Below are 124,406 nucleotides of genomic sequence, written 5' to 3'. Positions count from 1 at the left end.
TAAATTAAGCCCATGGAAGGTGATTGAACTCCGTGCTTAAATCAGAAAGCTCACTAGTTAAGTCAGACAGTGCTCCAGAACCTACTCAGCTTCTGTGAGCCTCAGTTTCTTTAACTGTAACATGAGAAAAATCATACTTGGAGAGAACTCAATAGATAATGCATATGGCATTAGGCTCTATCTTTTTAAAAAGTGACCGTGATGATGATAGTGTATACTGTCACTGGAGGAGGCACGGGCAAAGCCACCTCCCTACCTGAGGAGGAACAATAAGCAAACTCTTCCACACAGAGCTGCCTCTGCCTCATTAACCTTCCTAGCTCAAGGACCTGACTGGACAGCCCACCAAGGCTGTATCTGCTGGAGTGGGGGGACCATAACAATAGAACAGCCCAGAGAGCCAAGTTCAGACAGCACGCCAGCTATCTATAGAGGCCAGACCCTTGCCACCACTGATGGAGTATCGAAGTAACCCATGATAAGAAGCCGGTTTGGAGGGCCTGAGCACCAGGCAAGCACAAGGTGATAACCTCAGGGATTTCCTCAGCCAGGGCCTCTCTAGACCACTCACCCTGGGGGTTCACAGAGGAGTGCCCTTGACGTGGCTCCCTGAGGTCCTATTTTATAGACCTTCCTGGTTCACCAATTTCCTTCCTCCTGGGATCTCTTTTGAACAGGGTTCATTTCAGTGGATCTGGATTCTTCTTATCTGGCCAGCTTTGCCTGGATTCCCCAAGCCTCTGCTGGCCTCAAGGTGGCCAATCATCTCACCTGGGTGGATTGAATTGGTTCAACTCTGAAGGAAGCCTCAGGCTTTGATTCTTGGTTGGGGAACTCTTGATGCAAAGGCAGAGGGAAGGGCCTCAACTGCAGGCTGCCCACTGGCTGGTCCCTCTGGGCCAGCCCCCTTGTCCCTCCCCTTCCCACCTTTCTCTCAACTTCTCCCTCCTGCTAGGACTCTTGGTCATGCACAGTGCAGTATCTCTAGCTCTGGAGCCAGGGCCCAGGAACTCTGGGTGGAGACTGCATTGGCCCAATCCTGAGCATAGAACAGACCTCCCCAGTACCACCAGCCCCAGCTTGGACAGACTAAGCAATATTTTTGAGCAACACCTCTTCCCCTCACTGACATCTACATGACAAAGGTGTTTTTGAAGTTTTGGGTAGAGAAGAGGTCAAAGGAAACCTCTAGGACATACAATTATCCAAATAAACCAACGGTGTCCTGGGACTGCTCAGGGCTGCCCAGATAAGGAGTGACAGAAGGAAAGATATAAAGTTCTGGTTTCAGGATTTGCACTCAACAGAACTGGGAAAAATGAGCACAGGCCTGCTCTCAGGCCTCTTGGGGGGCTGGGAGAAATGAAGGGAGAGAGTGAGATCAAAGGTTCTTAAGTAAAATGAGTCATCTCTGCTCTCTGAAGCTCTGCGGAAGAAGGGTGCTCTCTGCTCTAAACAATGCTGTAAACAAAGTTCATGGTGTCCCATCACATCTTTAAGAGACCTGGGGACTTTGGTAATCAGGAGTCATCGTTCCAGTCCCTGGGCAAGGATGCTCTTTCCTCACTTCTGCCTCCTTTATTTGTTCCCATTCCTTAGGAGAAGCAAACATCTACACTGTCACTGAACTGGTTCTCAGAGCAACCAAAGGCAGATCTGTCTTCTGTCTCCTCTGAAGTTCCCCTTTCCTGTCACTTTCCTGTGAATCTCTGCAAGCCCTTCCCTAGACTAGAGCCCCATGCCTTCCTTGGGAGAGGGGGTTTCAGCTCACCATTACTAGCCCACCATTCAGCCTCCACCCAACCCAAAAAATGAGAAGCACCTGGCAGACAGAATGGGATTCCTGAGAGATGACAGAGCTGCCTCTGCCTCATGTACCTCTAGCTGCTCTCTGCCTCCATTCCTCAAGCCTGGAGAGGTGGAGTAAGGAAAGGTGGAGATGGGGAGGGCTGGGAGGAGGTGCCAGATCTGGAGAGGAGCAGCCCACTTCCCAGAAGGGAGGAGAGAGACAGGCAATGTGGTGTTGGCTAAAGTCAACAATGTCTTGGGGAAGGAGGGGCTGCAAGTCTGGAGAATCTCAGGCTCTCTCAGTGGACAGGAAGGGGGAAGGGCAGCTTTGAGAAAAAGTAATCCCTCTGGCATTCAAAGCTGAGTTGCTCTCTAAGTCACTGGTTCCTGGAATACATAAAACAAGATCGAAGACTGTCAAGGGGTATCCAGGGGTGCCACACTCCACAGGGACAGCTTCTGGGTGAGTATGACATATTGCTGGATGAATGTGTTTCTGGCCTCAGTTTCTAGATCTTTCTCCCTGCCTTGACCCCCAACTAGCAGCAGGGAGGTCCTTTCCCAGGAGCCTGGATGGTGGCTCAGATCTAGCAGTCAGCCCACAGCCAAGGCAGAAACACACATCTGTAGTAAGGGGTGGGAGGGGAGTGGTATCACACAGTAACTTCAAGACCAAGGCCTGATAGAAGTAGCTTTGCCACTTCCTAGCCAGTCCACAGCAGTGTGATCTATCACTACCTGATCTCCCTGCTTCTCTGTGCAATCCCAAGTACTCCTGAAACTCCCACCTAGCAGCTCTCAACCACCCTTCCCTGGCAGTGCTGACACTGAAGGCCTGCGGTTTTGTTGAAACCTATGTAGGACCAGGAAATCGTTGACTCCAATGTCCCAATCCCCAAGGCTGTTTTCTTATCCTGAAGGCAAACCTCAACTTGCCCCTAAAAAAGGGACCTCAGAATTTATTTTATGCAAACTACAACTCACCCACGGCTGGGGAGTTCTAATGGGAAAATCGTGACAATTGAGTGTTATTGGGTATGACAAAAATCTTCCTTGAGTCCCATATTTCTATCCCAGAAGAATACCGAGGATATTCACGGCTATGAATCTACAATCTGTTTATAGCAGAAAGGGGAATATTCCTTCTCTACTGAAGCTCAAGAGATAGGAATAAATAAATGGAGGGGGTTACTGGGAGATTCAGGACCACAGCGGACCAATGAGGGAGGCCTCCCACAAGAAGAGGGAAGGGCATTGCTAAGAGAAGAAAGGGCAAGAAGTGTCACAGTGCCTGGGGAAAAGCAGACAGGGGAAAGCAGACAGGGGCAAAATCGACGCGCACCTGGCGACACAGGAGATGTCCACAATGAACATCCAGGGCTTGCACCCTGGGGTGGGAACACACATTTGCCCTTCGTTTGGGGGTTTCACTAGATTTAACGGGTTGCCCGGCTGTCTTTCCCACAGGCACTCACCATGCGGTGGACCCTGCTGCTACTGCGGCTGCTGAATGTGCTGCACCAGAGCCAGGCTGAGACTTTCCAGGAGAAGGTCCCGCTCTTCCGACTCACTCAGCAGGGGCCCTGGGAGAGCGACGGCAGCAACGCCACGGGCTCACCCTGCGAGGGGCTCCCGGCCGCAGGAGCCTCGGCCTTGACCCTGGCCAACCGCAGCCTGGAGCGCCTGCCCAGCTGCTTGCCGCGCTCGCTGCACAGCCTCGACGGCAGCCACAACCTGCTGCGGGCCCTGAGCATGCCGGAGCTCCGCCACCTGCCGCAGCTGCAGGTGCTGACGCTGCGCCACAACCGCATCGCAGCGGTGCGCTGGAGCCCCGGCGGCCCAGTGGGGCTGCACACGCTGGACCTCAGCTACAATCAGCTGGCCGCCCTGCCTCCCTGCGCGGGGTCTGCGCTAAGCAACCTCCGCGTGCTGATCCTTGCCGGGAACCCACTGCAGGCGCTGCAGCCTCGGGCCTTCGCCTGCCTCCCCGCGCTACAGCTCCTCAACCTCTCGGCCTCCGCTCTGGGCCTCGGAGTCCAGGATGGCATCGCCGACGGAGCGTTCGCTGGGGCGGATGGCGAGCCTCTGGCCGCGCTCGAAACCCTGGATCTCAGCGGCACATACCTAGAGCGAGGTGAGTCCGGGAGCACAGAACCCGGCTATGCACACGCTGCCAGGGACAGGAAGGGTTCTCTAGGCGTGATCCAAGTGTTTAAGTTCACAGTAGTGGTCAACAGTAACACCAGTTGCATTTCCCCAGCAGTGGGAACTTTACAGTCTCCATTTTAAGTAGGAGGTTACCAAGTCACAGGAAGGTGGAATGGCACAGGTCATTTAATGCTTGGTGCTCCCAAATTGGAGCCTATCCTGCCAGCCATTCTGGGTCCAGAGCCCAAAACGTAGTCACTTTTTTTTTTTTTTTTTTTTTTTTTTGGTACCGATATACCCAGGGCGCTTAGCGACTAATCCACATCCCCAGTCCTTTTTAAAATACTTTTTTTTTTTTTTTGAGACAAGGTGTCACTGAGTTGCTTAATGCCTTGCTAAGTTGCTGAGGCTGGCTTTGAACTCGTGATCCTCCTGCCTCAGACTCCTGAGCCTCTGGGATTACAAACGTGCGCCATCCTGCCCGGCATCCCAGCATGGGATTCATTTATGTATGAACTTGGCACGTTTGGTGCAGTTAATGTGAAGTAACTGATGATCTCAAGATTAATTCATTTATTTTTCTACTCCGTTGGATAACATTGTTTCTGTGAATGTTGAATCATTTGAACAGGACCCAGGCAGGAGGTGAGGAAAATGGTTCTCTTGTGCTTGGTGTTCTTACTTTGATTTGCAAGGTTGATTTTATTGTTTGTTTTTTTCCTTAAAAAAAAAAAGACTTCATGTGTCTGTAACCACCTGTCTGTCAGGGACAAGGAAACAAGAAAAGAACAAGAATGGAAAATACAGAGGAGAAGAAGCACATTCTCCATTTATTGGGAAAGCCATAAAAATTGGCTTCCAGTTCTACTCTGGGCTGATCCCCTCTCCTTACTTACATGCCTCAAAGGTTCCTCACTCCTGGGAGCCATCGCAGTGAAGTCTGGTTATTTTGTGTGTGGAGTTTAATCAGGTGAGGCAGCAGTGGGCTTGGAATGTCCTGGGTACCAGTCTTACTCTGTCCCTTCTCAGCTGTATGGCTTTGGGCCAACAGTTCTCCTCTCTGGGCCTTGGACAACTTTGGCTAGAAGACAGGAAGGACTGGTCATCCGTGAGGGCCCTTCCAGCTAAAATGGCCATTCTTCTGAGATCCCCCAAATCAATAACTGCACCCATGCTTGTGACTCATCTTGTCACTTTGTTGTTTCCTTAATGATGGGCTGATCTGAATTTGTGTCTTTTGGGGTAAAGGACAGTGTCCCCTCTGTGTTTCAGTTGAACCTGGGTGGATCAGAGACCTGCCGAAACTCACGTCCCTTTACCTGAGGAAGATGCCCAGGCTGAGGATCCTGGAGGGCGACATTTTCAAGATGACCCCTAACCTCCAGCATCTGGATTGTCAGGCCTCCCCAGCACTTACTTCCGTCCACACACACATCTTTCAAGACACTCCTTGTCTACAGGTCCTTCTGTTCCAGAAGTAAGTGTTTCTAAGACACATTTTAATCACAGAATTGATTTTTGTTCTATTATACTGTGTTGAATTTTATAGAACAAACTGGATCTTAATCTTTCTCTCCCTGCTCTTCCAAATCTTCTTTGGGGTTTTATTCTTCCTCATCCTTTGGGGCAATTGGGACAGGTCTCAGATGACCCACCCAGCAATTCAGTCCAGTTCATAGTCATATTAAAGAATAAGTTTCTTTTCAGTCCAGGCTGAGAAATGTGCAGTGGGAAGAGGGGGTGAAAACATCAGGCCTCTTCTCTACTGGATCCACCTCCTTTCCCACACGTCATATAAGTTCAGTCCCTTGCAGGGTTTGAGCAGGTCTGGGAGGGAAGTTCTTGCAGCTAAGATCTGGAGTTGGTGCCCTCTGGCATGGTGGATGTCCAGTGTGTCCTACTTTGGTGCCCAGGAGCAACCACTGACTTGGACGACTTTTTGTTTGTTTGTTTGTTTTTGATACTAGGGATGGAAGCCAGGGCACTTTGCCACTGAGCCACATCCCCAGTCCTTTTTATTTTGAGACAGAGTCTTGCTAAATTTCTGAGGCTGGCTTTGAACTTGGAGTCCTCCCACATCAGCCTCCCGAGCCACTAGGATTATAAGTATGTGTCATTACATCTGGCACAGCCTGATATTTTTAAGTAAAAGAAGAATAATACTTCCCCACCTGCCTTCCAGAATCCAGTAGATGAAAATACTGTTATGAAAATACCAAAGAATTCTGCAAATATCACTGGATGTATTATTGACAAAAAAATCCCTGGGAAGTTTAGAAGTGGGTCTTGTTAGTTCTGTCTTACGCAACAAAGTCACTAGAGATGGAATTTTTCTTCTAAAAGGCTGAATAGTTATTCAAAAACAGAGCCGTTCACGCCTTCTTTCCTTCATTCATTGAGCACACAACATTATGAGGGAAAACACTGTATGTGTCTGGCTCTAACTCTTTTTTTGAACTTGATAAAAATCCAAGAACTGTGTAATGTGCCAGAATATCAACAACATAAAGTTTCTTTTTCTGTAAAACAAAGATATGACAATAGTACTTCACCTTGGGGCTTTTCGAGTGTGGAACACTGAATTTCTGGCACATAATGGATGTCTTATAGAAATGTCGATGATGATGGTGGCGATGGTGATGATGGTGACGGCCCCTGTTTTCAAGGAGCTCACAGTTCAATATGTGACAATAGCAGAAGCACATGCCATGTGCTGTGTTATAAAGTAGATGGAAATAACAATTCATCAGACTGGATTGGGAAGAATAGGTCTGAAGGTGGATCCAAGCTTGTATATGTGGGCATGGTTTAAGTTTCAATATAAATGGCACACACTTAGAGCTGGCATTCCAAGGTGATGCCTTTCACCTTCCTGGTGGCCAGAAGTGATAGAGCAGATCTGGATGGTATGTCATTCCTTACTCAGAACATTAGCATCTGCCCCAGAGTACTAGTAAGAGAAGGCAAGTTCCCAGATAAATGGAAGAAAGGCATCCTTTGATAAGACGGGGCTTTCAGGAAAAGCACAGCTCATGTTAATGATGAATTCTAACTGAATCCATGTAAAGGATGCAAAATCTATGAGGGCCAGGAGACTTGGAGAGGAAGGAGTTGAGGCCAAATACTCTGTGGGGACTCTTGGGAATAAAGGAAGGAGAACCAAGAATGGATTTGACTATTTGCAAAAAATAACCATGGTAATCCCTCTCACCCCTGTCGGCCTGCCCCACCGCATGGTTACAGTTTCTCTCATCAGAAGGTGGTGTCTATTTCTTCACTGCTTGAAGTTGGGTTTGGCTCTGTGATTTGCTTAAGCCAATGGGATATTAGCAAATGTGATGTAAACATAAACTAGAACACAGTTGAACACAGGCTGGCCCTCTCTTGTTTCGGGGACCCATGTAAAAGTCTAGGCTGACCTCCTGAGTGATGAGATGCAAGGAGAAAGGTCCTGGCACACACTGTTGAGGCCACATACATGTGAGAACATCCTAGATCCTATGGCCTCAGCCGAGCTGGCCTGGACTACAAGAAGCACCAAGCAAACCCTCAGAATCATGTGAAAGAAAGAAAATGTTTATTGGATCAAGCTGTTAAGTTTGGGGGCACAGTTCTCTACTTAGCCAGAGCTAACTGATACACTTAAGTGAGGCATCTTTCCTAGGACTGGTATCGTGTGCCATCACCTATGCTTCAGCTGCAGTTGCATCCATTAATAAAGTTCTCATTAAGAAATTTGGGTGGGGGGGTATAGCTCAGTGGTAGAGCAATTGCCTAGCATGTGAGAGGTCCTAGATTTGATGCCCAGCACTGCAAAGAAAAAAAAATAATCTACCAATTATTGTCACTGGTCTATAATAAAAATATCTACTTATGTATAGAGATTTTCATTCATAAATACCTTCATCATGATATGACCTATTGGCATGAAAGTGTTATCCTTATTTTATATGAGAAATGATATTGACTCCATTAGGTTGGCAAAAAATGAGGTTCAAAATCATCGAATGTTTTATCCAAAGCAATATCCTCTAATCCCTAACAGAATTATTTTTCTATAACACCACCATGCCTTTCTGGGAAACATTTTTTTGGTACCAGGAATTGAACTGAGGGGTACTTGACCTCTGAGCCACATCCCCAGCCCTATTTTGTATTTTATTTAGACACAGGGTCTCACTGAGTTTCTTAGTGCCTTGCTTTTGTTGAAGCTGGTTTTGAACTTGTGTTCCTCCTGCCTCAGTCTCCTAAGCCACTGGGATTACAGGCGTGAGCCACCACACCCAGCTCTCTGGGGAACTTTTTAAAAATGTCTGTAAAAGCCTGAGTTAATTGATTTTTTTTTCTTTTTTTGTGTGTATGTGTGTGTGTGTATGTGTGTGTGTGTTTGTGTGTGTGTTATTCAGTTGCAACTTGAGTTCCTTCCCTCCTTGGACCATGAATTCCTCCCAGGTTCTATCCATCAACCTCTTCGGCAACCCTCTCACTTGCAGCTGTGAGCTGTCCTGGCTCCTTGTGGATGCAAAGAGAACTACCCTAAGCAGGTAACACACTTACAAAACAAGATGACTGAGGTTACCTCGCCTTCAGGAGGGAATGTTGTCTCAGCGTGCATCTTTGCTCATATGATGATACTGGGCCTTTGGGCAGCTTTGCGCAGAGCATCCCCTCCTCCATTTAGTTACACCAGGGTGGTGGAGGCTCTGTCCCCTTTCCTGCCAGCCAGAAGGGGCAAAGAACATGGAGGAGCTGCCTTGGGAGATTTTATATGGGTCAAGCTGGTAGATGGTGACCTCGCTTCTGCTCCAAATCTCAGTCAACAGGCCACATCTACCTGCAAGGAAAATTGGGATTTGTAGTCTAGCCATGTGCCCAGTGGGAAAAGGAAGTGAGTCAGGTGAACAGCTAGCTTGTCTCTGCTAAAGCAAGTGTATGTATTTTTGTCCCATTTTACAGATGAGGGAAATGGGACCCGAACAGATGAGGTACTTGCTTAAATTCATGCAGCCACTGGATGGAGAAGTCAGGTTCTATCTTCCTCCAAAACTTGACTCTCAACCACCAGACCCTGCTGAATCTCCCAAATGGAGTTTGGCTTCCTGCTCCTGGGCCATTCAACTCAAGGCCTGTAGAGCTGTCTTGCAGGACAGGGAAAAAAGAATTCTTATGCAAGTTTTGGCTAGAAGAGCTGTTTTTGCAGTGAGGGAGCCACACCCAGGCTGGTACCAGGAGAAGATGGGGACTGGGGCACTAGAAATATCCCCCATGATGAGTACTCTCCAACCAGCTCCACCAGCCAACTGCTCCTATTTGGGAAACAATCCTCCCATCTGCAGGATTCTTTTCTACCTCCCATCCAAGTGCAGCTGTAATGTGAGATATAATCTGTACTCCTGTTCCCCAGGTTGCTTCCCAACACAGGTGCCCAAGGCCCTCTGCCATCCAGGGTCCCTTGCTGTGGTATTGATGAAGGAGTTGAGAGTACAGGCTGGAGCTAGAGTGTGGCTTCCTACCACCTCCTACTATTGATTTGGTGGTCACTTAATCTCTCTGTACCTCTACTGCCTTAACTAGAAAATGGGTATAATGGTGCCTACCTCATAAGATAGCATAGACTAAATTAGTATAAAGTGTGAAGGATAGTGTCCAGCGCATGGCAAGCACTCAGAAATGTTATCAAGTGTGTGAATATTATCATGAGCACTCACTGCCAGGAAGCGGACAGGTGAGAACAAAATGGCAAACTACCCTTAGAGAGTTGGGATGCCCAGAGTGCTTGCCCCAGGTTAAGTCCTGCCATTGACTAGCCATGGTATTTTGGGCAGTTGGTTCTTCTTTATGAAAATCAGTTTCCCTCTCTGCCCAATGGAAGTGGTGATAGAAGCCTTCTGAATAGATATCTTGAGGTTCAGTGAGGCCATGTGTGAGAAGCACATGCCAAGTTAGACGTGTTGGCAAGAGACATGTTGACAAGCCTTGGCAGGACGGGACAAATGCTCTGAGGATTTGAAACCCAGCTCACATGCAGCCTCAGAGCCAGGCAGGCATCTTCTAATTGGTTGGCTTCCTCTCTAGGGCCAGAGACACTATGTGCATACCAGCTGCTGGATCTGGAGGTCCCTTCTCGGTCCCTCTTCTGCTCTCCCAGCTGCCTGATCTGTGCAGGTCAGACCACAGGACCACCGTCCTGGCTTCAGACCCACCCTCCTTTGACCACTCAGCCTATGCACCATCTTCACAGGGTCCCTCCACCCAGCCTTCGGGAGGCCAACAGAGCGTCACCAACACCCCCTCCCACACTGCAGTTTCCCTCTTACAAGCTGCATGGACTCATGGTGATGTTGGGCAGGGGACTGCCCAGTCCGGTGTCAACTCCACAGCAAGTTACTATAACTTCAGTGTTCCACCCAATGCTGCCGGCACAGCTGGGACAAATCATGGAGGAAAACATACTACCAGGATTGTCCTTGAAACTGATGTCTCAGCTGCCTCCACTCCACAGGCCAGCAAACACCACGGTCCCTTCCCCACCTCAAGGAACCCCATGCACACAACTCATCCTGATCAGAGGTCACAGGCCACCCCCCAGGTTCCCCAGCCGAGTCCTTCGGAGGGCGGGATTCCAGTCGTCTTGTTGGATGACTATGGTGAAGAGGAAGGGACCAAGGAAGAGGTGAGAGCACCTGAACAGTATGTCCCTTGTGATTACCATCCCTGCAAGCACTTGCAGACCCCATGCGCCGAACTGCAGAGGCACTCAGGGTGCAGCTGCCCTGGCCTCAGCCGGGAAGACACTATCCCGGACGCCCCCAGGCTGCAGGGGGTGACAGAGATGACAGATACATCAGCACTCATCCTCTGGTGTGCCCCCAACTCAGTGGTGCATGGGTACCAGATCCGCTACTTCGCAGAGGGCAAGGCAGAGAACCTGTCAGTGGTAGAGAACATCTATGCCACTGCCCGTCAGCACCCTTTGTATGGGCTCTCGCCTGGCACCACATACCGCGTGTGTGTGCTGGCAGCCAACAGGGCTGGCCTGAGCCTGCCTCGGGCCTCAGGCTGGAGGAGGGCATGCACCAACTTCACCACCAAGCCCAGCTACTTGGGCATCTTGGCAGGACTGTGTGTAACCAGCAGTCTTCTGTTCATCAGCACACTAGTGCTGTCTGTGTGTCTCTGTAGGCGGGGTTGGACGTCACACAGGCAGTGCTACGATACACACTTGGTGGCCTTCAAAAACCCAGTGATGGCTGAAAGCGTAGCTCAGTGGTAGAGCACTTGCCTAGTGTGTATCAGGCCCTGGGTTCAATCCCCATTACCAAAAATACACAACAGGAACAACAGCAAAATCAAACAACCAGCCTTTGGTTATCTGCTGGAGCTCCAGATCCTCAATTAGCCCAGCTTCCTTCTAATCAAACTCCATCTACGTGCAGAAGAAGATACAGAGGATTAAACAAAGGACAACAGAACAATGGCCCAGTGGGCTCCAATTCCATGAAGCCAGCATGCCCGGGTCACACAGGGAACTTGCCATACTGTTTCTTAGCTCAAGGAACAACGGCTTTCCCTTCCTTCTACTTTGCTCAGAAACCTGGTCAATGCCAGACCACTCTCATTGGCACCTGCCATTCTTTTGTGTGGTCTCATTGGGTTTTCAGCAGTTAAGTGCTCCTCAGTATCCAGTAAAATAATATAACGAAGTTGGAAGAGAGAAAACAGAAATTACATAACCCAATGTCTTCTGTCATATGGGAAATGACTTCCTTGGGTCTTCTTAGCTAAAGTCCCCTTACGGTCAACCTTTGGCTAAGGCACAATTAATGAGTTGTATTATTCAAGTACTCAACTCCAGTGGATTCTTAATCTGAGAACTGGCAGCCAGGGAAAAGAGCTACTGTGGTTTCCTGAAGGCCTTCTGGGTTTATTAGTTGCATTGCAAAAAAATGTCCTTCCTGCCTTACAGTTAAAACTGGTCTTCTGGGAACACCTCTGAAATGCAGGAAAAGGCTCTTAGCTTAAAAGTCAGCACTTACTGCATTTCACCCAAGTCTAAGTGGACAAAGTTACTATGAATTCCCATTTAAGGAAGCATAATAAGCTTACTTTTACAAACTTTGCTTAGATCTAGAAAAGAAATGAGCAAAAGAGAATCTCTAAGCTCTGGCCAGAAGCCAAAGCATCTGTCAATTATATCAATGTCTTATGATTTGTGTCTTTGTGTAGGATGCACCTACTCTTTTATTTATGACAAACTTAGTGGGGGAAAGTGATTCTATGAAATTATAACTGGGGCCTTTATTTCTAGATTTTGATATTCTGTATTAGCATTAATCTTCTGTGGCTGCCATATTACCAGAAACTAAATGGCTCAGAACAGCAGAAATTTACTTTTTATAGTTCAGACCAGAAACCCAAAATCAAAAGTTAGCAGGGTTGGTTCCTCCTCTTGAAGGTTCTAATGGAACCTTTGCTTCTTTTTCCCTTCGCTTCTGATGGTTGGTGGCAATCCTTGGTGCTTCTTAGCTTGTAAGGTATTATTCCATCATCTCATGACATTGTGTCCAAATTTCCCTTTTCCTGTAGACACTTAGTCATTTATTAAGGCCCACTGTAATCCAGTATGATCTCATCCTGACCTGATTAAATCTGCAAAGTCCCTATTTCCAAACAAGGTCAATTCACAGGTACTCTTAAGGACTTGACCATATCTTCTGGGGGGCATGATTTACTCCATAACAGCAATTTTTTTCTTTTCTAAGAAAAAGCCATTTGAATCCTAAATATTTCATTCCCAAAACATTCTGCAGAAACTAAAGCATATCAAATTTTGAACTGAATAACTGAACACTATATATTTCTAGGTGTTTGAAATTTTGAAAGTTTCCTGAAATTCTAATGTGTATCTCTAACTTCATCACATATGCAACCAAGAGAATTAGACTAATTTAAAAGCTCTCTCCCAGCTCCTACATTATAAACAGGCTGGTACAATTTATTAAAGAACAGATTAATATTTTAGCCTCTAAGCCCATACAGGTCCACTATCATCATCTGCCAATGTCTTGGCTGGGCACAAGATCATGAGCCACCACACACCTTGTAGATTCAAACAGCAATTCTTTATTCCCGAGCTCACACCGGCCTCTACACACGTTCTGGGGAAATCCCAGTTCTGCCGCTGCCCAATTCACCTACTCCACGAGGCTTTCTTTTCCAATATACTTTCTGAATCTCCCAAGAACTCAACGGGGGCTCAGGTAGCAGGAACGCCCTATTTCCAGCAGCAATAATCTTCAACCTCCAACTTCCCTAAAACCCATATTGTCTTAAACTGGGAACGCCCTAAACTTGTCTTAAACCGGGAACGCCTTAAATCCAAGGACCGGGATACTTCCTCAAACCTGATCAGCTCTAAACCCGGATCCGCCCTGGTCCTTGAGCAAGGTCACCTTACATGCAATGTCAACAGCGAAATTCCAAGGCAAGTCCATTTAACATGGGGTACGCTGGCAAGGAAATTTCGATGCGTCATTCCTACTTGGCAATGGCCCTCAGCAATCGTCTGGAGATGGAAGACCATGCTGCCAACATTTAAAAGGATGTTCCACCCTTCTCACAGGCTTATTTCTTAAAGTTTACATCCTCACAGATCTCTTTCTTATATAAAAGTACAAATAACAGCTCTGACCAACCATTTTCTGCCCTTGCCATAAGGGTTAAATTATCCCTCCTCCCATGGACTGCAAAAAAAAAGCCAAAGATGTGACAAATTAATGTAAAATCCTGACATGTAATTAAATGATCCCAATGTTTTTACTAATATTGTCTATTCTGTGAAGACTTCAACTTTGTGTTTTGAGTCTATATGCACACGTACTTGAATATGCCTAATTTACTACAATTGCAATGTTTTATAAAATGGCAGAATTTATAACAATCCAGGCTCCAAGAATCTGAGGAGACTTGGACCATTTTTTCTAATGGTAGATGTGGAAAAAGTATATAGAACAGAGCCAGATTGATCTTAATCTCAACAAGATTATGGATCCAACTCATGTCACCCCAAACAGCAACACTAAAATGTAAATAAGTGTTAACAATGCATGAAATCCTAAATTTCCCCATAACTACAAGTCTCCTTTAAAAAAAAAAATATATATATATATATTTTTCTGTGCTCACACCTGGCTAGTGCTGAGATGCCCTCTGCGTACTTCTTGGATGGTCTTGTCAGTGGGATTCCCACCTCCAGCCTATGAGAGGGCGAACAGCCAGCTCCACGCCCATCTTCTTTTCCTTCTTACCTGGCTCCAGTGGTGGCAGTGTTTCTGACTGCAGGCTTCAGAAAGCTCCAAGCCTAGAGTGGTTAAGCTGCTTATATGACAACAGGAAAGCCAGGACCAGCAAGCAAGAGGGGGCACACAGAGGCACAATGCTAAAAAGGCACAAGCTTTACTTCTAACTTCCCATTTTAACTTAAAGCAGATCAACAGGCTGTGGACTGGATAATCTCACAGTATGATTTCATGTTATACTTGGGTTAAAACCAGGAACAAAGGGCAGCAACAGACCTCCACTATTAATAGGAACCAACCAGCACCAGCTAGTCTTCTCCTCCCCAACTTGTACTCCCCACTCTCTTCAACATGATAGTGTAGCAATAAGGTCTTTTATATTAGATGGTCCCAAATCAATGACTTTTACAATTAAGTACAACTGAAAATGGACTTCATGAATCAGAAAACTTATATAATGGGAGAGGATGAATACACACCATGAACAACCCAAGTTGAAGGTATAGTTTTATTTTTTTTCCAGCTTTTATTCCTTTAACACCTTAACAAAAGAAGATTTCCCAAAGTTTAAAAAATCTTTGAAAAATATACAGTTTCATATTATTTACACAATATATGAGTACAGGTTCCAATATCATACAAATATTGTAATGTTAGAAACACAGATGGAAGGCATGATGTAATTCACTGCTTTTAGATGAAAGACTAATGGACAAGTTCTCATATTTCAACTATCTTTGTTACTTGTTATCCTGATATATGAACTATTAGGCACCTGAGAGGCTGGAAGACTACTGAACATGAGATGAGCTTCAATACCTTCTATTTCATTTGATCTTATTTATTTTTAAAACTTACCACACTTTACAAATTTGCTTCATTCACAGCTAACTTTATTCTCACTACCCTAAATGACCAAATAATAACCACATGAACTGTTAATGTATACATGAATCTAAAAATCAAACATAAAAATGAATAGCCAAGTTATATAAGATATGTATTTAATCCCAGGCAAGTCCCTATGGCTTCATGAGCAACTTAGATTGTAGAGACAGGTGTCAACACTTCAGTTTCCATGCTCTGAACTATATTTTTAAAAAACATAAAAAAGGACTGACAATAATTGGAATAATTCATCTCTTTATATTCAAGAAACCTAAGATTAAAAATTCTAAATTATAGTTTTATTTATACTTAAAAATACATTGGAAATTCTGCATATGCCCATGATCAAGCTTATTTTCAATGCACATTACTTCAATTTTGATGACATGGTTTGTTCTGACAAGTCCTTTTACAAGCTGAACACCAAAATAGGGAAACTCCTGTAGATTTTCGCTGGCATTGCCACGGATGATGTGTATTGCTTCCTTGCTAATGGTGATGGGTGACTCTCATCTGCCTTTTATCACCTGAACAGTTTTCCGACCATAATGATAATAACTGTAAGCTGATGCAGCTGTGGTGAAAGCTGTAAAATACCTTTTATGGAAGGAAAGAAAGATTGAGTCATCAAATCTAAAAAACAATAACCAGATAATCAAAGAATTCAGTAAAAGATCTATTTAAAAAACAAAGACTGTCATAATTTTTTTAAATTATAAAAATCTATATAGCATTTTTTCAAGACCTCATTTAAATTACTAATGTCAAACAAATTAATCTAGTTAATAAGCCCTAAAAGTTAATGATAATATTAGCAACTGTCATTTTTTTAAAAAATATTTTTAGTTGTAGATGGGCACAATACCTTTACTTATTTTTATATGGTGCCAAAAATTGAACCCAGTACCTTACCCGTGTGCTAGGCAAGCACTGTGCCACTAAGTCATGACCCCAGGACAGCAACTATCATTTTTAGGCAGATATTATTCTAGATGTCTCATGTTCCTATTTTATTCTCACAATAAGTTCTACCTACAGATGAGAAATGAGGACGAGAGAACTTGCTCAGGGATATGACAGAATTAAGCAGGCACCTGGCTTGGTTTCAACTCAAAAGCCCATGTACTCTTTTCACTGTTCCATGCTGCTTAGAATATTAGATTCTATTTTTTTTTAATACAGTTTTTTAAAAGTCCAAGGATATCTGCATCATTTAAATAAAATTCAACTTTCTTTATTTACTTTTCCTTAAGTGAACTGCCAGGTTAATCAAATTCCCCTTGGGATGACATGAGGGATGCCCCTGGCATGAGGAACACGAGCCAATTAACAGGTTACTTCCCGGGTACCCACTTGATTATGTTTCCACCAGGTGATGTAGAACCATTAAGACTCATTTTTGTTTGATCCCAGATCTGTGTTCATGTCAGTTTGGTATTCTAAATTCATATATAAACAATGAAATACAAATGTTCGAAGAATTGCTACTGAGAACTAGAATGGATGCTTCAGAAAATCAAAAGCCAAGTTGATTTAAAAAATACTATTCAAAATAAATATAAGATGGCTCTGGAAAAAAAAAACCTGGAAAAATATGATAAACATTTAGATGTATCCTACACTTAGATTGCTTTGCAGTTCTTGTGTAAGGATGGGTGTAGCTCAGTGCTAGAGCTCTTGCCTAGCATATGCAAGGTCCAGGTTCAATCCCCAGCACTACAAAAAAAAAAAACCCCAAAACAAAAGACAAATCAACAATCATAAAGTTCTTACATCACCTGAAAGAAACAAAATATGGAAATCAGAGAGGCTGTATTATGGATATGGTTTTTTTCAAGAGAGGCCTATATCCAAAGAAAAAGCCTTCATTTTTTTTTAATATTTATTTTTTAGTTATAGGTTGACACAATATCTTTTATTATTTTTTTTAATGTGGTGCTGAAGATCGAACCCAGTGCCTCACGCATGCTAGGTGAGCGCTCTACGTCTGAGCAACTACCCCAGCCCCGAAAAAGCCTTAATTTTATATCGTAACACATAAGATGAACCAGAGTAAGTTTTTTAGATTAAAATTTTAAAAAATTAGAGTATGCATCATTTAAAAAGATTCTTTGGTTTAACTCTCTGATTAACCAACACTTTCTGGCTTAGATTGCACCAAGCAAGACAGTTTTAATTATTGGTAAAAATGGACCAAAAATTTGTGGCACATTTTGAACTCCTAAAGTTTGAATTTTCAAGACTATATAAATAAACAATTAACATAAGATTCAAACTCCTTTCTCCAGGGGTCCCTCTCACTATACCTTTTCCCTAGGTTGGACTCCTTTTCCCTGATTACTGCTCTCTTAAACTGACCTTGTTGAGGATCTGTCCTCCACCTGATGGCTGCCCTATACAAAATCTACCTTTATCTTGTGGCTCAATGCTACTTACTCCCTGAAGCTAACCTCCCTCTTCCTCTTACCTGAAAAAATCTTTCCTCTGCTCAAACCCTAATGCATTAGCAGTACCCCTCATTCCTTTTAATTCATGAAAACTAGCTTTTATTCCCCAATTCTTGAGAGTAAGCTTCTTAAAAATGATTATTAATCATAAAATATGGTCTCCACTTCCAGTTAGGTGTCCATTAAACATAAAGTCATTCTAGGATTGTCAAAGTAAGCTACTGTGTTGACATTCTCCAAAAGCAATGCTAAAGTTAGCTTACCAAAGCATCTGAAGGTAAATGCTATCACCATAATTGAAAACTGGAGCTGCCAAAGAGGCTGCCACCAAGATTAACTGAACTGCTGTGTTTACCTTAAAAAAAAAAAAAAGTTATTGTGAGTTGATTCTGATTCAAGCATAGTCCATCATGACATACACTCAGCAGGCTTAAAGATGGTCTGCAATATCCGTACCAAAGAAGTTGGCATTCACAAGTGAGAACACATAAAAGGGTCAGCTTCATTCACCCATCTGTCTCCATAGCTGCCTATTATAGTGAGGGCAATGACTATCAGAAAAATACTACCACCTTGAATTTCCACAACAATTCATATAATGTTGTAAAACTCATTCCCTTTTTACCAGCTGCCCATTAAAACAGTGCTGTGAGTATCAAGCTGCCTCTTCCTAACTGAGAGGACATGAATTAGATGATTTGCCTGCAGTCACAGAAGAATCAAACCTGTAATCCAGATTCCCCACTGCCTTATCCAGTGTTCCTTTAATTTGCCTATCAGATCATATGAGGCTAGAAAACAGAAATATACTCATCTCCATGAAAGAAGAGCCCTACCCTAAAAGATAGCAGTGGGGAAAAAGGAAACAAAACAAGAAACAGTCTGAAGACACCATCCACTTATTATGATGAGAAGTGTTTTATGAAAGAGTCTGTGATTATGAAGTAGTAGGTGATGTGTGCAGAGAAGCACTTCAGTTCTAGCAGTCATTCCATAGCCAAATGATAAGGATTACATTTCGTTTAAAAAATAAATGATAAATTCTATCTGGAAGACTCCTTAAAGAACAAATTGTTTTGAGGCAATTTGTCCCAGCACCTCCTAAGCCATTTTCTATGTAGTACTACACTGCAATTGCTATATTTGACATAAATACAAGTCACTCAAAGCCAAAAAAGCTCCTATGTATGTAGGTAAAAGTCCATCCCACAAGTCTTTAACAAAAGCAATGGCTCGTCTGCCTTGAAGCTGATCAGCTTTCCTAACCTAATAAATCTTTCCTAAGGGATGAAACAGGAAAGATTTGAGTAAATTAAGGCTACCAGAAAAAAAAAAAAAAAAAGTGTGTGTGTGTGTGTGTGCGTGTATGTATATATATGGCTTCATAATATTGTGTGCAAAGACAGGTGTACAGTTATTACCTTGAAAAAGAAGGAAAACAAAAGGGATAACTAAGAGTAACAGTTTTTAAAAAAATGAAACTCTTTTCCTATCCCTTTCCACTTTGTAGTGACTCTTTAAGCTTAAACTCAGACCACCAACATGAGGCAAAATGTAATATAAGAACCCAAAAAGCTTGGAGGACGAAAGAATTGTGTTATACTTGTCTACCTGACCCCTTTTTCTATGCCCTTTACTCAGTGTTTAATTTGATCCAGCTTCAGTTGTCTTGAGGTTTGTAATGTAAAAATTCACAAAGGAATAACTTAAAAAGGATTTTGTGTGTCTCTTACCTTGCTGATGAACGTTGGTTTTAATCTAGCAGTAGCATAACAAGGATTGAAATACTTAGCTAGTGTTCGCTGGCAGAGGACAAAAAAAAAGACAAAGTTTCAATTTATTGTTCAAGTTTAAAACATTTTTTATATATAGATAACAATTACTGAATACTTAGCATACACCTGGCTCTATGATTGAGAACCCCTTATATGCATTTTTCTAATTATGTTAAATAAGAGCACCTACATTCCTTACAAATCATACACAGGCTCTTGAAAATCAATTCTTTAAATATTACAAATTTATTTCTCAAATCCTATAAAATCCTAAGTCACATCTTTTGGTAAATAAACTAATGACATTCTCTTATCACTATTTTCTTAAAAAACAAAATGAATAAAATACTGTTTTATTTTCACTGGACTGGTAATCAAAAAAGGTTATTATGCTATGCTTACGTGCTCAGATATTTACATAATCAATGACTAAGTATGTAAGCAAATCATCCCATATTTGTACAACTGTGATCTTAGAAACCAGTTCTAAATAATCCATAGTAAAGGCTAATAAATAAGACAACAATATGGCTTAGGACCATGTGAAATTCCTCTTAACAGTTTGTTAAGTAAGGATGGGGACCAGCTGTGCAAGATTTCATGTACCAGTGATTAAAAAAGAGTTGGACTTAAACAGAAATGCGCCTTTTTAAAATGGGCCATTCATGAGTTCCATAAATAAATATTTTAGTGTGATCTAAATAGCATAGTTAATTTTTTAAAAGTCTATGGTAAATGAATAAAAAATACTGCTACAAATTATTCCCACAAAGCAAAACAGCATATAATACAATGAATCTTGACTTTTGCCTAAAGTCATAAATAATGCTAAAAGAATAATTTTTGGAAAAATACTCACCGGTGTTGGAAGAGTTCGATATCTGACATAAAAAACAGCAGCAATCAACATTACATCTCTTGAAATTATCATATAAGTAAGTGGAACTGAAAATTAAATAAAAAATAATTTTAAGAAGAACTTTGCAAATTACTAATATGACAATAACAATAAAGCCTCATTCAGCTTTACCATGAGCTGATGTTTTCTATAAGTAAAAATTTCATGATAAACACTCATTGATGATCTTTAGATTCATTTTTTAACAAAAGTGAAATGCAAACAAGATTTTCAAAGTCTCCATCTGCCTTTCAGAATGTCAGTCCTCTTGCCTCTTTTTGTTTTTTCCTTCATATGTTTATAAGCTGTAAGTTTGCAGATATCAGTGACAGCTTTACTCAGCCCCTCCTCCCCCGATCTTTTAATTCTCAGCTTTGTGAATTCATGAAAAAAAAAAAATTGCCATGTCCACTAGAATTAAATGGAAAGAGATGATAATGAAGTTAAGAAGGATGCAGGAGGACTTAAACTCATCTGGAGCTTTGATTACTTGCTTCTGCATTTTAAACTATTATCTGAAGAGTAAAACCTGCTATCTGTACAACTTGTAGAAAAACAAAAAATATTTTCATTCTAGTCTAGTCCAGAACGTTCCACCCAGGCAACTATTATTTTTCCCCCCACACAAGCACTGAAAGAATTTAACTTGTCTATTTTTTTTTTTTAATTTTTAATCCAGGTTGAGTATCCTTTATTCAAAGTGCTTAGGACAAGAAGTGATTCAGATTTCAGTTTTTTAGATTCTGGAATATTTGCTTGGGCTTTATCAGCTACATCCCCAATCTAAATATCCAAAATTTGAAATGCTCCAAAATCCAAAACTTTTTGAACATGTCAGAGATGCTGTATTCCTCAGATTTTGCAACATGGTCCTATAACCAGAGCCAAAGCATCCCTACTCTTTTTGTTGAATAGAAATGGGAGGGCAGACACTTCACTTTATATCCTTCTGCACTAAAGGAAGTTTTAACCATGACCCTATATCTTTTCTAAGAAAGAAAAAAAAAATTTAAGGGAAAAGAATCCTGAGTCACTCAGTTCAAATTGTTTCAATTATTGAAATATAAAAGAATCGTGTGTGTGTGTGTGTGTGTGTGTGTGTGTAATATATATCTCTTCCATAACAGTTTCAAATAACCCTTTTATGAAGCACATGACGTTGTATTTGTGGTCCTATCCAGTCTTTGGCTTTGGCTCTTCCATTTGAACAAATCTCACTAATTGCAGATTTAAACAAATGTATGTATGTACAAATGTAGACACTGGGGATTGAACCCAGAGGCTCTTAACCATTGAGCCACATCCCCAGCCCCCCCACCTTTTTTTTTTATTTTGAGACAGGGTCTCACTAAGTTGCACAGGCCTCAATAAGTTGCTGAGGCTGGCTTTGAACTTGTGATCCTCCTATCTCAGTCTCCCAAATTGCTGGGATTATAGGTATGCACTACCACACCTGGCTCAGATTTAAACTTTCAAGCTCTATTGATCATAGATATGATGTAAGTGCTGATCCTTGGCCCAGTCCTCTATTACAACACTATTCCAAGGAGAAAATGCTTACTCACAAGTAATGGAATATTAGCCAAGCTAAAAAAACAGCAAACCATGATTTTTAGAAGCCTTTTTAAACCTATAGAACAAACTTTTCTATAGCAATCATTAGCTGGTAAACTCTAACAACAATCATACTTTTAAAAATGCAGCAAACTCATGCAAATTAAAATTCATGTCTATGGAATTCAGGCTATGCTGGGCAGTGCACTGGGCTGAAACCCAGCAGTGTGACCCAGGGATTATCACCTATGAATTCATTTTACCACCTGCAATTGTCTCGTGGGTCACCATTAAAATATTCAATTCACCAAGAAGATATTAACAGCATGATTTCAAAGGATACAAAGCAAAATCAGAACTGCAAAGAAAAACAACAGAAAACGAGATACACATAAGGAAATGTTAACCATTCTCCCAGTAACTAACAGAACAAACAGAACAAAGAGTAAGAAAAATCAATAAAGAAATAAGGCTGCAGGGCATGATGGTGCACACCTGTAATCCCAGCGGCTCAGGAGGCGGAGGCCCTAAGCAACTTAGTGAGACCTTATTTCAAAATAAAACTTAAAGGGCTGGGGATGTGGCTCAGTGGTTTAAGCACCCCAGGGCGTTCAATTCCCAGTATCAAAAAAAAAAAAAAAAAAAAATAGAAGACTTAACAGGATTGAAAACTTGATCTAATGGATATATACAGAATATCAGACCCAATTACTGCAGAATATAAATTCACTTGAAGCACATGTGGAATGTTTAACAAATTCATACACTAGATTGAAAGACTGAAATCACAGAACATGTTCTCTGGAAAAGAAAGCAAGAAAGATCTCCACAAATTGACAATGAATTAAAAAACACTTAGTATACAGGTAGAGGAGAGAATCATAATAGAAACAGGAAAATATTCTATAATGGACAATAAAAACACTAATATCAATATACAAGATGCAACAAAAGTGTATTTAGGGGGAAATGTAAAGTCTTACATGCAAACTTTAGAAAAGGTAAAAAGAGGGCTGGGGATGTGGCTCAAGCGGTAGCGCGCTCGCCTCGCATGCGTGCGGCCCGGGTTCGATCCTCAGCACCACATACAAAGATGTTGTGTCTGCCGAAAACTAAAAAATAAATATTAAAAAAAAATTCTCTCACTCTCTTAAAAAAAAAAAAAAAAAAGAAAAGGTAAAAAGAAGTGAGTTACATACATATCCATCTATAGCTGCACTCTCTAATAGAATAGCCATGTGTAGCTATTAAGTATCAGAAATGTTAGAACTGAGAGGGACAATACATGCAAAACATAATACAGACTTCAAAAGCATAGTATTTTTTAAAAAGTCAATCATTTCTTATCAATCATCTTGAAATGACATGGTTTAAAATATACTAGGTTAAATAAAATAATTCACTGAAATTATTTTCACCTGATTCCTCTTATTTTTTAATTTTAACATTGCTACTAGAAAATTTTTAATTACATATGTGGTTCCTACTTTATTTCTACTAGAGAGAACTAACTGATCTAAAGAATTTTGAGAAAGAACAGCAAAGAAAACTCAAAGAGAAAACAAACAGAAAAAAGAGCAAGGTTTAATGAAGTAGTAAACAACGTATCAGAGAGGTTTGACAAAACCCAAAGTTGGTTAACTCATAAATAGACAAGTCTCTGGCAAGATGGATCAGGAGAAACATTAAAGGAGAGGAAAAGCGTCAATAGCTTATAATAAAATTTTAATAATATAGATGAAGTCGATGAATTTCTGGAAAAACATAATTTTAAAAATGATCAAAAGATAAACTATTAAAAAGATGAATTATTAAAACGGAATAATCCTATAACAACTGAAGATAAACGAATCACCTCTTTCAACTCTCCCTTGAAGAAAACTCTAAGCCTTACGGGCTTCAACAAATTATACGAAACATTTAAAATTAGAAAATAAGTACAATCTCACAAAAACATTTCACAATAATGGAAAGAAAACAAAAGCAAAACCAAAAATTCCCTAGCTTGTTTTATGAGGTTAGTTATAAATTTTATACTAAACCTAACCAGAATATTTGGAGAAAAGAATTCCAGACCAATTTCATGAATCTGTATGTGAAATCTTCAACAAAATTATAGCAGACTAAATCCAACAATATCTCTATTATTTACTACGGTCATACTGGATTTAAACCAGCAATTTCAGGTTTTTTTTGTTTTGTTTTTGAGAGAGAGAGAGAGAGAGAGAGAGAGAGAGAGAGAGAGAGAATATTTTTTAATATTTATTTTTTAGTTTTCAGTGGACACAACATCCTTATTTTTTTTTATTTTTATGTGGTGCTGAGGATCAAACCCAGTGCCCTGCGCATGCCAGGCGAGTGTGTTACCGCTTGAGCCACATCCCCAGCCCTTCAGGTTGTTTTAACACTAGAAAATCAATAATGTACTTGATCCCACATTAACAGCTAAAAGGGAAAAATGATCTGTTCATCACATTTACACAAAGAATCTTCAATATCCAATTGTAATTAAAACTTAACAACCACCTGGGCTGGGGATGTGGCTCAAGCGGTAGCGAGCTCGCCTGGTGTGCGTGCGGCCTGGGTTCGATCCTCAGCACCACATACCAACAAAGATGTTGTGTCCGCCGAGAACTAAAAAATAAATATTAAAAATTCTCTCTCTCTCTTTAAAAAAAAAAAAGAAAAAAAAAAAACTTAACAACCTCCCAACAGACATGAACTTTCTAACTTGAAAAAAAGGAACTCTAAAAATCCCTACAGGAACCTTCAATACTGAAATGTTAAATGCTTTCTCTGAGATTCATCTGTCTCATAAGACAGATGTCACTTTTCCTTTTCCTTGTATGAGTGGTGTAATAAGTAAAAGAAAAGGTGAAAGGATTCGAAAAGGAAAAATATTGTTATTAATCAGTACATAGCAGAAGATGTAGAAAGTCCAACAGAATTCATTTTAATTAAGTTTTGCTATACATAAATCAACATTAGAAATAGAACTGACTTTCATCATAACAGCAATTATTATAAAATAAAAATTTAAAAGCTACCATTTATAAAAGTATCAAGAACTACTAAGTACTTAGGAGTAAACCTATCAACAAATGTATTACCTCTCTGGAGAACAGTAAAAAACTGTCGGAGACATTAAAGATCCAAATAGAAATTAAAGATCCAAATGGATTAAAGATTTACTCTCATTAAAAAAAGTCAATTCTTCCAAATAGATCTATAGATTCAATGCAATTCTAATCAAAATCAAGAGATTGCCCCCGTCCAGCTCATAGAATTACTGATTTGGGAAAAATAATCCTAAAATTTATAAGCAAATGGAATGGTCTAAGAATATCCAAGGTAGAAGGACTTGCTCTATCACTTATCAGAACTTTTAGCAAAACAACAAGAAAAGTGTAGCGGTGCAGACAGGCAAATCAACAGAAACAAACAAACAAACAAAAAAATAGAAAACCCAGAAATGGACCCAGGTATACATGGATATTACAGTGAGTTTGGACAATACATGTTTATTAATGAACAAACAGTGCTGGGATAACTGAATACCCATATAGGTAGGAAGAAAATGATAAGATTTCGATTATTTTTAAAAAATCAACTAGGAAAATAAATCCTTAAAGATTTCTAATATAAAATACAATCACATATAATGGAAAAAGTATCAGAATGGCATGAAATTCTCTACAGCAAGATAAAATTTGGAAGTTTAAGCACATCTTCAGAATTCTGTATGAAAGTGATCTGCAATTGAAAAATTATGCCCAGTTCAACTGCCAATAAAGTATAGAGGGTAAACAAAAGATATTTTAAATGTCTAAAACTGCCAGAAGTTTTGCTGCCAAACTACATCCTTTTATAGAAAACAAGTGAAGGATGAACTTCACCAAAGGGGATACTTGGTAAAAAGGAAGACATGAGAGCCTGGAAAAACAGACAGAATGGTAGTGAAGAGAACATCAACTTGGAAGCAACCCATTCCAATTACTTAAGGGAAGTTCAAAGCAACATTACATAATACCAAAAACCTGGAAACAATATTCAACAGGAAAATGAAATGGCCAACCTGAATAAAACAACATAACAAAATACAATGTAACTTAAAAAAAATGAGAGGTATGAAAATACACTAAAAAAATTAAAAAATAATAAGATCAACTGAATTTTGAATGTCCACAGAATGCTCTACAGGTTTTTTTCCCTAGAAATTTATATGCATTAGAATGAGAGAGCACCCTCTTCAAACCTCCCAATTATATACATACCTTCTAACTTTCAAAGCAGCATATAAATATAAACATTAATCTGTTATTTTTAATTTGGTTTGATAATTTAGAAAACCGAGGAAAAGGAGAAAAAGAACTTTGAGCTTGAAGAGACTACACTAGACTGAACTGCCACTATACTTCTTTCCATGAAATATCAATAGTGATGTGACACTAAAGGGCCACTGTTCTTAGATTTCTAACTCTTGGGGAAAAAAATACAGTTTAATCTGGATGGGGGGGGGGGGAACAGTACAATTGAAGTAGAAAATGAACATGCAAAAACACAAATCAAAACTTCATAAAATGTCAGAAAAAATATTAAGATAATATACAAACTATATGTGTGATTTGAAAATTGCACAATACTGTCTAAATAATCATAGCGTGAAATTTTATAGATAGGATTTCAGAGTTCTCATTATGATTAAACTGTACTTTATAAAGATAATCAGAGGCTTAGGAAAACCTTAAATTACTTTTAAAAAGTTAAGCACTAAAAATATATACTAGAGCACCAAAACATTTTTAAATAATATGAATTGGCACTATGAGATATTTGCTTAATTTAAATTTTAAACAATCTTACTAAGAAAACAACTGCTTTTATTAGTATAACAAGGATGTAAATTCTAAAATAAACAGTTTTATTAGCAAAACAGTTCAACAGTTTAAAATTAAGGAAACAGTTTAAAGTTGCAAAATCAATTTTTGGAACAAAAATAATGTCTCTCAAGAGAAATCCTAAGACCAAAGTCATTCTTCCCTATGCTATTTAAAAGTTTGCATGATGGCATTCTTACCTGGAATAAGATCTGCATAGGTCAAGCTAACATATAAGATACTGATAAGTATTTTATCAGCAAGTGGATCAAGAGCACTTCCCAAAGCTGATTTTTGATTGGCCCAGTTTCGAGCAATAAATCCATCCAACTGAAAATAGAAGTGTTTTTTTTATAAATGTCATGATAGGAACAGAGTAGATATCTTGAAGTTTAAGAGATACCAGAAACACAACTACACTTTCATAAAATGTTAATAAAATCTGTTTGTTTACCCCCACAAACAGTATTCTCATTCTTTTAAATTAACAACTGGTCTGAAAATAATTTCAGATTTACATTACTATTTTCCCCCCTTCAAGGGTCTTATTTCTCACTATTTCACAGTGTCTCTTTGTGGAATGAAACCAGACACCAATTTAGAGGAAGCCATACAAAACTCACAGAAAGCATGACTAACAGAGCTTTTGAGCCCTGGGTTACATTCACTGCAGCCAAAACAGCTGCCTTTATTTATGAGAATTTCTCTACCTGTGAGATACCAAACATCTTCTGTCTACTTTTCCATAATATGATTCAATTCCTTACAACTTATTTTTAATTTTATAATTTATTTTGTTCAGTCCCACTGTTAAATCTATATTCTGTCTGTATTTGCAATACCTGTATTTGAAAAAAAGCTTGGTCCTCTATACCTGGCCTAGTTATAATGCTGATATTTAAAATACTTATTTTTATTACTTATTATTGAAAACATTTTAAAGCTGAGACTAAAATCCAGTTGCCAGTGGGTCAAATGGGTCCTGAAGCCTGGTTTTATTTGATCTGCCAAAGCTTTTAAAAATAGTAATTAATTGCCAATATTTACCATAAAAATCCAGATCTATAGCCTAACTTGAGAGACAAAGACCTCTGTCAGGCAGGGGCCACAAAACCAAATATTGCCTACCCATACTAACCAAAGCAGACATTTTCTGGTTTATCCCAGTTCCTACTAGAATTTTTACTTATTTTATTTAACATCAACCTTCAACAAATGTTTGAATTTTTTATTCCTATTTCTAAGAAAAATAAAATAGATATAATTAAATACAGTACATTTTAAAGGATTAAAAAGTCTTCCATATCTCAAGTATTCCATGAGTTAAAGGAGTCAGCAATAGTTCAGTGGTTAAAAATGTGGTCTTTATATAGCAGAATAGAACTGGCTTAAGTCCTGGTTCTGCCACTTACTGTGTGACCCTGGGCAAATTATTTGGCCTCTGAGTTTCCTCATCTGTCAAACAGATAATATCACCTACCTCAGAGGCTTGGTTATCTTCAGCACATAATGAGATTTAATATTTGTTCAGTGCTCAGCTCTTAGTAAATCCTCAAAACAAAAAAAAGCAGTTACTAGCTATTACTTTCTCAATGGAAACAATCCATTTTCTTCTTAAGCAGACTAAAGGCAATGTTGTCTCACAGAAAGCCTCTAGAATGGGGAGCTGGGACCTTATAAGCTCCAACTTGCAAGCTAGTTATTTGATCTCAGGAGACTTAACCTCCCACTTTTTCTTTCTTTAACTTCTACCTTCTTGTTCTCACTACTTGGATTCACACTAGATTTCAAGGTCAACCATCACCATTCCTTAGTAAACATCTACAACTTTGTAAACTCTATTCTCCCTGGATACCACCACAAAACAACCATCCATATATTCCAGGACTATAGGCAAGCAGCTCAATACTGTCAAAGATAAATAAATACATACATAGTTGGAGCAAAATTTGGTTTCACTCCAAATTCATGACCACAAATCTCTGGTGGCACTCAACATCACCTGACAATCTTATATCTGCCAATGGTATTCACCTTCTCTTTCCACACTACTTCACTTTTTCTAAACTCTCTCATTCTAACCCATATCCATGTCTATATTTTCCTTGAGGGAAAAAAAAAAAAAACAAAAGCCATTTTTAGTACTCCCTCATATTCCCACCTCCAAGATGCACCCATTTATCCTCACTGTATTTCCTGATCTGTATACCAAGACCTCACCTTCTGTGATTTATCTCCTTTCTTTCCTATCTCCCCTGCATCATCAATCAATTCCTTCCCATCACATTAATCAGCTAACAAAAAATCCACTTTGTACATGTATCTTTAAAACTACCTTATATTTGACCCTATTTCTCTATCCCACTGCAAAGCAAAACTTCCTTACAACACACCCAAATGTGAGGTGGTAAGATAATTAGATGTTACCACCTCACATTTGGGTGTGTTGTAAGGACATCTTACCATCTCACATTTGTCATCAACCCACTCCACTAGGCCTCCCCACTCCTCTAGAGATGGCTTTTACAAAGGTCACCTATGAATTCTGCATTTTTATTTGACCTCAATACATGCAGCCCTTTCTTCACTCTGGAATACTGACTAATTTTCCTCCTTTCTCACCAAATATTCCTTTCTCAGTGTCCTTCACTGACTTCCCTATTCTTCCACTTGTTGCTCATTTCTTTAACCTCTCATTTCTCTTCTTTTACCTCAGCCTAGATATTTCACCAAATGTACCTGACTGCTCCCAAATCTGCACTTCTATAATGATGACTTCCTCCAACTCCACACTACATTTGACTTCCAAATGATGCCTCTACATGGACAGGCATCAGAATTCTTCCTATTTTTCCCTAAACCCCAAATGTTGCTCATTCTAGAAAATGTTACTTCCACGCACCTGGCTGTTGAAAAGAGGAAATTTTTTAAAAAGTAACAATCTAGTGTTCATATTTGACTCCTCCTTCACTCCATATATCCACTTTGTCAACATATTAATACTATCTTCAAAATATTATCTCAAACCCATCCACTTCCAATTCTAACTCCCATCCCAGTCCAAGCTACCACTATTTCTTTCGTAGGAAAGTTTCTATTCTTACCTTCCTATAGTCCATTTCCTATATACAATTCAATCTAGACCTGCCAAACCCCTGCTAAAACAGAAGTCTGGCCATCTGATTTGTGGCCAATCTGAAGCCATCAAAACTTCCATGGAGTAAACGAGAAATATGATATCAGTCAACTCAGGTTTCCATGCACATCATATACATAGAAAAATATTAATGGAACCTCTCTTCCTTGTAGTGAATATTGCAATCTCATGTGGCAGCTAACTATTCCCTCAAAAAACAACAACAACAACAACAAAAAACTAGCAAACAAAAATGGTGAATCCAATAACTGAAAAAGTTGTTGTCCTAATATGTAAAAATTTTCATTATCAGTGTAATAACCTTTGACAGAATTAGAGATCACACTAATGAGTGAAGACCTTTAGGCTTCAGAAATAAAAGGCGGCATAAAAGAAAGGGAGATAGATTCTAAGAATGGGACAAGGAGGTGACAAAAAAATAGCTAAACTATGGGAAAAAAGAGCTAATTTGAGAGGCTATATTTGGAAATACCATATAACAATGCAAACAATGTCCTTTGTTTATCCTTTAAAACATCAGCTAATTCTATACTACACACCAACGTACTAGTACTAAGAAGGTAGAATTTTGCTTCTATGAACCTCAAAAGAAACAGTTGACATTACAAAGAAAGATGCTGTATCACTTTTATTTATCATAAATTAGTTTCTCTCTATTCTCACTGAATAAATATCAAGCAAAACTTTTCAAAAGCAAATTGGTTTGAAGAGGCACCAAATTATTACTGCCTATTTAGGTGCTCACATGGACCTCAAACCAGCCCTGTGCAGGAAGTTATCATCCACACACTAATTTTGTCCTGATTTGTAATTTTTCCTCTACCTTTTCTGTACTGCCCCCAACTGTTTTTATAGCATGTGTAGTTTTATAAGTTACTTCAAATCTTTTATGAAACAAGGTTGGTGATAATTACAAATAATGTCATAGATGATGACAGTCCACAAAAGTAATATAGCCTTCGGTTATAAGGTTATTTCCCCAGTTCTAATTTGAGATGACTCAAATAAATCTACCCTCCCCCAAACTGACATACTGGTGTCAAAGAGCTCTTCTCTCTTTTGTCCATCTCCAGGGACAGTGGAAGAAGGAAAGATGCCCAAATGCCTCCTCCAAAAGTAAGGTCTTCTGCAGGGTACTCAGAGGGGTATGGAGCAGAATCAAGGACCAATTTTGTGAGTAACTGCAGCCTCATGCTAACATTAAAGCTGAAAAGAGCTCTGACCTCTACAAGCTCTTGGGGCACATCCTAGTCCCTAGGCCATAACAATTGTCTTCTTCTCCATTAGGAAAACTAACTCTTGTTGCAGATCAGAGAATTTCTATCACAATAAATAGAAAAACAATCTCATAACCTCTCTTCTTTATTTCTATCCTAAAGCAAGCACTCAGCTCATGGGAATTTTTAAGGGTACTCCTTTTATAAAGAAGTTTAAAACCAATAGTAAAAAGTGTTATTCCTTCCTAAAACCTTTACTTCCTCCCCTTAGACTTATATAAAAATGTTCCACACAGATGCTAAAGACAAGTCCTTACATAAAGAACTAGGTCAAATTCATCTTGAGGATTTCCTTCCAAGGAAAAGCTGACTAAGGCTGTGCTATTTCAGGACAGTAGTAGAGAGCATGGAATGTAGGAAGGGAGCAAAAAAAACCGTGCATTTACAACTTACCAAATCGGTTAGCCCAGCTAAAGCAAAAACTCCTAGTGCAACATTAAAATCTTCTTCAATAATCAAATATCCCAAAATTGGGGCCAAGCCAATTCTTGTCATTGACAACATATTTGGGATTGTCCATGGATTTTCATACTGAAACACAAAGATAACAAAATTTAAATAATAAAAATTCACACTTTAAATAAACTTATACATCAAAAAGTCCACTTAATAAACTTAAGAATAAGAAGCTACATAAATTTTAAACTTTGTACTCATATATAAGTGTGTGTGTGTGTGTGTGTGTATAGACTGAGTTTTCATTCTAAAGACTGAAGAGACAACATGTATTATCATGTAAGTTAAGGCTTTATTATTTAACACTGCTTTTAAAAGTTAAATTTCTGAATCATCTTATTAAGTAGACAAGTCTAGAAAGCATTAGAAAAAAGTCAAATTATCAACCCAGGCACTGCAACTTCAAACATTTATTGCAATCTACTTCCCTCATTCCCTTACATAGACTTAATTCAATAATCTCATCACTAAGTCAGAGAATTGCTGGAAGGAAATACAGACAGGGATATCTTTATTTTCCTATGACAGACACTTGTAAATATGTTCAAAATAGCAATGGCAATGTTACACCCTCAAGTAGAAACCCAGGGCTTTCACAGTTCCATATGGGAAGTTTGATTCCTTGAAACTTCATTTGGAGCCAAGCTGTTAGAAGTTGGCATTTACCAAAGAGCTCTTTGACAGCTGCTCTAAAGAACAACCCCCTTCCTTGCCAAAAAGAATCTGATTTATAAGAAGGTATTTCAATTTAAAAAAAAAAACCCTCAGCCTAACAGAGCTAAGACTCTCGGCACAACAGGGTACAGAAATAACAAGAAAATGCCTTTCCTGAATCAAGACTGACAGTTTCACCCCATTGGATGTTAAAGAACTAACCCTACTTAACTCTTTTCTTAATTAGTAATCAAGTTGCCTGAATCTTTCATCTTTCAAAATACCATGAACTACTGTGTAATAAAAGGCATTCTCTAAAGAAAGCATCTCTAAAAATACTAAGTTTGAGTTTATAAACAGAATCTAGCAAGAAAGCAACTCAGTTCACAGGAGTAAGAGAGACTGAGGGGTCAGGTGGCAGAATACTGTAACTGAAAACTACAGAACAACTTCATATTTCCCAGTGAACAGTCACTAAACAAGAATCAACTTGAGATTTTGAAAAACTCTACTTTTGAGATCTTTTATTAAAAATAGGACACATTATAATTACATGAAAACATTCTAAGAATATATTCCAAATTTAAGTTCAAATATTACAATGTTTTAGAACCAGGAGTGATGGTGCACACCTGTAATCTCAGCAACTTGGGAGGGTGAGGCAGGACTGTAAATTGGAGGCCAGCCTCACAAGTTAGCAAGACCATCTCAAAATAAAAAATTAAAAGAGCTGGGGATGTAGCTCAGTGGTAAAATGCCCCTGGGTTCAATCTCCAGTATCTTCCACTCCTGCAAATCATCATAGTGTGTCAGAGTCCAAAGGAAAAAAAAGATAAAGTCTGTTGACAATACTGTGGTACAGAGAAGTCAAATACTGATTCAAAGGTACAACAACTCACAGAAGGGGTGGGAGAGGGAATATTCATGATTGAGAAAATGGGATAGCAAATCAAGATCACAATGAAGAGCCCCAAAATAATAATCTCAGAGATACCTATCAGACAAAATTAAACACAAAATTGCAAAAAGCCACTTCCACTTTGGTGTATAAATAAATAACTGAAAGTTATTGGAACAGTTAAAGAGTTCTTTTAAGCTCTACATAAAATATTTCAGTAAAATAAAGTACCTCATTAATTTCTAGCTATTAAATTTGTAAGTTTCAAAGTTAATATTAGGAGAGCTAATCTCAGATTACCCAACCAGATAACCTGTGGCATACTCGACCAACTACTGCCGTTCTGAGAAGGACTTCAGCCAGGACAGGGCAATTTCAAAGCATCCAGCATTCAAACCCCAACATGCTTTAGCTATTAGTGGAGTTGAGACTCCTGCCAGGATGTGGCCACCTCAACCCATGCTGTACAACTGATGAAAGCAGTACAGGGGCCCACTGAAGACCTAACAATTGAAGATGTAATAATTGCATCAGCCTTGCTGACATGACATCAAAAGCTGTCTCACTCATGCTCTGATGTCTTCTGCCTGAGAAGTATTTCAACAGGTAAGTGGACAGGTATTTATTTCCATTAACAGTTTTAATCTTTCTCTATAACTTAAGGTGAAAGTACTTTTAAAATTACACCTAATAAACTATTTAATTATACTTCATCCTAATGTGTCAGGTCAAATTACGGCGAATCAAACATGCATAAGCAAAGGGACTGTATACTTTTCTGAAGATTCCCACAGACTCGCCCTATACCTTAGAGATTCGCTTTAGAAAACTAAAAATAAACTTTCGATAAGGCTAGCGAAGACTTTTTTTTTTTTTTAACCAATGCAATATGCATAGGCGCTTTCGGCAACGGGTGCAGATAGAAAAGGATAAGAACGAGGTTTCTAACTTGACAACCTAAACTGGAGGCGACCCCGATGGTACCCCTGAAATTCATCCTGGCCGAATACTTCTCAGGAAATGGTGGAAAAGTTCTGAAACCAAACCGTTGGGACAGCCCACCGTCCGCCACTCCCGCCCAGGACCAACCCCGGAAAGCCGACGCCCCTCGCGCCCCGCTCGGTACGTACCGGACTGGGGGCGCTCGCCGGGACCCACCCGCCGCCCGGGGCCTCCGCGGCGGTGTCCCCTCCTGCCGCAGGCCCAGGGGCCGCTTTGCCCGCGCCTGAGCAGTGGCTCCGTGGGCCGGCTCTGGGCAGCCGCAGGGCAAGCGCGGCCGGGCGCAGCGACCAGCGCTCGGCCTGGCAACTCAGGCAGCAGGGCACGAGCGGCAGCAAGGCCCCGCGGGAGAGCCCCTTACCCGACCGCACCCCTAGCACCCAAGCGGCCGCACGCAGGGCCCCCCACGAGCCGCGCGCCAAGCGCGAGGCCAGCATGGCCCTGCGGCCGTGCCGCGAGGGCCGAGGCGGCGAAAGCTCAGCAGCTCGGGTCACCGGCGAGCCGCTTCTCCATAAAGACCCCGCAGTGCCGGGGAAGCACGGCCACTGGTGCCTCCATACTAGTTTCAAATCCCAGCACGCTCCGCTTATACAGGTGGCCTGGAACCGCCAAGGAAGTACGCCTTCGCGACACTTTTGCGACACCGACGCTATTCGGCTCCCCAGCGCCCCCGGGCGGCAACGGGAGGTGTGTACCGTTAGGATCCCGCTGGCTTTGCGGAAGTGGTCGGTACCTGGCGCGGCCTCAGAACCAAAGCCAGTGGGCTGGGAAAGGGGGAAAGGAGCAGGGACCCAGGTGACTGTTTGGCCAAAGTGGCTGGAAGACAGCAGGCGTCATCTAAAGTAGCAGGGTGAAATCCTCCGAGGCTGGTCGACATAAAACAACCTTTGAGATGTATGTGGAGCTTTGGGGTCCTTGTGGGAGGCTTAAAATATTAGTCAAGTGTCTGGTGTAGCCTAAGTATTAGCTCTCTGTGGTCTGCTTTTATTAAAATGAACATATATATCTAGGTGTAAAATAGGAATAATGGAGAATGTCAGTAATAAAAATTGCTAATTGTTTATCCCGGAAGAGAACTTACTATAAAGGCTAAAGTGCATTATTATCTCATTTAATCCTTCCAATTCTAACACAGGCTCCAGTATTACCTTTACTTTTAGTTATAGAAAACAATTAGGTTTAGAGGTTAAAAAAACTTGCTTGTTCTAAGAAAATCCCAAGTAGTCATGAATTAGTTAATCATTGATTATTATGTATTCAGTATTAACATGTTACATATTAACACATTAACATTGTTGGTTATTTGAGGTGCCATTACCATGGAGCTACATCTTCTGCTGTACCAAACAATATGAATGGGTCTTGTGGCTTCCATTACACCCTTCCAGGGGGTGGTCTGTGATGGCATACCCACTTTAAAGTTGACCTTAAAGACCATTTGAAATTGAACATAATTATAGACCTGAGCATTTTATCAAGATTATCTTTAATTTCTTATGCACATGTTGAAATGCTGATACTGAGGGAAAAACTGAATTTTTTGTTCTAGCATTGTAGAAACAAGCTCTGGAATCAGACATTTACAATTTTCCTTGGTAGACATGGATTTTGAATAACCCTGGTAAGGGGAAATTGGGCAGAAGGAAGGAGAGGAAAGCCTAGTCCAGAGCTTTTATTACTATTAGTAATAAAAGCTTATAGGAGGGGAGGCCCCCTATTGGGCAGGAAGTGAAACATAAACTTCGGGGGTTTGTGACTGAAGGGTTTGAAATAAAACTTTTAAGCTTATTGCAAGGGAGAAGTAAACAACTAGCTGTTAGTTTGGCCCTGTAATTAGTGGATGCCAAATAGACAATACAGATTCTAAAAGAATATGGAAACATTTCTTCTGATAAATTGGGTTTATAATCATCTTTTTCCCTATAACTTTACCTAATATTATTACCCTTTGATCTTTCAAAGATCCAAAAGGTCCTATTTCCTCTTTTTTTTTTTTTTTTTAAAGAGAGAGTGAGAGAGGGAGGGAGAGGGAGAGAGAGAGAATTTTTTTAATATTTATTTTTTAGTTCTCGGCGGACACATCTTTGTTGGTATGTGGTGCTGAGGATCGAACCCGGGCCGCACGCATGCCAGGCGAGCGCGCTACCGCTTGAGCCACATCCCCAGCCCCCCATTTCCTTTTTAATGTCTACTACTTTTGATGTCATCTCTTGAGTTCTTATGAAACATACTAAGTCTGTTTAGTCTTTAAAGACATAGTTACATTACCATCTACCTTTTCAAAAAATCAGCTTTTAATATTCACATTGAATATTAATCCCACATTCATTTTAGTTTCGATCTTATTATTGTTTAAATATTCAATGTACATTGTTTTTTTAATAAAAATTTTTTTTCATTCATCTGGTTTGCTGAGTTTTAGTATTTTCCAAATGGCTCACACTGCCTGTATGTTAAGAGTGTTTGCTGGCTACATACACAAATGCTAGTTTGGCTGGCAGCCTAGTTCCATTTTAATTCACTCACAAAATGTGGAAAATTCTGACATAAGTGGTCCAGTCTCCTGAAGTAGAACTGGGAAAACTCCCTAGCATCCTATGAAAAGCCTTCTTTAATTGTTTCTGGATGAGGCTTCTCTTTAGAATTCAGCAATTTAAAGATGCCCATGAAGAATCCCTTTGTTGCTCTTCTGGTGTGGGTACGGAGTATTCTTTAGTCTTTCTGCAGAGGTTCCTGGTATGTAAGTGACATCAGTGGGGCATAGGGGCTGTAGCACATTCCTATTCAGCATCCAGTGTGGCAGTAGGGTGGTAGCAGTTTCCTTTACAGGCCAGTTCTAAGGCATGGTTTTACAAATTGCTTCTGGAAGCTTATCCTCTTGGATCATCTGCCTTCTTACAATTCTGTAAGGTAACCAAAATTCTTACCCAAAACTTCTTCTCTTACTTAATCAAGTTCTACTGCTTGCAACCAAGAGTCTACAAAAACTAGCCTGTGGGTCAAATCAGACACCCTGCGTATAATTACTAAATAGTTATTTTTTAAAAATTCAGAATATTTTATATTCTCAACATGAAAGTTTTATAAAATTCAGATTTTAGTGTTGAAAATTTTATTGGAACATGGACAGACTCATTTGTTTAGGTATTATCTGAATGTTTTCCCTGAGGAACATCTAATATATGTAAAACTGAAATATTAAAAAAATTCAAAATTTCAACTATAAATAATTTATTTCATTTAGATAAAACAATGTAAATAATTTGTTTTTTGTAGAATCTATAAAATTTTAACACATGACTATCACTTTTTATATTATAACACTTTCTTCCTAATGTATTACTTTTAGATCATTATCTTTCAGAACAATTTTTTACATAGTCTTCATTTTTGAGACAGCTTTAAATGGAGTCCTTGACATGGCAAAGCCATTTCACATAGTTTGAAGCTGGTAAATCTTTGGGCCTTTTTTCAAGAGGAAACCTTGGTCATTGAGTGATCCAATAAAGTTTTCAAAATCAGCAACCTGGAAGAAAACATCAAAAAAAAAATTAGCCTGTTAAGTAATAGGCCAAAATATGACTTTTTAATCTCTCCAATAGTAATATGTAATTATCAAGTTTCTTGGGGAAATAAAATTATTTGTACTTTTTACTGTACCTCAGTATATTTTTAGTGTAAAAACAAAAATTAGACTAGCTTTTAAAATTAAGTAATTTTACCAAAACATGTAAACTGTTTTACATGTTTAAAAATGCAATTACATTGATTTTTCCCTAGAACTCTGAAATAGGAAGAACGGATGGAATGATGTACATATAACAGGTGAAGAAACTGAGGTTCAAAGACAATAAGATGACTTGCCCACAGGGATTGTCAGCAATCCCCATATGGAGACTGGGTCTTGCTATGATGCTTCCCTCTAGCTATGAAGATGTTGAAGGAACTTTGTAAAGAGGTAGGTATAAATCTTAAATAAAAACTGTTTTTGTTCTATTATACATTAATGAGACTCCTGAAATTATTAATAAAAAAAGATTAAGTATTTAGTTTATCATACCTGAATATTTAGCTCTTTGGCAATCTGCCGAAGTTGATGGAATTGAAACAGATTATTATAAGTTCTTTCAGCAATGCTGTTGAGAGCAGAAATAAATCTTTTTGCTGTTGACCTATTGCTCATTCCAGAGCCATGCTGTGATCGCTCAAAATCTAGGTTTCCAAATTCATCAGAGTAAGTTCCTAGCATGCTTAAGGAAAGGGAAAGAAAATGTTATCCAATATAGCATGGCTATAGGAATTTTTGTTCTGGGTTTCTAAGTGTATCCCAGCGACATGGGAGGCTGAGGTAGGATCACAACTTCAAGGCCAGCCTTAGAAACTTAGCAAAAACCTGTTTCAAAACAAAACATAAAAAATTAGAAAGGGCTGCGGATATAACTCAGTGGTAAAGCACCCCTGGGTTCAATCTCTAGTACAAAAAAAAAGAAGAAGAAAAAGAAAAAAACAGAAAAACCTGGAAGTAGCCATGAGACTCTCACTTATTTTTTGAGTGACCACTTTGAAATCCAGTATGGTATAGATTTGTTTAGGATAAGAACATTTTGGACACAGTTACAACTGCTTTTAAGAAAATTTTAAATTTGAAAAGAGAAACACATAAAAGCAGAGTTGATAAACTACAACAACACCTGAAACATTCTTTTTAAATTATTAAAAGAAGAAATTCTAAACATAATAAATTTAGGTTTTATTTGGTAAAGATATGTTCCTATTTCCTAGAGAGGCGGCATCTGGCAAAGAAAAGACATTTTAAAATACTCTACAAATGAACTAGGTTTATGCTGATGCGCAGTAATGATGGTTAGATATTACCTCCAGCTCTCTTTCACTTTCTCTTATTTTTACAATATCACCAAAGAAAGAAATATGCACTTGACAGTGAGTTTTAGCTGGAAGTCTGAAAACACCAGTTAGAGATTAAATTAACCAGCCTATAACCTAGCTTTATTGCCAATTCCCTAACTGTACAATGAAACAGATTCAAACTCATAGCCAGGTTAAGAAGCAAAGATGTTATTTAATCAGAAATTAATCAACTATGTATCAGTCACCTGCTAGGCAGTGGGTTTATATTGGTGAACAAGACAGGTACAATCCCTGCACTTATGAAGCTCATAGGAATGATCTTAAAGTCACTTGCCGCAGCCCGGCTGCAGCAAAATAACCGGGGGTGACGAGCAACTTGTGTACATTGATACAGCAGGAGTGGGAGTAGTTTATTGTAGGACAGGAGGGGTATATATACATTACACACAGCTTATCTTAATTAACATAAACTAGATACAGCAGTCAACCAATAAGGAATCTCCACACTTAATGGCTTGCTGGTGTTACTTCACAAACTCCCTCTGGCAAAATGCCAGGCGCCATCCTGACTTGTTTACAAACCCTAACAGTCACTAACAATAAACTTTCACGGTGTTCCTTGAACAGATAATAGCCTATATTAAAGAAAACAAACTGAACTAATAGGAATATAAGACTATAATAAAACAATAAAACTTATGATGAGTATTTTCTTCTCTGAAAAGCATGCTTTTACTTAGGCTTTTATGATTATAGTATGCTTCTTATAAGGTGTCAAAATGCTTTAGGTTAATAATTAGGTAACACTAACCTTAATTATATATATTTTTTACCATAGGCTATCCAATTTAATCCTTCCCCAAGCCCTATGATTTAGAGACTATTATTTCCATTGTACATATGAAGACACAAAGTCTTGGTAAGGTTAAGTGACTTGCCAAAGGTCACACAACTAATAAGTGGCATATTTAGAATTTTAATCCATGCTACAATGTTGCAGATATGAATAAAAATATGTAAGATATTTGAGCTACTTTCCTGAAATAGAAAAAAACTCAAAATAATCTCCAACCTTTAAAGGTTGCTCTATTCTGTTATGTTTCCTAGTATATTTTCAATTTTAGAAGAATCTTATATGTACCATTTACTAAATGCAAACATTTAATTTTCAAAAAATATACAGCTATGTGCCCTGCTAACTCAGATGAACTATGTCACAGTTTAGATTTTTTTTAGTCAAGCTTAGGCTTCCCAATTAAAATGTAATTTTACAGTTTCAAAAACCACTTTAAGGGCAAACCTTCAATGAAGCTGAAGAGATAAGAAACTCTAAAACAGAAAATTTAAAGAATGAACAATGATTACTAAGCTCACTTTTAGCATTAAATGAGGGCCTACTGTGTGCCAGGCATGATTCTGGGTCTTGGAAATACACTGTGGTAAATGAGACTGAGAAGGTCCCTGCTCTCATAGGCTAAGGAGAAAGCACATTTAGTATAGAAAACAGATAATCCAATGTAATCTCAATATGTTTAACTGGGTCTACCATGGAAATAATGCTGCACACAATTCAAATCATTTGCAATCCATTCTCTATCCTCACTGTTGCTGACAAATTCTAACATACTGAATTAAAGAAAAAGTCCCTCCTCTTCTATAGGCTGCTTATAAGAGAAAAAAACAAGCTCAGATTATTGCTCAGGCCTTCAGGAGGCAGTTTGGGTTCTCTTCTAATCATATGCATACCTGCAGAGACAGCTGAGGGAACCAAGCAACCTCCATGTATGAGGCAGTACCAGACTGAGGATAAAGAAAACTAGATAAAGTCTTTCCCCATTAGGAAAGAGAAAAAAGGTTCTCTAGTTGAGGGCTGTTGCACAATTTAGAATGACAGCACTGAGAATTAGACCCTAGAAATTCTTTGATGGTTTAATTTTGCAATCTTCTAATATGGGATCCAAAATTTGCCAGTTTTTGAAGGGTTCAGTTTATGGTATGAGCCAGAGGAAAGAGGGGATATTCTCAATATCAAAGCTGGCACTGAGACTAAATAGTGTCATTGAGTGTCCACTACTGTGCCAGAACCACATTTATCACCTTCAATAGCATCACTGAAGACACATCAGAGCACAATCCTTTGTGGTGTGTTTTATACAAGAGACTGAGAGCAGAGTCTAACTTGCCTAGCAGCTCCAGATTGGACTCTACAGCCTTGTTTTTCCAGCTGTGAGGCACTATAATTCACAAAGAGAAACAACTGGGCAAAGCCACCTAGTTCTGACACAATGCAAGCCCCAGAATATCAGCAACTAGAAAACTAATACATCTACCTTTGATGAAATAGAAACGACTTAGCGTAAGATAAAATAATCTTTAACATACTTTTGGCCTTGGAAAAATAGAATCCTAATTGATTTAAATTTTATTTGCTGTGAGAGCATATTGAAAAAATAAAATTAATACCTAAATTATGATAAAGTTGTGAACATGAGGGTGGAACTCTTCTAGGCAGTGATATGGAACAATAACCAAAATACATTCTAAATGAAATCAATGTTTATATACAATATACATATACAATATATACAATATTCATATATAATATACAATTGCATATGGTATGCAACCATCTGTCTGCAAAGGGGAAAAAAGAAAATACACATATGTAGTTGTGATGAGTATTTTGTATCTGTAAGTCACACAAAAAATTGGTAATATTTGTTGCTACTAAGGCAGGAGGAGGAAGAACTGGATAGCTATTAAGCAGGTTAAGAAGAAAGCTTTTCTACTACCTAATTTTTAACTTTGGAATTTTGAATTTTATTATAAATGTATTTAAAATTTAAAATTTGGGGGGAAAAAGAACACTAAAATAATTAGCTTTTACTTTTGCTGATTAAAAAAATAAATACATGTCTAAGGTATCCATATATACTCAATTAAAATAAAAACTTTTCTACCTTCTAAAAATCATGATCTGCCTAATGATAAAAAATGCAAAGGATACAAGAGAGCACTGTTTATCAAAATTGAAATATAATTACCTTGTAAGCAGTAATATCACTTTTTTTTTTTAAATGTTATGGAATGAATGTTTTTTTTTTTAAAGAGAGAGTGAGAGAGGGGAGAGAGAGAGAGAGAGAGAGAGAGAATGAGAATTTTTAATATTTATTTTTTAGTTCTTGGCGGACACAACATCTTTGTTGGTATGTGGTGCTGAGGATCGAACCCGGGCGGCACGCATGCCAGGCGAGCGCGCTACCGCTTGAGCCACATCCCCAGCCAGTAATATCACTTTTAAGAATATATTAAAATACAATATACCCACAAGTGAAGCATCTTATATAGAATATTACTTATGTAGCACTGTTTCTAATAGCCAAGAATCAAAAATATTCATGAATCTAGCAATGAGGGACTGATTAAATAAACTACAATGTATCTTACAACAGAATACTATGTAACTATTTAAAAAGTTCCCTATTAATAAAGAATGATCTATGGATACAGCTTTAAATTTAAAAATGGTACAGAACAGTGTAAACAGTATGCTATTTAAGGGGAAGTAATGGGTGTCTCAGAGGAGAAGGATGAGTGGTAAATGGGATAAAAATAAGCATTCTCAAAATATGTTTTTTTTAAATTTCAGAACCATGTGAATGTATTACCCATTAAATTTGTTTTTTCTTTTTTTTAACTCTCCCCGCCAACTTCAGTACTAGAGATTGAACCCAGAGGCACTCTACCACTGAGCTACATCCCCAACCTTTTTTTTTTTTTCTTGAGACAAAGGTCTCCCTAAATTTTCCTAGCTTACAATCCTTCTGCATCAACCTCCCAAGTTGCTGGGATTATAGGCATGAAATACCACACCAAGCTCAAAAATTACCTAAAGATTTACACAGCCAGAAATATTTTAAACCAAGAAAGTATAATTTCTTTGAAGGAAAATAAATAATCTCATAGGCTAAATAACCTTATTAACAATATAATTTGAGATGGGAAGATAGATAACTATCTTTTCATTTTAAAAGCATTTAAAATTTTAAACTCACCTATATTTCATAATTTGAACTATATCCTCAGCATCTTCTTTGGTTGCTTCCTCTCTTAATTCTAACCTTGCTCGTGCCTTTGAAAAGAAACAAGAATTTTAAAATATGTTTACTACTGTTTGAGCATGTATGCTATGTCTAACTTATTTATTCACTGTACATAACAACTGACTTTTGAGGGAGATAGGAAAAGTCAGAATTACAAAAATAATTAAAAAGCTTGAGTATAAAAATAACATATTTAAAATACTGATAAAACTTATTCCTACCTACTTACATCTTTTTCTAAGAGTGTTCATTTCAGAAGATTTTATTGTTTTAACTACCAAAATTCCTGTAGCATCCCAAAATGTGAAATGAAAAGATATTGCTGTTAGAAAAATAGGTATTATCCTTACAGACCTATTAGGTAATCAAATCAAACACCTAAGTACTTGGCACATTTCATGTTACCAAATACCCAACATGGACTTTTCAGACACTTGAGGAATTTCCTAAGTGCCATTAAAAAAAATAAGGGCTGGGCATGGTGGCACATGCCGGTAATCCCAGTGGCTTGGGAGGCTGAGGCAGGAGGATTGAGAGTTCAAAACCAGCCTCAGCAACAGTGAGGCACTAAGCAACTCAGTGAGACACTGTCTCTAAATAAAATACAAAATAGGGCTGGGGATGTGGCTCAGTGGTCAAATGTTCCAAAGAAAAAGAAAAGTTACATAGTGTAAATAACTGGTCCAGTGCCTAGAAAGAAATCACTATATGTTGACATGTTACAGTTGTGACTAATCTTTTTAAACACTTATACATCAACTTTTAACATCTCTCCATAGGAAGAAAAACTAAGTCAGTTGTGCAGCAATTTGATCAAAATGGAAATTACATCTACCCTCTTATTGCCAAAAAAAAAAAAAAAAAAGTATGAATGCAAAATTAACAAACCTCTGTTAGACGGATCAAAGATTCCAGCTGCCTAGTAGTGATTGGTGAGCTATTTAACCGCTGGCTCTGTTTCCGGAGCTCCAGGTAGAAATCTTGAAGAACTTGAGCAGCTTCTTTGGACAGCCTTGGGTAGACATACTGTCGAGCATAGCCAATGTACTTTCTCAATAGCTGGTGAGGAATCAGATCTATTGTTTCTCCAGGAACCACCTAAAGCATGATAGAAAGGCCCAAGATTACAGAATAAGCAGCAATAAAATCTTCTTGCTAAAATAACTTGTTTAGAGAAATATATAATTCTAAAATATGTACTTCTAAACAAAGAAAACATTATAGCTGTAGTTCTCATTCTCACTGACTTAGATGATTTCAAAGTTTACATAAACTCTAGTATCATTGTATGAAAGTTTATATATTATTGCTCTACCATAAACCAAACACTGAACTTTTTTTTTTTTTAATCTCTTTTTGGTTGCTGGGAATTGAATCTAGGTCCCATTATGGTGCCATAAACCCAGCTTCCATCACACACTGAACATTCAAATAGAACCAAACTGAAGGATTAAGGAAAAACATGTATACCTTTAGTCTTTCTGATAATGGTTTCTCAGAAACCACTTCAAGTATGGAAGTATTTGAATCTTGACTATTCATACGAGCTACTGTGGCACTGCTAACAGTTCTCTGCTTTCCAGCTCTTATTGCAATCACATGTTCAGAGAGTAAGTGATCGTGCTGCTCATTTGGGGTATCTAACAGGATAAAGACCAAATCGAATCTGGATAGTAGGGCACTCCCCATTCTAGGAAGTATGAAAGAAAGAAGAAACAATGATTGGAATCAAAACAACTAGATTACTATTTACTCACTTGTTTAGTGCCCAAGTTCCATGTAGAACTTAAATCAAGCTTTAGGTTAAAGACACCAGCAAATAGTTTTTTGGATTCAACATATCTATTACAACCTTCAGTATATGCATGAGACAAAGATGACCCTAACCTTGGTAGGCTGAGGATACATTGCCCTTTCCATACCCTCAAAACCACTTCTCCTTTATGTTCTATTATTACTAACTGGCAATGTTATATTTTCTATCAGAGGCTGTATTTAATTGAGTCTTAAGCTTTTATATCTTTTTTCTAACCAAAACATTGAGATTCTCAAAGTACTTGTCTCATTAAGAAGCAAAAACCTACTTTTTCTTCAAAGTCTATTAGTCATTAGAAAGAAAATGCAAAATGTTCTATTTAGTTATCTTCTCTGAACCCATCAATCCAGGTAACTTCAGCTTAATTCACAATAGCTAAACTGTGGAAGCAACCTAGATGCCCTTCAATAGATGAATGGATAAGGAAACTATGGTATATATACACAATGAAATATAATTCAGCATTAAAAGAGAATAAAATCATGGCATTTGCAGGTAAATGGATGGAGTTGGAGAATATCATGCTAAGCAAAGTAAGCCAATCCCAAAAAACGAAAGACCAAATGTTCTCTCTGATAAGTGGATGCTAATCCATAATGTATATGGGGGAGGCATGGGAAAAAAATGGAGGAACTTTGGTTGGGCAAAAGGGAAGGAGGGTAGAGAGGGGAGGGTGCAAGGGGGCAGGAAAGATGGTGGAATGAAATGGACATTATTACCTTAGGTACATGTATGACTGCACTTACGATGTCACTACATTGTGTACAACCATAGAAATGTAAGTTGTGCTGCAATTGTGTACAATGAATCAAAATGCATTGTTGTCATGCATACCTAATTAAAATTAATTAATTAATTAAAAGACATGAGAAATGAAATCTGGAGCGACTGAACAATGTGATGAAGGCTCCAAAACAGGTCTATGATGCCACTAAAATCAGAGTCCAAGTATGCTATATTTTTATTCAAGAGGACCTTTCTGATTTTTATAATACTTCACTAAAGAAAAATTCCTAATAGATTGACATTTTTGGTGGTGGTAGCATGGAAATGCTCCAGATCCTCAAGTATAATTGTGTATTTAATGATGTATCAAAGACTATTTTTATATGAAGTATAAATCATTAAATTTTAAGAAGTTAGCCAGGGTGATGTTACACACTGATGTTACACTCCAGTTACTGGAGAGGCTAACACAGAAGGTTCACTTGAGCCCTGAGTTCAAGACCAGCCTGGGCCACACAATGAGATCTTCATCTCAAAAACATAAATAATAAGGCCAGATGCAGTGGCTCACGCTTGTAATCCCACTAGCTTGGGAGGCTGAAGCTGGAGGGTCGTGAGTTCAAAGCCAACCTCAGCAACAGTGAGTCACCAAGCAACTCAGTGAGAGACCCCATCTCTAAATAAAATAAGGCTGGGGATGTAGCTCAGTGGTTGAGTGCCCCTGAGTTCAATACTAGTACCCACCCCCCCAAATATAAATAAATAAAATTTTAAAAACTAGAAAATTAGCTTTCTCCCCTCACTAGATTTAAGGTTCTAATTTTTCATATGAAGTACTCTAGTCTTTTTCTCACTTTTGCAATACTTAAATCTGTTTTCCACTTTCCATATTTCATCCAGACTCTTCAAAACTAATTAGAAGAGAAAGTACACATGCTTAACCTATAAACATTGTTTTTTAAAAAAGTGAGATCACAATATATTTGTAAGTATGTAACATGGTCTTCTCAATAACAAAGCATAAAAATGTTTTTCTATCAGTACATTCAAAGCCACTTTCATTCTTAAATTGCTACTCTCTACTGTGCAATTTTAATATGGTTTTAAGTATTCTGTTTTTTTCCCAGTGATAAGAGTGGTTCAATAGCCACCCTAAAGTATATCTTTATGCCTTTTTTCTGTGACCAAGACTCCCAAAAGTAAAATGGTTGAAGCAAATGTGATTATATATTTACAACATTGTGATAAACATAGCAGGTCTTCCCTCAAAATACTAATGGTGTATTTGAGAACCCATTTCCCCACTCCTTTGCCAATAATGACTGTTGAAATTTAAAATATTTGTCCATCTGGTAGCTATCAATGGTACTACATTGTTTTTAATTTCCACTACTCAAGCACATTTTGTATACTGGAACTTTTAACTTCTGTGAACTATCCATTTATATCCTATTATCTTTTTATTGGTTTATAAGGGTTCATGATCTTAAAGTCATAAATATTTGAGTTTGAAAAGACTTACTTCAAATTCTCAGAAACTGTTTTGGCTTTATTGTAGTGTCCCCCAACTGGATTTGCAGCAGCAATAATGGAAGTTCTTGCAGGAAGGCTACAAACCACACCAGCCTTAGCAAGGCTAATACTTTGCTGTTCCATGGCTTCTAACAAGGCTTGATGTTGGTTCCCCATCTTATCAAATTCATCTATTCCACAAATGCCTACAATCACAGTAGAATAATATGGACAAAAAATATTTTTCTTTGGTCAAGTTCCAAATTTTGTAAGATAGATTATTCTACAATAAATAATTATTTCAATTTGTTCATAGTTAAAATTTAAAAAAAGGTCATACAATGGTAAAAAAAAGGTCATACAATGGAAAATTACTGTTTGCTTTATATTTGTTTTAAGTTTTATGTAATATTTATTTATTCACCACTTTTCTTTTCTTTTTTTTTTTAAAGAGAGAGTGAGAGAGGAGAGAGAGAGAGAGAATTTTTTTTTAATATTTATTTTTTAGTTCTCAGCGGACACAACATCTTTGTTGGTATGTGGTGCTGAGGATCGAACCCGGGCCGCACGCATGCCAGGCAAGCGTGCTACCGTTTGAGCCACATCCCCAGCCCTATTCACCACTTTTCCATAGCATTATGTTGTAAGAGTTGCAAAAATGAAGATATAAGCATACTCAAAATGCTTATGGACTTAATTCAAAAATACTTAAAAAATACTTTAAAAATCCTATGAGATATGCATAATTATGTAAGATGAGTTTTCTGGAGTGGGGAGTGGTTAAAAGGAGATCTTGTAGGGATAGTGGGACAGCATAATTTGAGAGGAAGAGTATGGGCCCTATAGAACAGAAAATCTAGGGACAGCTGTCAACAATACCAGGTTCTAATCATACACTTGCAGGGAATCACTTAACCAAATTAAATCTAAAACAAAGCACCACCACTGACTGAAGGCATTTTATGTGCTAGGGCAAGAATGTTATATAATCCATAAGTTAATGAAAACCTCCTAATATCACCTTGTAATATCTTTTTCCCACTTCCCCAGATCAGTTAAATTAGCTGTTAAGGGGTCATATCTGAAGGACTTTGCTGTGGGTTAACCTCATGTATATCTACTCTATGTCCAGGTAAACTTTATTAGCTAGCTCAGAGGTGCTATGAGAAATAACTGCTGATTAGTCTTCTGTATAAATTTCAAGATTCCATGATCCACTTCTGGTTCCATTTACTGGGTTCTCTAATTCATGGAGTTAAGTATCTTTTATGTCAAATGCCCTTCATTTTTGTCTCTATAATTGCCCCTCTAATTATTTTAAACTTTTTTCTTTTCTTTTGCATTTGCTGAGATTATCTTAAACCTTCCTCTGTACCTTTAATTTCTCCTTTGGCAGGATTAGTGCTATATGCTGCTTTAGTAATTATATTGCTAGTCATCAACTTGCTATCTATAGTGTCCTTACCATGTCCTCCACTTGTTTTATTTCATTAAATTCATGTACTTATTAAATGTTTGAAAAATTCAGGGTGAATTTTCATTGGTTCCTTCAATTACAATTTTATCTAGACTGGGCACTTTTTTGACCCATTTTTTTCCTCTTTATCTACAATTTGCAGACTAGGGTGTTAACCCTACCTTTCAGTATCCCAAACATTTGGGAGAGGAAGCAAGGGGGCTTTGTTGGACTTTGGGCCACCTTTCTTACTCATCTCTCTTTTGAAAAGGTTCACCCCTCACTGTTGAGAATGTGTCCATGTTCACTACAGAAGATCCCTGTACATTAGCTTGTCTCAGCTATTCAGTAAGGCACTCTGAATGATAATGAGCCTTCCCTATGATTTTTCCCTGGACTTGGCAGTAGGGTATGTGAAGGCTTTATCTCAAATTTTCCATGTGTTGCCTACTACTCTGTCTGCCCACACCTCTCTGGAATCAATGGTGTTATTAGAAATTCTCAAAATGACTAGTACTTTTCCTCAGAGGTAGGGATGGGATAGGAACAAAATCAAAGCTACTTCTTCTCTAGCTGCTACTTTGCAGACTGTAAAGTAGGAGACAACAAACTTTTAATATAAAGGAACAGTTGTGTATATATATATATATATATATATATATATATATATATATATATATGTATTCATTCCAGTTTTTCAGGCCACTACTGTCTTGTACATTCCTGGGTTTGTTTGTTCTTTACAACCCTTTAAAAACATAAAAACCAGTTTTAGCTTGTGTACTGTATTAGAACAGACTGCAGGCTGAGCTTGATTTATAGACTGAAATTTGCTGACCCCTGATTTTAAAGCATTAAACTCATTTTCCTGTTCAAATATAAATGTAAAATTATGCAATTTAACATTTTTTGGTCATTTCATTAGAGGCTGAAGAAGGGAAGTATCACACAGCTTTATTACTTGTTTTATCCCCTGAAAGTCTTCAGTAAAGATTTTAGTAGGATCCTGTATTTGTTTCTAGAACCCAATCTTTGCTGACCTTTCCTTTGTATTTGTAAAATTTCTTTTTATTTTAACAGTGCTATGTTCACCATCCTAGCGCTAACTTATCTACTTATATTTGGTAGAGATGACACTGGTTCTTCACATTGTGCATTTTAAATTCCAAATTCCATTAACTGTCTATACAGCTAAACCTCCAAATCACCTTCAACTTCTAAATGAGAAGTTTTATGGTTTAACAAAAAGTATTCTTTTCATATACTTATTTCCTTCACCTGGTATCTCAGCAAAAATACTCTCACTTCTGATATGCTATTTTATAATTTTGAGTTCATTAACTCAATAAATATTGAATAACTTCTACATACCAATACTATATTCTAGGCATGAAAGATATACTACTAAAAAGACAATATTCCCTACCCTTGTGAAGCTTACATTATTCTCAGTTGACAGGAGGCAGACAATTAAAAATGTAAATCATATGGGAAATGGTAGGTACTATGGAAAGAAAAAGTAGTGTAAAGAAAAAAGTAGTTGCTAAGGCAGCAACAGTGTGAAGGATGATGGTATGACTACTTAAAATATGTTTAGAAAGACTTGCTGGGGCAGAATGCTTGAGCAAAAACATGAGGTAGGAAAGGAACAATGCTTGCAGACACACGTGGGATTCCTGGGATTAATAACAAGGGCCCTGATGCAGGAATATGATACACCTGGAATTCTGATGATGTTCAAGGTACAGCAAGGAGGCTGGTATAGCTAGAGAAGAGGACAAGCAGTAGGTAATGAGGCAGAAGAGGTGATGAATGGCCAGAATGTGAATGGCCCTTGATTACCCTCATGACTTTGGCTTTCACTCTGATTAAGATAGGCAGCTGAGCAAAAGAATAACATAAATCAAGGTTTTATGAGATTACTTCATTAAAAACAATAGAAAGTGGTAAAGTCATTAAAGGTAAGAATCCAAGTGAGAGATGATTTTATGTCACAGACCAGGGTAGGAGCAATGAAGAAGTAGATACTGGAAAGATTTTAAATGTAAAGGAAGATTTACTAAGAAGTTAGGTGTGTGTATGAAAAATAAGTCAAGGATGACTCCATGTTTCCTGATTTAAGCAAATAGAACTATGAAATTATTTACTGATGAGGAATAGGCTTAAAAGGCAAGATGAGGATTTTGGCTTTAAACATGTTACGTTTGAGAAATTGATGGAGATACTATATAGATAAGAATATGAGCTTGGTGTTCAAAGGAGAAAAGATTATAAATTTTGGAATTTTTAGCAGACAAGTAGGTAAACAAAGCCATGAAACTAAGTTCAAGACCTCCAATAAAGTAAGTATAGACCTGGAAGACAAAAGGTTCAAGAACTAAGTACCTAAAGTACCTACTAGTTAAGAGGCTGAGGAGATGAAGATGCACTAAAGACTGAGAAGGAATAGCAAGTGAAGTAAGAAGAAACCTAGCAAAGTATGGTGGCCTGACATCCGAGTTTCAAGTGTTTCAAAAGGGAGGAGTGATCCGCTGTGTCAAATGTGGATGACAATACTGGACTTAGAAATAATGAGATCACTGGCAAACTCAAAGAATATTCTCCATTGGACTGGAATCTGGACACTTCCTGACACATGCATAAGGAACATGTTTTAAGACTCCTTAAGTACTAACGTCCAATGTGAGGATCCATTCTTGCTGAGTCCTACTATCACTCAAACCCTGGAAAAACCCTAATGAGATGGGTTGAAATATAGGAAAACTAAAATTCTAAAGTGACAGCTCTAAACTTATATGGCAAGTATCTTTTTAGTATAGGATGACATCCACTTTCTTTTGAGTTCAAGGTAACCAGACTATTTTGAGCTAAGTAACATTAATACATTCAATATGTATTAAATGAGCACCTAAATACTAGTCAATGTGAATAGTCAACAAAATATCTAAATCCTACTCTATAGAGAGCTTACAAGCTCCAAAACTTTTAATTTTTATACATAATTGTATGTGCTAAGAGATTCTGAAAATAAAGGACTTAAGTTCCAGTTTTAATTCTATAGTCTAAATAAACATAAGTACCATATTTTCAATTATGAATTCTGACATTCACTGGCAACTCACTGGTTAAGCAATGCTATCCAAATGCCTCTTGGACCAAATGTAAAGTAACTGAAAAAAGAAACCGTTTTTTGGGAAAAAAAAAAAAAAAACAGAGCAAAAACGCAGAATTATTGATTAGTGGGAAGGGAAGGGGGAGGGGAATAGTAAAGAGTAGAAAGAATCAGACATAATTTTCTTATGTTCATATATGAATACACAACCAGTTTAACTTCATAACATGTACAACCACAAAAACAAAGTTATACTCCATGTATGTATAATATGTCAAAATATGCTCTACTAGCAAGTATATCTAAAAACAACAACAACAAAAAAAAAGAATTATTGACTAATATCCCTGTTATCTCTCACCTTGATCACCAAGTACCAGAGCCCCAGCTTCCAAAGCAAAATCACCAGAGGAACTATCTTTTGAAAGAGTTACAGTTAGACCAGAGCTAGTCGTAGTGTTACCACAGACATACACACCACGTGGAGCAACATTGCATACTGCCTACAAAACAAAACATATAAAAGAATCACTCAGAGTAAAAGAGAAATGATAGCAAATACTTAATTGCTCACAAATATTAGCTACATGCTCAGAATTCTCTTAGGAGCTTTACTATACAATCTTCACCACTATGAAGGGAAAAGTATTCTTATTTACTGATGCAGAAAGTAAAGCTTATAGTGAGTGAGAATGAAGTGAGCTATGAAGGTGGGAAGCCAGGATTCCATCAGACCCAGGCAATCTAACCCTAGAGTTTGTGGTCATGTCAATGTTTAACACAATTCCATTTTATGCTCATTTTTCAAGTACAAACAGCAAATCCTGAATACCAATTTTAATTTTAAAAGCTCAATAATGCTTTAAAGATCAGGTAATAAAATTGTTCAATATGTGTTTACCTTCTAAGCAGATAAGTTACGATAGGTCAGAAAAGTAAATAGTACTGAATTAAAAGCACCAATCTCTGAAGTCAGGCAGACCCATTAAAATCCCGGATCCACCATATACCAGCTATGTAGCTCTTGGATCTCACCAAACCTCAACTTATGAAATAGTGTATACAACGCACTGAACCTGGTACAAGCACATCATAGGCGCACAACTCAAAGTCACGGTATGTGGATATGCACTGCCTGACTCCAGGAGATAGCATTTGCATTATTTTGTTTTTTCCCCTGCATTATAGTTGTATATACTGTTGGGATCACATTGTCATCTTTGTCAGTGGTACACTCTAGACTTGTACAGGGCACACCCCAAAAGACCCTATGACACTGGCTCAAAAACAGTTATCATTTTTTTGTTACTTGCAATTCCATATTTTTTAGTCTTTTTGAAAAACCTATGATACCTCTTTTTTAAAAAAAAATATTTTTTAGTTGTCAATGAATCTTATTTTATTTATATGCGGTGCTGAGGATCAAACCCAGAGCCTCACACATGCCAGGAAAGTGCTCTACCACTGAGCCACAACTCTAGCCCTTTAGGATACTCTTGAGAGTGAGACAGTTTACTAAACAGAGGAAAACAAGTTTTAAGAGGTAAACGGCTCTTAACTGCGTTAGCCTAATTTTTAAAAACCTGGCTTAGTGGGGCTTATATGCAATACCCTCCTTTTTTTACAATGTTTAATTTCCATTAATATTACAGCTTCTATTTTAAAATTCAGTCAAGAGTCACAAAAGCATTTATTCTGGTTCTAAACATCAAGAAAAGTGCTAATGCCAACACTGCTTTAACACTTGTTGGTACTAAAACACACAAGTACAAAAGAAAAGAAAGCTGTAACAATGCAAATCTCCACATATACCTTCTCCTGCATATTTTGGTGGAATATTCTGCTTTCATTTTTATTATGAACTTTGTTTCACCTACAACTATGTATTGTGCCTCCATTGTCATGCTGTGGCAAGGGCTCAGAATAGATTTTTTTTTTTTAAAGTAGGCTTAGCTCATCAAAAGGAATCAAACACGGATGCAATACTTAAATGGAATTAAAATAAAGACTGGTTTAATATTCAAGCACAGGGAATAAAGAATGACTCACACCTGAGGGACACTGGAGTTGCAATGGCAAGATCCAAGCAGTTCTCAATCCTGGCTGCATATCAGAATCACTATGTGGGATTACACATGAACAGATACTGGGACTCTAACTTGGAGACTCTTAATTCAATTGGCTTGGGCTGGCCACAGTATTTTCAAAGAGCTCCAAAGGTGATTCTTAGGGAAAGTCAGGGTTCCCAAAGATTCAGGAACTACAAGACTACAACTCACAGGGAGCCCTTGGCCTCGCCACATTTTCCCCACTAGGCAGGGAAGAAAAAGAGTCAAGGGCATTCTGATTTAAACCAATATGTATGGCTGGCTTACCAGGCACTACTCTGAGGAAACCACAAGCACTCCAACAAACAGCATCTATTGGAGCCATCACAAACCCAGGAGGGAAAAAACACTGGACAAAATCTTCTTGGTGACCAACAATTAACTGATCAAAGAAGTTGCTTTGGGCTGGGGATGTGGCTCAAGTGGTAACGCACTCGCCTGGCATGCATGAGGCACTGGGTTTGATTCTCGGCACCATGTAAAAATAAAATAAAGATATTATGTCCACCTAAAACTGAAAAATAAATATTAAAAAAAAAAAGTTGCTTTGCTTTATATTCGGGAGAAACATGGAGAAGTATAAAGACAGATCCCTTGCCTCTATCAGATTGTTCTTAAAGCCCAATACAATGTTTATGTGCTGGTATAGAGACAGAATGGGAGACTCTGTTTTACCTCCTTAACTAGCCTGTTTATATAAGAGGTCATATCACAATAATAAAGAACAGTTAACATTTCATTTCTTTATAGTTGAAGTATCAGACCAGAATGCTTGTGCAGCCTGTATGTCAGGAGACTGATTCAATTTGAAAATAGGGTCAGATACAAGTTATATGTTATTCAAACTCCAGCTTACTTCTGCCACCAAAGAAAGCAGATCCTCTAAAACACAAACATTCTATGCTTTGAGAAAATTCACTTGTCAATAACTCATACGTTTTTACAAGCAAAAGATCGAACACTAAAAGGACTGATTTTTTTTACCTGTAGCATCTGACTCTTTCCCAAGCCTGGATCTCCAACAACAAGGACGTGTGGGTCTCCTCGAATTGGTATTCTGTTTTTGTCATCTGCATATTTCTGGGTACCTCCAAAGAGTGCTAATGCCAACGCTGCTTTAACGAGCTTAGGTGTAAAAGAGATAGATAGATAAATAAATAGATAAATAAATAAATAAAATAAAAACCAGGAAAAAAAAAAAACAACCACAAAGATGACTAGCAAAAGGAGTATTCTTCAACACTGATATGTTTGAGGATTTTTTTAAAGCATAATTGAAATTTAACTTTTTTTATAATAAAAATCTAGAAATGAACTATAACATAAATGCTTAAAAAGTAAAAGCCTGAATGCATTAAAACAAGAAATGTATCTTACAAACTGCTAAGTAAAGGCCTAATTTGCAAGACATTTATCCATTCCATAAAAGTGAGAAATATTTATGGTCCCTATTTTAACTTAGTCACTTTTTAAAAAAACTCATTCCTATGAAATAAATGTACTTGATAAGCAGCTTTTTCTTACAAGGGGCTATAGTCTGCCTCCCATATCATTAATTCATGGAGAATAAAGATTCATGTTAAAATGAGTAGCTATTTTTTAACAGAGTAGCATTTTTTTTTATAAAGTATTATTTTGTTGACTTTATATGTTTTTTAAGTGAAGACAAAGTAAAATACTTACTTCATGACCAAAAATCACAGGACAAAGTGAGCTGGAAAACAGAATACAACTTATAAATTCTAACTTACAATTCTTAATCCAGTTGATATATTTTAGAGTTATTTGCTTAACTTGTTTTATTTAGAACCAAAAAAGACAAGTATAAAAAATTTATATCCCCTCAAAAGTAAATTTCTAACAGTTCTTAATCTATAAAAGGAAGAATACCTTAAAAAGTATGCTTGTGGAAGAGAGATTTGATATTTGCAAAACACTGTAAAGTAACCAAATATGCTATTGATTTTCTGACAGAACTAGCCTTTAAAATGTACCATACTTAAGATCTTCCACTTTAGACCCATCATCACATGTATTTTATATGAAGAGGCATCTTTAGACCTATATACCCAAGTCAATGAAAGAAGGAGACAAAGGAGTGAGCTCAGTACAAAATATGTTAAGATGGGATAAAATTTCATTTTATATACAAGGAACAAACAAAAATGGACAGGGTGATAGAAGAATACAATCAGGAGTAAAATGAAACTCTTTATCCCCTTTAATATGTGTAAGCACAGAAGAAGTTGGTGCCCTGGTCATAATCCTATTGGTACTCACTATTGTGCATGTCCTTGCCTGATTACTGCTGGTGTCCTACCAAGCACCTATACCTGTATTCGAAAGGGCTTTCTATGGCCACAAAAGCACCATCACGCAGGAGAGGCAGGCCAGAAGTGCTGGTGTGTTTCATATCCTAGGAGGATCCTCAAACTAGGGCCTTGGGGGGTGGAAATTGAGGCTACTTTTATATAGTGTTCCAGAAGCCTCAGGAGGATTATGTCCTGGATGCCAGTGGTAACATGTTCATTAAAGCACCATATCTTTCTTTGTATTACTTCTGTCTTCCTATATCAGTATTTCCAGGACCACCTCCCAAATAAATGATGTTTAACCAAATCATTCCTTCCAAAGGAATCTAAATACAGCTTTTCACTGTCTTCTCCCTACTCCTTTCATGGTCCTCCATTTGTTATCTAGTATGGGTCAATAAATTTTTTCTTAAAGGGTTAGCAAGTAAATATTTTCAACTTTGTAGGCTACCCTGTCTCAGTCATAACTACTCAATGTGTAGAGTGAAAGCAACAACTGACAATATGTGAATGAACTGGGTGGGCCTATGTTCTACTAAAACTTTATTTACAAAAATAGGCAACTGGCCTAGTTTGTCAATCTGCTAGATTAATAAATGTAGGACCATGAAAAATTCTAGTTCTGATGCTGAAATCACAAACATGGGAGATAAAAACAAACTCTGGGAAGAAAACCCAAGTTTTCACACTAACTTATCTTCTACAAGCATGACAGAAGGACCATTGAAAATATTCAGTTTTCATTAATAACCAATAAGAAGAATCAAATAGGTGTTTGGATTCTCCTTGCGTGCCTGCTCACATACAACTCACACCCAGATCACTCCCAACCCTAGGTTAGAGCATCCTCTCTCTCATGGTAGGTATGGACCATTATTTAGATGGAAGTCTCTGAGGATTTAAGAATAAATAACCCCTAAGTGCAGAAAGAAAAAGCATCAAATTCTCCTAGAGCCCAAAGTATAGGTGAAAAGGAAAGCAAGACAAGTAAAATTTTTCTGATAAAATCCATTTTGAAATTTTCTCAGTTCTTTACCTCTCTTAGGTACATCTATTATTCAGTCTCTTGTTTTGCCCCTATTTCCTCAAAAAATTGTCATAGAAGTATCAAAAATAAGGCTAAGAATGTACCTCAGTGGTAGGGCCCTTGCCTAGTATGCAAGAGACCCTGGGTTTGATCCCAATTGATGTGTATATAGGGGACTACCAAAAAAAAAGAGCATGCACTGTTAAGCATGTTACAAAATCTGATTTAAACCTTCAGAACAACCTTTTGTCGTAGACTTCTTAAGATAGTAAATATTCCTTATTACTTAAACTTGAGATCAGAAATTCTTTTTCTGTAAAAAGCCAGGGGCAACCTTATAAGCTAAATATATATTTTCTTAAACGAGCTGAGTTGTCACACGTACTCAACTCTGCCTGTAGCACAATAGCAGCCAAAGACACGATGTAAAAAAAATTTCAGATACCCTCATACATACTTGACAATAAGTTTAAACAGGTTCTCTTCAGATTGAATCTCTTGGATAGCATAAAGATCCTTAAGTGAGAACTCCATCAATGTTCCATGCTTACAGCCATCCTCAGAAGTCTTTGTTTTCTGTCCTTTGCTATTGCTAACAGAATTTGCCTCAATGTACAAAAGGAACATACATTTATCATTCTTGTTTCGAGAACCTGGAAATTCAGAATATTAAATATAATAATTGGCATTCGTTTGCCCTACAATGACTTAACTAAAATGTTAAAGTCACAAAGAGCTGTAAGTAAACATTTATTGTGGGAAACCATTCTCAGACGTGATTTGAGCTACCTCCCTAGCTGGGTGTGAGGCGCTTAGACAAGCTATATCAGAGCCTTCCCCACCCTTCCCCAGGGGCAAGGGCTTGTCCGTGTGGGGGTGTGACTGACCACTGAACTGAAAACAATCACTGACCCTGACCTTGGAATGCTGCCCCCTACGACCTTCATTGGATGGAATTTTCCCCTGAATTTTTTGTTCCCCAATAAAAGCTCACTCCCTGGTGTGCTTCTCTCTCTCTTGCTGGCCTCTTGTGTAAACCTCGCTACGCGTCAGGGGCTAGAGGCAGGAGCTGGGAGGAGCCGTCTCTGAGCTGGGCAAGAAAAAGGTAAATTGAGAGTTATGTATCTTTAATTTGAACTCACTAGTTAATTTCTGTTTCGCACCTCTAGTATGAAGCTAGCGTACTGGTCGTGTGGCTGAATTTATTTTAAAGGAAGTTTCATCTATGTAAACAACAAGGAATTTACTAAATGGTTTGAGATTTAGAAGTATGAAGAGAAAAGATGAATGCTAACAAATCATTTTTGAGAGGATATTAAAGAAAAGAAAGAGCCACCCCATACCTTCTTCAGCATTTGAGACTTTGACAATTCCAGTAACAGTCACTGTGTCTCCCGGTACACAGCTATCCACCAGGTCATGCACAAGTTCACATTCTATTGTTCGTGGAATTCGACCTGCTTCTCTCTGAGCATCGGACATAAGCTCCTGAATTCTAAAAAGGTGAAAAGTTTTCAGTTAGAATACATACTTACATTGGGTTCTTTAGCTTATTAACTATTCCAGACTCACACAGTACTTAGCTAAAGGGCAGATTAGTTTAAATAAGATCAACAAATATCTAAAATTGCTTTAGTAGTTTCCAATTCGGGATGGCATAATGAACATGCGCATTTGCCTAGCCTTCCTCTGAGGAGCAATCAAAATAAAAAGATACTAAAAAAGCAAAAAGTTGTTTTGGGGCATGCAGAGGTATCATCAGTAAATAGAATGTTAGTAAAATTTTTGAAAACAGCAAATAGGAAAGTACTGAAGGATAAAACAAATAAAATCCAGAATGCATGCAGACAAAAATTATAAGGATACAAGAGAAGTGGCACTCAATGTTCTCAGCAGAACCCTAGAAGAGGTCCCAAATTGAAGATGGCAGGAATGGAGAACAGGAAGAAACAGGATTATCAACTAAAAGATAATAGCTATTCAGAATTTTTTTGGAAGGCAGGTAGACAGCCACGTAGGGAAAGAATGAGGACTTAAGCATCTGGCAAAAACTAGAGCATATCTCTACAGAAATGGATCTCTTCCCTATATATGGAAAGTTAGTGTCCAGTGAAGCAATCAATGCTCCAGAATAAAGCCTTCTCATTTGGCATTTGAGAAGCTGAAACCAATTCAAAAACACATAACTCAAAATTCCTACTTTCTTATTCAGGAATGAGGCCTCATGAGAAAAGACTTCTGCCTACAAAATAGCAAAGGAAACTTATCCTACTCAAAATAATTCCTCTTTTTTTTCACCATATATTTAAGAATAAAATGGCAGTAATTCAAGGAGAAGAATATTAAAAACAAAAAACAGCTAAGAGTTTTGAGAAAATGTTGCTGTTGTAAAACAAAAATAAGCTGCTATAAAAAGGAATTATGAAAAAAGGAAAATTAGGAAAATTAAAAATATGTATATAAAAGTCAAACTATAGAAAACAAGAAAAAGCCAAAGAAATTTAGAGAACAGCATAAAGAAAATGGAAGCATGAACCAAAAGTTAAGACAAATGAACAATCAAAGGGATGCATCCCATAGGAAACCCAAAAAGAGAAGAAAAAAGACACTATATGGTTGAAGATGACTGCAGGACAAAAGGACCCTTCGGCTTAGGAGGATGAAGACATGACTAGATATCCTATTTCAGAACCAGATAAACTGTTTCAGAACCTTTAAAGAGATTACAAAGGAAGGAAAGTCCAATCCTCTCAAAGGAATAAGAATCAAACCTCTCATCGACAGCAGGGGAAATGATGACAAAACAGACTACTTTGGTAGTCAGGCAAACTCTTACACAAGCTAGGATCCAGAGATATTTCCAGACATGCAAGGACCCAGAACTTTTTACCAGCTATGCACACTTTCTAAAAATTTACTTAATAATTTCTCCAGAAAAATAATATTTAGAATTATTTAAAGTAGAAGACAAAGTCCAAGTTGGGAGGCCTAATTTCAATTGTGCAATGAAGAAAATCCCAGGATGAAGTAGGACTGCAGGTCTAAAGAACATGAGATCCAGACTCAAGTAGAACTCAGAAGGTACATTTTTAAAATTTTCATTTTATTAAAAAATAAAAGGTGAACTCCATGCATTCAATAATATATTTAAGAAAGAATGTATGGTTTGGATATGGTATATCCCCCAAGGATTCAAGAATTCAGAGACTCAGCCTAGAGATGGGGCTACCCTTCTTACTCTGATTTCCACGTTTGCCATGCAATCTCTCCTTGGGAGATTATTATAATTAGAAAACAGAAAATAAACTTTGACGATTTAATGTAACATCAGAATGTCTAGAAGTAGAAGTCATGAAAGTTAGTATAGCATCTCTAATGTTATCTACTCACCAAAAGTGGATGCAATAAAGCCAAGGAAGAGAGAGACCAAGAATATTATTCAAAGTTGTATAGAACTGCCCTTTCTAATAATTGGATTTAAAAAGAAAATTTATATGTGTAACATTTTTTTATTTAAATAGTTAATGTAAGTATAATCACAACATTAAAATATTAACTTTGGAATACAGACTCCCAATTTTCTTCAGAGAATGGCCAGACACCATCCATCTAATCTTCATAACTTCAAACCTGGCTCCATTATTAGCTTCGTTCACCCTAATTGTACATTCAAAACTAGTAGAGTAAGTGCTGGGGAGTACCATTGGCCAAATTATATTGTTATATGTAACAAATTGCTTCATTATGTACAACTTTCTTGCACCAATAGAAAATGTGTGTCTGTGGGGGGAGAACTAGCAAAGTAAAATAAGAAGTCTCAGAATAACACATGTTCAGATCACTTTGCCATAAATAAATGTTTATAGCTATTTCTTATTAAAATAGCATATATTTACATGTATCTCCTTTGGAAAAATTGTAAAACATAAGTAAACAGAAGGAATAAAATGCCTCTGCCTCCTTTGGTGGAGGCAGGACACAATCCTATGCAAGGGTCTTAAACACTTCCTCTTTTATAAAATGAGTTATTTATAAAGATCTCTGAATAAATAGTACATACATATATGCTATACATTAGGGTCTTGTTTTTTACAGGGAATAATGGGGAGAAGCTAGGACAGGGCTTAGTAGCAAGCCACCTCATCTTTTTCCTAGGTTCTATTTTTTAGGACCATCTCCTATTTCAGCTAGGTTTCCTAAAGAACATTCTAGGCTTCAAAACTATCCGTTATTTTATATTTAGGGATGAGTTATGGGCCTGTGGCTAGGGAAAAAATGGGACAATTATTGGATGAAAAATATAAACAGAAACAACTAATAGATTTGTGTGGATAGTGGGGGGAGCCTATAGGAACATAGTATAAAATTCCTAGTGGGCAATGAGAACATGAAATCAAATAGGACCACCTCTAAGAGATTTTCTGAAAACTTCAATACTATTTCTATCACTACTCATTATGCAATGAATCATATATCTTCGTTCAATGAATCACATAATTGAAATATAAAATGAACTATTTATCAGTAGCAATAATTCATAATGTTTACATTCTTTCTGGCATCCAGTAGAGAATAAATTTCAAATAAAGACAGTTCCCATTTCAACATACAAACTTGTCACTGAATAGACTTATTATACACTTATCATTTTTACAGGTAAAAACTACAGTACAATACAATAAAATTATAGATGTACTCAGCAGTATGAAAGATCCTAAAACCTGCCCCTTTTTAAGTCTTGATTGCTTACTTGATTGACTGCCAGTCCATTGTTACTGTAAGAGGAGAACTACGGAGAGCAGCAAAAGACTTCCCTCGACATGCAGGCACAGGACACTGCAACAAGTAATTCACATTCAGATGTTGATAAACTACAACCATATCTCAGGAAAATTCAAGATATACTTCATTAAAGTAAACCGACTAAGAGCTGTAATGTTCCATTTCCTACAGAAACAGTTTAATGTCATAAGCTTTCAAGGCATTTGTCCAGCTGGTCTCTCTCTCCCCCTGCTCCTATTCTTTCAGCTGTAGGCAGGCAGGCACCTTGCTCTGCCTTAGACCAGGCACTCATTCTTACCTCTGTGCCCATGTAGTCTCCTAATTCCATGGGCTCCTTGAACACTCCTCCTCCTTCAGTCTATATGCCCAGCCCCAAAAGCCTTCCCTAGGTCTTTAGTCCCCAACTCTTTGTCTATCTTCCTTTTGTGCTGTTCACATAGTATTTTTCACTGTACCACACAGTCCTCAAAATAAAAGCAAGTTCTGTTCAAGTTTTCATAAGTCACTTGCTTGGCATTTAGACCACAAGATACAATTATAAATTCAGACACAGTGGCAGATTTACAAATATGATTACAATAATATATTCCCTCATGGCCAAGATAAAACTATAGCAGCACATAGTAAAGTACTTCCTACAACTAGGTTGAAATAAACACAGAATACACACACATGCATGGATGTTTTTCTTCTTTCAAATGCCCATTATTATCACACATATTTTAGTTAAATCATTATTGAGTCAACATGGTTTATCTCTATAATTTTAGGAGCTATAGGAAGATTTAGAACTATAGGACCACTATGTTTCTGCTGATACTTGCTGGGACTGTGGATACATGTATATAATTCCAGATTAAATAATTGAAAAATTCTGAAGTATTTGCCTCTTGGACAGAGGAATGAGGATATTGGGGAGAGGTAAACAGTGTGACTGTACTTTTGTTTTAAACTTCACAATTGCATCTAATTGGTTAAGTTATGTGTCAATAATAGAATAAAATTACTTTAAAATTAATGTCAAAAAAAAATAATAATGTATTCCCTCAAATCTTTCCAGAACCTTACTATTCTCCCATCAAGAGATAGAATCTATAGCTACTTGGGAGGCCGAGGCAGAGGATTGCAAGTTCAAGGCCGGCACGGTAACGTAATGAGTTTCTGTCTCAAAATAAAACAAAACAAAAAAAGGGCTGAAGATGTAGCTCAGTGACAAAGCATTTGCCTAGTATGCCGAAAGCCCTGGGTTCAATTCCCAGTATTGGGGTTGGCGAGGTTAGTAGTGGAGAAAACACAAAACACATATGGAGTCTTAATTCCTTCTCCTAGAATTTGGGCAAGTTGGTGACGCACTCTGTAATCAACAGAATGTTGACAAAAGTGATGCTGCATGACTCTGAAGGCTAGAATTTCTGTCTATCAATTGGACTTTCTCACCTTACAGCTATCAGCACCATATGAGCCGACCAAGCACTCTGATCTGCCAAACTCTGTGTGAAAAACCAACAGCCCATGCAGAGGCCACACAGAGAAAACAGAGATGCCTGGCCAACACAACATCTTATTGTTCCCAACTCCAGCCACAATCTACCTGATTATATCTCCAGAGACCTGGAGCCTTAACTACACAGGAGAATAGTACTTCCAAACTCCTGACCCACAGAAATAACATGATTATTATCCTAAGCTCCTAAGTTTTAGGGAATAGCCATCTTTCTGAAATTTAATCTGATGTCATTTAAAAATTTCTAGGGCTGGGGATATAGCTCAGTTGGCAGAGTACTTGCCTCACATGCACAACACCCTGGGTTTAATTAGTCCCTAGCACCACAAAAATAAATAAGTAAAAATGTGTACACACATACACACACACACCTGGAACTGAAAATATAAACTCTGGGTAGTGGGTATAAAAATGTCTATTTCTGTATTTCTTGTATCCTGAAGTATTTAATAATTAAATAAAAATCTCTGTGTTCACAAACACTGGGAAATAGTATCTGTAAACTGATTTGCCTTTATTACCAAGATAAATAAAGAAACAATTATAAAAATATATCACCTTTGTTGGAAGATTGTATTTTCCATCTGGAAGAGGGAAACTTTGAACCTCTCCACATGCAGCACACAGAAAAGCCATCTTGGTGCAAAGAGGCTTTATATTACTGACACGAACCACTGTCCCTCTTAGAGAAATGTATTTTCCATAGTAATTTGCTCGGACATTCTTGAGATGTGTCAAGGGCTCAAAGTTGTATATCCTAAATATAAAACAGGAACATATATATAATGAACAGAAAGTTGATGTCTGTATTTTCACAAGTTCTTTTTAGGAACAACTATGGAATTCCCAAACAATATCATCATTTATATATCAGAAATCTCCCAAGAATTAATTATTTTTAAAAAATAAAAATGTTGCTAGGTGAAGTGGCACACACCTATAATCCCAGCAGCTTAGGAGGCTGAGGCAGGAGGATCACAAGTTCAAAGGCAGCCTTAGCAAAAACGAGGCACTAAGCAACTCATTCAGACCCCATCTTTAAATAAAATATAAAATAGGGCTGGGGATGTGGCCTCAGTAGTCAAGTGTCCCTGAGTTCAATTCCTCCTCCCCCCAAAACAATGTTAAGTCTTCACTTTTCCTATTCCAATAGGCTGTTCTCTATAGGGAAAAAAAAAAAAAAAATTAAAGACAAAAGCAAAAATATAATGCATATAGGAAAACCTACATATTCAACAACCTTTGGATTTCTAACTTCTTCTTAGCATACCTTCAATAAATTTGGAAAATAAAAATAAAATCCTGATGATTTCCTTATTTATTCCTATATATATCAATGAATTTAAAATGTAGAATACAATAAAGATGAATTCAAGAATTCATTTATTCCCTGTGTCTAGTAGAAACATGACAATTTAACAATACACATACATACCACTTAGCATGTTATGTGGATTATTAAATTTGTACAGAGTCTTGATTAAGTACATATCTAAAATCAATATTTACAGGTTGGAAAGTCAACCTATTTGGGCAGAAAATGTTGATTTCTGTCATGATCATTTTGAATAATTTTCAATAGGTTCACTGTGGGTATGATGATCTATGAAATTAGCAAGAACTCACACCATTTTTACTATTTCCTTGTTTGTATAAAATAAGGTTCTCATCCTTAAGCAGTCATTAGGCCATTTTCTAAATAACACCAGTAAGTTGCTCACCTTGCATAAATATGTGGCACATTTACCATTGTTTCCCCATCACTAGACAATCCTTCTTGGGCTTGTAATTCAGCTGCATGCCTTTCAAGGTCCTTAGTTAACACCTAAACAGAACAAACATTTACTCAAAGTTAAAAAATAAAGTATCCTCTTTAAGCAGAACTTTATATAGAGAGAATCTCAAGTTTACCAATATAAACAGTTCAGAACAAGACAGAATAAGAACAAGACTCTAATAGCCCTTGGAAAGTCTGATATTTAATTACAACTACTTATTTTATAGTGGACTGTTTTACTTGGCATTTTGCTGTCCCTGAACTGGAAATGTTCAGCATCCTTGTCTGCTACCTATTGTCCCAAATAAACTTAACATTATTAAGTCCTTATAATAGTCCCCAAAGCCATTATACCTTGATTTCTATAATTTTTTTTCTACTTCTCCATATTCATTGATTAATCAAGATAGAAAAAGTAATGATTTTTAAAATACCTAATACCGCAGCTACTATGAAGACAAACAATAAGTCTTGGCAAGGATGTAGGGGAAAAGGTACACTCATACAATGCTGGTGGGACTGCAAATTGTGCAGCCAATATGGAAAGCAATATGGAGATATCTTGGAAAATTGGGAATGGAACCACCATTTGACCAAGCTATCTCCCTCCTTGGTCTATACCCAAAGGACTTAAAAACAGCATACTACAAGGATACAGCCACATCAATGTTTACAGCATCACAAGTTACAATAGCTAAATTGTGGAACCAACCTAGATGCCCTTCAATAGGGATGAATAGATTAAAAAAAATGTAGCATATATACACAATGGAATATTACTCAGCAATAAAAGAGAATAAAATCATGGCATTTGCAGGTAAATGGATGGAGTTAGAGAAGATAATGCTAAGTGAAGTTACCTAATCCCAAAAAACCAAAAGCTGAATGTTTTCTTTGATATAAGGAGGCAGATTCATAGTAGGATAGGGAGAGGGAACATGGGAGGAATAGACGAATTCTAGATAGAGCAGCGGGGTTGGAAGGGAAGGGAGGGGGCACGGGGTTATAAATGATGGTAGAATGTGATGATCATTATTATCCAAAGTACATGTATGAAGACATGAATTGGTGTGAATATACTTTATATACAACCAGAGATATGAAAAATTGTGCTCTATATGTGTAATAAGAATTGTAATGCATTCCGTTGTCATATATAAATAAAAAATAAAAATAAATTTAAAAAAATAAAATACCCTATACCAGCTCTGTTGGCATTGATACTAAATAAATATAAAATACTTGCGTGCTGACAATCTAAGAGGCAAAATTAGATGCCCATAAATAGCTATAATTGTTATAAGGACCATAAAGATTTATAGATAAAATGCCATGTGAATTTGAAAACGATTTTTAAGAAAGCTTTTACAAAGCAAAAAGAGTTAGGACCACAAGAATTTGGATATGTGAGATAAAGAGAATGCTATACTGAATGGACAACATGTACAAGAGTACTTAGAGAATACTGGAAGAAGCTCGGTTTAGTTGGATCATAGTCAATGTAAGACAGGAGAGATGAAATTTAGCCAGATCTTGGAAGGTTTTCAAAGTCATATAAAAGATTACAACTACTTATTTTACATAAAAGATTTTATATAAAACATTTTACACAAAAACATTTTATATAAAAGATTTTGACTTCATTTAGAAGAAAAAGATAACCAGTTTTCAAGAACAAATTATATTTTACAAAAGCAATTGTTTAAGAACAACAATAAAGGCCTAGCCTGAGACAGGGGTAGTAAGGATAGAAAGGAGGTAGACTTAATAAACATTTTTTTGTTTGTTTGAACTTGCTATGTTGCCTAGGCCTGCCTCAAACTCTGGGCTCAAGCAATCTTCCTGCCCCAGTCTCCAATGTAACTGGGACTCCAGCAGCATGCCACTACACCCAGTTTAAGAGACATTTTAGAAAGAGAAATGAAAGGATATGGTTAATAAGGTGCTGAATGAGTCTGAAAACAACAGGCAAGGTTTATAGTTTAGAATTTCTAGGAGTGTAGACCTTTGTGATAAACTATTCCTTATACCTGCTTAGTGTCCAAATTCTAGCTACACTCTTATAATCTCTGAGTTTTCCCCATTCTCCCCCTACAGGTGAGGGTATTACCTTTGCCTCTGACTGCAATCAGCAATATAATCTATGTCTGTCCTAAGATCTGTAACTCTTTACCTTAATGCATTACCTGTTTGCTGGCCTGAAAAATGCTTTCATATATGTATACCATCTGACCCTGAGAAAAAACTCAGGCAAGAACAAAACAAACTGTTATTTCTATTTTACATATGAGAAATGAAGTGATCTGCTTCATGCCACAGAACCTAGATCTGAAGTTGATCTTCTTGCTCCAAGTTCATAACTGCCAACATCATGATGCCTTGTCTTATCTTCCCTATGAGACTGAACAGTTCCCCCCAAATAAAGTTTAATATCTGCCCCATTTTTAATGATATTAGGCTAATTCAAATACATTAGAAATAATGTTATATTTAGATAAGCTTTTATACATAGAATGAATGGTAATTTTTAAACACAAGATTGTGAACCTTCATTTCAAGCCAGTAACCACTATCTGTTAGTAAAATCTTCTTTATTTTTTTAAAGGTCTTGTTTGCTAGATGCCTAGTTTGGACTCAAAACTTGCAATTCTTCTGCCTTAGCTTCCTGAGTAGCTTGAATTACAGGCATGTACCACCACACCCAGGTAATCTTATTATCTTTTAAAGAAAGTCTTGACACTGGAATCTTTCTTTAAAATTCTGATGTAAGTCAGCACAAGATAAATATTTACCTGATGTATTGCCAGACCCATGCATGCCAAGATTTTCTCAGGTGCATCCCTTAGTTCATTTGCTATATTTGGTATCAAATTAGTTATTTCATCATCTTTTGTCAATTCTTTAAAATCCACCAAAATACTTCCTTTTCTTTCTATTTCATCCTAGAAAAGATTAAAGTTTGAAAGTAACAATTGGTCTTTTAGAGTTAATTATCATAATTGAGCATTCAATTATACATTTTGAGAAAGCATACCATGTTTATATGGTAAAAATGCTAAGTACCATATAAGCTTTACACCAAGCACAGTCCTAGTGTTTTCAATATATTAACTCACTTGTACTTCTTAACAATTCTTTGAGGTAGCTATTTATACTATTACTTCCAAATGATAGACAAAGAAAACTGCGGCACAGAGAAGTTAAGTAATTCACCAAAGTCCATACTGTAGGTAAGTGGCAGAGCTGGGATTTGTTTGAAGGCAGTCCAACTCCAGTGCATATGATCATAATCACTAGCACCTCAAATATACTGTTCAATAAGATGAGACATAAAGGTCAACAGGTAGTGTTACTGTAAGAAAATCTTACCTTATCATACAAGTCAATACGCCTTATGAAAAATTTTTCAAATGCTTGAATCTTCTCAATAAAAGGAGAGTTATCACTGTAAACTAATCCAACAAACATGGCATTAGCATTATGTTTTCATTAGATAACACTATAGACTTGACAGATTTTTTTCTTCCAGTTGCTCTGTATTCTGATTACACTTAAACAAGAACTAACATAAACATATACATAAGATTCTAAAACATGTTTAGGCCTGTATAATCCAAAATGCAGACAGGAAATCTCTCTAAAAAGCCCAATATCTGGGAAACCTTTAGAGGAGACTTAGAAACCTAATTACATATATCAGTTCAAATAGCTTACACAACAGCTAAAAACCAAACATCATCGAACCCAGGGCCTTGTGCCATACAATGCAAGCACTCCACCAACTTAACTAGATCCCCAGCCCCCTTTTTTTTTTTTAAACATCCTAAAGCTATATATTTTCAAGTACCCTCTCAAAGAAACAGGATAATGAAGTAATATAAAAGTACATCCGGTCAGGCCTAAGGCATCTCTTGCACTTTGTTTTTAAGATCAGTCCCAAAATCTCTTATAGTGTTCTGAGGTTAACCACTAAGGGAATAATTGAAGTGTTGGTGACTAATGTATCCTGAAGCAACAAGACAATCTATGAAACACATGTGTCTATTTAATAGGGGGGAAAAAAAAGACTGCCAATAAGGAAAACATTTGTAAAGCATCATTCATAAAATGAATCGTGGGTGTCTGGTATGAGGCAGGGTCCTTGACTTCAAGCAGTGTAACACAGACACACACACACACACACACACACACACACACACACACACATATAGCCCCCCATATCCATACAGATAGATGTATGACAAAGATTGGTATTCAGAGATATTTCTTAACTGGTTTCTATGGAAATCTGTGTTGGTTACTTGCTCCTGGTTCCAGGTCTATCGTCTGTTTTCTGCTCTGATCAAGATCTGCACCCTACCTCCCAGATTCCTTTTAGGTTCTGCCAATTAGAGGCACTTCAAAAAACTGGAAGAAAGCAGGAAGTGGGAAAGGAATTTCTTCTTGTCTCCAATTCTTTTCAATATGTCTACAGCTGCAGAGGATAACTACAGTTCTAGCCTCCAGGTCCAAGCAACAACCAAGTCATGCCCCCTGAGTTACCAGTGACAATCAGTTTCATTTATATCAGTGGTCTGAGCACAGTGCTACAGTGTATCCCTCAGGGGCCTAAGTACAGCTTTATAGGGTACCCTTTAGAGGCCAAACAGCTATGCCTCTACCCTTGAATTCCTAGGTTCTGATAATCTCAGTATTTTTTAACTTCTGCTAAAGTTAAGAATGGCTACTGTTTCCTCAAATTACTACTTTCTGGGGTTTTACTTTGATCTCCCCTTTCTGCTCTTTCAGTTTTTCATCTGAATGTCCAATTTCTTATAATAAATCTCTCTTCTGAAATACCTAGTGTATTTTACCACCTGATATAAAACCTAAAAATAACGCTCTTTAATATAAACATGATTTAATTGAAAAAACAAAGATTAGGAAGTACGTAGCAGTAAGCCAAATAAATCACAGAAACATAAGATGCAACAAAGACAAGTTAAGGAAATATAACTTATGGTACTTTTTGTACTTTTAATTCTACCTTCAGAAAAATAAAGCTTCCAGCCTTTATATGGTATGAATTGATCCAATGTTGACTGTAGTAGCAAAGGCTGTGGGATTTGTTCTGGAAAATAAAACAAAACAAAAACTAGAATGCTAGGTTAATAAAAACAAAGCAAAGCTTTTTTTTTTTTTTCCTCTCCAATTTGTTTCCCCTTTCAACAATGAAATGACATTAATAGTGCACCTAAAAAAGGTTTCTGGAAGAATTGTGCACATTAATTTTCAAATACTTGCTAAGGAGTAACATCAAATAAAAGATTGAAGTTTGAGCTAAATTACTTTGTCTGATAGGGATGAACTGTTTGCTTCATAAAGGAAAAAACAACAATCATTGTCTCACATGGTCATACATACCAGAGCTATTTTTTCCAATGGCTTTATTCAGGTTAGGTCTGTGTTCTCTTCCCCTCCATTTTCCTGAAAAGTTCCCACTACCTCTTCCTCTTCTCCAGCTTTGAAATCTTCCCCGTCCAAATCCTCTGCCTCTGCACTCACCACTCATGTCTTCTAATAAATAGATATTAGAAAAGACTTCACCACAACAGGAGGGAAAGCTGTGCTCTTAAAAATGTATTAATGTAGTACAAAACTGAAAATTTATTCTGCTTCTGAGTAGAATATAGGTTTACAAAGTTGTATACTATGGGAGAAAACTCAAACATTTTGCAATTACTCTTCCAATTTCCACCACTCTTTAAGGTATACAGTAGATGTTTTATTAAGTACATTAAGTTCTCATGGAATAAGAATAAGGTACTATACTGTAACAGTTTTCAAGGAGCTTCCATGACAGAAATAAAGATAAGACAAGTAATTAACTCTAAGATGCCTGCTTGGTGTTTAAAACTTACTACAGAGCAGGAATAGTTGAACATAATTCTGAACTATGAGATACCAGGGAAACATCATCGTAGCTCCAGTCCCACAGTATCATATCCATTTTCTGCACATTGTTTTCCAAAAACTAAAACTGTTCTTTAAAAAATTGTTCTACTTACAAAATTCCACATCCTACTGATACAAATAAAAAATATATCTACACACTGTAGTGCAATTCATCACAAAGTCCTTTACAAATCCCTATTTAAAGAGGGCTTAGTTAGTAAATAAGTTAATAACTAAAAAGTTCACGATTCTAAATGGGCACGACAGGTCTCTAATCATCAACCAGACATTATATACTGAGAAAATGAAGCTCAGAGAAATTAAGGAAACGAATGAAGATCAAACTTGTTTGGTGACAGTACAGCAGACAAACTGTCTTCAGACTCCCAAGCTGAAGTGCTCCTTCAGATAACGCTACGTGCCATACCCTTCTCAAACGAGAAAATATGAGAATAGTAATAATTCCAACACAAACTTAAGAGGGCAGCTGTGCGTCGTTAAATACTTCATTTACATCTCAGGCCGTTCTTACTTGCATGGGAGAAAACTCCGGGGTACCTGCTAATCCCAATGGCCTGATTCTCCCTCCCTCCTTGGTGGAAAGCACCAAGCCTCCAGCTCCTCAGACGACCCTTCAGGTCTTGAGTTTTTTCAGCCGTAGCTTTTTTGACGTCCCTGCGCAGGGCCGGATCCCTTCAGTCACAGCAGCTCAGGACCTTCAGTTTTTCCACTGCGACCTCGGGAAAGAACCCCGGAGAAAAGCCACCCAACAGCATCTCGAGACACTGTCCAGTTTCCCTCTAATTCTTTTTTGGCGCTTCCGTGACGCAATTCCGTTCCAGGTAGCGGCAAAACAAGAAGGAAAGGGCGAAGAGTGGCCAATCAAAGAGTTCGGCCAGCCGGAAGTCGTGAAGCCCCCGGAAGCAAGGGACCGGACCGGAAAGCGGAAGCGGCGCACAGCACGTGGGGGCGGTGCCGGTCGGAGGGCTCCTGATTCCGGGGTGTTGTGGGGATTGAGGCTGGCGGCCGCGGCCGTGGCGCTTGGGACTGCAGGGACGCGGCGGAACACCAAGACCGGCTGAGCGTTATGGAGGGCTCAGGGGAACACCCGAGCCCACAGCCCCCGCATCCCGGGGATAACCGCATCCACGAGGGCGACTTTGTGGTGCTGAAACGGGAAGATGTGTTGAAAGCAGTGCAGGTCCAGCGGAGAAAGTAAGTCAGGTTGCTGGCCTTGGGGTCTCCCTCCCCACCTAGATATTCCCTCCCTTCAGATCTTCCCAGAACCCCTTCCTCCAGGATCCTATTCTTAACTCACTGGATCTCCATCCCCCGCAGTCGTTGCCTCTTCTCAAATGATCCTGTCACAGTGGCCTTTTCCTCCGAGATTCTTATCCAATCTCGACACTCAGGTTCTCCCATGTCCCTCCTACCTTCCCACAGAGTCCTCTTCTCGATTCCATACCCGGCGGTCTACCTTCGGCATCCTTTCCAGTTTTGCCACCGAGACCCTTCCCCAGAATCCTATTATTAGTCCTTGATTGATCAGTTTGAATGCTTCCCTCTCCACCGTCGTCGTCCCCGCTTCCCACCGCCTGGGTTTCTATCTTTAGGTTCTTAGGATCTGCTCTGTGTTTTTACAGACCCCCACTCTTTTAATCTGGGTTCTCATCCTTACTTCTCAGAGTCTCCTCCTTGCTTGACCCCCTTTTCCTCACAGGTCTCCTTCCTTTTTATCCGTCAGCCAGGATCAGTTCACCCCCCCACTCCCCCCACCCCGGCCAAAAAAAAATGACCTCTTCTACCTAGCCTGGCTTTCTGGCTGGCCGGCCTTTTCTCTCTACCCAAACGGGAAAACCTGTCTACGTGGAATAAGGAAAGAAGACAACTTCCTGTAGAGTATGGAGTCCAATGGGGCTTGCTTCATTTTTACACCAAAGTATTCAAATTCCAGAAAAGTTGAATTGCTCAAAAGCAATTTACTCAAGGTCTCAGAATTTATGAACCTGCTACCTAATATTCTGTGTTAGTACTAGTGAAGTAGGATTTTGATAACTCTGGCAATGACAATGGTGAGGTTGTTAAATTCTAATAGCTTGGTTGTACTGAGAAGTACAACCAAGTTATTTTTTGAGCTAGGTTATTATATTACTTTTTTGTTTGTTTGTTTGTTGCAATGCTGGTTATCAAACCCAGGGCTTCACACATGCTACGCAAGTGCTGTACTACTGAGCTACAACCTCAGTCTTATATCAATTCTTGACAAAGAAGTAAGGTGCAGGTTGAAGGCAGTGGCAGGAGACTGCAGACCCAAAAGCTAGATTAAGTATTTTGAATTTCTGATAAATGTTTACTTCACATAAATTATTTTACTACTGTTTTCATCAAACTAGTATTTAAGGTGAAGCAGGTATCATTAAAAATTAGTCGATGTTTATAGCAGTTCAATTCATAATAGCTAAACTACGGAACCAACCTAGGTGTCCTTCATTCACCAGATGAATGGAAAATGTGGTATATATACACAATAGAATATTACTCAGCCATCAAGAATGACTTTATGACTTTTGCTGGTAAGTGGCTGGATCTGGACACTATCATGCTAAGTGAAATAAGCCAGTCCCAAAAAACCAAAGGTCAAATGTTCTCTCTGATATGAGGATGCTAATATACAACAAGTGGGTAGGAGGGAGAGAATAGAAGTTCAGTGAATTAGACAAAGGGGAATGAAGGGAAGGGAGAGAGATAGGAATAGGAAAGACAGTGGAATGAACCTGAAACAACTTTCCTGTGTTCATATATGAACACACCACTACCAATGAAACTCCATATCATGTAGAACCTCAAGAATGGTTTATTATTTAGCTTTATTCTAAAGTTATATTCCATGTATGTATAATAAGTTATAATATACTCTATTTATGTATATCTAAAAAGAACAAATTTTTAAAAGACGGGAAAAAATTGTGCCTGTTTCCAAGTGCATAATTTTTGGAGCTTTCCAATACTAATTTGCTTGAACTTTTTCGTTGAAGAATAACAATTGAAGTATACAGTTTGATGATTAAGCCCAATTTACACATCTGTATAATAACTATCCAGGTGAAGCGTTTTTACTTTCTTTTTCATACTATTCCTGTAAGTGCCTTAATTTTCAAGCATAGTTGTGCTTCTAACTATGTGCTCTTTTAAACAGCAGCTTTTTCATTACCAAGGAGATAGCAGCATCTTTAATTCTAATAGGTTCTCTTTAGGCCTGATTTGGAAACACTTATTTTTGGTCCCTCTTGACAAAGCCATGATGTCTATTTTTAATTAGAAAATGACCCTCTGAGCTCAGTTGCATCCCAGGCCAGACTCCCATCATCTTTCACTCGTGGCTGCACTCATCTGGTTAGGTAGAAGTGGTTCTGCCTCTCTGAGAACGGCAAGCCCTACTCCTTCCCAGTGAAGATGGGGTGTCCACATCCCCTCTGACTACACATGCCCTTCCCACCTGGTGTATTGGCCTGTCAAACCAATCAGTTTGAGTGACACCCCTCCCTGCTTTGCATATCAAGTAGACTGGGGCATAACTCACCCAAGCTTAGATTTATTGGTTCATTAGCACTAAAGTGTTTGAAGGATGAGGGTGGTGGATGTATATCTGAGCTGAGTTTCAACTTCTCGGGGGGTTGTGTCAACAAATATCTGGTATGTGTTAGTTTTGGGGGGACCCAGCGAAACATAAGAATTGGCCTTGTCTGGATCACTTGGGATCATGCTGTATTTCCCTCATGTGGTCAAGTAACATATAATGAAGATGGGACACATACACATACAAAGGTGTGGGAGGATATAAGGAACCAAAAAAATGAAGGTGATGTGCCTGGGAACTAGCAGTGGTGGGAAGCATTTGATGAGAACCCAGGTGATACAGCATGCATTGTGTTACACTCCAGGAGCTCAAAGGAAGATAAGGAGTGAAGGAGGGCACAAATAGGACAGGCATTATGTCTCCCAAAATTCAGAAATTTTGGGATGTGGGCTGGGCCCTGAAGCTCAGTGGTACTTCCTAAGGTCATTTGGCCTTTGCTGAGAAATATTGTGTAATATATTGGAATTAACTAGACCTTGAGGTCAGACAGACCTGAATTTGTATCCTGGCTCTAGCACCTTGTAACTCAATCTTGAACAGAACATTTTTCCCTAAGCCTCAGATTTCTCTTTTGGAGAGAGCTGTGTCCCAGGATTAGTATGAGAATTAAAAAGCATAACATACTGCCTAATCTCTGGTTGATGTTCAGCAGCAGGTATCAGTTTTCTTCTTTTGAAAGGAAAGATTTTTGTTTTTATGGGATTTCCCCTCCTAACAGTAAGATACAAATCTGGGTAATAAGAAAATCTTTCCTGGTCCACCCTCACAGTAGAGCATTGTCAGTGTTAGATTCCATTTCCAAATGTATAGAAATTATAGATTGCCAAATGTTTATTTGAAATGTGATTTGCTTGTATTAGATAATTTTTCAGTAAAGTGGCTATGTAGATCAAGACCAAGGAACTCCAAGGAGTTCCTTGGTCTTGATTGTAATCCTTGTCATCTCAGTGATTGTTCTGTTTTGAGACTTGTGAGTTGTGAGGGGTGTCACAGTGCATGTCCAGTGACCTGGCAATCTTGGTGACCATGTGTATTATTCAGGAATCTGCAGAGCCTATGAGGTTGGACATCCTGGTAGACAGTACAAAAGGGGCTCAGATGATGCCCTAGAAGAAAAACATCTTTTGTCTTTGCTTCCTCTTTCCAAAATTCAGTGTTTTCCTGGCTTCTTTATTAATTTTATGTCTCTGCCCCAAACTTGTTTCCTGTAGTTTGTCAGTTTGTGCTGTTGATCATCCTTTGAGGAGACCACTTTTGAAATAAATTAGAATGAACAGATTTTTCTTGACTGAATACAAAAGAAATCAGTTAATTAATTGCTTTTTCTTCCCCCCAGGAAAGTAACTTTTGAAAAACAGTGGTTCTACCTGGATAACGTGATTGGCCATAATTATGGAGCCACATTTGAAGTGACTAGTGGAGGAGGTCTTCAGCTCAAGAAAAAGAAGGAAGAGCCTACTTCAGGTGCACCAATTAGAACTATGTCTTGGTGGAATGAAGCAAATACTTCCTTCAGCAATGAAATAACCTGGATTCTGGCTCTAGCCCACTATTAACTGACTCCCTGATCTTGAACCAGGCAGTTAATCCCATGAGTCTTGCTGTTTTGTTGCAAAAAAACTTTTTCAGTATCCAAAAGCTGAGAAACTGGTGCAGAGTCATGGATGGGATGAAGATTAGAATCTGGCTTTGAATAAAGTGGCTAGGTTTAGTGCCTGCTTTATTACTTGACTTGCAACTTCGGGCAGATGATTTGATTTGTGTGATTCTAATTCATTAAGTGGGGACACAAACATGTTTAATGCCTAGGTTATGATGCGTGTTTAGTGACATAGCCTTCTTAGGAAGATCCCAACAGTGCCTTGCCTATAGTCAGGTCCTATAATTTTAGCTATTATTAACTGAAGATAAATTCTTGCTTATTTAAATAAACATTTCCAGTAAAATATATTTAAATAATTACTAAAAGTTAATTTAAATACTGTTACAGTTCTAAGCCAGAACAATTAGATACTTTAAAATTAACATCTGTATTTTTATTAAGTACCAAATAGGTGCCAGGCATGATTAGTTCCCTAATCATGCCTGGCACCTATTTGGTACTTAATAGCAATTTATTTTATTTTTTATTTATTTATTTTTTAAATATTTTTTAGTTGTAGATGAACACAATGTCTTTATTTTATTTACTTATTTGTATGTGGTACTGAGGATTGAACCCAGCCCCTCACGCATGCAAGGCAAACACTGTACCACTGAGCTACAACCCTAGCCCTATTATAGCAATTTATAGACATGGTATCTTATAAAATGTATTTACCAGTGGAGAATAACCAAAATTATCAAGGAAACAAGCAAATAGCATGATTTCTGATGATGGTACATGTGAAAATAGTAAAGCAGGGGGTGTGTACTAGAGCCTGATTGGACAAGATGAACCTTGTCTGGGATGACCAAGAAACAGCCACTTGGAGATCTGTCATAGAGCCTTCCAGGCAGTGGGAGCAACAAGTCTCAAAATTCTGCTGAGGGACCTTGGTTGGAATGTTCAAGGAACAGAAAGAAGGGCAATGTAGCTGATGCTTAGGGGTCAGGAGATGAGGCCAGGAAAGGGAGGCAGGGTCCACATCAGATAGGACCTTGCAGGTCACTCTTGGAACACATTCTCATTGCTGTGGGAAACCACTCTATGCTGTTAAACATCCAAATAGATGCACCAGTTTTTATTTTTAAAAAGGGCACTTTGGAATCCATGTGGATAGGAAGAGGGTAAGAGTGGAAACAGGAAAATGAGTTAAAAGATTGGATTAGTCACCGCATGACAGGAGAGTAGACTGCAATGAGGGCAAAGGAACTGGAAAGCTACATTGGAATGACCATGGGATAGATGTGGTAATTTACTTGGAGAAAAAAAAATTATAAAATAATTTCCGATAATAAATGTCATTATCATAGAGCAATTTCTTTTCCTTAGAGACCAAAGAAGCTGGCACTGATAATCGAAATATAATTGATGATGGGAAATCTCAGAAACTTACTCAAGATGACATTAAAGCTTTGAAAGACAAGGGCATTAAAGGAGAGGTAATATTCAAAGGATTTTTAAAGTTTTGTCTTTGCTTGGTATATAGGAAATGGTTCAGTTTTTAAAGCAGTCTTTACCAAAGGCAAAATGGAAAAAGTAATGTTATACTTTTAATGTACATGCGATTGAATAATCAAGATTTTGTTTCTTTTTTCTTTTTCTTTCTTTTTTTTTCTTTTTTTTTGTAGATGGACATAATACCTTTATTTTATTTTTATGTGGTTCCTGGGATTGAACCCAGTGCTTCACACATTCTAGGCAAGCGCCGTACCACGGAGCTACAACCCAGCCCAAGATTTTGTTTCTTAAGTGGAAGAATATAAGTGAATAATATTACTAATAGTATTAATGCTATAGAATTTAATAACAATACATATTAGGATTTAACTTTATTTATTTTTAGTAATGTTTTCAGCCAGTGCCCTTAGAAATGACAGTGTTTTTTATCTCTTTATTGTATATTTCTCTTCTTTACCTTGGTTTAAATGAATTTTTTAAAAAATACTTTAAATAGAGTATAGAACTACAGAGTTGATCTATTTGGACTTTTGTGGAAGAGGGACTGGAAAATCAGGCCTGTGGATATATTCTGGGGTAAGAAACCCTTGAAGTTATTTGTTCTGTGAAAGTGAAGTTTCAGGAAATCTGCTTGCTCCTTTTTTTATAGGAAATAGTTCAGCAGTTAATTGAAAATAGTACAACATTCCGAGACAAGACAGAATTTGCTCAAGATAAATATATAAAAAAGAAGAAAAAGAAGTAAGTAGTTTTAGTTTGAAATGATGAAAAATATTTGATCTTTTTTTGTATTTGTAAAGTATATATTACTAAAAAATAAAATGTTTTAAACATTTGTTAAAAACTTGGTTTCTGTTTTTAACTCCCCCAGATATGAAGCTGTCATAACTATTTTGAAGCCATCTACCCGTATTCTTTCAATTATGTATTATTCAAGAGAACCTGGAAAAATTAAGTACGCTTTGTTTCCTTTCAAAAGTATAATTGGGGGAAAATGTATCTTTAAGAAAGTCATGATTTTAAATAAAATGAAAAACTTGCTCACCTGCATAAAGTGCCCTCCTACTTCATAAATTGTAAGTCCTTTTACTGTCACCTCCAAAGCAATCACTAGTCTTTATCAACATAATTTTTATTAAGCAAGTGAAACTTGAAAATGATGATTAAAATTTGAGGCTTTTACTTAGCAATAAGTGAGTGAATCATCCTTTTTTTCTTTAGCCATATGAGATATGATACACTAGCCCAGATGCTGACATTGGGAAATATCCGTGCTGGCAATAAAATGATTGTAATGGAAACATGTTCAGGCTTGGTGCTGGGTGCAATGATGGAACGAATGGGAGGTAAGATTTAACATTTGCAAGTTCAGTAAAATCCTACTGTAGTGTTAGTAGAGAGGCCCAAAAGTGTAAACTGATAAAAAGCTGGGTTGAGGAAACTATGTAGTGGCACATGCCTGTAATCCCAGCCCCTCTGAAGGCTGAGAGAGAAGGATTGCAAGTTCAAGGCCAGCCTCAGCAGTTTAGCAAGGCCCTTAGCAACTTAGTAAGACCCACTCTAAAAATTAAAAGTTAAAAAAAAGGCTGGGGATGTAGCTTAGTGGTAAATCACCCCTGGGTTTAATCTCTAGTCCAAAAATTAAAAATTTAAAAGTTGGATTGAGTTACTTCAAGATTAATGAAGGGATTTGGCATGAACTCTTATAACTGCCGTTCTGGGACCTTCCTTTGTGGTCTGTATATCTATCCTATTGTGTTGGTACCCTTGTTGATGGTTATCCTTTTCCGCTTCAGTATTAGTGGGGGATGAGTGTGGGACCTGTGGCTGGCTAGGATCTTCAGGACAGATTTCGGTAAAATAGCTGGTGCTCATTTTATTGACCCAAATTGAAGGGATTGAGTGGGAAAACTACTGGGGAAGTATTGTCTCCTGGAAGAATACAATACAACTTGATTTGCCTGTTCTCTGACCCTGTGGAAGACAATGTTATATAAATTATGCCGCTTAAGGATTAGAGTAAAAGACAAATTCACATGATCCCAGGGGTTGTTTGTTTAATATTTTTTAGTTGTAGTTGGACACAGTACCTTTATATTATTTATATATTTTTATATGGTGTTGAGGATCGAACCCAGGGCCTAACATATGCTAGGCAAGTGCTCTACCGCTGAGCCACAACCCCAGCCCATGATCCCAGGGTTTTAAGGGTAACGTCAAGTGGGGGTAGCTTCTTTAAGACTTCTTATTTATCTGTTTTGGAATTATGTTTTCTTCACTTGAAATAGGCATAGGCTCCAAATAGACCCAGAGGAGCTGTATCATTCCTCAGCCTCTAAACAGAGTAGGAAAGTCTTACTATTGTGGAATACTCTCTGCGTGTTTGTGTAGTCTAGAATTGCCTCCATTGTGCAGATGTTTGTTTCTTTTATTTGCTCAGGTTTTGGCTCCATTATTCAGCTCTACCCTGGAGACGGACCTGTTCGGGTAGCAACAGCGTGTTTTGGATTTCCCAAATCTTTTCTCAGTGGTCTTTATGAATTCCCCCTCAACAAAGTGGACAGTCTCCTAAATGGAACATTTTCTGCTGAGATGTTATATGCAGAGCCAAAAGACAGTGCATCAGTTGAAGAAAGTAATGGTGCACTTGAGGAAAAGCAGGCTTCTAAACCAGACAATGAAGACAGCATGGCAGAGGCCCCTGAGAACAATCACCCAGAACAAGAATCAATGGAAGTTGTTCCTCAAGATCCAGAATATAAGGAGCCTAAAGATAGAGGAAGCAAAAAAGATTATGTAAGAATGTCAAGAGTCATATCCCTTGTAATATTCCCAGCGCCTTCATTAACTTAAGTAATGAGATTTGATTTGGCTATGGAACATCCCTGCCCAAGTTGATAAATATCAAAATAATTGGAGACTGTGTATGTGCACACACACGTACACATGACTTAATCTTTGGAATGCAGCTCTAGGATTCAGAAACATTGTGTAGTTGCTTGGTGCCGGTTTATAATAGGTTTTTATCATTCTTATAAAGACCCTCCTTCTGTTGCTTTAGTCTGAGTTGATAAATACCATTGAAATGTTTGATAAACCAAAGTATTTCTGTAAACCTGACTGAATAACCTCCATACATCGTTTTCTTTTTTTTCTTCTTGAAGATTCAGGAAAAGCAAAGGAGACAAGAAGAACAGAGGAAGAGACACTTAGATGCTGCTGCTCTACTGAGTGAAAGGAATGCAGATGGGTGCGTTAATAAAGAATGCAGGGTACTTCTTTGGTGCTCGTGGGCTCTGCTTCAAATGGATCAGCACTCTCTTTCTGCCTGTCTGCTCTGATTCTAGTGGGAACTGAGATAAGGATTCTCTATCTATTTTTTAAGAAAGGCTGGATCTGGCAGAAGTGGGAAATTGATGTTGCTAGTCTGTTTCAGAAGAAATCTGAGTGTTCTCCAGTGACAGTGCATCAGACAAAGCTGTGTGGTCCCACTGGGTGCAGGGGTGGGACATTTAAATAGCTGTGTTACTGGCTAATGGCAAGATCTAGTGAAAATCTCCTGACAAGGAGAGTTATATTTAAGTATCTACAGAACCAGTATATCTGGTGTTGGACTTGTTGCCAGAAAAAAATTTGAGAACTATAACCCAGTTTGTGTTTCCTAGAAATAAATAGCTCATGATTTTATTGTTTTGAATTTCTAGAATGTCATATTTAAATCTTTCTTGTGTGAAATAAATAAATTTATTTTAAATAAATTTCACTTCAGAGTATTAGGGAAATAATTTGTCTAACATTTTCCTTGCAGTTTAATTGTAGCCAGTCGTTTCCATCCCACTCCATTGCTGCTGTCTTTGTTGGACTTTGTGGCCCCTTCAAGGCCATTTGTGGTCTACTGTCAGTATAAAGAGGTAATACTGGAACAAGGTGGACAGGCATTCTTACATCTGAATTTTGATTCTCAAACTGCAGCACAGGAAGTATTTCTTAACAGAACTCTGTTTTTGCCTTCAGCCTTTGTTGGAATGCTACACAAAACTTCGTGAGAGGGGAGGAGTCATCAACCTCAGGCTGTCTGAAACCTGGCTCAGAAATTATCAGGTACATGTTCTTACAGTCTGTTTGAGGAGCTGCTCTCCAGAGTTGCTGGCTCCTTACAGTAGTACTGGAAATATTTAAGTAGAAATATTTCTGGCTAAGTAGAAATATTTCTGGCTATTGCAATGGATATGTTTTCTTCTTGTGACTCAGAGAAAGGGCCCCTTCCCTTTTTGACTCTCTTTTCATTTCAAGGTTCATTACTCCAGCCCAGAAGCCTCTAAAGTACAGTTGTAGTTCTTATTTCCCCAAGACCTCGACATCTCTGTAGAGGGGACAAATTGATAATAGCAAAATCCTCAGGTGAATGAGGGATGCCCTCTCTCTCTCTCTCTGCTAGAACATCTTCACAGCATGTTTTTAGGATTTGCAGGTGGAGTCTATGTCAAGTTAGGTTTTCTGAAAAACATATGCTGAGATGGAATTCGAGTATAAGATTTATTGGGAAAATGCCTTTGAAAGATAAAAAGAGCTGGGTGCATTGGCAAATGCCTGTAATCCCAGTGGCTCTGGAGGCAGAGGCAGAAGAATCCCAAGTTCAAAGCCTGCCTCCGCAAAAAGCAAGGCACTAAGCAACTCATTGAGACTCTGTCTCTAAATAAAATACAAAATAGGGCTGGGGACATGGCTCAGTGGTCGAGTGCCCCTGAGTTCAATGCTGGGTCCCCATCACCACCACCACCAAAAAAAAAAAAGAGGTAAGGTGAGACGGAACAGGATTAGGTGCAGGTTGATGCCTTTAAAGTGGGAGGGTAGAAGAAGGAGAACAGGGGAGGAAGAGCCCGTAGTGCTGTTCTGAGAAAGTTTCAGCCCAGCTATTGAGGACCTCAGGAACAAAGATTGTACTGTGTTGGGCAGAAAGGTCTACTCTTGGTATCTCTGCTCAGTTATCACTGAGAGCAGGCCATGATCTCCCTCAGTATGGTTACTGTAGTGGATCCTAAAGCAGCAGCAACTGATTTCTGCAGCTTTCTGCTGCCTGGATGCCTCAAAGCCAGTTCCCTCATCTGGGGAAAATGGCTGAGGGCTCTTCCATAGTATCACACCCTGTTCTACTGCTTGGCATCTTGTCATACTGTGGTAGGGATGTTGTTGAGCCCTGAGTGACCTTACCCTATATGGAAGTTGTCTTATTTAATTAAGGGTAACAGGAGAGAAGAGTTCTTGTCAGTTAACAGGGCAGCAGGGAAGGGAGTTCTGAGTGTGCATCTAGTAGCCACTTTTCCATAAACCCAGGTGCCATGTTGGCTATGAAGCTTCCTAAAACCAAGAGGAAAGTAGCACATAGACCCAGAATACTACACAAACAATTTGCCCAATTTCTACACTGACATGTGGAGGAATGAACTCTAGAAATTCACCTATTTAAATCTTCAAGAGAATCTGTTAATGATTCTTAGTAAATGTGTCATTGGCATGTACTTTATCATCTTGGGAAAATGTGAATGTCTGTTTTTTTGTTTTGATTAGGTTTTGCCAGATCGAAGTCATCCCAAGCTGCTAATGAGTGGAGGCGGGGGGTACCTTCTGTCAGGCTTCACTGTTGTCTTGGACAATCTTCGAGCAGACACCAGCCTCAAGTCCAGCGTGAGCACTTTAGAATCACACAAGACTGAAGAACCAGCAGCTAAAAGGCAGAAATGCCCAGAATCTGGCTCTTAATTCTTCAAGTGGCTTTGATTTTTGTTCTCAGGCATTCTGCAGTTAACTGTTCTTTTTCATATTCTGAGAATAAGAACATGGCTGTATACGCCTTCTGGGAAGAAGGAATAGCCTTTGTCCACTTCTGACACAGATGTGTTTACTCTGTCCAAACTACAACTCAAGTATGCAGTAGTGGATTAATGAGACAATTTTGTTTATTTAACAAAAATCCTCTGAGTAATTCTAAATACTCGGCAAATATCTTGAGAATTTCAGAATACTGAAAACGTATTTATACAAGACCTTGTTTGCATTTTAAGCTAAGTGGAATAACACAATATAACTAAAACTTGATGGGTACTGAAGGGAAGGAATTTGTGGAAGAAATTTCCTCTGCTTATTCCATTCTCTTTAGCATAAGCAATATGAATGTGTGAGTATATGAGATTTATAGTACCAAAAATATCCACTCTGTTCCCCATTTTTTTAATGCTAGGTTTTATTATTCTAATAGTTGTCAACCTGAGAAAGTTCGAAGTATTCATTTTACTGTCTTTTTTTTTTTGGCGGACGGGGGGGTAACATTAGAAAGGTTTAGTAGGTACTTTTTTGGTGTTAATTTGCCAATCCTTTTATTCCCTGTTTGAAATAAAATGACTAGAATTTTTGTATGATATTTAATTAAAGAAACAATTGTTTTCCCCAGAGACTTAATGATATACAACATGCATGCGTGTATATATGCACACTTGTACACACACGTATATATATGTATGTATAGATGATTGTATATACATATATACACACATGCGCACATGTATATGGGTGTACAGGTGTTGGTATATACACATATATACACACAGAGAATGTACTACCTATATTAATACACACAAAGACAGAGAACATATTATTTATTTGAAATATGATTAAAATTTTGTGCAGGACTTAGACCAGTTCTCATTGCGTTGATATTGCTCCTTGTCAAATGTTTTTTAAAAGTGCCTTTTTCTGGTGATTATTAAATACTGGTCTGAAACGCTCTGCCAGGACTAGGTGGTTAACCTTTATAAACTCTGAAAAATTATAATCAAATTATTTAATCATCTGTTGCAGCAAATAAAAGTGTTCTGAGCAAGCCACAGCTCTTATCTATTTGAGAATCAGTCTTGCTTACTAGAACATGCTCTTGTGTATTGTTCACATTGTCATAGTATAGATGGTTATCATCCAATGAGGAATCACAGAAAAAATTTTTTCCTAACAGCATGTGCTATTCTGATAATGGCCAGTGTGATTACCAACAAGTACAATTTTGATTCCTTTTTCTTAAAACAGTTGTTTTTAAAGAATAAAAGTGTTTCCTACTATGATCTGTGTAACTGTCATTAATGATGCAGTCATGGTGCCATATTGATAGCTTCCAGTCAATTGTGATGCATGGTCTGTCTTGGTAGAGAGCACACTTCACTGAATATCAATCAGATTTTTCACCTATCTGTATACAACCAGTCAAGTTTATCGAGAAGACAAAACTGTGTAGATGAGATTCAGTAGCGTTGTCTCCTCTGGTCACTGTTAAAACAGTGTTCTACTTGGAACTCAACCAGTTTCCAAGTCCCATTTCCTTCCCTAACCCCTTGGCATGGGTTCTCAGTTCTCAGAGGGATGGGTCAGGTCTCAGCTACCAAGGCCCTGCCTGTACATGTTCCTGCCCTGGGAGATAACCTAACTCCTCCCCAGCAACAACAAAAGTGAACTTGTGTTATTTTTTTTCTCAAATGTAACTTACTTCTTTGTGAGTATAAATGACTTAATTCAGTGGTTCACAAACTTACTCTGACATAATCCCTCTCATAGCTTTTCAGGGATCAACAAACTAAAAAGGGTCTCAGTAAATATTTTGGGGTTTAATCACAACTATTCAGCTGTGTCACAGTGTGAAAGCAGAGTATTCCATTAAAATTTCATTTATAGGCATTGTGTTTTGAATGAAACCACAGACAGTCTGGAGTAGGCAGCAAAGATATAAAAGGAAATCCAGAGTTTCTTAGACCTCTTAAGTCTGTCAGCAGCATCCCATTCCTCTTTTTTGTGGTGCTGAGGATTAAACCCAGGACCTTGTGCATGTGAGGCAAGCACTCTACCAACTGAGCCATATCGCCAGCCCACCCAGCACTCCCTTTGCCGGTCTGCTCACTTGGAGGACCCTACTGTCTCCCAGCTTCCTCCCATCCTGATTTCTTTTACTGCTTTCTTCTCATTTCTGGTGTGCTCTGAGCTCAACCTTGCACCTTTCTTCCTTCTACTATACTGGTTCCCTAGGATAATGATGATTTGGGAGCCGATCAAAGAAAGATGTGACCATAAGGTGGCAGTAGCACACATGCTTCATTGGGTAACTAACATTCTTAACAGGTTTGTATGGGGAAGAGAGGATGATTCTGGCCAGAGGCCTTACCACCCGGGTTACTACTCAGAAAGGGAGGAAGGAAGCCAAGGCACCCCTACCTCTACCCCAGGGAGAGGGGACCTGAAAGAGGCAGCTCATCTTGGTGATGTTGCTGAGCAGGATTCTTGGGAAGCAACTTGGGTTCTTAAACCACAAGGCTCCATCCTATCAATGGCTGTCATTGGTTGACCTTTGTTGGGCTTAGTCTGCTGTGTGTGTTGGCAAGGGGGAAGAAGGGGACTAGCAGACCCTAAATGGCTAAATAAGATTGCTTACACTGTGTCTAAAATAGATATATAAAATTTGTATTTGGCATAGGTGAGCTAACCAGTCTGGCCCTGCAATGAAGCAATAAGCAGTCTAGGAGTCACCTCACAGAGGTCATCCTTGACATTTATATAATGTGAAGGACCTCACCCAGTTTTAAAGCTTCAAATGCCATCTCCAGGACAGTGAGTCCCAGGTTGTCTTAAGCACAGGCCCTTTCCCTCAGCCAGCCCTACATGCCCAACTCATCTTCCACATGTTTTTTTTTTCCTCATCTGAAACTTAACATATCCAAACCTGAGCTCCCCGCCTCTTCCTTCCCAAGCTAGTCCCTCCTGCAGTCTTCCCCATCTGTTGATAGCATATAGAGGCCATGACAATTGAAATACTCAATTTTTTAAAAACTCTAAAATAACAGGTGACTGCATCTCTTTCCCTCTTTCCCTTCTTTTTTCCCTTCCCTCCTCCCTCCCCCAAGTTTACTATGTCTTTTGATTGCATCCTTTTATCTGCTCAATGTAATCTCATATTGTTCTCTTCATCATGGCCTTTAGAGCATATGCTATTTTAGACACACACACACACACACACACACACACACACACACACACCACATAGTCTAGATATGTATTTGGCTATATCCCCTAGTTGTACAAGTGCATTTTATGATGGTCACATAAAGAAATCACCTGAGGACTCATTTTTCAGAACATGTCCCTGTCACTAAGCAACACATAATGCATTTGTGTGTGTGTGTGTGTGTGTGTGTGTGTGTGTGTGAGTGTGTGGCTTGCTAGGCTGGCATTTGGTGCACTGCAGTGTTTTGCTTTCTCTCTTCTAGTGAGATCAACTCCTATCCATCTTGGACCCCTCAAATGCTGTTTACTTAGGAAATGATTTTGTTTTCCACTGGGATGCAATTGGGAAAAAGGCAGAGTATTTGTTTAATATTTTTTAGTTGTATATGGACACAATATCTTTATTTTTATTTATTTTTATGTGGTGCTAAAGATCAAACCCAGGGGCCTCACACATGCAAGACAAGCACTCTGCCACTAAGCCACAACCCCAGCCCAAGGCAGAGTCTTACTGAGCTCTGTGTTTGGGCACAAGTTAAGCATTTCTTGGTAACTTACATTTTAGTATCTTACATGTTTTGATAGACAAACTCTGATATCTTGCAACTGTGGCTTTATTATTAAGATACCTGCCTCAACTTTGGATGGTTTCTTAGGTCAAGATCCTCCAGTTGCAAATCCTCAGATAAGAATTTGAGGATAAGCAGTTTATGAGGGAGGTTTTCCCAGGAAATACCAGTAAGGTCATCAGAAGGCTGCAAACAGGAGGGTAAAGGCAGCCAGTAAAAGATGGAGCAGGATGATGGAGAAGGTCCCTGTGGCGTCACCTGGGCCCAATCCACTAGGGAATCTCAGAAGGCAGTGAAGAGTATGTGCTTCAGAGTCACTCCACCAGAGGGAGATGGTGGCTAGACTGTCTTGTTATAGGTTGAACCAGGACCCAGAAAAAGACATGTTCAAGTCCCACCCCCCAGAACTTCAAAATATGACCCTATTTGGAAATAGGATCATGGCAGATATAATTAGCAGAGATGAGATCATATTGGAGTAGGATGGACCCTTAACCAAAATGACTGGTATACTTCTATCAAAAGAGTGCCATGTGAAGCAACAGACTCACAGAGAAAAGATGAGATGGCATAGGAAGAGGACCCAGAGATTATAGAGTTATACCTCCATCAACCAGGCAATGACTGGGACCATCAGAAGCTGCTAGGAAAAGGGAAGGAAGTATCCTCCTCTATAGACTCCGGAGGGGGCACATCCCTGCTAATGCCTGATGTGGACTTCTGGCCTCCGGAACTGCGAGGGAAAATGTTTCTGTTGCTGTAAGCAGTTGGTGGTACTTTCCTACGGTAGCCCTGGAAGCTAGTATGATACTTACATATCAGTCCTTTATCCACTATGAGGGCCACCTCCAGAAGCCACAATCTCCCTGCACCCCTCCTTGGCCTTTGCAAAGTCATGACTCTATGGCCAGGGAAAAATGATCCCAGGCAGAGAAATAGTAAGCAAACTTCTAGAAGTATGTGCCCAGGTTTAGAACAATTTGCTGTCAAATTCATAGCACCAGTTCACTTGTATCCATATTATAAAACTGCAACTCACCTGGAAAAAGTATGTTGCTGAAAGTTTATCTGGAAAGAAACTGGTTAAATTAGCAAAGTGATTTATTTTATTTTTTGGTACCTGGGATTGAACCCAGGGGCACTCAACCATTGAGCCACATCCCCAGCCCTATTTTGTATTTTATTTAGAGACAGGGTCTCATTGAGTTGCTTAGCACCTCGATGTTGCTTAGGCTGGCTTTGAACTTGGGATCTTCCTGCCTCAGTCTCCTGAGTCACTGGGGTGAAGCAATTCTTAACAGAGGAAGGGAACTAGACTTCCTAGATGGATAAAAGTCAACTTGTGATCCCCAGATCTATTTTCCACCTCTCAGAGAACAGCTCATTACCTGAACTGCAAAACAGTACAAATAGCCAAGCAGAAGCTGTCATTGGTGAGGAATAAAATGACAGGTAATAATAGAAGGTAAAAGGGAAATTGTCCAACTGTCTTAAAGCTACGGGGAAAAAAATGATAGTATCCAATATTTCCTATGCCATTGACATACCAGTCACCATGTTGAGTGTTTTGTATGAACTTGTATCATTTTGTAAGAACCCAACCAGACAAGTGTCCCATTGATGATTCAAAGAGGGAAAGTCACTTTCTCAAAGGCTCGCAGCTGCTATTACACAGTAACAAAGTCAGAGCTCTGTCTTCTTACAGGGTAGAAATCAGGTCATGAGAGAGGGACAAGGAACTGTCTAATAGACCAGATGTTCTGTGTGCCAACCAGGGCTCTTCCTGTTATCCAGGCTTTCTTTTCAGCAGGGGGGCCAGGGGCAGGGTAGTGGGGAACAGAAGGCCCTTGGCTGGCTACTTCTAGAGCTCTCTAGTTTATAGAATTTTTATTTGTTTTGAAATGGATTTTAATAAATGTTGCCCAAGCTGGCCTTGAACTCCTAGACCCAAGTAATCCTCTGCCTCAGGGTCCCAAGTAGATGGTACGACAGGCACGTGTGTACCACTGTACCCAGCTGATAATGAGGATCAGCCGCTTTTTCTTTATACTGCTTCCCCCACTCTACCTGACCCCCGTGCTGGAGATTGAACCGCAAGCTAGGCAAGCACTGTACTGCTAGATATAGCCCAACCCCCAGACCCCAGTTTGTAAGATTTTTAAAGTAGTATTTTATGATTATGTTAAAAACAAGCACTTCAAGCCTAGCTAATCTCTCTCAGCTGGGCCAGCAGATATTTTTTGCTGATCTCATTCACTTTAGATCTTGTGCATTGTTTTACTTCAAAAGGTTTTCCATTTTTTCTATTACACATCCAAAGACCAACAAATCCTTTCATCTTTCAGAATTTACGAATGATTTAAAAAATCACACTCCTCCTAATTAGCCCAAAGGAAGCTGATAACCATGAAGTTTTGGGTCTCAGGTGAATCTTTTATTACTTCAAATCAAGACAAACATATTTTCAAAGACAGTAGCACAAAGTCATTGTCACAAGCATGTTAATATATCTACTTTGCAAGAAAGAATATGCTACAAGTCATGCTATTCATATTTTCAATAGCATTTTGGCAAAAAATTAATGACATTTTCAATTGTGTCAAACATTTAATGAGTAGTACATTCTACTTTCTGCCTTTGGATAAATAAATTGTGTCTTTCAGTGCAGTGGTGGAAAAATAGATAATGCCAGGGCTGCTGCTCCTTAAAACCACCCACTGCTCCAATAACCATCAGCCCCTTTGACTGAACTTCTCCACTATTTTCTGTAGTTCCAAATCCATTGCAGCCAAATTTTCAAGTTCTTTTTCCTGGAAAATAAAAAGTGGAAATATGAGGTTCCAGATCAATTGATGTTGCTATAGTTTGAGGGGGTATGAATTTTAGATATGCTACAAAGTACACAAGTCAACCTACATCAGTGGTTCTCAAAGTGTGGTCCCCTGACCAGTAGCATCAGCATTCCCAGCACCTCCTAGGGACTTGTCAGAAACACAAACTTTGGGGTCCCACCCAAAACCTACTGAATCAGAAACTCTGAGGGTTAGAAATCCCTTACAATTCTGATGCACATTCAAGTTTGAGAAGCACCAACTAACATATTAATGGGAGTGGGGAAGCATTGTTTGGGTAGGTATATCTTCAACCATATCACCTCTCCCAGATGTCAACTTCTTATTGAAGTATGACATGAACCAAAAAGACATACCAAAGTAACTAATTTCTGTATCATCTGTTTTCCTGACCCTGGGAGATAGGAATGAGCAGTCAAATGATTAAAGGAAAGACACCCGAACAGTGTTTGTTAACCTTGGCTAAACACTGGGATCACCTGATGCCCAGGTAGCACCCAGGATCCATTAAACAGAACCCTGAGGGTGGATCCCAAATAGGGTAAATTTCAAAGCTCACCAGGTGATTCCATTGTGCAGACAGGGTTAAGAAACACCCCGATAGAGAGAGGTGGGTAGGGATGATGTGAACTCAATCCCAGAAGTGGCCTCCACTTGGTTTCTAGGGCTATGTTCCCATGGTGACAAATTCTCCCCAGTTTCTCCCCCATTCATATTAGTGTTGAACATATTAACCTTGGCCATCGTAAGTAAACTTTAAACAAAAAATCTCCACCCTGTACCTCTTCCTCTGTCAGAACTCTCTGGTCGACCGTCTCCTTGTCATTTTCCGACTCATGGTGCGGGCCCATCTGTTCCTCAGAGTCATAGAAGTCGGGAAACTCAGCGGACTTCTTCCTGTAGTGAAGGAGCTGGTCCAGCTCGGCCACTCTGTCATACTGCCTTTTCAGGTCCAGTTTGGGGGCCCTAGCGTAGCTTCTCTTCTCATATCCCCAATTCACATCATCTGCAAAGGGCTTTTTCTCCCACCAGTCATAGCTGTATTCTGGGAAGAAATTCTTCTCACTCAAGGTCAGCCCATTTTCCTCTTCCCCTTCGGGAAAACTGTCATCTGCGTTGTCTTTTCTCTCAAAACGGCTGCTCTTCCACTGGAGAGGGTCGTAGTAGGGGTTGAACAGCACCCCTAGTCTCTTCCTCTTCTCAGTGGTGTGATGGGAGGCGTATTGTTTGTCTTGTAGACTCGCTTCCTCCCTGTCCTCTCTAAGGTCCCTGGGGTCCTCCTGCTGTGGCCACTTCCCTTGGGGTCCTTCCTCATCATAGTTGAGGTAAGTTCTGTCCTGCTCCTGCCACTCACCTTGCGGGTGCCTCTTGGCCTTATCCCTCTGGCTTTCTGGAACATGGTGATAGGCTTCTCCTAAGAACCTTTTCTCTTCTCTGGAGTCAGGAGTCAAATAGGCCCCTGGTTCCCCTCCTTGACTTCTGGGATGGTGTCCTGTTCCCCTCTCGCGGCTCCTCTCTTCCTCACTTTCCTGACGATATCCGTGTGCCATGGGGTCAAGCTCTGAGCTGGGGGGGTTTCTCTTGTCCTCCTCCTCCTCCTCCTGGATCTCAGCACTATGAGGCTTTGAAGCTCTGTATTCCTCACTTCCTCTGCCCCCATAGTGCCCCCCACCCAGGTCCTCTGGAGACTGGACGCCTGGATAATTCCTCACTTCTCCCCCATATTCGGGTTCCTCCTCTGAAGTCCTGTAGTGGGTTGAATGGTGGTCCTTCTTCTCCCCAACCTTTGCCTCCTCAGGTTCTTCGAGGGTGTGTCCTCTTTCCTCAGAGGGAGGATTCCCTTCCTGAGAGGACCTATCGGGCCTGCTCCTCCCGTGGTGGTGTCTGGGCCTTGTGCGTCGTTTGGTTACCTCAGAGGTGGTGTCTTCCTCGCTCTCCTCAGATTCCTCCCTGCTCTGGGGTTGACTTTCAGACTCCTGAGGGTGTTTCTCCTGGCTCCCCACCTCCTCTCCACTCTCCTGGCTGCTCTTCACCTTGCTGTGTGTCTTCTCCTCAGACTGCCCAACAGGGAGTGCATCTGATTTGGCCACTGATTCCTCTTTGTTCTTGGCTGCAGCCTGGTTTCTTTTGTTTAGAAAAGTATTCTGTGTCTCTTCTGGCTCTTCAAGGGGTTTCCCTTCCCTGGCCTCTTCCCCACGCTCCCCTTTCTGATAGTTCTCTCCCTCTTCCTCCTCTCCGTCCTCTCCCTGGCTCTTCTCAGAATGGTGTGCCTTTGCTTCTTTGGGTACTTGGCTGTTGGAAGGGTGGGGGCTCCTTTGGGGATCCTCTGCTCCCTCTCTGCTGGGCCTGCCTCCCTCTGCCCACTTCTCTGGGTTTGCTCTTGTAGGACCTTGAGGATCCTCTTCCCCCAGGTCTCCTGCTTCCTCCCCACTGGAGGGTTTGTGGGCTTCCAAGGTGCCAACTGGGTCTCTTAACAATCTTACTTCAAACTTTGTGTTTTCATTTTCACTTTTCTCTTCATCTTGGACCTCTTTTCCACCTACCATGAAAACGTAAGAGTAAAGATAATTTCAGTCATGCTTGTGATTCAACAAGTACCAGCCTCAGTAGTCACCTCAAATCTTGAGGCCCTTAAAAATTATTTAGATAATTCTTTAAAAAAAATTTTTTTTAGTTGTAGATGGACATAATGTCTTTTTAAATTTTTATTTATTTTTATGTGGTGATGAGGATTGAACCCAGTACCTCACATATGCCAGGCAAGCATTCTACCAATGAGCCACAACCCTGTAAGGGTAGCCTTAGGCCTGAACCTAAGCAACTCCATTTTAAAACTCCAGTTTGAAACCTGCAGTCTCCCCAGGCACAACTACGGAGCCCTCCAGTATGGCCCTCAAGCACAAACAAGCCACTTCTCCTCACCCTGAGAAGCTCAGAGTCTGTCATGTTATTCTTACCCAAATAAGGGGAAAAGGCTAGAAAATCAGGGTGAGGACCACTAGACCAGATGCTTTAACCCCAGGGAAAATGACATACTGAGAAATCTGATGGCAGCTGATAGGGTTTGAAAGGATGGTCAGAAGCCCTCAAATTTAGTATAAATTATGGAGCAAATGAACAGACATTCAGGCAGCCGACACTGATGCCCTCAGGCTGAGAGCCTGATGAGGACCTGGACTGACATCCCAACTCTTCTCATCATCTGCCTGATCCTCTGCATCTTCCTCACCGCTCTCAAACTCTACAGCCACATCTTGACCCTGATGAGAACTGCGACTTCTCCCTACCACCCTCTCCTCAGCCAGCCATCAGCTCCATCTCAGGAGAAGCCTGCCTTGGTTCCTGACCTGATCACCACAGTCTGAGTGAGTGTGCATCTGCTGGACTTAGAGCCTAGGGTTTGAGACTTTTGATCTGACACTTGAGCTTAGCCTGCAGAGGGAATGTCTGCCATGAGCCTGTCATGATTAAGTGTGTTTGCAGTGCTTAGAATCAATCTCTAATTATTTGCTGTGAATTGATTATGTCTACTGCAGTGCCTAGCATTAAGGATTGTCATTTTCTTTTTTTTTTTAGGATTGTCATTTTATTGATTAAGAACCTATAGAGTGAAATCGTATTGAGTGATTTGAGTGAATAACGCATTGAAAAGGGCAGAAACATGTGGACATTCTCCCCCCACCCCACCCCCCCCGCACCACCAACTGCATAAGTCATACCTTTTGCCATCGCGACAAACCCCATCCCTTAGATAATTTTTAAATGAATAAAAAACATACTACAGTTCCTTTTAAAATGCTATGGAAGCTCCTTAGCTACATTTGAATTTAATAATAAATTCTACATATTTTAAAGTTTTTATAATATCCAATTAGCTTTTATTATTGGAACTGTCAATGATCAAATCAAAATCCAGATAGATTTATGAAATATTAGAGGGTAGAACTAGAAGGAATCTTAGAATTCTTCCAGTCCAAACTCCTCTTTTTGCAGATGTGGAGGACTCTGATCCTCAGAGTGGTAAAATTCAGAACCATTCTTTCTGTATTTCCTCAAAGTTGGGTGAAAAAGTTAGCATTGCATGAATGGTTCTAACTATACTTGAGCTAAATAAAGTTAGGCAGCCCAAATAGGCAATATCAAGATTAAAGGAGGATTTAAAACTTAATTGTTTATCAGACGACCTGATCATCCAATCAACTGTGTAGACAACCTGCAAGTAAATGGCAACTTAACTTAGTATAACTATGGACTGCATAATGACGTTTCAGCCAAAAATGGACCAAATATACAATGATGGGCCCATAAGGTCACTTTATCTATTGATGTCATAGCTATCTTATTTTGCATAAGGACATCCTATGTTTTCACCACAAGAAAATAGCCTAACAGTGCATTTTTTAGAATGAATCCCATTGTTAAGCAATGCATGACTGTGGTTGGTGATAATAAGGGTATATTTTTTTTTCCCTGAGAAAATGGCACTGCAATGGAAAGGACCGTTTCTTCCTTCACTCAGATCACATCTACTTCACACATGTTCTTAGATGTTGAGTATAATTTTCAGAAAACTGAGTTGTTTTTTCTGTTTCACAAGTCAGCAGTAGATGGTTAATTGATATGTTGCTATTCTCTTCCATTTTTTCCAAATATCAACAGTTCTTTTATTGATCTTCCTTAACCAAGATGGTCTGTACCTCCCATGAAAGGATATACGCAGTTAACATTGTCTTAGTGGTTAGCAGGGAGGACTTGAACTTCAACTTATCTCACAGATAGAAAGCCTGAAGCCAAGGCCTCTGGCATCAACATCTCCACTGTCCATTGTGGGAGTCACTTGCCCCTGTGGCTATGGAGCCCTTGAACTATGGAGCACTTGTCCAAACCAAGACATGCTGTATGTGTAAAGTGCACATCAGATTTCCATGACTTCATATGAAAAAAAAAAAAGAATGTGAAATATTTTTAAAAATTCATACTGATTATATGTTGAAAATGATAATATTTTGAATGTATTAGAGAATATATTACAAATATATTTGATATATAAAATTATACATTAGATAAAACCTATTTGGATAAAATGAAATATATTGTTGAAACTAATTTCATTTTTACTTCTTAAAACTATGGCTACCTGAAAATTAGAAGTTATATTTGTGGCTCATATTAATTTTCTACTGAAAGACACTTATGAGTCATTTTGAGCTGATATTTACAAAAGGAAAAAAATTGATCTGTTCTATTAAAAAAAAAGTCCAAGAAATAGCAGACAGTCTGTACCTCTCTATTTAAAGCCAAGCCTGTCATGATAATAACATTCTCAAGTTTATGAGACAATAGGAATGTTCCTAACCTTCCGTATCCAGATACCTGAGGGCTGGCCTTTCCATCACTGGTCTCTTTGAACTTTAATAGTCCATGATGGTGTGTACAGCATTGGGGCAATGCTAGCAGGTGGGCACAGATAAACAGGGAGGTTTGGGGTGGTACTGAATATTTGTGTCCTCATCTCCCAATTCTTTTTGAAGTCCTAATTCCCAATGTGCTGGTATTAAGAAGTGGGGCCTTGGGAAGATACTTTATGTCATGAGGTTGGAGCCCTCATGATGGCATTGGTCCCCCAATTAGGGAGACATGAGAGATCATTTATCTCTTTTCCCCACACAGGGACACAATGAGAAGGTAGCTGTCTATAAACCAGGAAGTGGGCCCTCACTAGACATCTTGATCTTGGACACCAGAAAAAACCATTTGTTGTTCAAGCTATCTAGCCTATGGTATTTGTTATAGCATCCTGAGCTGAGACAGGCAGATGCTAATGTATTTTGAAGTCACCTGAAGGAGAGCTGATCTGAGATCAGACAGATCTCAGCCTCCAGGGGAAGGGGCCATGTGACCTGCTGAAAGGAACAGAAGTATTTTTATTTCTTCTCAGTTAAAAGTGTACTGCCTGTGGCAGCTTGTGCCTGAAGCTTAGCCACTTCCTCCTAAATTTAGCTCTAAGCCCCCGCAGGTGAGATTGGAAAAGGGCTGTGGTAATCAGCACACAGTCATTGTCGATCTGTAAAACCAAGGTGTAAAGCTCGCCCTTACTTTAAAGTTAAAAGGGGAAAATGTACCTTATACTTTTGCTGTGCTTCAACAATGACAAGATCAACCCTAGTCAAAAGACGTTTTACTTGCTAAGAAATTGGTTTATGTATTCCCTAAAGTCTCCATAAAACAATGATTCTTCCCTTCTCCTCAAATGCTCATTTGCTCAATGAGCATATGCTGACTCAGAGATGTGGAGAAGAGAGTGGGAGGAGATGGGCTTGGGGTGGAACAGAGATGGCATGCAGGAATCTTGCATCAAATTGGCCAAAGCTCTACCCGTCTTCTGGTTAGCTTAGAATATACTGCCAAGAGATAGAAGACTAGAATAGGACAGATGTTGCAAATTGGTGGCCCAGAAATGAGTTCTATTTGGGCTAAACAGCATTTTTAGTAAATTTGAATTCAGAGGTAATATTTAAATACCAGGAGATGTGGCTTAAAGAGCAACCTTTAGCTGGGGGTGTAGCTCAGTGCTGGAGCACTTACTTGCCTAGCATGCAGCAGGCCCTGGCTTCCACCCCCAGCACGAGAAATAATTAATTAATTAAAATTAAAATTGCAACTTCTTTTGAAAAGTTGCAAGATTTAAGCAGAGTCTGTAGTTCTCCACAAAAGGATAAGAGTTGAGAAACATATGTTCCACTCGGAAGGGACATGTGATCTCAAATTTGTGATTCACTTCCTGTCCTGCCTTACTTCTTTATACTATCTGTTTGTCTGGCCCTGAGTGTTTTTTGAGGCTGCAGCCTTGGAGAACTCTTAAACTTTTCCTGTCTCAGTATTCTGCCACTCTCCACATCTTCAAGGTTCTTATAGACATGAGTCATTTGGTTTTTACCATTTTCCCTGGTGCTCTCTCAATAGATACCAAAAGACCTCAGGGCACAATTAGTGACAGGCAGAAGCTGGAATTACTATGGTTACAACCTGAGGGATAAGCATATGACTTTGGTAGGCAAGCAGAGCCTGACATCTAATAACTTTTCCTAAGCAATCATAATTACATCCTGACCTTACACGACAGACCCCTCACTTCTGCATGTATCCACTAAACAATGGGAAAGGGAGATAGCAAGATAGAATTGCACCAAGGAGCAGTCTTTACTCCCTGCTGAAGATCCACTCTGCTCTCACTTCCTGTAATGGCTGGAATGGAAAGTTGACATGAAATTCAAAGAAAGCTATGTGGGCTGGGAGTGATAGGAAAGCTTCCATTATTTGTGGAATCCCTGATGACTGAGGCTCCCCATACTTACCATGGTTATCCTGAAAACCCCAAAGGCAGATTGAGCTACCCAGGTTACTCTTTGGGCCAATTGCGAATACCTGTTTTTACCATTCTATGCATGAGAACTCATATGCAGCAATTGCAAGAGAATGTTGTCTTGCAATATTTTAAAGATTTTAAAGGCAGCAAACTACTGTTCCTAGCTCAACTAAAAACCTAAAAGCAGAGGCCACTTATTGATTCAGTCTGACTTCAAGCATAAAAAGGACTGCATAGTTTTGTAAAATTGATCTCATAGTGTCAGTTCCCAATGAATGCTGCTTCTATCACTATTCAAATCTTGTTTCCCACAGAAGCTCTTTAGTGCAAAGAAAGCATCCCAGTCTTGACTCAGAAGGCCATTAGTCTGACTCATTAGGATGCTTTGCTTCTGCCCTATAAACCCTTCCAGTCTTCAGAACTGAAACTACTGTACCATTTGGCAGTACCTTCCACTCTAATAAGCCCTGCATTAAAATGTCTTAACTAATTTGCTATGTAAACAGGCCAGAAATCTTTGGATTGCCTTTCTAAGTTTCTAACTTCTCACCATTGGAAAAGTAGAGGGCAAAGTGATTTTTAAATCTAGCTCTGCCCTTTTATCATCTAACATCTCCCCAAACCCCTCCTCATCTAATCACGAAAGAAGTACTTCCCACAGCTCCTTCCACCCAAATGAAGATGTGTTTTTAAAATATGAAACCAAGGAATTTAAGAACTGATAAACAGGGACTGGGGTTGTGGCTCAGTGGTAGAGTGCTTGTCTCCCATGTGTGAGGCACTGGGTTCGATTCTCAGCACTACATATAAATTAATAAAATAAAGGTCCATTGACAACTAAAAGAAAAATAACTGATAAACATCTCAAAGATCATCTTTGAGCTCATCTCCCTCATTTTACTTTGAAGAAATAAACATAGGGAGACAAAGGGTCTTCCCTTATGGTCACCCAGTTACCAAGTGGTAGAGCAGAGAATAGAAGTCATATCTCCGTATCCCCTAGGTGCTAGTCTGGTCAATCAACACTATTTCTCCTCCTGCCTTATGCCCTAGGCTCATCTGTAGGTGAGGTGGAGGGAGCAGCAGTAAGAATCGCTGCAGAGATGCTGGTCTGCCTGCAGCGTGGTATACTTACTCTTCTTCAGAATTTGCCGGCACTCAGGGGTGATGGATGGAATGTTGGACTTTGATAGAGCATTGGAGAGGACCTCAATGATACATCGAGTCACCTAGAGTAGTGGGGGAGGACACAAAAGCAGGTTGGAAAAACTGGTGTCATTGGGATGATGACTCAACCCAGAGCCGCTGTCAGGTAGACTTGACTACTGATGCAGGATCCTTAATGCAGGGAAACAGATTCACAGTACCTAGATGAAGCCCTTAAGCCCCTACACCAGAATGATGGAAGAAGTCACTGAATTGTGATTACCCCGAGAAGGGAAATAAACTCTTTTCCTGAACAGGTCAGAAGGAAAATGTTGTGATGACACAGTTATCCTCAGAGTTGCTAAACCTTCCCTAGAGGATGTAGGAGCTCAGTGCGGGAGGGACATCCCTTGTCACCATTCTCTCATGGATGAAAACCTGGCTTTGTAAGACTGTGTTGGGTTTGGTATGCTAAAGAGCAGGAGAAGCTAGAATCAACTGACATCTGACTTACCATCTCTTCACTGTGGTTCCTGCTATCCACTGGCACAGAGCTGACAGCTTTGAAGGAGGAAAAAGAGTGGAAAAAATTGGTTTGAGTTGATTTTTGGAAGCCATACACCCATACTCCCCAAGTCACCCCACATTACTTGGAGAGAAGGACAGAGTCAGAACTGAGCAGAGTGCAGACGGCTGGGAACAATTGCTGCAGTGGCCACAATTGCCCCAACTGCACATGTACACATTGCACACACATACACACAGGCCCACACATACATACATACATGCACATGTACACATACACATACACACATAGTTGTTTTTCCTGAGCAATGCTTCAAACTTTTCAAAATGAATGCTATAAGAAATCTAGAATAGATCAAATCCAGAACAAAAATAAGAGGAGCTTCTTGGGTTTTGGTAATGTTCCATTTCTTGATCTGGATGCTGGTGACACAGTTGTCCTAGCTTTGCAAAAAGTTTATTAAAATGTATACTCATGATTCCTGCAGTTTTCTATATATTTCAGTTAAAAATTTTATAACTAAAAATATAGTCTAAGATATACCCTCCTCAATACCCTATGGGTACAAATCTGTGGTTCTCTCTTCCTATGCTTGTTCCCAATAAAATATCCTCCCTCAAACTAACTTTACAAAAACATTATCATTGGGTAATAATTCCCACATGTGCTTTTTTTTTTAACCCAAGGTCTTTTTCTGAACAAGTTTGCTTATGCATCCCTATCAATGTTGTGTTTCCCTTTCTTTCTATTATCTATAAGCATGTCAAGAATGTGGGAAGTATCAAGTTCTCCCAGTACAGGATGGAGCTCATAATATCATATGCAAATTGATGTTTAACAATAGGTTTATGAGAATATTTTAAAAGGAGAAAATTTTAATTTTATGTATATCAAATTTCACAAGAGTTTGACTGCTTTAAAAACTCATAGGAAGTGCTTCAGGTAATTTAAATTTTCCAGTGCCATTTTTTCTCTCTCAATGCTGCTTTGATTCTTTTATCTTTCACTTTTATCTTTAACTTGCCTGCGCCCTTTCCATTGGAGAAGCTCAATGCTTTTTTTACATGTAGGTCCATCTCTACAGTTCTTCTGGCACTCCTGGTATTATGATGAAAGACACAGTACAGAAATTTATTCTAGGTCTCTGAAACTAAAGAAGAACTAGCTGGAGCAAAACCCTCAGACACCAAACATGGGAGCTACTCATATGTAGTTTATTTGTGACTAGTAACTAGACATTTCCTTCCAAAATGCTTTGTTCCCCAAGCCTCTTTAAACATCAACCCATCCTCATCAAATCAATTACATATCATTGGGTTCAGCCTAGAAATAAAACACCTATTTCATTTGCTTACTTTACAGAGTTTCTCTTTACAAAGCAGGGCCTGGGATCTATGCAAAGTGTTTCAAGAGGCCCCAAATTTCCCAGATTATTAGAATTATTTAAAAATGTTTGAGAAGTGCCTAACAAGCTATGAAGACCCTGATTTATTCCTACAATACAGGTCACACCAGATCTCAATGACCAACCTTTAGTGCCCAGGATCCAATATTCTGGGCTATTCTTTTATAAACCAAATGGTTGTTATTTGGTATACTTACTTCCTCTGGTACTTTCTCTTTTCATTGAAAGCTATAAAATCCTCTGGAAAGAACTAACTGAAAGAATTACTCTCCTAATACACTAGAAGTTGCCTTTTTAAAAATTCAGCTTTGAGGGGAGGGGTGAGGGGACAGTGGAGAATGGGATAGACAGCAGAATACATCAGTCACTAGAAAGGCAATTTGTAAATCAATGGAAATGTAACTGATGTGACACAGCAATCTGTATACGGGGTAAAAATGGGAGTTCATAACCCACTTGAATCAATCTGTGAAATATGGTATGTTAAGAACTATGTAATGTTATGAACAACCAACAATAAAATAATTAAAAAAAAATAAAAAAATAAAAAAATAAAATAAAAATTCAGCTTTAGTAAACCTTCTCTGGTAACACAGCTTCAGGCTAATACTTCTGTCTTCTTTCACAAATGTAAAATAGATGCTTTTATTAACTACTGACATTACCAAAGTATTAACAGTTATCAGATGGAGGGGGATATGTTTCTTCAATATTCTGGACAATTGAGGTTTGCATATGACATTACAGAACAGCCCTGTTTCCCTAATTGAGGCTCTTCATACTCTTTATTTTTTAAAATATATTTAAGTTCTAATTAGATATATATGACAGTAGAATGCATTGTATACCTCATACATCATGGGGTATAATTTCTCATTCTTCTGGTTGTACATGATGTAGAATTGCACCAGTCATGTAATCATATATGCACAAAGGGTATTAATGTCTTCAGACTCTTTTTGATGGAAAGGAGCTAGACTCCATTTGTAAGTACATTATACATTTGGAGAGACGTATAAGTGTCAATGTATTTCTTCCAATAGAATCTGTGACAATGAAATTATAGCCAAAATGATGTAGTTAAACTTAGTTTTGTAGAAAATAAGATCCTAAGAGCACAAAAGATAAAACAATCTAATGCTCATGTTAAAAGTAATCAAATGGTTAAAAACTATACCAAATAATATAATAATATAATAATATAATAAGTCTGAGATTAACTTCTAAAATGTTAATATTGCATAAGACTACTAAGGTTTGATTCCAGATTGAAAATATAACTGCAAAACAGATTAGGCAAGCTCTTTTGCTAATAAGCTACAAAGACTTCAAAGTTCCTCCTAAAATGAGAGTCAATCAAACTCTAGATGCCAGAAACCATGTTACCTAGATGGTGATCATGTGGCTACTTCACTTACATTAATTTTTAAAATGCACAAAAGTTACCATAGACAGTTGTGGAACTTCCTCTAGATGTTCTTAAGGGTAGAAAATGAACTAGATGGCTTTCTGAGATTTCCCCTCAGCCCTGTGATTTTTCCAAATAACAAACTCCAATTGAAGGATATGATGTCTCATTGCCAGGAGTGTGGGAGGGGGATTGGGGAGTTGATTGCTAATGGGATTTGGGTTATTTTTTCAGGGTGATGAAAATGTTCTCAAATTTGATATTGGTAATGATCACATGGTCTGTAAATATACTATGAACCATTGAATTATACACTTTAAAAGAGTGGATTTTGTGATGTGTGAATTAGAGCTTAACAGACATTTAAAAATAATATTATGACTCCATTTTAGCTGCTATTAACATATGAACCTTGATTACAATATTCTCTTATATGAAAGATCTGTATTTTATCATCATAGTTGATCCCACTTATTTAAGTCCCACAAATGTCACTTTTTTTTAGTCTATAACACAATAGATAACATTTCTTTGGCCTCCTATGCAATTACTTTTTAAAAATATTTTGACCATAAAGAATTCTAAATTATTCATTTGGTTTCCTTTAATTAAATTGGAGCATTTATTAGCAATTTGCAAGCATGACAAAGATTTTAGAAAATCCTGAATGCATGTAGTTTCCAATAAAATAAATTACCATTGGCTTTAATTTTGTCTCAACATTTTTTTTGACACAGAAATTGCTATCGATAAGAGTTTCATACTCATGGATATGGGTATAGCTATGAATATTCAATATCTCAATTCTAGACAGGAATATCAACCTCAGAAGAAAATAATTTCCGATAGGTCATCAAAACAGCTAAAGAAAACTCTATTTTAATTTGGTGGTGGTATACTTACTTCTCAATAGACTGATTATCCATTGGGACTTTACTTCAAAACACACACACACACACACACACACACACACAACTTTGAATCTTCCAAGATCATTTCTCTGAAGTTCAGAGTAGTTTGAAAGAGGAACCCACAATCTTCCACACATAAAGAAAAACTATCAAATATCTACTACTTAAAATTTTCATCTTCCCAACCTGACTAAAACAAAATATTTTCCACTACTCTAGAGATACTTTTGTGATTATTTTATACTCTAGTTATTTTCCTGGAGTACAAAGGTCTAGTGCAGCTTCCATTCATAACTTAAAAATGGAATTAACTGAATGTGAAATCTCCTCTCTCTAGATATGAAAAAAACAAGCTGCAGAAATATATTAAATGTGTACACACATATATGTGAACATACATATAAACATGTTAAGAAAAAGGTTTATCTTTTATGCATATGGAACTCAGTTTTACCTAATTGTTTACGAAGTAATAATAATAAAATAAATTATTCAGGTGCCAACTAATATCATACTACATAATTTCCACCTCTCTGTAGTCACCTGGCTATAAAAAGTCAAAACAAATACAGAATCCAGACCTCAACAGCGACTTTCTAGACCAGCAGAGAGAGAGTGTGACAGCTTTAAAGTGAGCAAAAAATGTGGGGTTTCCTTGGAGGTGCGGCACGCTTTCTCCCTTTCTAGCTACCTGCAAGACCACACATGACAAAACCGAGACTCTCCTGGGAATCCTCTGGCTTTTCCAAGTCAGAGGAGAGCACTGGCGGGGGTGGATAATCTAAGGGAAACAACCAGGAATGGGAAGAAATGAATAACCTCAAGTAAAGGGAGAAATCTTGCACTTAACCCTCCCTGATTCCCATTATTCGCCAGCCAGAACGCCCGGAGCTGCGGGGACAACGGGGCTGGCGCTGTCCGCGGTGCTGAAGGGCCCACCGCGCCCACTCACCGGCCAGCACCGCGGCTCCCAGGATGCTGAGAAGCACCGCCGGCTGCATGGCCCCACTCGCCCAAACCTTCGCGGAAAGAGGATGCGGCTGGACCAGGGAGGCGAGGTGCCGAAGGAAGGCGAGATGGAGATGCCCCGGGAAACCAACTGTGCGTCCTGGTCCCCGCGGTGTGGCGCGTTTGGCGCAGGCCACGCTCTTTTAAAGGGCTGGCGGGGGCCGCAAGTCCTGGGAGGGGCGGGCAGCCAGAAGGCGGCACCCCCCTCACTCGGCCCTGACGTCATCAAGCACCCCCCAGGGCGGTGGCGCAAGTAGGCGGAAATTTACGCCAGTCCGGGCTCCGAGGTCTGGAGCGGGGGTGGGGAGTAAGGCGGTGGAAGGAAAGGGGTGACGGAAGGTAGTGTAGATCTGCTACACCGGGAGAGGTAGGGGGTCTGGTTTAGATTGCTCAAGCTTGTTTCCCGTCTCTCCCCCCACAACATACACACACACCTCCAAATCTAAAAACGTGTAGTTGAGGCTGTGTGCATGTGCGGGCAGTTCTGCTGAGAGTGTGTGCATGACTCGGTCTGTTTTGTGACTTCACTACCTAGCTGAGGGAAAGATTCCTGCTAACGAGACAGTACTAGATGGTCGTTCAGGGAAAATGAAAAAGGAAGTGATGCTTTTAAAAATAGAAGGCACAGCTAGGGATTATGGGACCTGCTGTTCCTTCCAATGTGGGGTCTTTGAATCTATCTACCATTTGTGACTTCTCCCACCCCTCCAAACATAATATATACTCATAATTTTAAAAATCAGAGGATACAAAATGGTGTACTCCCACCTCAGTCTCAATTCTCAAGTTCCCCAATTCCCCTCTTCAGAGTCACTTTCTATGGTTTAGATTTAGTTTGGTTTGGAACTTATAGAGCTGCATTTTCTTTTGAATGGCTGCACTGTTACATAGTATGGATAGGCTGGAATTCAAGCATCTCTCTCTCTCTCTCTCTCTCACTGGAATTGAACCCAAGGGCATTTTGCCACTGAGCTACATCCCCGGCCCTTGTGGTTTTTCTTTTTAAGACAAGGTTGAGACTGGCCTTGAACTTGCAATGCTCCTGCCTCAGCCTCTGGAGTCGCTGGGATCACAGGTGTGTGCCACCATGTCTGACAAACCAGTTCTCTTTCTGATGGACATTTATTTAGGTTGTTACCCTTTGCCCTTTGATTACTCCTTTATAACAGAAGCATAGAATTAGGGGTGGCTTATGGAATAACCTGCTTTCAGGAATTAGAACACCCTGTGCATACTCTCTTGCTTTTAAGTTGAAATAGGAAAGTATCTTGTTATTATATGTGAGGAGATGAAAACATCTTACAGAGTATTTTTTACATGAACTGCCTCAGCCTAATGAGGAATCAGGAAAAAACATGAGGCAAGAACCCTACAGAGAAGAGAAACAATCTTCTCTAATAACACAGGCTTTGGGGAACAAAGCAAAGTTTCATTTGGGTTCTCTTCATTCGGGGAAAGATATTGCCTGCATGTACAACTAAAAAATAATGAGGCTCAAATTCTTTTTGCATGTGCTGAGTGGTTGGCTACATCTTCCTGAAAAAGCTGGGAATTATCTCACCAAAACTAGAGCCAAAGAATATTTCATCTTAAAAAGGATATTTGTAGGAAAATTGGTAAAATTGGAATATGATCTATGAATTACATCATCTTATTGTCTAATGTTAATTTCCTGCTTTGAGAATTAGTACTGTGATTATGTAAGAGAATGTCCTTGTTTTTAGGAAAAGCACATTGAGGTCTCTAAAAGTAAAAGGATCTCATATGTACAACTTACTCTCAAATTTTTAGGAAAAAAAATACAGAAGTAGAAAAAAGAAGAAGGGAATGCTAAGGCAAGTAGGACAACATGTTAGTATTTGGACAATTGGGATAAACAACGTATAGGGATATGTATACTATTTTTTATATTTGTCTGAAATCTGAAATTCTTTCAAAACAAGAAAAAGAATGTTAAGGGCCCAAAAAATATTGCTCAAAACGTCTGTAAAGCAGTGGGTACAGAAAAAGGAGATGTCAAATGAGGCCCTTCTTTGATGTAGATAAGTGAGAGATTCTTTCTCCACTGTTGAAATTATATAAGGGTTCCAACTGCTCTTTAAAATGTACTGATTGCCAATAGTCCTTTAAATCACCACCTTCCAGAATCATCTGCATTCTGATTTTCCAGTGCTTTCCTTTTTTCTTGCTCCCTTAGTAAGCACATTAACATCATTTTGTGGCTTTTCAGAGTGTGCTTGGGCTGATTTTATTAGTCATCAAGAAAACCTTCATGTTGGAAAGGTCTTTTCATTATTGCCAATTGGAATGGAGTGGGGGAGGCAGCCCTGGCCTATAGTCAGTTTCCACATTCAGACTCAGCTTTCCTTTTTTTACTCTGTCTTCATTATCTTATGAACTTTTTATGATTTTACCTCTTACATCTATATCTATTTGTTCCAGAAGAAAAGAAGTTATCAGGAGGAGTATTTCTGAAGAATTCTCTGAAACAAGATAAAGAAGGAAAATTAATATTTCCTTAAGGAAGCAGAGTTCAGAATAAACATGATATGAGACAGGAGTATGGTCACATTTTTTTTTACCATATCATCACCAAATTGTCCTGAAAATCTTATATTAAAGTCACTTTCCTTTTCTACCTGTTTTTCAATGTTGTTTTGAAAAAAAAATCTAGAGTTCATTTATGGGTATGTTTTTAGACACTTCTAGACCATGGATGCACTCCATTTCATTGTTCTACTTGTTCCTTGAAGCAGTACCACACTTTCTCTGTATCATATTATTTAATAGGTCTTGCTATCTGGTGGAAAAGCTCTTATCACTTTGTTTTTCTTTAGGTGGGTATTTGCTATTCTTGACTCTTTACATTTCCATACATATTGTGAAATCAGTTGTCAATTTCCATTAAAAAAAAATTAAGGCTGGAATTGTGGCTCATCGGCAGAGCGCTTGCCTCTCAAGTATGAGGCACTGGGTTCAATCCTCAGCACCACATAAAAATAAGTAAATAAAATAAAGGTATTGTGTTCATCTATAACTAAAAAATATTTTTTTAAAAAAACATTAGAATGTTGAGAGGAATTATAGCAAATCTATAGATCAATTTATGAACAGCTGACATCTTCACAATTTTGAGCAGTTAGCTTTTTTTTTTTTTTTTTCAACAATACAACAATAGGGGCTGGGGATGTGGCTCAATCGGTAGCGTGCTCGCCAGGCATGCGTGCGGCCCAGGTTCGATCCTCAGCACCACATACAAACAAAGATGTTGTGTCCACCGAAAACTAAAAAATAAATATTAAAAATTCTCTCTCTCTCTCTCTCTCTCTCTCTCTCTCTTTCTCTCTTTAAAAAAAAAACAGTACAACAATATAGAAAAGTTTATTTAGTTCACACAAAAAATATAGAATGCTTCCCAAATTTGGCTGTCATCCTTACACAAGGACCATGCTAATCTTCTCTGTATTGTTCTGATTTTAGCATATGTGTTGCCAAATGGAGCACCGGAGTTAGCTTTTTGATTGCTGATAATATTCTGAATAAAGTCTTATCTGAAGTAGTACAAAATACCAGGAAAAGAAGCCATAGAGAAAAATATCTTCCAGGAATCCTCTCCAAAAAAGGGAGGAAAACAAACATGTCTCCTTAAGGGACCAGAATTTAAGACAAAGCCTGATTTTGTACATAGCTTCTGAAATAGTCCAGCCTGAAAAATGAAACCAATAAGGGGAATTTGATACAGGAAATAACAGGGATTAGAAACATTAAAAGAGCAAATAGGGAAAGGCAAGGAAAACCAGAGATTAGCAACCACAGCCAGCTGCTTCACCCCTAGGGATGGAAGGATTAAGGAAGGATGTGTCCTCCCTGCTTCCCAGAAACACAGGCCACTTCATAGAACTGCAGGCCAGAAAGGCGAGATTCATGGGGAGGAAGGGTTGTCTGATGGGAGCTGGAAATAGAGAAGAGAAGCAGCCCCTGTTAGAGATGCATCCTCTTCCTCCCAAGAAGAGAAAGGGGGAAAACAACTTGGCTTTTCCTTCTTTTCACTGTTATTGCTTCTTAGTGGCTGAACCTATCTTGGACCTACTGACAAAAGCCTGAAAAATACAGTTTGCAAGGCCAGTTCTCCCATCCCCCAGAGATGCAGAATGGTGCAGAGGAGAAAAGTGGAAAGCAAACAGACAATGAATGGCATGTAGTTCAAAACCACCCAGGAGTCGAGGTATCACTAGTTCAGTTTATTTGCCTGTATGAATGCTGACTATGTCTCAAATACCATGATGAACACATATTCCTCTTGCTATAGTAAATTACATGGTCAAACCCAACATTAATGGTGCAAGGGGGTACACTCCTATTGCTCTAGGAGAGTCCAGCAGCCAGTTAGGGAGTAACGGTGGGTGAGGTGTGGAGTAGACTCCAGTTCCAGTGATGGAGGGTGAGAGAACATGGCATGTCGGGGGAATGGCATTACCATGGAAACTGCCTCCCTGAAAACACAGAATTCCCTGTGTTTGTGACCAATGAGATAAACATTTATCTCTTATGACTTTAAGGGTTTTTTTCCCCTAATAAATAGCACCATATCAACAAGTCATTTTCCTTGGGTAATTTGGTCCTGGCATATGTTTAGAATCTGGTTTCTTATGTCAGGTAAAACTCCTGAGGCACTTAGAAGTATTTACAAAATTACAAACCAAACCTTCATCTCAAGAGAGGATAGAGACTGTTTTGTTAGTCTACCAAATTGTAGATAATGTAACTCCTTGCAACTTGCATGTAGATAAGTATTAACGAAAATTAGCACTTCTCAAGAGAAGTCAAGAGGTAAAACCACAATCATTGGAGTGCGAGAGAGCAGAGAATATTCTTCTCAGTCTGAAGTTTACATATAATGGAATGTGGCAGATGAATATATATATATATGAAAAATTAAGACACTGACATTAGGAAGTAGGCAGGAGAAGGGTGCTTCAAGCCTAATGAGTTGACAAGACCGTCAGGCTCTTGACAAATCTCTAGAGTTAGCAAAACATCACATGATACAGAACTAGAATGGAGGGTGCTTCATGTTCTTCTATGTGTCTCTTCCTCTAAGACATGCTCACTAAGTAGTTTTGTTTTTCAAAGCACTTTCATTAATGTTGCACACTGGGTTTTTATATTTAAAAAATGATGAAACAGACTGCTTAGGTCTCCAATAATCACTTCATAGATGAGGAAAATGAGGTTAAAATAAAAAACAAAACATCTTGTCCATGATCACATATTGGTAAGAGGCAGGATTGAGATTCGTTTTCGTTAACTTCTTAAAAATTAATTTTTGCAATTTGTTTCTAAAAATTGAGTGTATTAACATAGAGCCAAGTGTGAAACACACAAATCTTAAGTGTATAAATCATTAGAGTTTACACATATATACAGGCATATAGTCACCATCCAGATCCAGAACATTCCCAGAACCCCAGAATGCTTTTTCGTGTCTCCCCACCAACACTCCCACCATATATAGCCACTCTTCTGATGTCAACACCAGAAATTATTTTAGCCTGTCAAAATTTTGTATAAATGGCATCATACACTTTGTGCTCTTTTTTGTCTGACTACTTTCACTTGGTTTCAAGTCTGTGGGAATTCTCCATGTTGTTATGCATAGCAAAAATTCATTTTTCAAATTGCTACATAGTATGCCGTAGTATAAACATAGAAGAATGTGTTTATGTATTCCACAGCTAGTGGATATTTGGATTGGTCCCAGTTTGGAAATATTATGAATAATGCTCTGAATATTTGTGTACATATGTCTTATGTGAGGCATAGGCACTTTTTTCTAATGAATATTCACTTCTATGTACACTTATTCAGCAGATCTAGCAGACACTACTAGTTTTCTAAAATGGCTATACCAGAGAGAGACTGGGTTTCAAATCTGGATTGTTTGGATGTCCCATGGCGCTCTTCTGTGATGTAACACCCTGGTGCAAACCCCCTGGAGTTGGGGGTGGGGCATTTCATTCCAGGATGTCTTGGGTAGAAAAAGACCAAACCACAGACTCTCAGAAAGGACTAATGCAAACCACATTTCACTTACTTCACACATTTGCTCAAAGCTTGGACCTAGAAACAGAAGTTATTCCTGTTTATACAGTGCTAATGCAGAGTCAATGCAGGAAGAGTACTGAAACCCACTGGGAGAATATTTTATTAATTTTGTTCATTTCCTTAACATCTTTTGCTTTAATATTTATTTCTAGAATTCACAGCAGAAAGACTAGATCAATGTGGCAGAATGAGAGGATTTTCCAGTCTTCTTCAACTTTAGGCTCCACAAGAGATCAGAGTGATGCTTCACACACATGCATCTGCATGGAAATCCAGGCCTAGATAAGTCTGTTGGGATGGTCCAGAGTTAATGAAAAGCCTGAATCATTGTTCCAGGAACAGGAGGGGAGATCCTTCAAGAACATGTTTGAAAGAAGTTGTGAGAGAACAGTTGAAGCTGTTTCCTGCATGTACCTTCCAAATTCATCATCTGCAAAATGCTATATGTATAATATAGGATTGAAAAATGTATACCCATTGTTTACAAATATTGATGCTACAATACAAGAGGAAGTATTCTGACAATCCCCCCACCAAAAAAAAAAAAAAATAAGTAAAAGCAGATGAGTTCATACTCGAGAAGAAAGATCTCAGACACTCAGGACTAATGCAAAAGATTGGGGGAGCTTTGGGGTTCCTTCAAGCCCAGAAGCAGAAGGGGACTTGAAGGTAACTATTGGGAAGTCTGGCTGGGGTCCCTGGTAGAAGCACAGTGTGTGGTGGCTCTTCCTTCCTCCAACTTTAGCTGAGCGAGAGTACCTAAGGTGTCAAGCCCTCGTCCCATTCTGGTCCTTTCCACCTCTTAGCAGCTTACTACTCTGTGTCTCTGGTGCCTTGAAACTCACAGCCTCTTTCTTTTCTTCCTCTGAAACAAACCTTCTCTCTATGGCACTCTTCCTAGGGATTTTTGAAATTTGAGTTCATCCCCAAATATGTATTTAAATATGTCACATTTGCAGCACCCAGCCAGCATTGAGGGCTGTGATCCTGAAATCACACCACTTACAGTCAAATATGGCTGAGATCAAGAATCTGGAAGCAGACTTGTGCTGATTGTTTTGAGGTCTCCCTCTCCTGCTCTGCCTACTGAATTCCTTTGGCCCTTCTCTCTGCAGTCATCCTCAGGAGTCATAAAATGTAAGTTGGTTCTGCCTCTGTGATTTTGAAAGATTTGGCTGACTTAGCTCTGAGAGGAGCATTCCACTGATGCAGAATTTTTAATTATTTATGGTGAATATTAGCGCATACTAACTCCCAGGCAGGCTTCTCCTCAACAAAAATGCTTTCTGTAGAGGTAAACTCCAGGAAAATTTCATGTAGGCTAATTTCAATTTTACACCTATGAATATTTTATTTCCCAATAACTCATAATGGCCCTTGAGGAACCATTATTGTTAAGTAAATATTCATAGTCTGAAACCTACCACAATATAATTGCCCATATTTTTGTTCTGGGTAACAGAAATAGAGATGTACCATGGGTCACTTCTAATAAGTTTTGTTAAAGGATTGTTCCTCTCTCTTAGCTGCTTTTCTCTTTTCTTTCTTTCTTTCTTTCCTTCTTTCATTTACTCACAAAGCTCAGAAAAGAGTGCCAAATAATTTTAGACTTCCATAGAAACACAGTCTTGTTTGAAACTGTTAAATGACCAATAAATGAAGCAATCTTAACTTAATCTTTTTTTAAGAAGGTATGTTACCTTAAAAGACATTAAAAAAAATAAAAGACTTGCTGAATGTGGTTTTTCCATACCTCCCAGAAGCACAGTGGAGAATTTACCTTTGGAAAGGACAAGGTCATTTTCAGGAATGTGACCCAAGGGGTGGAGTGGTAAACAAGTTTTGACCGACTAAAGCAGAATCATCAGGGTTCTCCAGACGTGGAGTCTGCTGGAAGATGAGTTGATTTCTAGGCCAGAGATAGAAGAGAAAGTAAAAAGGCAACCATAAAGTCCTACCAATTTCAACACAAGGAAGGACTGAAAAAAAAAATGTTCAGAGAAGCATGAGGATGGGAGTTGTCTCTAGGGAAATAAATAGACTTGTCACTTCAAAGTGAACCCGAGTCCTTCGTTTCTTCCTTCCTTTCTTTTTCTTTTCTTTCTTTCTTTTTTAACATTTTTTACTTTTATTGTATCTATTTATTTATTTGTATGTGGTGCTGAGGATCAAACCCAGTGCCTCACATATGCTAAGCAAATGCTCTACCACTGAGCCACAACCCGTGCCCTCTTCATTTCTTAAATTCACCTAAAGGCTCCGTGAGATGGACAGACAGCATTCTTCAAAGGCTAGAGCAATGATGTGTTTGTACAGTAACTCACAAGACTTCGTTGTAAAACTTTGGATGACATTTTGGACAGTGGGGATGTGAAGAGACAAAGGAAACAGGAAGTGTTTGTAAGAGGCAGAATGTAACACAGAGTTCCCACCCTCTGCTCTTGGTAAACCCACACATGATATTCTTGGAAGCGGCTTCATACTTTGAGAGTCACATAGAAGGTGACACAAGGCTCAGAGCAGGTGTTGAAATACCAAGTCAGTCAGTGTCCCCCAATCTGTTTCTTTTCTTCCATTTCCCCTGGCCGTTCTCAATGAAAGGAAGACACCAAGGCAACTTTGGAAGATGAGGGAGTAACTCAGAGACTATTCTCTGTCTTCTTGTCATTCTGCTCCAGAGTAAGCATCCAAATGAGCCCAGCTGCATCATCTGCCTGCCCCTCAAGAACCTGATTAACATCCCACCATACCATATCCAAAGGTGAAAAGGTAATCAGCACAAAATGTGCTATTATGAAGTGCTAGTAAATGATGGGAGGCTCCAAACTCAAACTATTCCTGAAGCCATTTCAGAACAACCTGTTCCAGAAGACATCCAAAGTGGAATGAGAACATGAGTAGAATTTCAGATTCAGGGCAGAGGTTCCACCAGGAACACCCTTCCCATTAAGAACCTTCTTAGGATACCTCAGGTCATAACCTATGGTTCTTAACTGAGTGGGCCAACTCTGCTCTGGATCACCTGGAATTGATAACTTTCATGGTAACAGCCTGGCGGTGGGGGTGGGGGGAGCCTGCTCATGTGGACATTTCAGTGAGTACTGCAGAATAGGTGGTAAGTTGGAAGGCCTTCCAGAACTCCTAGGAAGAGGGTATGGGTTCTTGTTTATCTCTGAAGCATCTAGCTCCAACTCAGAGATGATTGCCTAGATCAGTTGGTCTGCATCTTAGCAGGGTTAAAGGGGTGTTGATCTCAGAGCTTCACTTGGCTGTTTCTGTAGTTTTCTTTTATCCAAAACTAACACATTTTACCTGACACTTATGAGCTCAGCCACATCTGAGTCTTGGAATCTCCTGTAGTCTCTGTTAGGAGAGACACAGAATTTAGCATCAGGTCACATTTATATGTGGTCTGGCCCAATCTGGAGTCTGAGTTCTGATAACTAACTGGCCTTGTTTCTGATATATCTCTGTCCTGCTCCTAGCCACCTCCATTCTAGTCCAAGATTATATAACAGGTGGTTAAGAGTTTTAGACCTCTAATCAAATCCCACTTAGGCTACTTACAGCTGTGTAATTGTGGACAAGTAACCTAATGCTGAAACTTGCCTTCCTTATCTATAAAAGAAGGATAAGCTGGGCACAGCATGCCTGTAATCCCAGTGGCTCAGGAAGCTGAGGCAGGAGGATCACAAGTTCAAAGCCAACCTCAGCAAAAGCCAGGTGCTAAGCAACTCAGTGAGACCCTATCTCCAAATAAAATATATATTAAAAAAATGTGGCTCAGTGGTTGAGTGCCCCTGAGTTCAATCCTTGGTACTCCTCTCCAAAAAAAAAAAAAAAAAAAAGAGGGTAACAAGGCCAGCCTCAGAGGCCTGGGCTATGCAGCAAATGAGATAGTTTTTGTAAACCCTCTAGCACTGTGCCTGGTATGTGGAGTGCTCAAGACACGGTAGCTTCTATTATGTTTTAAGAAATAATGACTTTATTGAGACATCACTTGCATATAACAAAATATATCATTTCAAAGCATACAAGTGGGTTTTTAAAAGTATTTTTGGGCCATCACTGCCATCACTGCCACAAGTCTCTGTTATCCTTCATGGTCTCCCTGCTTTTGCTCTTCTCTCTCTCTCTCTTTTTTTTATTTTGAAGAAATATAATTGTAGTGCTTTCATATTCATTGAGTAACTCCACTAATAGAAAAGGAAAGTTTAGAATACATTTGATAATTCTACTTAATAAATATAAAGATCAGTAAATTAGGTAGATAGAAACATATAGTAATAATATTCTTTATTATTATTACCTAGTAAGAAGATAAAAATCACCATGATTATCACATTGGTGGTTGCAGCGGTATTCATACATGATGATTTTCTAGAAGTTCCTTCTGGTATTGACTCTACTTTTAGGCAGGTTACACATTTCCTCGGGTTGCTTTTTAAAATTTCCATGGTGAGCCAGGTGTGGTGGCTCATGCCTGCAATCCCAGCGGCTCAGGGGGCTGAGGCAGGAAGATCACGAGTTCAAAGCCAGCTTCAGCAAGAGCAAGGTGCTAAGCAACTCAGTGAGACCCTGTCTCTAAATAAAATACAAAACAGGGCTGGGAATTAAGTGCCCCTGAGTTTAAACTCCAGTATCCACCCACCCCCCAAAAGTATTTCCTTAGCGAATGCTCTCACAGAAAATTCAAAATAAAATTCCCATGAATCTTGAAAAATGTCAAGTCTTTAGAGCCCTAAAGTGTTGCTCTTGTCTCTTTATGGTCTTTCCTCCACTTGGAGCCAAAAGGGGCATATACTAGAATGATTAGTCAGGTATTGCTACTCCTCTGTTGGAGATGCTCCAATGGCTTCCATCTCTCTCACAAAGCAAGAGTCCTTGTGGTGTCCACCAGCTCTTTATGATCTGGTTTCCATTACCTGTCTCACTCTTCCTCCCCTTCTCCCCCTCACACACACTTCTCCAGCAATACTGGCCTCTGTACCATCCCTGATACCTGCTAAGCACCCTCCTGCCTCAGGTCCTTTGTACTTACTGTGCCCTGACACAGGGCCAGAACTCCACATGCTCCCTCTGTTTTACCAAAACTAATATTACACTGAGACCCTCAAATAACTCTCAGACCACACAGTTTTATGCCAATAAAGCCTTTATTGCTGGCCAGTGGCGGACACTCTACTCTCTAAAAGTGAGATGGTCAGAGTGACGCATCTGCCTTCATTTGGCCTCATATTTAAGCCAAAAAAACCACAAAAGGGATGTTTGGGGGTTTAGCCAATGTAAACAAGCAAGTACAGAAGCTGAGTTGGGCAGTTAATGAGACAATGCAATGGGTACATTGGTATTTCCCACAGGACTTTGCAGGTTGGCATAGCAGCAAGCAAGCAGACAGGAAGTGGGTCAAAATGACCCTAGTTGAGTGCAAGTTAGAGAATGGTTACTAATGTCTAAACAATTAATTTCTCACAAGGTACATTGTCCAAGAAATATGGAAAGCAAAGAGAACAATTTTACATTGTATAAGAACTGCTAGGTAACTATTAATGGGTACAGAGGTGGGGCCTTCCCACAGGAGAAGCATTTCTTACATGATATGGAGTCTCAGGGTAAAATGGAGTCTGTTTGGTCATTGCCTAGGCTGGCCCATATCACCTCCTACCTCCTTTAGAGCTTTGCTTCAGTGTCATCTTTTCAGTGAGACCATCACAGACCTTCCCCCTCTTTCTTTGTCAAAATTCCCTATCCTTTCTTCTGGCTCACTGTTCTCCAAAGGATTTATCACCATCAGTAAAACACCAGACATGTTTTACTTATTTGTTGCCCATCTCTTCCATGAGGGCATGGGGGTTTGCCTGTTTCATTCTACAGTCTACTGCCAGGACCTAGAGCAGGACTTGGCTTGTGGTGGCTGCACAGTGCCTGTTGTTGAATGAATGCATGATATATAAGCAGATATAGGAACCGTAATTAGGGAAGACAGTCCACCAACAGATGGTCTAGTTTGGGGGTCAAAACTATGACATTGAGTAATTTGAGGAAAGGTGGGCCTTTCGTACCCACACAAAACAAAATATGGACCGTAGCCCCTGAGCTCAATTCAGTTTGACAAGAAACCTCCTGCTGAAAGTCTGATATTGCATGTATTGTTGGAATTCAAGGACAATTACGTCATACAGTAACTGACCTCAGTGAGCCTATTAGGACTTGGAAGAAGCAAATAAATACTGATGCTCCTTGTTTTATGATGGGATTTTTTCATGAAAAACCTCTGGTAAATTGAAAAATCTCACAAGTTAGAAATGCACTTAAAACAATCTGCAGAATGCCCCAGATTAGCAACAGAGTCCAGTGTGGAGAATCAGTTGTTTTCCATGGTGATCGTGTGACTGGGAGCTGTGCTTTATTGCTGCTTCCCAGTATTGCATGAGAGAATTGCACTGCACTTGGGTAGCCAAGGAAAAAACCAAAATTCAAAATGTGTTTTCTACTGAATGTACGTGGCTTTTATATCATCATAAATTTGAAAAATTGTAGGTCAAACTAGCACAGGATTTTGAGAGCTACCTTGGAAGAAAACACAAAATACAAGTTAGGGCCAATAGAGGTATTGAAGGTTGGCAGGGGGGCTCTCAAGGCTTCCATGGTGGTGATTCTGAGCTGCCTTTTCAATAAACATATCAGACGAGTTTATTATTTCATAGGATGCATAACACTGAAGACAAAACAGCAGTTTACAGGCAGTGGGGCGCTGGTGTTGGAGCTGGAGAGCCAAGTGATACATTTTCAGGGAGCTCAAGATGGGTTAATATCATATTGGTAGCTTAAATTTTGTTATGATGGGGGAAATTACAACACAGAAACTAGCTGTATGACTATCAGGGTTTCTCTCTGCATGCCTGCCCAAGGCAGCTGGTTGCTAAACATTACTAGCCCACTCCTAGGCACAGGACAGGTGTGCTACTGTGGCTTGTCTTAGGGGATGGTTATAACAACTGACAATCAGAGACAGTACACCCGGTGATAGAAGGTGAGCAGGGCCTTTGTGGCAGATGACATTGGATAAGTCAAAGTGAATATACTGGATGGAATAGAGTCATGTCCACTTGGAACCTCAAATGTGCTCTTATTTTGAAAATAGGGTTTCTAAAAATGCGGTCAGTTAAGGTGATGTCACGTTGGATTAATGCAGGCGCTAACTCCTGCAACTGGTGTCTTTATAAGAGACAGGAGAGGGAGTTTTGGATACAGAGACACAGAGGAGACCCAGGGAAGGTCACATGAAGAGGGACACAGGAATTTTTGTGATGCAGTTAACAAGGCAAGAAAAGCCAAGAACTGCTGTCAACCACCAGAAACTGGGAAGAGGCAAGGAAGAATCCATTTTGATGGGTTCCAGAAGGAGAAAGGCCCACTGACACCTTGATTTCAGACTTTAAGCTCTGGAACTGTGGGAAGACAAATTCCTGTTGTTTTTAAGCCACCCTAGGAAATGGACACAGAACTGTCTGATAAGGACAAAGGGGCAGGAAGGTGGGAGGTGTAAGGGATACCTGGGGAACAGGGAAGAATAAGAATGGTTGGCACTCATTGAGGGCCTTCTTACATCTCCTTCATCCCTACAATGTGCTTCCCATATTGTAAACATCATTTCTGTTCATCTTTAAAATACTCCCATGAGATGTAGGGCCATTCCCTTCATTTTGGAGGAAAGAATACCAAAGTTAAGAGAAGTTAAGCAACTTATTGAAAGTTGCACATCTTGCACTCATTTCCTCTTCTTTTCCCTCTTCACACAGCTTTTAATGACAGAACTGATATCTAAAACAAGCTCATTGACTTTTAATACCCATATTCCTTCCCCTGTGACACTCTACCTGGCAGGTGTTCTTCCCAGGTGGGAAATGATGGAGTCAGTGATGGGATATTAAAACTCTTAAATAAACACACACACACACACACACACACACACACACACACACATATAAAGGAGATTTTAGGACCTGCTATAGTTTGAATGTTGAACAATCCTCAAAGGCCTATGTGTTAAAAGATTGTTCCCCAGGTGACACTAATGGGAGGTGGTGAAAATTTTAGGAAATAGGGCCAGTGGAAGGTCCTTAGGTCATTGAGCCCAAACCCCCCTTTCTCTTTGTAAATTAATTATCTCAGGTGCTTTGTTATAGTTATGGAAAGCTGACTAATGTAGGACTTCAGTACAGTTCAAGGCCTTTTTCATTGCAAAGATCATCTCAATCTGGTAGAAAGATTCAGAAGTCATTTAAGAATAGAATTTTGAATCATCACAGAAATGTCAAGAAAAATCCTCTGAGAGAACTGAGACTCATTATGTACATGGAAACCACCATTATGTTCAGAAGTGATCTGAGAGCTGCTGTTTATGGTGGCTAGAATCTTTTATTTTTCTCAAATGACATCTTTTCTTTGGCATCACAATTGCATATCATGTTAAAAGAAAAAAGATTTAGAATAGCAGGCAATAGTCAAAATTCTACACATTTTTTACACAGAAAAAAATACTAAAAAATAGATATATTTTGGGGCTGGGGATGTGGCTCAAGCAGTAGCATGCTCACCTGTCATGCATGGGGTGCTGGGTTCGAACCTCAACACCACATAAAAATAAAAAATAAAGATATTGCGTCCACCTAAAACTAAAAAATAAATATTAAAAAATAGATATGTTCCCATTAGAATTATAAGGAATCACATCAAACAATTGTGGTTAGCATTGTGATTGCATTTATAAAATATTTAACTGATAAAAGCCACCAATGATTCCCCTTGGTAGATACATGTAAAAAAATGCTCTGAGTTATATAATATTAGGATTGCATTGAATTTATATATTGATGAAGTAATCAACCCAGTACCTAATAAACAGGGCATTCCTAACACAGGTGCACTAGTTGAATAGGGAAAGAAAAAGTTATAATTTCATGAATTTCCTACCTTACTTCGTGTGTAAGTCAGCTTCTCATTGCTGTGACCAAAATACCTGACAAGAACAATGTAGAGGAAGGAAAGCTTATTTTGGCTCATGGTTTCACAGGTTCAGTCCATGGTCGGTCCACTCCACTGTTCTAGGCATGAGGTGATGGCATATCATCATGGCAGAAGGGCATGGTAGAGGAGAGCTGCTCAAATCAGAGCAGGTGGGAAGCAGAGAGATGGGAGAAGGACTGGTAGAAGAAGATCCACCCTTCCAGGGAAAGTCCCGGGTGACCACCTTCTCCAACCACACACCACCTATTTATAGTTACCACCCAGCCCATTCAAACTAGGATGGACTGATTAGGTACAGTTTGCATAATACAATAATTTAACCTCTAAATATTCATGAGTCGACACAGGAGCTTTTGAAGGACACTTCTAATCCAAACCATAATACTTGATTTACAAAATTACAGCCTATATATGGGATATGACTTTCTCCTCTTTTTAAAATTTTATTTGTTCTGTTTATATATACAAGACAGTATATATTGTATTTTGACATTTTATGCCTACATAGCGTATAACTTAGGATCCCATTCTTGTGGTTGTACATGATGTGGAGTTACACTGGTTGTGTATTCATATATGAACATAAGAAAGTTATTTCAGATTCATTCTACTTTCTTTCCTATTCTTTCCTTCCCTTCCCGTTATTCTCCTTTGTCTAATCCACTGAACTTCTGTTCTTCACCCCCCTCCTTTTTGTGTGTTAGCATCTGCATATCAGAGAGTACATTTGACCTTTGGTTTTGGAGATTGGCTTATCTCACTTAGCACGATAGTCTCCAGATCCATCCATTTACTGGCAAAAGTCATAAAATCATTCTTTTTATGGCTGAGTAATATTGCATGGTGTATATATACACCTCACTTTCTTTATCCATTCATTTTTTTAAGGGCACCTAAGTTGGTTCCACAGATTAGCTATTGTGAATTGAGCTGCTATAAACATTGATGTGGCTGCATCACTGTTGAATGTTGAATTGAAGTTCTTTGGGTATACACCAAAGAGTGGGATAACTGGATCAAATGGTAGTTCCATTCCAAGTTTTCTGAGGAATCTCCATACTGTTCTCCAGAGTGGTTGCACCAATTTGCAGTCCCACCATCAATGTATAAGTGTATCTTTCCCACTACGTCCTCCTCAACATTTATTGTTACTTGTATTCTTAATAATTGCCATTCTGACTGGAGATGGAATCTCAGTGTAGCTGATTTCTTCTGATTTCTAAATTTATTAAAAGTCTAACATTTCCAATGCTGACATTTGCCTATTTGGTTTAAATTGGAGAGGGGAGGGTCCAGGAATTGAACTCAGGGGCACTTTACCACTGAGCTACATCCCCAATTTTTTCTTTTTTTAAATTTTGAGACAGGGTCTTGCTAACTTGCTGAGGCTGGCCTCAAAAGCTCCTGTGTAGACTCATGAATATTCCTGCCTCAGACTCCCGAGTTGCTGGGATTACAAGCATGCATCACTGCTCCTGGTTTTATTTAGATTTTTTAAATGTGATAGTTAGCATCTTTTATCTGTGATTTAAGACTCTGGAGTCTGAAGTCTGCTTAACAGAAGGAGTTGATTTGTCTCAGGCCTGAATCTCACTGGAGCACTCAATGCAGATGGAAAACTGATAGCTCAAAAGCCAAGTATGACCTTCTGGTGGGTTATGTTTGTCTGCACTGGTTGATTCTTTTAAATCTTTGAATTTAAGCCTTCAACTGCAGCTTAAACTCTCGTGTTTACCACATTCTGTCTCATTATGGCCTCACAGCCAGCCATGCAGTTTCTACAGTTGGTCACCTACGAGGCCTTTGGAATCATTAGCTTCTGTGATCTTGAAGGGAAGGCTTTGGGCAGTTTTCCCCACACTTGCAAAATTACTTTCATTATCTTGATTATGCTTCTAATTACCACGAGAGACATTAGTTCTTCATACCTCTGAAATGATGAGTGGAATTTCTTTTCTCCTCAAGTTTAAAACCAACTCAGAGGGAACAGAAGCCTTACTTATGGGGAGGCTTCAATCTTGGAGGCAAAAATGATGCAGGTGAAAGATCAAATTGAGTGGGACCAGGTAGAAAAGGACTTTGAGCAATCAGAACACAGAACCAGGGGAGAGGGAGTCCCCACTGATGAGTGACAGGTAGTGTTGTCATGAAAAAAATTCCTTCCCAGCATTTCTTGGGCAATTTATATACTTTTTCTAGTCTCAAATTATGAGACAAATCAGTTGAAAAATGGGAAAAATACAAGAAAGCATTTCAATTTTCTCTCGGTTTTTCTTTTCTGTCTTTCTTTTTTTTTTCTTTTTTCCAGTGCTGGGGACTGAACCCAGGGTCTTGGTCACACCAAGCAAGTGCTCTACCACTAAATTACATCCCCAACTCAACCTATTATAATTCTCCAGGGAAAATTAAAGCTTAACAATCATCAGAGACACTCCTTGTTTGAAGAGATCCACTGAAAGTAAAATCAGGAAACAGTGATCCAGGAGTTGAAGGCTGAGGTGGACATTTCTGGGAACCAGAGAAAGAGAATGTCCCAGAGATGTCATGGGGTGATCAGTCTGTCTTGCTCAGAGTTGTTACCTGTTAGAAGTGTGTTTTCTTGGCTGTAATATCCAGAGCTCGGTTGTGCCAGGGCAATGGGGGAAGTGGCTGAAAGGCCAAAGAAAGTGCCTGGAAAGACATATGATTCATTGGGGAATACGGGACTGCAGTGACTCAGGGATGATGGGTTGGACAGGTAGCACCTCATCCCTCAAGGTGCTTCTCCAAGTCTTCCTGAGTGTTTGGTCCAATGGTGGCCTTGGATGAGTAACACATATCCTTTTCACAGTGCCCTCAGTTTCATCCGAGTCGCCACTGACAGAGGGGTTTTGTGTTAGGCTGAAGGAACAGTGACATCATTGCATTAATTTGCTTGGTTTGCTTGCATGTGCATCATCCCAAGTGATAGCACCGGTGATGGGTGAGTTCTGCTCCCTCACTTGTTGAAGTATAACATGAGAGAAGCATATAAAGCAGGGTTTATTTAAAAAGAGGTGACATAGACTTCTCCCGGGAGGGCCATAACTAGTATCTGGTATCTCAAGAGTCCAGGGTGTTCTGCCTTTTTTGTAAGACTTAAGCTTCTTTTGTTCTCCTGCTCTCTTCCCCTTATCTCTCTCCTTCCTGCACACATGACTAGGTCCAGGAGATGGCCAAAAGGTGAGGAGCAGATGGGCTCCTGGAGGGGCCAAGTTGGAGAGATCTGGACAGGAAGGGGGCATAATTAACAACTCTCTGTAGAAAGGGACAATCCCTGAGACAGGTTACCTTAGCAACAGGTTGGAGGGGCAGGTTATCTTGATAAGGATGGAGGAAGGGAAATTAACCTTTCAATTCCTCCTTCCTCTGGATCTGACCCTTGCCTATCTGCCTGTCTAATTCTGGCTTCACAAGGAGTGAGTGTCCTGGGGTACAAGAAAGAAAGTAGCTTTCTACAGATAACGCTAATCTCCCCCAGTTCCCAGTGTGCATAAGAGAAAGCCAGTGTTCTTCAAAATAGTACGTATCTGGACATCCAGGCCCAGGCTTGTTCTTATTGTTTCATTAATTTGTCTAGGTTTGGGGGGGAAAAGGGAACAGAGTATTGAGGGACATAGTGTTTTTCTGTCCACCTCTTCTTTAAGGATGATACACTGGCCCTGTCTATTGCTAACTGAGAGTCATACCTGAAGATAAAAAATATTAATAACTTCATACTTTTTATAGCATACCATACACAGATCCTAGGAGTGTGTTCCCAGAAATAACTTTTGGAAACAAAAAGTCCACAAATCAGTGACTTTGAAATGTGATTTTTGTGCAATGCTGTTAACTTTGCTAAATTAGATTCAAATGCTGGGTTATTAAAAACTTATTCAACAATGTTTGCTGGCATTTTGCAACGGTTGGATATTTGCTATAGGCTAAATTTCTTTATAAGTACTACTAAACAGAAATGTCTTATTTATTTAAAAATGTTAAGAAACTTATAATAATGAGTAGAAAATTTCTGATTTCTCACTTTCAAGTCTCAAGGATGTGGGAAAATTACAGCGAATGAGGATATAAAAAGGTGTGAGCGAGAGTCTGTTTTGAAACTTTGCCTAGGGCCAGTCTTGTTCTGGGAGGAAAAATAATGGTCTCCAGAAGGCAATGGATTTCTACAGGAAAGAAACTTTATCTAGCAAATGTCACAGACTACAGAAGCCACAGGGATTTTTTTTCTTGCTTGTCTTATCTTCAGTTTCATCTGGAAACATCATTTTACTTTGGTCTTGACTGAGAAGTCAGCTCACTTGCCTAAGGAGTCTTAAGGCAAGGTGGCAACCTGGGTTGCCGTTTTGATCATGGAATCAGATGTCTTTCACTATTCTGAGGCCCAAAGAGCCCTGGGTGAAATAGCAAGTTCTGCAGCTTCCCACAGACCCACTGTGTTTGTTCCAGCCCAAAATCTATCCGGGAGGAACAAGATGTGATCAAACCATATCAGTTTCTCAAAGTACAGTGATTGCTCTTTTGAAAGGAAATTGTTTTTTATCTCTAGTGTGATAAACTGTGGGACAATGTGTCTGCACCAGATGCCCTCTGGTCCTGGGAGTCCTGCAGAGAATATGAATGAAAAGCATCAGGCATGTGCTTACCCTCTCACTCCAATCCAAGTCACAATGAGAGCCTTTTGGTTGCTTATCAGAGCCCATAAGCAACAATATTGTGATGTTAGTAATAAACACTAAGCCAGCAAGATGTTCTTCAGAACAAATCTTTGCAGGATTAAGGAAGTTGCCATAGTATTTGCTTAAAATTTGAATCTGGAACCCAAGCCAGTATAAGCCCTGTTTATTAAGGAGAATAGGCGAGCTGTGGCAAATCTCCAACCCTCTTTTGGGAGAGTCTTCAAACCATGGGTAAGCAATACATGTCCGAAATGGTTTAAGTGTGCTGTTGCCTGCAGTAAGAGAAGTTGATTGAGATGATCTACAAAGGCCCTTTTGGTTAGAGCCACCCAATCCTGAAATATTCAATTTACACAAACAGCTCATACTTTGGTAAAAGAAATAGTGAAAACCAGAAAGACATTAGATTTCAAGAGACCTCTTCGCTAATATGAGATCACATAGCTAACTTCAGATGG

The 124,406-nt window shown here is 38.9% G+C and overlaps 6 protein-coding genes across 10 annotated transcripts in view; 2 read left to right on the top strand and 4 right to left on the bottom strand.

Annotated features, from left to right (window-relative positions):
* The first annotated feature begins 2,198 nt into the window (after window positions 1–2,198).
* Window positions 2,199–11,424, top strand: LRRN4 (leucine rich repeat neuronal 4). The gene is made up of 5 exons (XM_081290843.1): window positions 2,199–2,251; window positions 3,256–3,922; window positions 5,209–5,413; window positions 8,343–8,480; window positions 10,012–11,424. The coding sequence occupies exons 2-5, from the start codon at window positions 3,265–3,267 to the stop codon at window positions 11,207–11,209; spliced, it is 2,199 nt and encodes a 732-aa protein (XP_081146969.1). The 5' UTR covers window positions 2,199–2,251; window positions 3,256–3,264; the 3' UTR covers window positions 11,210–11,424.
* Window positions 11,425–14,722: 3,298 nt separating this feature from the next.
* CRLS1 (cardiolipin synthase 1) lies at window positions 14,723–34,694 on the bottom strand. 2 transcript variants are annotated; one of them, XM_081288653.1, is made up of 8 exons: window positions 34,246–34,377; window positions 32,850–33,006; window positions 31,501–31,638; window positions 26,874–27,003; window positions 20,204–20,289; window positions 19,303–19,371; window positions 17,833–17,924; window positions 14,723–15,719 (listed from the first exon to the last, which is right to left on the bottom strand). In XM_081288653.1, the coding sequence occupies exons 2-8, from the start codon at window positions 32,922–32,924 to the stop codon at window positions 15,632–15,634; spliced, it is 678 nt and encodes a 225-aa protein (XP_081144779.1). In that variant the 5' UTR covers window positions 32,925–33,006; window positions 34,246–34,377; the 3' UTR covers window positions 14,723–15,631. The 2 variants fall into 2 exon arrangements, with proteins under 2 accessions (XP_081144779.1, XP_081144778.1); XM_081288652.1 differs by lacking the exon at window positions 32,850–33,006 and having other exon boundaries at window positions 34,246–34,694.
* Window positions 34,695–37,328: 2,634 nt separating this feature from the next.
* MCM8 (minichromosome maintenance 8 homologous recombination repair factor) lies at window positions 37,329–72,008 on the bottom strand. 3 transcript variants are annotated; one of them, XM_081288647.1, is made up of 19 exons: window positions 71,685–72,008; window positions 70,622–70,774; window positions 70,245–70,328; window positions 68,588–68,670; window positions 68,011–68,160; window positions 65,163–65,266; window positions 64,000–64,198; window positions 61,906–61,991; window positions 58,499–58,650; window positions 57,613–57,808; window positions 55,500–55,530; window positions 54,801–54,941; window positions 52,070–52,211; window positions 47,151–47,346; window positions 44,557–44,776; window positions 43,975–44,184; window positions 43,039–43,115; window positions 38,175–38,364; window positions 37,329–37,640 (listed from the first exon to the last, which is right to left on the bottom strand). In XM_081288647.1, the coding sequence occupies exons 2-19, from the start codon at window positions 70,767–70,769 to the stop codon at window positions 37,548–37,550; spliced, it is 2,502 nt and encodes an 833-aa protein (XP_081144773.1). In that variant the 5' UTR covers window positions 70,770–70,774; window positions 71,685–72,008; the 3' UTR covers window positions 37,329–37,547. The 3 variants fall into 3 exon arrangements, with proteins under 3 accessions (XP_081144773.1, XP_081144772.1, XP_081144774.1); XM_081288646.1 differs by having other exon boundaries at window positions 71,711–72,007; XM_081288648.1 differs by lacking the exons at window positions 37,329–37,640; window positions 38,175–38,364 and adding an exon at window positions 38,395–38,507 and having other exon boundaries at window positions 71,711–72,008.
* Window positions 72,009–72,110: 102 nt separating this feature from the next.
* Window positions 72,111–84,379, top strand: TRMT6 (tRNA methyltransferase 6 non-catalytic subunit). 2 transcript variants are annotated; one of them, XM_081288650.1, is made up of 11 exons: window positions 72,111–72,367; window positions 76,126–76,253; window positions 77,764–77,873; window positions 78,542–78,633; window positions 78,764–78,847; window positions 79,114–79,238; window positions 80,333–80,688; window positions 81,057–81,142; window positions 81,701–81,803; window positions 81,907–81,993; window positions 83,461–84,379. In XM_081288650.1, exons 1-11 carry the CDS (start codon window positions 72,240–72,242, stop codon window positions 83,650–83,652), a joined length of 1,491 nt encoding a protein of 496 aa, XP_081144776.1. In that variant the 5' UTR covers window positions 72,111–72,239; the 3' UTR covers window positions 83,653–84,379. The 2 variants fall into 2 exon arrangements, with proteins under 2 accessions (XP_081144776.1, XP_081144777.1); XM_081288651.1 differs by lacking the exons at window positions 72,111–72,367; window positions 76,126–76,253; window positions 77,764–77,873; window positions 78,542–78,633 and having other exon boundaries at window positions 78,835–78,968.
* Window positions 84,380–90,079: 5,700 nt separating this feature from the next.
* On the bottom strand, window positions 90,080–104,196 carry CHGB (chromogranin B). Its single transcript, XM_081288649.1, has 5 exons — window positions 104,064–104,196; window positions 99,376–99,422; window positions 98,851–98,944; window positions 91,132–92,888; window positions 90,080–90,307 (listed from the first exon to the last, which is right to left on the bottom strand). Exons 1-5 carry the CDS (start codon window positions 104,110–104,112, stop codon window positions 90,230–90,232), a joined length of 2,025 nt encoding a protein of 674 aa, XP_081144775.1. The 5' UTR covers window positions 104,113–104,196; the 3' UTR covers window positions 90,080–90,229.
* A 7,863-nt stretch (window positions 104,197–112,059) lies between these two features.
* The window catches only part of SHLD1 (shieldin complex subunit 1), a 121,747-nt gene continuing 109,400 nt past the window's right edge, over window positions 112,060–124,406 (bottom strand). The window contains exon 3 of the mRNA XM_081288657.1: window positions 112,060–112,133. Coding sequence (XP_081144783.1) covers window positions 112,075–112,133 — 59 coding nt within the window. The 3' untranslated portion in view covers window positions 112,060–112,074. The remainder of the gene's footprint in view (window positions 112,134–124,406) is intronic.

The sequence above is a fragment of the Spermophilus citellus genome (genome assembly GCF_964194105.1).
Source record: "Spermophilus citellus genome assembly, chromosome: 4".
Taxonomy (NCBI): Eukaryota; Metazoa; Chordata; class Mammalia; order Rodentia; family Sciuridae; genus Spermophilus; species Spermophilus citellus.
Note: the sequence above shows the minus strand (reverse complement) of the source record. Positions and strands in the feature narration are given on the sequence as shown.

Bases quoted from the DNA above. Each gene is read 5' to 3' on its own strand.
- CHGB (XM_081288649.1), bottom strand. From the start codon at position 104,112: ATGCAGCCGGCGGTGCTTCTCAGCATCCTGGGAGCCGCGGTGCTGGCC. The intron at 99,423-104,063 runs GTGAGTGGGCGC...CCTCCTTCAAAG, and splicing joins GGGAGCCGCGGTGCTGGCCG to CTGTCAGCTCTGTGCCAGTG. The intron at 92,889-98,850 runs GTAAGTATACCA...TTTTCATGGTAG, and splicing joins CCGGCAAATTCTGAAGAAGA to GTGGAAAAGAGGTCCAAGAT.
- TRMT6 (XM_081288650.1), top strand. From the start codon at position 72,240: ATGGAGGGCTCAGGGGAACACCCGAGCCCACAGCCCCCGCATCCCGGG. The intron at 72,368-76,125 runs GTAAGTCAGGTT...TCTTCCCCCCAG, and splicing joins GTGCAGGTCCAGCGGAGAAA to GAAAGTAACTTTTGAAAAAC. The intron at 77,874-78,541 runs GTAATATTCAAA...CTTTTTTTATAG, and splicing joins ACAAGGGCATTAAAGGAGAG to GAAATAGTTCAGCAGTTAAT.
- MCM8 (XM_081288647.1), bottom strand. From the start codon at position 70,769: ATGAGTGGTGAGTGCAGAGGCAGAGGATTTGGACGGGGAAGATTTCAA. The intron at 65,267-68,010 runs GTAAATATTTAT...TGTTCTGTTTAG, and splicing joins TGGGTCTGGCAATACATCAG to GTGTTAACTAAGGACCTTGA. The intron at 37,641-38,174 runs GTATGATAAACT...GTTTTCTTCCAG, and splicing joins CCAAAGAGCTAAATATTCAG to GTTGCTGATTTTGAAAACTT.
- LRRN4 (XM_081290843.1), top strand. From the start codon at position 3,265: ATGCGGTGGACCCTGCTGCTACTGCGGCTGCTGAATGTGCTGCACCAG. The intron at 5,414-8,342 runs GTAAGTGTTTCT...TGTGTTATTCAG, and splicing joins CAGGTCCTTCTGTTCCAGAA to TTGCAACTTGAGTTCCTTCC. The intron at 8,481-10,011 runs GTAACACACTTA...CTTCCTCTCTAG, and splicing joins AAGAGAACTACCCTAAGCAG to GGCCAGAGACACTATGTGCA.
- CRLS1 (XM_081288652.1), bottom strand. From the start codon at position 34,551: ATGCTGGCCTCGCGCTTGGCGCGCGGCTCGTGGGGGGCCCTGCGTGCG. The intron at 31,639-34,245 runs GTACGTACCGAG...TTTGTGTTTCAG, and splicing joins CGGCGAGCGCCCCCAGTCCG to TATGAAAATCCATGGACAAT. The intron at 19,372-20,203 runs GTGAGTATTTTT...GTCCTCTGCCAG, and splicing joins ATCGAACTCTTCCAACACCG to CGAACACTAGCTAAGTATTT.